Source organism: Columba livia, chromosome 15 (genome assembly GCF_036013475.1).
Source record: "Columba livia isolate bColLiv1 breed racing homer chromosome 15, bColLiv1.pat.W.v2, whole genome shotgun sequence".
In the NCBI taxonomy this organism is placed as follows: domain Eukaryota; kingdom Metazoa; phylum Chordata; class Aves; order Columbiformes; family Columbidae; genus Columba; species Columba livia.
In genome coordinates this window covers 13,916,880-14,046,524 of record NC_088616.1, presented here as the reverse complement: position 1 = coordinate 14,046,524, position 129,645 = coordinate 13,916,880, and the positions used below count along the sequence as shown (strand labels likewise).

Genomic DNA, 129,645 nt, shown 5'->3' with positions numbered 1-129,645 from the left:
TATCCAAAGTGAGGATTCTGTCAGAATGGATGGAAATCCCTGTGGAGTAACGGCAGCCCCGCTCTTTAAACAGCCTTAAGACTTTTGGCTGGAAGGCACAGCTCTCAGTTCTTGCCTCTCTCCAGTCTGGGGCTGAGTGGACTGCTCTAATTGTGAAGGTTCATGTGTTGTTTTTTCTTTTTTCCAGATACTGATGTAAATATAAATGATTTTGAAAGATTAGTTTTCTTCTGGGTTCTCTTCTGCTGAGTAACAGTGCTTTGCTTTTTGCCTTTTTTTATTTTTCCCCTTTCATCAGAACCTCCTGTGATACACTCCAAGGATGGGATGTCTTTGGCAGTTTTGGAATAAATCCTTTGCTGCCCTGACCCTGGCCAGGGCTTTCCAAGGCTGAGCAGTGCTGCAGACTATTTTTAGGGTTGTAACGTGCCTTCTCTTAAGTCTTGGATAACAGTTAGTGAGCAAGTGATTAGTAAAGTACTTGGTGAGTGCTACTTTCCTTTGCCAAAATGAGCCTGCTCTGCCTTTTGTGCAGCGATGTGGGTTGCTTCCTTCCCCTCTACTGACTGCTTGCAAAGAAATACAAATAACTGACAAGGAAAGAGGGGGATGGAAGCTGAGTACTCCAGCTACATGTGAACTCCCTACCACAACTGGAGAGTGATGTGCTTTTAGGGTTTGGTGCTGTTCGCAAGTCTTCTGTCGAGCGATCGCAGGCAGCGGTTGTTCCCAAAGCCCCAGGTGGGCAGGTGGGCTTCACCTTCCTCTGAAAGCGCGGAAGATGGTGGGAGCCCCTGCCAAGTGAACTGTGTCAGTGAGGCCACCGTTAGTCAGTGTATATGGAAGATGTTCTTACACGAGCACATGTAGGAGAGAAGGGATCAGGCTTGTTCATTCACTGAAAACCCTTGACTGTCCTAAGTAGCTGGCTGGAGTGGCTGCTGGTGTCCTTTCCACAACCCAGCCCATCCAAAGCAAACCACTGAGCCGTGCTGAAAAATCACTTCATCTCTTGACTTTGAGCTCTGGCTGACAACTAAATTCCATGTTCTGGAATTATTTTTTTCAGGTTTTTTGTCCTGTTTTGTTTTTTACTGCAAATGCTTTGCTGTGGAGCTCAGAACTGCAGAGTAAAATACGAGTCTCAATGTCAATATAAGCTCAGTGAACTTTGCTGGCAAACAACTGCCTGGGAGCTGTCAGATGCCTCCTGGTTCCAGACTAAAGCTGGTAACATTCCTGATAACACCCTTGGAGGCTTGATGCAGACTCCACGAGTAGAATTAGCAGTTAACAGGCATAAGCAACACAGGTCTGCTGAGCACGCAAGTGTTTCAAGCCGGGAGTGTAACAAAGGCCACGTTACCTAGTAAGACAGACCTCTTAATGTAATTACTAACTCTTACTGCTAAAAATTGAGAACATTTATTGTACTAATTTTACCCTCGTCTTCACTTTTAGGCCTTATCTTCCAAGGTGACTTGGAGATAACATATTCACTGTATTTGTGTCTTCCGAGTGCTGTAGTGTGCTCCTACTCCTGAGCTGCAGGCAGACTGAGTCGCTGTGCCCTGCTTGGTTCACTCTCGAGTAGAAGCTGGAAGCCAGTTAAAGTATCTGTCTCTTTGTTGTAGCTTGGAAAATCTTTTTAGAGAGCAAAAGTATTAATTTTCTGGAGTTATTGCCCAGCATGGAGCGAGTGGGTTGGAGCAGGTGGTTTCTGGTCCCCACTGACAGTGTATTTGTGGGCGGTGACACTAGTTTGTCTTAAGTTCATTGCACGGAGATATAAACTCTTTCTCAGATAAAATATGACTAATATTTCCCTCTGATGGTCTTAGGCCCTCAGTAACCACCCTGCTGTGGTGTGCTACCAAAGATAGAAACCTTTCAGGTTGGGGTTTCATCTCAGTGACACAAAAACTTGGTTTTGGTTTTGTTTTTTCTTAAATGTACCAGAAATGCTGTTCGCAGCTGCATCCTCACCCGAGTGCGGAGCATATGATTGCACTGTTACGCTCTGCGGATCAGGTGGTGTCCAGACACTTCTATTCTGACGGTCCAACAGCCCTGGATCCCTCGCGTAAGCAGAGGAGGCTCTAGCCCTGGGCTGTGGCCGCTGGCGTGTAGTCGTATGATACGGGGACACCTCTAGAGCCCCTCTCGTTTTAGACTGACCTTCCTTGGAAGGACGGGGTTCTGCGACTGTGTCTCTAGGTACAGACTGCACTTCTCAATAGCCTGGGGGGTTTTTTAACTCTGTAGGGGGTTGGGGTAGAGGGAGACAACTGAACCAACCAAAGCTGGGGAACTGGAAACACTTATAAACTTGGAATCCCAAACTCAGGTCTTAGATTGTGGTGGGATCTGTTCTCAGTGAGTACAGTGGGGAAGGAGCTGTTTCTCATGATGTGCATGCACAGGTCACGAGTGCATGCACTCCACTGCTGTCTCAACATCTGTCTGTTTACCCTATTTAGTATTTTGAGTCCTGAGACAGAAAGCTTTTATCTGCTCCGGACTCTTCATATGTCACTGTTTCCAAAATACAAGTGACAGATAGAAATCTAGTGGTTGAAAGGCCAGGCCTAGCAGAGGAGGAGGAAGTAAAAAGCATAGAGTGATTAGTAAAAGCGGTTTCTTCCACAACCCTGTTCAGCAAGACACTGGTGCGAGTGTTCCCTCTGGGATCAGATGTGTGCGCGTACCTTGCTGCTTCAGGTCTGATGTGAGTTTCTTGGGCCTGTTTCTACAGAGGGTTTTGGGCAGAGGTGGTGGCTTTTCAAGTCTGCCCGAATCCAAATAAATATTTGAGAAGCCCCTTAATGTAGGGACAACTGTCTCCACAGGGGAAACGTGCATCTGACCTGCGTGTGAGTGAAAAAGGAGGAATGAACTGAGGAGCCACCAGCTCGGTGAGCAGGTCAGCATGGAGCCCTGAGAAGCCGATCTGCAGAGCACTCGTTACAGCCCATGCTGGGCTTTCTTGGCTCGAATAATGGCGTTAGCACCAAAGCAACATGCAGTAAGACGGTAGAAGTTCTTCCCTTCTGGGTGACTGAGCTATTCAGTGTATCGCTTGTGTTGCAGAGCAACAGGAGTCTTTGTCCAAAGCATTGGTGGGGATTAATCACTGCAGAGGTTTGGGAAGTTTTACTTGTGCTCTGTCTCTCCCGGTTAACAGTTGCCTTGATTTTTAACCAGTTAACATCTAGGAGCAAGGCAGAGTGTCTTCCTCACATGTGCAGGGCAGGCCTTTGTTTTTCTGGAATCTGTGCTGCACCATGAAAGGCTTGCAATGAAGAAAGCACCGCTCCAACTGTAAATAAATCCTCTCCGACTCCAGCTGCACAACCAAAGGAATTCAGCAGATTCCCATTTTTCTAACCATACCACGCCTTCATTTTAACACACTTCAAATTGGCAAATCTCATCTTACACTGCCTTGAGAATAACGGAGAAGTTGTTTCTACTCTGGCTTGCAAATAGCTGCAGTTGTGCTCGTTACACGTCTCGGTGCTGTGGCTTTGACCCTCTGGCTGCAGCGATCTGTAGCCCGGCTCCCGCTGCGCTGCCCTTGCATGTGTCCAACTCATTTCTCAGGAGCTGTGGGTTGTTCCTGAGCCTGTACTTCTGGGTTTCATTGGGGCATCGGCTCAACCCTTTCTCTCCTTGGATCTATTTGCTCTTGCGTTTGCCTCCTCACTGGGACAAAACCTGCATCCCGCCGTGCTCACTGTTTGATATCTTGTCTCGATAAGTGGAAAAATCTGTCTAACATTCCACCTCACCAAGCGTCCGCTCTCACTGCTAGCCTGTTGCTCTTTGTAATTTTATAACTGCCTAAGAAATTAAATCTGTGTTGTGATAAGTATTCTGTGTCTTCTTCCTTCTGTTTGCTGCTTGGAGATGGGGTTGGGTAAGACGAGGGTGACGTGAGGTGTGTTCTGTACTCTGTGCCCCAAACCAGAACACTGGCAGTGATGGTCCTCGCTGTGCTTTGTAACCTCTCTCGAAAGACACTGTCAGCTTGGGTTTTGCGGGGATGGATGGGGAAAGGACAAGCTGAGTTCCTCATGGCGCATTTTGCTTGCAAATGTAATCTTCCCTCTTGTTCCTCCTGAAAGCTCTTCTCAAGGGACTCACGCTTGTGTTTTTCTCCTGCTCCTCAGTTGAGCTCAGATAACTTCCTTTACTATCTCTTTTATGGGTTGCACCTGAAGCAGAGCTTCTAAACACCACACTCACTGTCGCTCCAAGCTTTTTCCTTCTCACCTTCAAGCCCAGGAGGAGGATCTGGAGTGAGCCCATGTGGAGGGGTGTGAGGAGCATCGGCTCTGTGTGTATCCTTCCTTTTGCAAAGCCACAAAAACCACTCTGATCGGGGCGGATGAGAGGAGAAAAAGCCTTTCTGCTCTCACTAGCAGCGATGGAGCACGTGATGAGTCTCCTTGTCCTCCTGCGTGACCGTCCCATTGCAAGGCCTCGGATGTGAAGCTAAAGGTGTCTCCTCTCCTGTCGTAGCTCTGGAGGACAACGTTGTCCTGCTGCTGTTGTTCATGCGCCTCTGTTCGCTTCAGGCGAGATCAGCTGTGTTAGCTCAGCTGAGCGTTTCTAAACTGTTCGTTCAGCTGCTGGTGACGTTTCCCACCTTCTGCCTGGAGTAAAGAGCCGAGAGGAGCTGCTGGTGGATTCGGTAAGTGGCAACAACTTCCAGCTGTGGTGGTGATGCCAACATGGCACGTGGCCCTGATAGTCGTGGCCGTCCAGACCCGCTGATGTTCTGGGAGGTCTGACTGCCCCTCTGCTCCTGCCCTAGGAGAGCAAAGCAGAATATCCTCCAGTAAGTGTGGGGAAAATAGCAAATAACGGGTGAAACCCACGAACTAGGCAGCTGGGGTTGTGTTTGGATGGGCGGTCTCATTTCTGCTGTTTCTGAGTCTGGCCCGTTAAGATGGTGTTTGCGCTCACCAAGCGTTGAGGCAAAGCTCCTCGGGAAGGCGAAGGGGTCTGGACAGCTGCATGTGCCACAAGCCTCGTGTGTGGAAAGTGCTGGGCTGGGGGTGGTTTTAGCTGTGTCTTTGAGCTGGGGGGATTCCCGCCTCTGTACCACTACAAAACCGTGTTCTCCTGAGCAAACTGTATTGCAGCTTTTGAAATCTGGCCTGCAAATGGAATCCTGGTAGGAGAGGGCAAAGGTCTGGGCTTCACCTGACCCCACCGCCTCTGCTGTTGGCTGGATTGTGGATCTGGTCTGGTTTGTAGGTAAATACTTTGGGTCTCTGCTCCAGGAGCCTCAGGGGGTCCCCCAGCCCTTCAGCCCCCCCATACTTGCTCTGTATTGGGCAACAAGCACAGTGAAACCACAGAGAGCTTCTCTTCTCACCTTAAAACAATTTTGGAAAATGAAAGCAGGGAGGCAGAGCCGGGAGCTGTTATCTCGCTCCTTTTTAAGGTGTCGGATAGGAAACAGCCTTTCATCTCTCCCAGGGCGAGAAGCAATTTGCGTTTCAAGAGGTCGGGACTGGAGCTACTTCCTTTTACCATCTGAAACGAGTTAATACAGTCTGTTTGGAAACAAAACAATGCGGGCGTAGAAAGATGGCCTCGCAGGCTCAAATGAACTAACTGCTCCTGTCACCCCTCATTTCCCTGGTTGTTGCTGGAGGATGCTGAATCGAGGCGGTACCAGCACCACCAGAGATGCAACCAGCGCAGAACTGGCTGGGCTAAGGGGGTCAGAGGGAATGGGAAGGGGGCTTTGCACCTGCTGCCATGCCCCAGCTTGGCTCCTGAGCGGTGCTGCGGCCGGAATAACTCAATAACCATCTCCCCGCTTGCTGCCAGCTCCCGCGCCCGCCCAGGAGCATCAGCCCAGCCCCGCGAATCCAATTCTGCTTAATAAAAAGCCTCTGGCAGCCCCGCGCTTGGCCGGGGTTTGCTGGGCGCTGCTCCCTTTGTTTTCTCAGCTGCCGCCTCTGCCCTCCTCGAGCTCACCGCTGCCGCTTATTTATATTGGAGTATGCATTAGCAGATGCACTCTGGGATATTCAATTACCTATAACGAGCTGTAGCCACGCAAACCTTTGCTGGAGCAATCAAGGGGTTGGGTTTTGTTTGGTTTTGGGTCCTGTTTGTGTGTTGGTTTTTTGTCTGTTTTTTAACTTGCTTTTAGGAGATGTAGGAGCGGGTAAAGTGGTGACATTGAGTAAAAAAAAAAAAAAAAAAGTGGAGTAAAAAGGGTAATAAAGAGATAAATAACCCTGTTTATGAAATGGCTGGGTAGAAAAAATGATCTCCGGGAAGAAAGCGGCTCCCAGGGCTATTTTTAGCTCTTCTGTTTCTTCTTCTCATCCCCCCTCTTCCCCGGCGCAGACTGTGGGTTTGCTGCGCGTCAGCCCTGCTGCGCTCCCTCACCTCCCGAGTGCCAGATGACGCTTTTCATTTATTTTATTGTATTTTTGCATCTTATTTAGAGCGTGGAGGCAGGGAAGGGAGCAGGAGACGCTGTGCAGGCAGCACCCTCGGACCCGGCTGGGAAATCTCCCCTTCCCCAGGCATCCCTCCCTACCCCGATCCTCCCATCTCATCCCATCCCATCCCATCCCTCCTGGATGGTGCTGCTGCCCCAGGACCATCTCCACCAGCCCCCTGCTCCGAGCAAACATCCACGTGGGCTCCCATCTTTATGCTCTTATGGAAGAAATACATAATTCTTTTATTATTCAATTAGGAATTTAACACGCAATCAGGTGATCGCTTTAAGAGGATTTCCTATAAGGCAGGATTTGAATAACTGGGCTACGAGTAATATATTCCCTTAACTGGTTTATTCCTTTATCAGATTTTTTTTTTCCCCCCTAAGCACTTTAATGCATTTACTTTCCCATTGTCAACACTTTTCTCTGCGCTCTTCCTCCCTTCCCAAGCTTATGCAAATCCCCCGTAAGGCGTTTAACGCGCCGTGTGTGTCAATAGCGCTGAAATCCTTGCGACAGCATTAGGCTCCGTGCATGCCCCGACTGATTAAGAGGGGCGGTGGGGCCGGCCTGGCCCCCCAAGTCCCCTTTCAGCCCTCGCCATGGGGCCGGGGAAGGGGAGCTGCATTTTTCTAGAGAAAAGGCTGGAGCTGAAAGTGGCTCTTTTCTTTCTGCAGGGTGAAACGTGAACGGGGAGCGCGGGGCCGACCTGTCTGCTGCTGTTTGCTGCCTTGTCAGTCAGCTCTGGGGGTGCTGGGGGGTGCGTGGAGGTGATAAACTGGTGGGGGGAAGTGTCTGTGGGTGGAATGCGAGCAGAGGAGGAAGCAGAGAGTGGCAAAATAACCCAAGAGCCAGTATCAGCATCACTTTGCTTGCACACATCCCTTGCCCACATGCGCAGGGTGCATCACCCCTGGGTGCTCACCTGTCCCCTGGAGCCCTGTGGGAACATCTTTGTGCATCACCCCTGGGTGCTCACCTGTCCCCTGGAGCCCTGTGGGAACATCTTTGTGCATCACCCCTGGGTGCTCACCCGTCCCCTGGAGCCCTGTGGGAACAGCTTTGTGCATCACCCCTGGGTGCTCACCCGTCCCCTGGAGCCCTCTGGGAACAGCTTTGTGCGTCACTGGTAGGAAGAGCAAATTGTGCCACCGAGGGCTCAGGTGGGCTCAGATGGTGGCTCTGCCCATTGTCACAGTGCTGGGTGATCCTGCTTGTGCTTGCCGGCAGCACCTTGCTGTCCTCTGGGGCTTGTTTTGGGGGGGCTTTAAAAGCCTTCGTGGCCACAAGGTCTGTTGTACCTGCTGGGTGGGGGAGAAGCCTGGAGCATTGGCTCTGGGGGATGCAGGTACCCTGCTTGCCTTGGTGAAGTGTTCACTCTGGAACCTACAGACGACCATGTGGACACTGGAAAAATGAGTGTGGGGAGGAGGGCAGGATGTGGTAGCATGATGGGAACTAGTAAAGGGTTGTGTTGCCTGTAACTCATGGTTTTTCCATCACAAGAGGGGCTCAGGCTTCGTGGCTGCTGGTGAAGCCCTTTCTGAGCTCAGTATGGGGTGGGGGGATAAAAAAATAAGGGTGGCTGTCGCCGTTTTCTCATTCCAGACAAAAATCTCTCAACCTGGGTCTTTAAATATCCTGGTGAGTGGGAACAAGCTGACCCAGCCCTTGTTTCCTCTGTGCCCACCGCTGATTGTCTCCTTTTTTATCCTCCCCTGCCTGTGAGTGCAGCAATTATGCAAAGTTGCAATCAAGGAGCTGAATTAGCAGCTCATCTTGGATTAATTAGTGGTGGATGCAAATCTGCTCCAACAAAGAAGGAGGGGGTGAAGAATGCAGAGGCTGTGGGTATCCTCTCTGGGTTTCTCCTGCTCTCCCAGGCTGGTTTAGCTGATTTGAGGGTGGGAGAGATGCACAGAGTCACCCTTGCAGGAAAATTGGGGCATTCATGTGGAAGAAGTTGGTCCTTGGCCTCAGGATGAGAGCTGGGCACCCCAAAGCTGATGTCCTCATCCCTACCTTAGCCCCTGCATCTCCCCAGAGCCCTTAAACCCAGTTAATCCCCGTGGCCTCCAGTGCTGAGCTCCTGCCAGCACCGGGGACTTCTGTTTGCCTGCAATAGGATTGTGACAAACCACTTGCATTGACCAAATTCCCCAGCTACTCCCTGTTTCTTGCAGGCCCCGATAATCCCCCAAGTGTGACTCCAGCCGAGCGACAACCTCCCTGTTTAATCCCCATGGTCTCTATGCAAAGCCAGCGCTTCAGAGGATGCTCCTGGTGCCGGCACGGGATGCTCGGGCAGTATTGTGAGCAGACTCTGGGGAAGGATGTGAAGGCTGCGATGCTGTTTAAAGGAGTTTTCCAAGAGAGAGTTGCAGGCTTGGGAACGGCTTCCCCTTCCCGTGAAGTATAGAGGTGGATGCACAGTGCTCCCAGGCACACTGAGCACCAGGGTTGGGGGGACCCAGATGTTTCATCCCTTTGCTGGGTCCCTAAAGCTCAGTGATCCCAGGTACAGCATCACCCACTGCAGCTGGTGTGGAGGGGACTGGTATTGGGCACAGAAAGCACGGGGAGCTCTGGCAGGGTGAGCACGGTTTGGTTAAGGAGCTGAGTTGTGTCACTCCTTAACCAAGGGACAGCTCGTGGCTGTGTCCACTGGGATGGGGACAGCAGGGACAGGCTCTTCCTGCGGTCCCCAAGGGTTTAAAACTGTGTTTTTTGGCAGTGTGGTGGGATACAAACACCTGCAAAGTCTCTCCTTCCTCTCACCTCTGCAACAGCAATGATTGGAAAAACGTGACTCCACTGGAAGGGTGAGAACAAACCCACGATACGGGAGATTTCTGGACACCATCCTAATCTGACATCTCTGAGCTAAATGAATCAGCAGCGTCTTATTCCAGCCAGCAGGATTAATCAGTGTTCGACCAGGCTCTGGGAAAGCGAGGTAAGGCTCTGAGCAGCGCGGAGCCGTGGCGAGGCAGCCGCGGGGTGTTAGCTGGCTCAGGGAGCCGAGCAAATCCCCCCTTGTAATCCAGCAAACGCTGCCGGGATGCACCCGCTTGTGCCGGGAGCCGTGGGATGGCAGGAAAAGGGGAGAAGGCAAAAATACCTCCAAAAAGCTGTGGTTTGGGCAAGGGATGCTCTGTGGTCCATGGCGTTGGATGTGAGGGTGCAGGGAGAGAGCCGAGGATGGGGCTTGTGCGTGCGGGATGTCCCTTCTGCCGTGGGGACCGGGGTATCTGGACCTGCTTCACCCCATCGCAGTTGGAGCAGCGCGCCTGGCAGGTTTTCCTGGCTGGTAAAGTGGGTCAAGCAGAAACCCAAGGAGCATCCGAGCTCAACAACCGTGAGCCAGCTGCATCAAAGCTGAATTATTCAGGGCTGGCTTAAAAAATTGAAGAGCCCAGCAAGATTCAGGGAGAGCCCAGCTCATGGAACTTCCCCCATGTCCCTGTTGGGCAGAGGCGGCTCAGCCTGCCCATGCTTGGGGGCACCTAAGCCCCATCACCAACACATGGGCCTGGTTCTTTGGGAGAATGGATGGCGTTTCCTCCATTTGGCATGGGGGAAGCCCTGGGAGAAGTTGACCCTGATGGATTAATCTCCCTGTGGTCAGCTATAGCCTTCCCAAACCGTAGCAGTGTCCTCTGGTACCCCAGCATGGGCCCCTTGCACCAATAGCAGAAATAGCTGAAAGGGACCCCCTTTGTCCCCCAAAATTGGGATCAAGAGATCATGTGATTTTTAGACAGGATGGTAAAAGTCAGAAGCTTTGCTACGAGGTGTTTGGTCGCAGCGTCTCCCTGCAGCTCAAGGACCACCAAGTGCGCTTGGGAGCTGAGATGCCCCCCCTGAGCTCGGTCACTTTTACAGGACAACCCCCCGGCTCTGGAGCCAGGACTTCAAGATGGGGAGAACCGGCTCCTGAGGAGAATCCCTGCAGAAGGCGGTGAGTAACGCTGCCTGGCAAGTGCCAAGACAGCGGAGCCTCGCTGGCGAGCTGGGAAAAGGCAAGCGCATGTATGCTTCAGCTCGTCCTGCTGTTCTATAAAACACTCGCAGTGTCTGGGTGCCAACCTGGGGATTCCTGCCACAGACACCCTGTTTTCTTAAATTTCCAAGGTACCTGGAAAGGGGTGATGGGGTCTGGTGTAGGGTGAGGGGATGTACCCCAGGAGGAGTGAGGTGTTCTGTGATTTCATGCAGTGCCTTGTTGTAAACCTGGCCAAAACAAGCAGCCCAAAAAATCCCCCCCTTGCACTAGTGCACTGAGCTTTGTGGGTGCTCAGCTAAGGGCGAGCGGGGAGCTGAGCCCCTGGCTCTGGGCAGAGCTCAGCGCAGCAGTCTGCTTTGCTCCGAGCCAAATTCTGGCTATTTCAGCCAAAGAGAAAAGATGGAAATTTCCACCTGGCCTGTTTTCCTGCCTGCAATGAATTTGTGGGAGCCCCTGTGCTCAACCCGGCAGAAGGGCGGCTGAGGGGGGCACAGCCGTTTTTGTCTCTGATTTCCTCTGGTGTGAGCAGCAGCAGCAGCGCATCCCCCAGCCCCGCACGCTGATTTATCCAAGGCAGCATTTATTGACTGCAAGGAGATTGTAATTCACAGCCTGGAGCGCTGCAGCCAGGGGTGGTACCTCTCCCCTTCCCGCTGCCGCCATCGCCATCCTCCCACCCCCGGGGGGAAAAGCCCAGAAAGGCTGGTCCCCCAGGGCTGTCACCTGGCTGGGGGCGGGGGGGGGGGCACCTGCTGTGTGTCTCCTGTTCATGCTTTGATGCTCCTGTGAGAAAACCTGACAGTGTCAGCTCCCTGTTGTATCTTCTGCAGCCTTGGCCAGCTCACTCAGCTTGGGAGGTGCCTGGAGCACCCTCCTTGGGGACAAACATCCCCTCCCAGGACAGATGTTCCCATTGCCCCATGCTGTTGGTTCTCTTCTGCTTCCAACCCCTGGTTATGTTGGGGAGCAGAGAATCCCTCCACTTGCTTCTCTGGGGGGATTGCTGCATTCTGTTAGCTGGAGCTGTCATCCATCCATCTGTCCTATCCGTCCATCCTTCTGTCCATCCATCTATTCTTCTGTCTGTCCGTCCATGGGACAGCTCATGCTGACCCCATTGGCCTCGTTTGCAGGATGGGCAGGACCCTGTCCTTGCAAAGCTCATGTCCCCAGTGACATTCCCAGGGATTTCATCTTAATTAATATCTCTTTGCAATTAGCTCCAGGCCTTTGAAACCCCTCCTAGGCGGTGCCTATAGGCAGTACCTATAGACAGGGCTCTACATGTGCTCTGTTCATTGGAAAAACCTTTCCTGCGGCCCCCGAGGGAGGCTCGGGGAGCCCCATCTCCCGGTGCGCACCCCCGGGAGGGGGCGGAGGAGGAGTGAAGGGAGGCGGGAGGACGCGGGGGGGCGGGCGGCAGCGCCGGGGCCGCCTCTGCTCCTCGCTCGCAGCCGCCGCACTCGCTCCGGCCTCCCCCCGGCTCCGTGTCCCCCCCGCTCCCCCGGCGGACGCTCCGCCATGGCGGGGCCGGGGCCCGGCGGGCGCTGAGCGGGGCGGGCGCAGCGCGGATGCCGCAGAACGGCCGCGGCGGAGCCAGGTAAGAGCCGCCGCCGACCTGTTGGGCATGGCCGGGACCGCGGGGGGCGAGGTGGCTCCCGCGACCCCCCCACTGCCCTCCCCGGCTCCCCAGCGTCCTCCCCCGGGCGCGGCCGGACTGGGTTTCCTCCTCCCTCCCTCCCTCCTGCAAGATGCTTCTCCTTCACCCCCAGGACGGGGGTTATTAAATTACCCGTTGTTTATTGCAACTTCGCTGCTCCCAAGATGTCGGGGACCCTTTTGCCAGAGCAAAAATCGTTCCTCCGCGCTGACGGGGGGGTCTGCGGTGCGCGGGGGTCACTCAGCACTGGGGTGCAGAGGGGATGGGGTCCCCCGCTCTGTCCAGCCTTGCGGGTGCCCTGTCCCCGGGTTGAGACCTCCCAGCCCTGGCCATGATGGAGGACACCCCCCCCCCCCAGTTTCCACCCTGTGGCCACAGGGACAGCAAGGCCTGAGTCCCCTCCCGCGTAGACAGGTGTAAATCCAAAGGGAGGGGAAAATCTGATTTACCGTGGCTCAGGGATGCGCGGAGCAGGCGAGACAGATGGGTGCTGGAGCACTGGTCCAGCACCGGAGCCGTGCAGAACATCTTGCTCTGCTCCCAGCTCCACAGCATCAAGAAGTTTGGGCCACAGCAGGTACGGGGTGTTTCCAGACAGCATGTTCTCCAGCTGGGATCTCTGCTGGGGAAAAAACCCTGCAACAGGCTTTCCCAGCATCCTGAGAGATGCTTCTCACTGGGTTTTATTGCCTGGGGTAGCATCAGGCATAGGAGGATGCTCGGTGGAGGGGATCACAGCCAGCTCCTCCATGACTGATGGGGTGGAGCAGTGTCCGCAGCCAAAATGTGTTCCGCGGGGTTGTTTTGCCTGATCTGGGATGAGGGGTCGTGGTGCAGGACCCCAGCCTGGTCCTGTCCAGGCCTCTGCACAACCTCGGTGCTGTGGCAGCGCTGCTCAGTGCCCCCGGTCCCTGCAGCGAGCAGATACGTTTTAGGCTCTAGGGTTGTGTTTGTATGGGCCATGGGCACCACATTTGCCCCCAACCCAGGGGTCCCCCAGCATCCCACCCATCCTGGCAGCCAGGGAGATGCTGGGAAACCTCTCTGCTCCTACAAATGCTACATCTGGCAGGGAGACCAGAGAAATCACTGTAATTGATTTTTCTTCCCTTGCCTGCCTCAACCTGCTGCCTTGGAGGTGATTTGCCCCCCCTAGGCCGGTCGGGTGGTGGGCACAGGGGCAGGCTGGCATCTAGCAACTGGTGCCGGTAATACTGAGTGACCCCTCCCCAGGGCCTGTGATGGGATGGCCCTAGGGGGTTAAACCATGTTTTGGGTGGCTCTGGTAGGGTCACTGGAGGATGCCATGTGTTTTGGGAGCTCAGTTTGGGATGCATTTGGTGTGGAACCTCTCGGCTGTGCTGCTGGGGTCTCTCTGGCAGCATTTTGAGCATCTCCCTACTGTGCCATGGCCCCTTGGAGAAGCAGATCCAAAATGTTTGCCTTAAAAGCTGGGTAGCATCTCATCCTCTCCCAAAAAGGCTGCAGGAGTGTGCCTGCCCAGGCTGGTGGTTTTGTCCCAGCTCCAGGCAGCAGAGATGCTGAAAAAAGGGCATAAACCAGAGTAAGCATGTGCTGCCTATGGAGAGCAAGGGCTTCCCGAGGCAGATGGGATCTTCCCCAGCAGCTGTCCTCCATCAGTGGTTTTCACCCATTAATTTCTCTAATTGCCCTTGGAAAGTGCGATGGCATTTGGCATCGGAAGCATCACGGTGAGGTGTTGAGCGGGGCTGGGGTAAGTGCTGTGCCGTGGAGGAGGTTTCCACAGACCCCCTGATCACCACTTACCGCCCCAAACTCCTGCCCAGTGGGTCAGGGGATCCCACTCTGCTCCGGGAAAATATCTTTCCAGGTGGAAACACAGGAGCTGCAGTGGTGTGGTGGGGTGACTAAGGCTCAGGGCCAACCACATGCCATCCATCCCTTGCAGACGCCTGGCATCACCCCCAGGGGACAATCCCCAGGGGTGTCACTATTCTCCTTCCCAGGCCAACCACGATGGGCTCAGTGGGAGCCGAGCGCTTCAAGGAGCTGAGCCCGGCGGGGACGCCGGAGGGGAACGTGGTGATGAGCTTCAGCTTCGACAGCTACCAGCTGGAGGAGGACGAGCTGCAGCGGGGCAGCCAGGCCAAGGGCGTCCTCACCTTCATGGAGCCGGGTGAGAGCAGATGCCACCCCAGCCACAGCCAGGACCTGCGTTCCTGCTGCTTTCCCACCCATTTAGGAGCTTCCTGGGATGGGTTTAATAGCCACAAATGGCCTGAAATGCCATTAAAATGCCTAATGCCTTTTTTTTAGAGCTGTTTGTACCCACGTGAGGTGCACAGCATCCCGTGGCAGCAGGCTCTGCACCTTGGCAAGGAGCTGAGGGTTCATGCCCTGGCTCTCCTGCCCAGCTCACCCCAATCCTGCAGCTTCACCCTGCAGGGCTCAGGGATGCTCCCAGGATTTCCCCCAGCCCTGTTCTGCATCCTGGGGCATTCTTGTCCCTCTCCAGCCCCTCCTGTGCCTTGGCTTTGCTGGTTACCTGCACTGCTTGGCTTTCAGGTTGTTTGGCTGCTGTCAAAACTCATCAGCACCCGAATCCTGTGTGTTTTCCTTCCTCCTGCATCTTGTTGAAATGCTTTTATGTAGGGAAGGAGTTTCTTGGTGCTGGAGCTATTTATCTGTGAGAGCTGGGGGGTGTTGGTGACCCCCCCTCATTTGCCATGAAGGATGTGGGACCACCACTCATCGCCTCACAGCTGGGGTCTGCTGCAGGTCCCTTGGGTGCAGCAGTGCCACTGTCATTACTTTTTCCATTTTCTTTCCCCTTTTGGGGCAGTTTCTGAGGATCCTGAGCCCCAGGATCGCTACCATGGGATTTACTTCGCCATGCTGCTGGCTGGGGTGGGATTTCTTCTGCCGTACAACAGCTTTATCACCGATGTGGACTACCTGCACCACAAATACCCAGGTAGGTCTCCAGCAGCTGCAGCACCTGCCAGCCACCCCAAACCCGGGGAGACCTTGGCCACGCTTCCAGGGGAGCCGATCGCCCATCACCTGCCTCTCCGCAGGGACCTCCATTGTCTTTGACATGAGCCTCACCTACATCCTGGTGGCCTTGGTGGCCGTCATCCTCAACAACGCGCTGGTGGAGCTGCTGAGCTTGCACACCCGGATCTCCGTGGGTGAGTGGGGGTCCCCACGCCCATTGACAGTGCTGGCCCCACGCTAGGCCCCCCTCTCCACCTCCATCTCCCACCCGCAGGTTATCTCTTCGCCCTGGGGCCTCTGCTCTTCGTCAGCATCTGCGATGTCTGGCTGGAGCTCTTCACCCGCAGGCAAGCCTACGCCATCAACCTGGTGGCTGTTGGGGTGGTGGCCTTTGGATGCACAGGTATGTGGGATGGTGGCCACGCTGGGACAAGCACAACCCTCAGATGGGGGTGGGAAAACAGCCCCATCCCCAGGAGCTGCAGTCTCTTGGGTCAACCTCCTGTTCCCATCACTATATAAAATGAATAGATGAGGTTCTCAAGGACGGGGGTTAGCACCAGGGTTGGGTTAATGGTTGAACTCCATGATCTTGAGGGAGTCTTCCAACCAAAATGATTTAATGATTTTATAAACTGACCCTCATGTCCCTGCTCCATGCCTTCCACCTCCATCCAGGCATCGTGGGATTGACCAGGGCCACCAGCACCAAACTGTGCATTGATCCCTAACACCACCGATCTGGGCCACCATGATGGCTTTGCTGTCTGGGCCACCATGGTGGCTTCCCAGACCCCTGCACTTGGTGGCCACTCCTGGTGGGAACAGCCATGGTGGGGCATCCAGGAAGGGCAAAAAGCCCCCCAGCTTTTGGGGCAAGAAGGCTTTGGGCACTGCATTGGCTGTTCGGGAAGGGTGCAGCTCCAGGGTGGGTCCACACTGGGGTTTATTCCCCCCACCCGGCATTTCGGCTGCAGCAATAATCCCTCCCTCTCCCCTTGGCGCGTCTCTCCTGAAGTGCAGCAATCCAGCTTCTACGGCTACACGGGGCTGCTGCCCAAGCGCTACACACAGGGCGTGATGACGGGCGAGAGTAAGTACCTGCATCTGCATCCACGTTCAACTGTGTGGGACCCCCAGGGGACCCTCCTCTAGTGTCACCCATGGCCCTGGTGAGTCACACCCAAGGCCCTGCTGTCTTGGTAGATCATGGATATCCCCGGATGATCCCCAGCAAACCAGGGTGTTTAATGGTTTGTAAATCACTTGTGAGACCTAGTGGGACACGTCAAGCTGGGGGTGGGGGTGTCTGCCAGGAGCTGTCTCTGCTGCCCCCCCCCAAAAAGTCCCTGTTTGTAGCTACTCCACAGCTGGAGGTATCACAATATGGTGGGGGGCTGTTGGGGGTCCCCAGGCCATGGGGCTCGGCAGGACCCGGTGCCAACAGCTTTCCTGTGCCATCAGGCACCGCTGGGGTCATCATCTCACTCAGCCGCATCTTCACCAAGCTGCTGCTGTCAGACGAGAAGGAGAACACGGTCATCTTCTTCTTCATCTCCATCAGCATGGAGCTGACGTGCTTCATCCTCCACCTCCTGGTGAAGCGCACCCGCTTCGTCCGCTATCACACCGCCTGCTCCCGCAAGGGTGACCCCGAGACCCGGGGGGCCGGTGACTGCGGGACGGGTTACCGCGTCCACCACGATGTCACTGCCGAGGATGTCCACTTTGTAAGCCAGGGGTGGGTTTCCTTGCTGCCTCCTGGGGTCTCTCTCCCCACTGGAGCTCAGTGCTGGTGTCCCCTCTGCTCCACCAGGAGAACCGGTCCCGGGGACAGCCCAGCTCCCCGCGGGGCAGCCCAGGCCCCGAAGCCGAGCTGGCTGGCAGTGGCACCTACATGCGCTTTGATGTCCCTCGGCCCAAAATCAAGAGGAGCTGGCCCAGCTTCAGAGGTGCGTGGTGGGCTCAGGGAAGGGGGTGGGGTGAGGCAATTTTGCAGCATTTTGTGGGGCAAAGGGAGCGATTGGTGACCTGGGGCTTTGAGGAAGGGTCGTTCCCTTCTCAACACACCTAAAAACATGGGGCAGTCACATCTTTGGAAGCCACCCTTGGGGTGCAGGCAAGACTTTGGGGCTCTGCAAGGGTGGGCTCTGGTTTTGGCTAAACCATGCTGCCTGTCCCCGCCAGACATGCTGCTCCACCGCTACGTCGTGTCCCGGCTCATCTGGGCCTACATGCTCTCCATCGCCATGACCTACTTCATCACGCTGTGCCTCTTTCCCGGCCTGGAGTCGGAGATCCACAACTGCACGCTGGGGGAATGGCTCCCCATCCTCATCATGGCCATCTTCAACCTCTCTGACTTTGTCGGCAAGGTAGGAGGGAGGCCAAGGGGTAACGTGTCCCCTCCACCACTGCCTCCTAGTTTTGTGTCCTCTTTCAAAGCCACTTGGCTTTGCAAAGGGTCATCTCCACCCCATGGGTATCTAACCAGCGTGAGGTTGCTCACTGGCGTGGCCAAACCTGAGCTCCTGCAGCAGATGGTCTTTCCACCATCTCGTCTTCTGCTTTCTGCCGCATTTTGGGCACCGTGTTCCCCTCCCCAGCCTCCTCACTTCTCCAGCACAGTCTCTGCCCCTCTCTGCAGATCCTGGCTGCCCTGCCCTACGACTGGAGGGGGACCCACCTTCTCATCTACTCCTGCCTCCGCGTGGTCTTCATCCCCCTCTTCATCATGTGCGTCTACCCCAACGGGAAGCCCACGTTTGGCCACCCTGCCTGGCCCTGCATCTTCTCCCTCCTCATGGGCATCACCAACGGCTACTTCGGCAGTGTCCCCATGATCCTGGCCGCTGGGAAAGTGAGCCCCGAGCAGCGGGAGCTGGCAGGTAGGACCAAGCCCTCTCATGGACCCAAACGTGGGGTGGCCAGAGCACCCTAACCCCCCCTTGTCCCTTCCCGCAGGGAACACCATGACTGTGTCCTACATGACGGGCTTAACGCTGGGCTCGGCTGTGGCGTATTTTGCCTACAGCCTTACCAGTACATCCCACAGTACCTGTTTCTACACAGAGATCTCCAACGGCTCCTTCACGTCGGGGTACTGAGTCCCGGGGCGGGGTGAGGGGGACAAGATGGGACCTGCTTCCCACCATGGTCCCCATCACCCCACTTGGCCCATGACCCTCCTTGGGGGTGGGGGCCTGGAGCCAGGAAGCTGCCCCAGGATGGATAAGGACTGGCATCCCAATGGCTGGGACATTCCCAAACAGCCTGTACTGCCTAGCCAGGGCCGCTTCTTGGGGTGACATTCCTCCCCCACCCAGGGACAGTCCCTTTGCCCTTGGGGGCTTGCCCATCAGTGATGTGCAGCTGTCCAGTGGAGGCAAGGGACAGGCCTTCTGTTTGAGTCAAGCCATTGCCAGGAGGAAGAAAATACTGCCAAATCCCAAAGGGAACAGGAGCAGCGCTGGGGAGGAGGGTGAGGAAAGGCTGGTGAGGAAGAGGAGGAGCAAGAGCAGACGGAAATGCTCCTTCAGACCCTGGTGGCTTTTGGAAGGTGGGTCTTGACTTTCAGTGATGGTGCTGCAGGTGTTCACCGAGAACGGATTGAAATCATGCAGCCTCCCCAAACATGCCGATTGCTGTGTAAAATACCCAATTCACTTCTGCTAGTTGGAAAAGGTTGGTTTGTGGGTTTTTTATTTTCGGTTGTGTCTTTGCTTTGCCCCCTCCCCAGCTGTGAGAGGGGCAGGGTCTTACCTCTCCCACCCCACCCTGTGGGTCTGCCCCATAGCAACAGGGCAGAGGCCACTGCTGAGCTGCAGGATTTCGTGCAAGGGACTTAAAAGTACTTTTAAGTGTGGACTTTGAGTACTTAAAAGGGGCATGTAAGAAAGATGAGGACAGACTTTTTTTGCAGGGCCTGTTGCAATAGGACAAGGGGTGATGGTTTTAAACTAAAAGAGGGGAGATTCAGGCTAAACAGCAGGAAGAAATTTTTTATAATGGTGGTGAGAGCCTGGCCCATGTTGGCCAGAGAGGTGGTAGATGAACCATCCCTGGAGACATCCCAGGCCATGCTGGACGGGGCTCTGAGCAACCTGAGCTGGTGAAGATGTCCCTGCTCATGGCAGGGGGGGCACTGGATGCCTGTGAAGGTCCCTCGAACCCAAACTACTCTATGATTCTGTGATTCTAAATGAAGTTGATGCCAGATTGTCTTTGCCTGATCGTGAGCTTTGCCACTGGCGCCACAGGCTGGGCTGGCAAACACAGGGCGCTGCCTGCCCTGGGGGGCTCGCGGTGCCTCTTGTGCTGCTCCCCTTCCCCAGCGTACCCTCTGTCACCTGGGGCAGCCGGACTTGCCCCCGGGTCACACCAAACCCCTGCAACCTGCTGCCAAAACAAGACCTGCGCTGGATGAACGGGCTGAGCAGAGCAGGATCTCCAGAAGGTGCCACCACCAGAGGTTGCTGCTTATTTTTGGGACCAGTGGCACCTCGCTGTGCCAGGAGTCGGCGACCGTCACCTCCCAAGGACGCGAAGCCCAAGGGCTGGAGATGGCAGGAGCAGGAGCTCCAGGCCCAGCACCCCCACCAGCACCGCAGATCTCACCCAGCCAAGCCCCAGCCTGGGTGAGGTGCAGCTCATAGCAAAATGAGCAAATCCAGCATTTCAAGCCCCAAAATGTCATTCTGGGAGGGGTACAAGAGTCGCTGTGACTGTGGCTGCAGGGGAATAATGTGCAGCTCCTGCCCCACAGGCCCCGGTGAGTGGACAGTGCCCTGCTCCAGGGCCCCAGCCTGTCCCTTGGTGCCACCTCGCAGGGGGACAGACAGACAGACGCTTCCCAGAGAGTGATACAGCGCCTGGGTCGGGTCTTTTCCCAAACACGAGGTGGGCGCTGAGCCAAAAACTGATCATTGCCACCGAGGGGAGCAAAACCTCGCAGTCAGGACAAGCGAGACAAAGAAAGATGCAGCGTTGAGTTGAGCTTTTTTTTTTTCAATTAATTTTCTTTTTTTTTTTTTATGAAAAAAGATCACACGGAGTTCTCCAACAAACAGAATGCCAAAAAAATTGTCTTAAACAAAACAGAAACAAAACAAAACAACAAAAAAAAAAGACAAAAACCTGGCTCTCCTTTCCTCTCGATTGTCTGAAATATCCTTGTGTTCCATAGAAGGCAGTGGGTTTTAAGTGCTTTCTATTTAACATTAGCATAAAATCTCTCTCTCGCGCGCTCTCTCTCGCTCTTTAAAATATGCTCACACAATTTGCTTCTAGACGTACAGTACACTTCGAGCGTGGGGGGTGTGCCTGTTCCCAGATCATTTACAATCACAATCCAACAGGAAATAAAAAATAATATTCTAAACGTCAGACTGTGTTAATTTCTGTCTTTTTTTTTCTTTTTTTTTTTTTATAATTTCATAATTTTTTTTTCACAGTTTTAAAAAGTTTATATTTATATATATATATTTATATTTATATTTATAATTAAAAAGTTGAATCCATTTAAAGACTTATAATACAGGAGGGCTAAAGAGTCTTTTGGTACATTAAAACTGTACAGGCTAGAACCGTCACTATCCGAGGCGGCGGTGGCCCGCGGTGGAGATGGTACGAGCTCAGCACCATGTGGTTCATTTAAAGGACGAGTGGGTAACTTCATGAGGGAGGGAAATTCTCCCCCACGCCCCGTCCTCCAGCCCCTTCTAAGCAGCCGGTAGCAGGGCGGATAGTTCCCAATCTGTCCTTGTCACAAGTGTGTCCCCACCGGAGCCCGGGCCGAGCTCTGTCCCAGCGATCTGTAGTGCGAGTCGGTAGCTGTGAAGATCAGTGCGTCTCTTGGAGGTTGTTTTTTTTTGATTTATTTTTTTATTTTAAGTGCAAGGATGGTGCATTGCTGCGTGGTTCTCCTCCGGTGTCCCCTCCAGCCCGCTGTAACCCTGGTGGTGACGCCACGGCTCCGGCGTGGGCCCGGGGAGCGAGACGGTGGGTCAGCGCCGCAGGGGGGTGGGGAGGCGATGGTGACGGCTCTCCGGGAGCCATGGGGACGTTGGACGGCTGGATGGAGCACGCTGGACGCTCCCCTCCCCAAGGTGGCAGCGGGGCTCTGGCTGTGGCAACGCCGCAGGCAGGCATGGCTGGGCTTCACGCTCTGTCCCTGGTTCCTTCAGACGAGGGGCAAGGGCGCCCCAGCAGCTCCGCACCTCTGCTCAGGTATGGAGGGTAAAGCTGGGCGAGGGATGGCAAAATCCAACGGGCTGTGGTCTCCTCTGCTCCAAGCACCCAGCAGCAGCTTTTCCCAGTTACTTCCTTCCCCTCTTCACTGCACGCTCCAAGATGAGCTCTTTGTTTGCCACCTTGCTCCCCCTAAGCACCTTTGCAGGGCAGAGGGATGGGGAAGGTGGGTTTAGACTGTTTGTTCGAGGCAGCAGGAAGGCAGCATTCCAGACTGGATGTTGGCTTGTCTTTCACCCGGCTCCTCCCAGCACAGAAGGCCTCTTCTGCCATCTTGGTGCTGGGGCCATCTCTGCCCCTCCATGCTCCACAGCCCGGCCAGGGGCCTCCAGGGAAAAGGAACCGCAAAAAGGCGCTGAGAGGATCGAGACGAGACGCTGAGAGAGACTCATCTCCTTTCTCTTTCACCCTGTCCTTCCTAAAGGGTCATGCGAAACTAAGCAGGAAAGGGAATATAAGGACGGAAAGGAGCGTATGCAGAAGGCTAGCGGGTGTCCCTCCACGTACAGGCGGCTTCCAAGTTACTGATGGGGACAAATGACACAAAAGGGATCCCTCCTGCCGGGGGGGTCCCGCTGGTGAAATGATCACGAGACCCATGTGCTTTCCTGGACCAAAAGGAGGAAGGGAGAAGTTGATCAAGTGTCACCTTACTTAAAGCCACTTCCAGAGGAGCCTTGGGGTTCAAGCAGCAGCAGCACCACCACTCAACGGCGTCTTCAAGTCCTGTAACTGCTTCCCCAACCCCTTCTTCAGCTCTCTCCCTCCTCCTCATGTCTCTCGCTCTCTCCTGTCTGTAGTGTGACACAGAAGTCATGAGCATTGAAAGAAACAATCATGTCGTCTGAACAGGCACGTCCTCAGGTTTGTCCCGTCCCTTCCCAGGGGGTGGCATGTGTCCCCTGGGCAGTCAACAGATGACAGGGACCCCGTCGGTGTTGAAGATCATGCCCGTAGTGGGCTCGTAGGTCCCTGCAAGGTAGTAGAGGTCCTCACTGTCTTGGTATTTCTTCGTCTTTAGCATCTGCTCATATTGATCCAGACCAACAACAAGACACTTATGTGAGATGGTCTGGACATCGTTTTCATCCACGTGAGAGGACTGGTAGAGGGCTCGCTGCATTACAGAACAGGAGGAGGGAGATGGAAAGAGAAGGAGCAATTAGATCTCACAGCATTTACAGCATCAGCTTCAATATACAGGAAAAACATCTATCGCAACTGGCCAGGGCTTGTGCTCACACTTGAGCAGAACTCCCCACACATCCCCACCACCAGCCCCGGGGAGGGACACTGCGAATCTGCGTGGACAGAGCACTAAACCTGAGACCTTGTGCCTGCTCAGCTCTTGCTGATGGGAACGCCACAGCCGCCGAACACAAGGGCAGGGGAATACAGCAGCTAGGAGTCCGTCATCCTCACATCAAGGATGCAAATGCAAAGATGGGTGCTGGATACCGGCCTCTCTGTTCCTCCCAACACCCAGCACCTGCCGCTACTCCCACCCTCACGAAAAATACCCATCCAAAGTCCTGGGCACTGCAGACTCAGCAGCTGAGACAAAATACAAGAGCCAGAGAAGCTCAGGGGGCATTTCGCCAGCAGCAGTTGTTATGGTGTCCCCAGCATTCCCGCCCAGCCCTCTTCCAACCTCACCAACCTCCATAAAGTCCTTCCTCTGGTTGGATGCCTGCAAAGCTGTGGACAGACTCCTGCCCGATTTCTGATCCCAGCGCTGTGCCCAAGTGGAAAAGAGAAAACAGAAATGAAAAGCAGGTCAAATAGTTGCTTTTCCATGCTATCCCCTCCACACGTGCCTTTACAACTTCAGCTGCTGTCCAGTCATTGGTAATAAACACTAAGGCCCTACTGTAACCCACACTGCACATGTGTGCAAAATTCAGTGTTTCTGAGCACCAGGCCAGTTATTCTTACATTGTAAAAAGACTTGATCTGGCTCTTGACTCTGTTTTTGGACCACCACAGAAGTCTTTATTTCCTAATGCGATAAAACCCACCCTTCCCCTGCTCAAGGGGTTGTCCACCAGGCTTGTCCACACCACAGGCAGCCCCCACAACATTAAATGATGGGGCCACCCCCATTATGGTACCAGGAAGAAAACGGGCCATGGGTGTTATCCTCATCCTTGGAAACAAAAGGGAGCAAGCAGCTTTGCAGCCCTCTCGGCAAAGGAGACCAGCCTACCTTGCCTTCGTTGAGTTTCTTCCCAGGGTTGGTTTCTTCTGGATGATAAAACCATTTGACTCGGACCACCATGTTGTTCCCCCATGACTCCCACATGCTCTGGATCCGGCCAATGTAGGGCAGGTTGGGGCGGCCGGCTGAGAGGAAAACTGCACAGTCTCCGATGCGGATTATCTCCTTGCCCCGGACGATGGCCTTGTAGAAGAGCTTCCTGGCCTTCCCTTTCATCCCTCGTCTCTGCCAAGAGAAGATCACGCAGGTGAGCAGCCAGAGATCACCCAGGTTTTCCCCACCCACCATTCGCCCTGTCCCACATCCCACCCTTTGGGGTCAGCAGAGCCACAGCATCCACAGATGTTCCCAGAGGACTTGGGGCAGAGGGACACGCCATGCGGGATGGCTCCCCCAGATCTCTCTTAGCAAACTGGAGACCTTGGCTGGGGACGCACACCACGCCAGCAGAGCTTCACCACCCCAGGAGAAGGGAAAGGACACGGGTCAGGGGCACCACAAAGCAAACATCAGCGCCAAGCACTACAGAGCAGTGGGAGAGGCCCTGTTTACCTGTGTGGGTTTCCCAAACCACTTCCACAGCTGCCGTGCAGGAAGGAAAGCAGCGATTTTGGGCCTGTTCTCCACCGACGGCAGCCGCTGGCGCTTGGCCAGCTCCTTGGTGGTGGGCAGGTGGATGCCCTCGCGCTTTTTGGGCCTGCTCTTGTTGCCACTCTGCTGTGGTGCCGGCTGTTGCACCGGCTGCTGCGCCGGCTGTTTCTGGCTCTGAGGGTGGGAGGACGCACGGGATTTCCCTGCCTGCTTGGTTTGCTTGGGTGGGAGGGTTTGCTGCACCGAGGAACTTGGCTGGGCCTCAGCTACTTCGTCATCAGAGCTACAGGAGGAGTCTTCATCTGTAGTGGAGGAGGAAGAAGAGCTGGAGCTCGATGAAGAAGAGGTCGATGAGGCCGAGGAAGAGGAAGAAGAGGAGGATGAAGAGGAGCTGCTGCTAGAAGAGGAAGAGGAGGAGGAGTTGGAGGAAGAGAGAGGGGTGGATGCTCTCGAGCTGGCTGAGCTGCTGTCCTGGGCTTCCCCTTGGTTCTTCTCAGCCTCCTCTTCTCCCTCTGACTCTGAGCTGCTGTCACTGCTGTTGCTCTCAGACTCATCAACGGCTGCTGGAGCTGCTGCCTTTTCCTCCTGGTCCTTTGAAGCCGTGAGGGTCTCCGCGGAGCCATCAAACTTTCCTCCAAAGCTGGCAGGGGAAGGGTCTCCCTCAGCTGCTTTGACTCGGGAAGACTTCTGCTTCCCTTCTGCACCCACTGCAGGGGAATAGCCCAGCCCCAAGAGACTCTTACTGTCTCGGCGACTGGCCAGGTTCGAGTCCTCCAGCATCCTCATCGCCTCCTTCATCTTCTTTGTCTTTGGAGACATCACGCCCTCATGGTCCAGCTTGATCAGGATTTCATTGTCATGCTTCCTCTGAGCCTTGACCATGGTGCCAAACTCCTGCGTCTCTTCTGTGGGACGCCCTTTCTTGGCTTTGCCTTTCGACGCCGAAGCATCGCTGGAGCCAAAGGCCGCCAGCGTTCCCGGGAGATCACTGTAGGGTTCTGTGCCGAGGATGCTGCTGAACACAGCAGGCTGGTAAGCGGGTTGCGGGGGGCTATGCAGCTTAGCGGAGATCTTCATTTTGCTGGCTTTTGACCGCTTTTCCTCTGTGGGGGCAGGAGAGCCTCCAGTCGGTAGCGGTTGGGATTTTCGTGACCCCTTCATGCTTGGCTTGCCCAAGCAGGCTGGCTTCTCTGGGACTGAAGAGGTTACAGGTGAAGATTCAACCTGATCCTTCTCTTCGGGCAAAGCAGCCTCTTCTGCAGAGGGAAGAAACACAAAGGCATGACGGTATCCCTCCAGACAGGCTTCATTAGCTCAGATACAACCAGACACCAGTGCTGACTGGTTTCTGGCCAGGGATGGGTTGTTTCTGACTGCTCAGGCAGCTGAGCCAACCTCCTGCTAACTGTAACCACAGCAGTGTGAGCTGATGCATGGATGCTCTGCATCAAGCAGTGCATCCCTTCCCCTCCAAATCTTGCCGCAGGCAACAGCTCTAACTCGGGGAGAGCAGTAGGGAACTGTGCAAGGACCCTCCCAGCTCCAGATCTGGCAGTGGTGACAACCTACCAGCTTTCGCTTTGACACTTGGCTTTCTCCCTCGGCCTTTGCCTTTTGACACGGGCTCCTCTGACCCCAGCGCAGCTCCCTCTTTCCCTTCTCCAGTGTCTTTGCTGGATTTACGGCTACGGCGCTTGGTGCTGGGCACCAAAAGGGCCGGGGAAGGTTCAGCACCTGGAACAGGTCAAAGAGATTGTCAAATGCAGTCAAATAAAACACATAAAACAGAGATGTGATCCAGGGAATGTATCCCTACCATTTCTGCAACAGGGACTGGGCCTTTTTCCATATGGGTTACATCCCACCCCAGCCTTCATGTCCATAATTGATGGTGCAATCTTTTGTGACTGAAAGTCTGTGAACTCATCCCCAAATCTCAGAAGCAGGTGGCGAGAAACTCCCTACATTTCATTTTGGGAAGCGTCATGCAAAAAAAAAGAACAGCAAAACTTACACTGGATCTTGTAGTCAGGTGGAAGAAGCCGAATGTGAGACAGCGGGATACGTCCCGTGTCCCCATCATCAAACTCTACTGTGATGAGATCAGCATCTTCCTCCAGATCCAGGGCTCCTGTGGGTTGGGGGAGCAGGAGATGGGATCAGGAACAGAGATCAGAGTACAAACCCCCTGTCAGGGAAGTGGGGATGTGGGGGAAGACAGCGATCCTGCACCAGCTCCAAATCATGCTGTCCCCACCTTTCCCAGGTTGCACAGGGACAGCACAGAAGGCTCACTCTGCAGCAGAAAGTCCCTGATAACGCCAAACCAGCTCAGCCAGCATAAAATTTCCCAGTCACCAGCCCTGATCCAGAACGTAACAACCACTCCAGTTTGACTTCCCACCTCTTTCTCCTATTTCCCTATATTCTTGTTGTAATTCACTTGCCTGTTTTCACCGCAGGATCCTTAGGGGTTTTTTTTGACATGCATTTTGTAACTACTCTCAGCAATCACAATTTGCTGCTTTTCCATTTCTCTCTAAGAGAAGCAAGATGTGTTCCCACCCTCCCTTCTTGCACCAGCATCACTGGTCTGTAACTCTTTCCTTTAGTGTAATTCTTCCCTTATACACCTGTTGTGCAACCAAGAGCCCAAAAGCAAGGCCGGCGATGGCAGAATTATCCAGAGCTCTTTAATGGGCTTTTTAATGGGGCCAGATGGGGGTGTATCTGAGGCAAAGCTGTGACTGTGGAGGTGACTTAGAAACCTCCACAACCTCAGAAATCTTTGGTGCCTGGAGTTAATTCTGCCTTTTTGAAGCGTGTTGAATTTCCGTGATATTTTAAGCTCCTAAATTGCTCAGAACTCTTCCCACAAGAGTACACCTCCTGGACCAACAGGATGTTACTAAAACAGCATCATGACTGAGTTGGGCATGACCTGGAGAAGAGGAACAGGCTCTGACCTCCAGGACACCCACAGCAGACCTCAGGGCTTCCCCAGACAAGCCTGAAATCCCTCGGGACATGTAGGACTGAGATAATCCCTGGTTCACAGCACGGAGCAGCCAGGATGGACTCACCTCGGACAACTGTCCCTGGGTAGAGGCAGCGGTACTGCTGGCTCCAGTAGGCTGCAATCCGTGTGCCCTCGGGCAGGAACCGCACTGAAGGTGGTTTCACGTCGATGATCTGCTCAAGGCAAGAGGAAGGCAATTATTGATGTTCCTGGTACCAGCACAGACCAGCCATCCACACCTGGTGTGGAGCAAAGCAGCTCTACAAAAGGTGAGGGACAGTTTCCCTGCCGGCACTTAGGACCAGTGCCCACTGTCAGTGGGGGAGCTCAGCTGTGGGGCAGTGACCCACACCAAGGGGAGCTCTGCCCAGACTGGCCACCAAGGCAGGAGCAGGACATCCCTGCAGCCCCAGATCAGGGCTCAGGCACCCAGCACAGGCACCTGTTGGCCTCACATACCGCTTCCTGCAAGAGCTGCTCCAGGCAGTAAATGTGGGGACGGTTTCCCCTCTCGCCTTCCACCACCACACGGTATCTGAAACACAAAGGCTTGGTCAGACACAGCACATGGAAGGTATCATCCCGATCAGCTAGCACCTCCCTCTGAGCCCTACTACCAGTTTATTTGAGGGCATTTCATGAGAGGTAATTGGATTTTCTTCAGTGTTGATAAACCAGAGTGAACATCCTCCCCTCCCTGCCAGACTCTGTCAGACTCTATCCAGCCAGCCCTACACAACCCCAAACCAATCCTGCACCAGCTACATCCCCGTTTCACCTGCAGAGCCCCTCAACTCACATGTCTGGTGAATGCACTGTCTTGACATGCCCGGCATAGAGCAGCTTGTCATCCATGGGGATGAGGACACGCAAACCGTCTTTCAGCTCATCCTTGTCAATGATGCAGGAGCGCGGAGCTGTGAGGTGTCAGAGCAGGACGGGGATTAGAGAGCACCATACATGAAAAAGCAACAGCAAGGGGGGAATGAAACCTCACATTCCCAGCATCGCCCTCACCCAGGAAAAGGCCAGTAAGCCTCCTGCAGAAAGGGCACTCTCTCTGGCTAGCTCCTGCCAGAGGGAAATTTTGCCCTCTTGGTAATAATAAAAAGTCCCCCCTCTCTTGGTAATAATAATATACCAGTAAAATAGGGAAGCTCAGAGACTGGGCTTCAGCTAGAAGGCACAATGGGCCACGCTGATAAGGCTTGTTTTTGGCAAGCCAAATTAACTAGAAAAGTGGTATCTCCACCCCAGAGACTCATGGCTTATGATGAGTAACATGTGAAAGCAGCACAGTCCTCTCTCTGAGCAGCCCTGGGAAACCTGCCCAGCTTCGCCACCTGTAAAATTAGCCCCCAGCCTCTCCTGCCCTCACCTGGGGTGGCCGGTCGCTCGACCAGCATGCTCAGTGGGATGTTCTCATCCTCTGAGAAGCTGCTGTCTTGGTTGGGTTCGAAATCCTCCTCTGCTGCCATGCTCTCCATGAGCTTGCTGACAGCTCCTCCCTTCCCGCGGTTCTGCAGGGGAACAAGCAGCACATCAGCCGGATGACAACAGGTGACAGTCTGAGCCCATCTCACCTTCCCCCAGCAACAAATAACCTGATATTGGGGAAAACTTGTCTCCATCCTCAGCAACATTAATCACACAGAGAGTTAAGTGGGTGGACTCAAGTTGAAAAAAACCCTTTGTGTTTCTGGGTTTATCCCCAGCCATTGCTGAGAGCTGACCAAAAGCTACTTCACACATCCTAGACACATCTCACCCGCGGAGGTCAGGAGAGATACTGTGGAGCAGAGAGCTGTGGCTTTGCTCCGCAGTCACCATCTCTCTGCACAGTGTCCCTGAGACTCTGCCTGCACTGAACAGACAGTAAGCACTGCTCCTATTTCTTCTCAAAACCCCACAATCCATTTTTTTGCTGTTACACTCGCAGTACAAGCATTACACTCAGAAATCATGTGAGATAACACAGAAATGTGTGTTATGAGAGAAGACAGGCTACATCAATGGAGCAGAAACCAGCAGGGACCTGCTCACCCTGTGCTGAGCAGGGCAACTCCATCACCATTTCCTTGCTCCTTGCTATTCCTCCACCCCGTGGCAGCCTCAGAGAAAATCCTGCTCATCAATTTGAGGCATGAAATCAAATGAACACCAGATGGTAGCAGCAGGTACTAGCTGACACTTTTCCTCAGATTTTAGGCTACTTAAACCAGAATTTTGCCTGTAACAAGCCCAGCAAAACTTGAATGTCTGTTTTCTCTCCCTCACACTGCAACAGCCCAAGAAAAGAGCAGAGATCTGCCAGCAACCCTCCAGTTCACCCAGACTAGAAGCAGCCTCTCACCTCTTTTTTCACATCCTTGGCTTTCACTTTAGCTTTGCTCTTCTTGGTGGAGCCCAGGGCATTTGCCAGGCTGACACGAACATCAGATGGGGAGCTAGGGATGCCAGGAGGAGACATGGACGAGGAGGAGGAGCAGCAGGGTGTTTCTTTACCCTTCTTCCGCTGCTAGAAAGAAAAATAAAACACTCTCATCAGTGAACAGAGAATTGGTAAAGAGCTGGGAAAGGTGGAGAAGAGCAGGCTGTGAACAGGTAGGATGACATTCAGCCAGTATTGAGTTCACTGACCGTACCACATCCTACATCTCCCAGCTCTGCCTTCAGACTTCACACATTTTGGGAAGAGGTTTTCATTACACTGGAGAGCCATTCCTGCCCATCAAATCTTCCCGCACAGAGCTCCAAGAAGATCCCAGCTGGCCTCCTGTCACGACTAACTTGTCCAACTCTCCCCACAATCAGTGTTCCTCCAGAACACTGCCATGAACTCAACCAGAGCCGGAGGGAGCTGAGCTTTCGGCCAAGATGAATGAAGAGATTGCTGCCACCAGCAGCCAGGGGCAGCCCTCAGAGGACACCACGTAAAAGGTGAACAGCCTTAAAGGCCAGTGTGGGGGCCACAGCTCAGCAAGTACATAAGGTTGTGCAGAGAGCGGGAGAGAGATTTCACAGATGTTTTAATGCGGGATGTCCACTCTGGCCAATCCGAGCAGGACGGATGCGGGACATGGAAGGTGACACAAGTAAGCTGCCCTGTTCAAAAACAACAGACTTTTACTCCCTGTGATTCAGATTCAAGCCTGACAGCTCCTCCAGGTGTACACAGGGCTGGTGGGGGTGACAAGTGACAGCCAAACAGCCCTAGGGCAACCGCTGAGACAGGACTTAACTCCCCTCTGCCCTAGCAGAGTTAATCGCCCTTCCCTCGCCCTCACCTCCCAAGGGTCCCGCACCAATTCCTCACCTTGCTTAGCTCCTTCCTCTCCTTCCCCTTGCTGCCCTCCTTTTTGGGGCTCATGGGAGCCCCCTTGCCACAGCGCCCAGGCTTGGAGACAGGAGTGGAGCTGGCAGGCGCTGCGGGGCTCAGCATGGCCGAGGACATGGTGGCATCATGGAGGAAGATCCGCTCGCTCCGGCGCCGGTTCCACAGGTCATCATCGCTGGCCTCCAGCCCAAACTCAAAGCTCAAGTCCTTGGGGGATTTGAATTTCTTCAGCTTGCGGCCTTTCTCAGACCCAAGCTTGGCCTTGTCAGCGCTCCCAGATCCGGAGTCGAGGCTGCTGGGGGTCTGGCTTGGTGGGATGCTGCTTGCCTCCAGTGGCCCCTTCTTCCCCCGCAGCAGCCCTGACGGAGACTTCTTCCTGATCTTGATCTCGCTCTCCGAGTCGGTGTATTCAAACTCCGTCCCTAGGTGCAAAGGATTTAAATATCCGTCAAAGTCACATCCCACTGGAAGCCTTTGGGCTCTGCCAAAGATGCCGTGTCAGCTCAACAGAGCCCTTGGTGCTCCCCTTTCCAATCCTCACCAAATCAGAGTCCACCCATTCAGGCAGTATTGGTCCATGTGTTCCCTGCCTCCCTTTTCTCCCTTCTCCCACAACCAAAACCCTGCAGGGAAGCTCCTAAGACAAAAAAATCATCTAACATCTCTACAAAAAGGAGTTCCTCAGCTGAAGTAAAGCACGAACCCCACACACTGAGGCTTCCTCCCCTCCTGGTGGGACTCCTCTCCAGTGTCACCTTAATTTCAGAAGAACAATCTCTTTAATGAGTTGAATAAACCCAGTTTGCAAGCTTATTTTTCCCATTGGCCATTGGACACCACAGATCTTCTTATTGGCTCAGGTAATCGCCTTGAAGTCAAGAGGTAAATGATCTTTTGTCTGCGGCAAATGGAAATCCCCTCACATTGGCCTCTGCTCAGCATCATGGGCACAGCAGTACCCAGAGACCTGAAATACTGTAGTACTGCCAAGATGTTCCCCACCTTCAGTGTGTTCCCCAGAACCTGATAAAGGAGATCAAGATCATACATTTCCAGGGGCAGAAGGGAAATTGAGGTGCCACCTAAACACCAAACAACATAAGCAGGAGGGCAGGCAAAGCACTGTGGCTGCACCGTCAGAGGGACACAAATAGCAGGAAGAAACTTGCCCAAGGTCATGTAGTAAAGTCTGTCTTGCAACAAGAGACTCAGCTCAGATTTTCTAAATCCATTTATTTCCCAGGGCATCGGACCTCACAGGATGGCCCAGCACATCTGAAGATGTGTAGAAACGTCAGAAGAACCTGGTTCTCCCTCTCCAAAAAAGAGCATCAGCCAAAGGTCTCTCTTGTATCCCACTCCAACCTGCTGTAGATCTGTCCCCTCTGCATTCTCATTTGCGTGACTCTGCCTTCAGACAAACAAGGTCTGAAATTAGGCCTCGCTTGGCAGAATCTCTTCTCAAGCCCAACAGTGATGGCCCCTGCTTGCAGAAGACCCTTGAGAAAGGACATACAGGACCAGACGTTCACGTGGGTAAATGAAAACGTACTAGGCACAAGCATGGAGAGCATCTTCTCTTAGTCCTCCTCTCCCAAATATACTCACTTTCCTGGGTAAATTCAGCTTGACCCAAACCTCTTTCCCTGAGACAGCCCCAGCAAAGAGCAAGCCTGTCAAAACCAAAGCTGGCAAGGCTCAAAATGAAAAACCCACTGGAAATTACAACACCCCTTCTCCTCTCTTACTGCCGCATGAGGCAATTTCTACATGCTTCCAGTTTCAAGGAGGGCAGGTTACAGGATGATATAAATCCTTAACAGAGGCTGTCGGAACAAGTCGGCAAAGCCAAATATAGCATGGAAACGGTGCTAAAACAAGCTGGGCTCCCAATGAAGACATCATTTTCCATTCTGAAGCATGCTATAAATTCCATTATCGCTTAATAAATATTAATAGAGAATTTATAAATGGAGCCCATATAGAGCTGTCTGACCAGGAACGATGTCACCAACGGGCACTTGTGCATCAGGGCATGGGGAGGGGAAGAAATGAAACTGCCCATTATGTGTAACACACTGAAACTGTGTCAGAGACAGGGACAGAAACACAGGGTTTGGCACTGCAAACACACAAGCAGAGGAAGGAATGCTTGTTTCAAGTCTTGCTGGTTGGTTTCTGTGAGGAAGTTATGGGATGGATTGATTGAAGGGGTTTTTCTTCTGCTCAGGTGTCTCTGCTTCTCTTGGGTATCCAAGATCAGCTGCATTTAGCACATTCCTTCCCTAAAATGTAACAGCACTTCGCCTCCAGCGCTCTAAGGGGGACAGTGTCCCATCGCTTGCCTCTGCAGCACGGCTGTTCAGGATTCACCAGGTAGGAAAAGAGGAAACTCTTGAGGAAGCCACAGGCCAGCTGCCCATAGGGAAGCCACGTCTGTAGCTGCTAAACCAGCCATACCCATAACTGGTTCTTCTTGCCAGGTGATTCTTCCCACTTTCAGCATCAGGACTGAGCAGACAAAAGCACAGAAAGGCCGAGACAGCGTCTGGGGAACAACCTGCTCTCTGGCAGCACAGCGGGGACCCCCTGAACCTTCCACCTTGCTCCCATGGCATCAGCCCTCACCACGCAACTCACCCATCAGGCTCTGCCGCTCCTCCTTCTTCTTCGCCTTCTGCTTGGCCTCCAGCTGGATGATGGAGAGCGGAGGGGGAACGATGGGGCTGGGCATCGCACTGGCGGCAAACCTCGCTAGAAGGCCCAGGCCGCTCTCATCAAGGGCAGGCGATGAAAGCCTGTCGGTGTTGTCCATCCTGTAGTCCTCTGCTTCTTCCTCTTCCTCTTCATCTTCCTCCTCTTCCTCCTCTGAGCTAGAATCTAGCACGCATAAAAAAGAGAGCCCGTTACAAATCTCACGGAGTTGTGCATCAGCCACATTTCCACCCCGAACTGTAAATTCTGCTGCTGCTCCGTGCTCACCTAAGTAGCACTGAGCCACCCCAGGGCTGAGCCAGGAGATGTTGGCCAGGGACACACTTGTGTCTTTGCAGCCACAAGAACGGTATCACCATCTACCACCACCCTCGAAGGACACAGCAAAACAGAGGATGGCAAAAAGGACCCACATTCAAGGCGAGGGAGGGAGGGAAGAGCAGGGTGTTGGCAGAGATTTGAAAAAGATGCCACGCACCCCTTCCCTGCAGCTTTCAGGAGGAATTAGAAGCTTAATTCCTTCGAAAATCCCAACCTCGGAGCTGTGGGATTCCCCCTCCCGCCCACCACCTCTTCCTCCGTAACAAAATCCATCAGCATCATCAGAATCAAGAGATCAGCATGGAAGGGGAATACCAGAGATCAGCCTGTGCTGTGGTGGGAGGCGAGGAGGACACAGAGAGGAGACGGGGCAGGAGGCAAAAATGCAAAGCGGGGAGAGAAAGAGTAATTCGAAAGCAATGGATTTAGAATGCATCGGGGGGGAAAGGTAGGCAGTGTTGGAGACGAGGAGGAGTGTTTAAACGCTCTGCCTCAAAACTCTCTGTGCCTCTCATATCCCTCTCTACAGCTCAGCCTAGGCAAGCCCAGCTCAGCACAGCCCAAAATTTAATTCTGGCCAAGAAATCAGCCTCACTGACACCCGCAGAGAGCAGCAGGCTGGGGTTTTCCTTTACAATGTGTATATACAGCAGGTATTCTGGGGGTAGATGCTCTGAGAGTGGCACATCTCCCTCTCTACGGCACTTCGCAAGGGTCTGTCATGGCTCAAAGGCAATTAATTCTAACAGCATCTCATCCGGTTAGTGCTGGTGAGCGACAGTCACTGCACAAACGCACGTATACCACACACATACATATACACACACATATATGAGCACAGAGAAATATATATATGTATCTAACTGCAAAAAGTGGGTCTGGGAAAGTGATTTCATTTCTCTTGAAATTGAAGGCTTAAGGAGGATCATCAGGTTCTCCTGGTCGCTGGAAAATCTCGGCGGTGAGCGGGAGCCCGGTTGTCCCCGCCAGCCGCTGTCCCCGCGTCGGAAAGCCAGCCAGATGAGAAACCAGATCCCTTCAAAATGAGCTGGAACGAACAGGAAAATCCCTTCCTTTTCATGTATGCCCTCTGGGAGAGACAAAAACGTCCTCAACACTTGGTTATTCAAAAAAGCCCAAAAAACAATCACACAAGTGCTCTTTTCCCACTTTGGATTCTTTTTCCGTGACATTAGAAATAACAGGAGTATCAGAAAATATTGTTCTCACCCTCGTGTTTTAGCAACAAAAGTAATAGCCAGCATTTGCGTTTTAGTTTTTAACAAGATCTTTTCTCCGTAGTTTACAGCAGAGAATAGCAGAACACTGATTTTTAACTGCATAAAAATCCCCTCCCCATTTCAGCGGCTCAGGCTGGTTCCTCGTGATATAAAAATGCTACTAAACCTACAGTCCCACAGCAACTACCAAGAAACCAACAGCCCTGCTTATTCCTCGCATAAAAATCACACGCATAAAAAGAAATCCACAATGAATTGTGATCGGATTCCTTCCCGTACCAGAAAAGGGGGCACAACTGCTCTTTTTCTACCAAAAAGAAAACAAATCCAGATGAACCCGGCTATTGTGAGAGGCGGAAACCACCTGCCTGAAAAGCAGCAAAACTGTGAGTTGAGTGACACGCAATGAAGTATCGAGACCGCTCCACGCATCCCATTTGACTCTGAAATTCAGTAATTCTCAGCAAAATGATTTAAAAATCAACTTGTACAACCCCTTGTACAGCCCTAGAGGAACCGCTGAGCAGCCAGCGAGGAGAACAGGCAAAAAGGGGGAAAGATTGCAGGGCAATTCCCCCGCGATCTGTCCCATGTGAGTCCCCCGCAGCTCCTCTCCATCAGCACTTCGGAGACTCGGCACGCGCGAGGGCACACGGGTGCTGCGGTATTTCAAACACACCAAGGTACAACAGCTTTAAGAGCCACGATGAAAGCGGCTGTTGCTCAAGCTACACAAAACATACTATATAATAACATACCTGGCAGTTATTCTAACCTCTTTCAAATATATGGTGTCACGCTACAGAAAGACAACGGAAGACAGGCTCTTGTCAGCATTTTTACCCCAACACCTATATTTTTATCTGCATGAGACACGATTTTCAGCCTGAAAATAAACCCATTCTAACACATTCACAGCACAGATCTCTCCGCTGCCGCCTCTTGCTAACTCTGCGTGCACAGCACAATCCCCGCTCCTCTTCCTCCTGATCGTCCAAGGGACAAAAACTAACAAATGAAACAAAAAGAACGCATTAGAGGTGCTGCTCCAGACCCACGTTTCTAAACTAAGTCTCCAAATATATGGTCCCGGTGCGCTGTGCCCACCTGCACAGCTTCTTGGAGATACTCCCATTGTATTTAATGTGAAGCAGGGGTTTTACTCCTACTCTACCCAAACTACGTTTGGGTTTAAAACGAAGCATGCACAGATGCTTTTACACAATTGAAGCCTCAATTTTTCTATTTTTCACCTGAAAAGGTGGTTTCTGGTTAACAATGGGGAAAAAGACATTTCAAAAAATCATTTTTTATCATTCAAGGGTAATTCTTTTAACACTGAGCAAGGCTAGGGGGAAAAATACTCAAAAATATCCTTTCTAACTGACATTTTTAAGCGCATGTATATGTGTGTATATCCCCACACACGCAGCCACACGTGTACATACAACTCTACACCCAAAACAAACAATCAATTCATATTTAAATGCTACTGATGCCAGATAAGCTGGAGCCAAAGAAGACATCTTTTTTTCTACAATTTTTACCTGCATTAAATTAACAACCAAACCGAATTAAAAATACTAAATTTTCTCATTGCTTTTAACAGCTAAGCTGCCGTGGTATTTTACTGTAGGAGAGCAGTAAATGAAGATCTGTTAATGATGAACAGAAGTTGGTTAAGCAGTTTGGTTTCTTAAAGACTGATGTAGCAAGATGGGTTGAGGGGGGTGAGGAGAGGAAAGGTTTGGGAAGGAGGGAGTGAAAACACACACTTAAAAGAGTCATTTCACATTGTAAACAAAGTAGCATGATTTTCTCATAACACCAAGCAGGCCTACATAGCGTACAAAGCAGGCTAAGTACAGGCAGACTTTAGACAGCTCCTGGGTCATTGACATCTCATTTCTGTGATCTGTCCAAATTCTGGAGGTTACTGAGTTTCGAATGTCCAATTTAAGATTGTACCTTTATTTTTTCAGACAAACAAGCCAATTCTTATCACTGGAAGATTTTTTTCTCCCCCCATATGTGCTGTGCTGCTGACTCCAGAAGTACTTACAAAAAATTAAAGGTATTACAACTATCACATGGGAATGACTGTGGAGGGAAGTGGTTACCCCTTATGCTGTGTTTTTTCTCGTTGTTTTTGTTTGCTTGTTTAATTGGGATAAAATCATCCTCCAAGTCAAGGAAAGGATTGCGGAGAAGAAGGTAACTGATTTCTTAAGGAAAACAGAGCACGGAGGAGGAGGAGGAAGCGTGGGTCTTCAGTCCTGGAAAGCTCAAGGTATTACCTATCCAGATGTTTTTCCAAAGTCCCATGTGGCTTTAGCCCACGTTAGCAGTTTCCTCTGGATGAAAAACCACAAGCTTTGCCCGTCATCAGAATGGCAACGTGGTTTGGTCTGCAAGTGTGTCCCTACCTTTTTGGTCTCAAACCTGGTGAAAACAGGTCTTCCTGCAGCTACTCCCACCTCCAACACTGTTGGGGAGGGCCATGGTGACACCTGACACTAGGACAGTCTGCATCGTGGCACAGGAACCTTTAAGGACAGTGGCTTCTCCTCCTGGACCCATCTGCAATCCTTTTTCTTGCCAAAAGCAGCTCTGAAGCATTTCTGGAGTCCTCAAACACACACACACACGAGCAAACCTTCCATGCGAGACTCTTCATGGACAGAGCAAAGCCAAAAGCGGACAGCGATCATCTTCAAAATTAAAATAACCAAGAGAATGCAAAGAGCTACGTGTCATTAATCACGGAGGCAACACCAAAACATCTGAGGCTGACAGATGACATAAAGAAAAGTGATTTTTGCCTACCTACATAACAATGGTCAAGGTTCAGGTTCATGGCTAGTGACCCTCGCTGAGAAGTGTCTGCCCTACAACCAGCCAACCACTTTGCTTCTTTAGTGCAGCGTGAGAGCAAATGCAAGAGACCGACACAGACATTCAAAGCGTCATGGATAGGGGCAGGGGTGAAAGGGTTGGTCAAGCAGCTGCAAGGAGAAAGCGAGCACTTCTAGAAAAGCTGAGGTTATTAATCGGTTTAGTATCAGGGAAAGCCATTAGAAACCCTATTACCCAAATATCCCTTCGAGTAATGCTTCGGAGAGAGAACAACCAAAAAAAAAACCAAACCAACGAAAAAAAATCATTTGCAGAAAAAAGCAAAACTGTAGCCAATCATCCCTCCCCGCCGCCCCCTCCGTGCCCACCTCCCACCCAGGAGGTTTTGCATCTTTGGTTTCCCCACCATTAAATAACACCCCAGAGGGATTTACAATGCATTTCCCCATTTGTTTCAGATTCCCCAACCTCCTCCCATACCCATTTCCCCTCCCTAGACTTTATCCCATAAAATTGGGATTTATAATTTTTTTAAAGCAGACAGGTCACTTGAAAAATAGACAAAGCCAATTAGGGACAAGTTACCTATCTGCTTACCTGGAGCAAAACCAAAAAGCAAACCCAAAAAGCCCTCAAGAACTTGGCACCTAAAAGGGATTGATATCCTCAAAATTTCCAACAGCAGCAAAATAAACAAGGAAAAGATGCGGGAAGGAACAGGGAAGGGAAGAACGGAAGTTAACGCAGATCTTCATGGAAATGTGGCAATCCCACCCTTTCAGAAAATCCACAATTCTCAGAAGCTTTTTGGTTCTCTAAAGAAAGAATATGTCTTCTTTTTAAAATATATTTCTCTCTTTCAGGTTTTCTTTGAAATGCAATGGTGGGTCCAGCCCAGAGCCACATCAAACCAAATCAGGGTTCTGTGTCTTTCTGCTGTGTTTGGTAATTTTGAGTTGAAATTCTCAATCTTTGGAGGTTGGGTTGGGAGGGAAGAAAAAACAAACAAACAGGTGCATGGAGGAAATTAACATCAAAACACTAAGAAAAATAACAAAACAAAAGCAAAACTATCCAGCCCCGTTTTCAATTAACAGCCGTATGAGCAGTGTGAAACACTAAGAGGCTTTTGCTGCGCCACATTCAGATCTGCCGTCTAACTTAGATGATAACAACTGGGGATGCTCTTGCTTAGCATTCAGTCCAGATGAGCTACTTTCTTTTGGGAGCTGAGGGCTCATTAAAATGACCTTTCCCCATGATTATTATTTAATGAGTGTGCTCTAAAACAGAAACCCCTTGTGTCTCTGGAGGAAAAGTCTCAAGTAATCTCTTTTCCCACTGAAGTACTAATGATGGGCCGACAAAAAACAAGAGCTGCAAGAGAAAAATTGGGGCGAGGGAGGGAAACGGCGGAGAATTAAATGCAGTAATTGCCACATCCTTGAACACCGTGGGTTACGTCTGGGCACGTGAAAAAAATTACCACCCAAAAAGAGATGTAAAAACTCGCCGTATACGTTTTAAAAAGCGAAAAAGAAAACTTTGCGGCTGTTAAATAACGGGGACTTTGCACCCAGCAGCTTCTTATAGCAGCAACGAGGAGCAAGCTCCTCCACCTTTTATCTACCAACAGAGGAAACACACTGAAAACGGAAAACACAAAACTGTGCGAACAAAATCAAAATGAAATTAAAAGGGGTGGGGAGGGAAAAGCCTAGGCTTTATGTGGACAAAGGCAGCAGGGATATTTGAATAATAGAGAGTACCCCAGACTAGGTTAATTCCAGTTCTACTCATGGGGAGTGGGAGCAGGAGGGGGATGCAGAGCAGGATGAAGTGAAGCGGCAACCTAATCGCCTGATAAGAGACACAGCAAGAGAGACAAGGTACACAGGTTTAGTTAAAAATGAACTCAATATGTTTAATAAAGCTTGGTATACCAAATCGCAGTACAAACATCAAGTCACACGGCCACACAACAGTATCCCGGTATTAAAAAAAAAAGAATGGAAAAAGAAAAATAAAAAAAAGGGAAAGTAATTTAAAAAGAAAGAAGAAAAAAAAGCTCCTTCCAAACCTCAATAAGGCACATGCCAAAATAAAGTAGTAAGAAATAAAATAATAATGATAATAATAATATAATGGTGGTGGTGGCAGCAAGGAAGAAAGTGAGGGAAAAACTGAAGGAAGGAAGGGAACAGGAAAGCAGGGAGAGGTGGACACTAAAACCCAGTTGATATAAAAGCTCTAAAAGAGCCAGACAGTAATAATATCACAATGATACAGGTACAAAAAAGGATAAAAAATAAACGTCAGACTGATAAAAGCAGGCTACGCTGCCAAGAACAAAGATGGCCGCCCTGGCTCCGACCATCAAAATGGCTGACCCCCTCACTTGCCCTCGCTCCCCGGCCCGCCCGCCCCCACACAGCCATGGCGGAGGGGTGCGTTTGGGGTTGCGTTTGCTATAAACTAGTAACCTTGATCGAACGAGTCCTCCGAGGAGTCGCTGAAGGAAGATCCTGCCTCAGCCTCCCGCAGCAGCAGGCAGAAGGGCTGCTTTCGGCCCGCCGCCGCCTTCGGCTTCAGCGGCCGCCCGGCCGCCGCGCTGCGGGGAGCCGCCTTGGGGCCACCGGCCGCCCGGCCGCCCTTCCTGGCCGCACTGTAGAAACCGGGTGGCCGCGGCTTGGGGGCTGACGGGGGCTGCGCTGGCCACTCGTCCCTCAGGGATCCCTCCTCCTCCTCCTCCGAGTCCGTATCTACGGTCAAAGCAGGAGGGAAGAGCGTTACATCGGAGAACGGGGGGTTGGGTTTTTTTTTGGGTGGGTGTTCTTGGAGCGTGCTTCCGTGCATTTCTTTGTAAAGAGGTTGTAAAATACGAGGGTGAAGTGGCTGCAGGAGGGGCTGCGTGCTGCCACGTCCCCCACCGCCAGCTCCTTCCATCACCACAAGTCTCGGGCTCAGCAAGTAGGAGCCAAATAAACACAGAAACATGTATTTCCTTCTTTCGGTTGGAAATAGATACTCTCCACATAGGCCAAATGACTCCTGTCCTCCCTTAAGGTAAGATCCGAGGAGTATTTTTAGCTCAGGAACAGAAAACTGAGGTAGACATTTCCATTATGAAGATCTCCACCAAAGGTGCAGCGATGCCAGGAACCAGGCCATCGACACGAATTACAGTTGTCCTCAACACTCTGACCTAAATCTCCTTTTCTACACGAACCAGCTTTCCCAGAGGATTTTCAACATGGGCAGCAGGAGCAAGACCAGCTGCTGAGCACGCAACACATCTCATTCCAAACGTCTAACTCCAAATGTGCCACCCCAGACACTCTGCAGCGCGCAATATAAAGTACGCTGAAATGGAGTAGGGACCAAGCCGCTGTCGGTCTGCAAACTCCGGCTTTACAAAGCTGCCAAGCCCCGCAGGAGGTGAGAAGTTATCCAGTGGTCCCCTGATGAGTGGAACAAGAAGTATACGGTACCCCTGAATGCAATAAAAAGGGGTACGAATTGTCACCTCCTGGCTCGTGAACACACCATCAGTGTTCTGAACACACATCCACAGTGTTATGGACATTGCAGTGGGGACCATTCCAGCCTGTGAGCAGCAACAGATGCTCTGCAGCCCCAGACCAGCTCGGGCATTTCCCCCCATCCTCCACTGCACTGGTTGTGGAGAGGAAGGAACAAGGGGTGGACGTTTACGAGGTCCAAAACACAGACACGCAAACGATGTTGGGCATCTGACTTCTGTTAAAATTGGTGGGAATAGGATGCTCATCTTGCCTTTTGGATCTAAGCCTAAGGTTTTCAGGACTCCAGCTAGAAAATCATGAGGTTACGAGGCAGAAGGACTTGGCAGCAGTCCCGCTTCCACAAGAGCAGCCCACCAGTCATGGGAGGTGCTGCCATATGCTCAACCTGCCTCCCCAAATCCATCACGCTTGAGTGACCAAACAACAGGCTAAAGCCCCTTCCTTGAATGTGCACACAGCTGCAAAACAACAGACCAAAGCTGAGCCATTTCAGCATCAGTTCCTCAGGGACAACAATCCTGCAGAGATTCGTGTTGCGAAGGGGCACATTTCTACACCCAGGAGACTCGCTGGAGAGGAGAGGGGTCAGACAGAAGCTTTCTTACGTCTAGTAGGGAGGTTTTCTCCATGAAACCACAGTACCAAGTGCCAGGGCACTGCAAAAGCTCCCTCTGCCACAAGCCAAGGCTTTTAGCTCCAGCAACAGCCTCTCCCCATTAGCTCCAGCGCTCCCAGTTCAGGAGCCACGTGTCTGTCCCGAGGAACGAAGCACATTCAAGAGCAGAACCGCTGGGTGCTGTGTACAGCACGACCAGCCACAGGCTGTGTTCAAGTCCAGCGGACACAATGGCTCCTATTCCACCATGTAAATGGCTAATTTCATGCCAAACATTTGTTCAGGTGGAAAAACCACTACCTCATCATCTTTCCCATTAGTGAAATTTCTAAACCGGTGCTGCACCGAGAGATACATTTGTTATGCATACAAACAGCCCATAAGGGTTTTAACACGGGACTGAAATAGCTGCAAGCAAAGGAAAAGATGCGTAGGCAAGTGAGCTAAGACAATTACACAACCAGTCCTCAGACCATAAACTCTAACTCCCTCACGCGCTCTCTGCCCCATTGTCTGCCCAAAACACTGAAGACTCTTCTACCTCTTACACTATCTGCAATCCAGATTTTTCCTTCTGCAATGGGGTCCCTACCTCTGCTCGGTTGCAGGATCCTTTGCCTCGGGTGCACTTTGGGTTCAGAAACGGCAATCAGTACATGAGATGCCAGAGTGTAGATGAACACTGATGAGACAGATGGGAAGGCTGAGCACAGTCAGCCAGGAACTAAGCCATAACACTGAAGGGAAGGAAGATGCTTACAACACCAGTGCCCGCTGGCACGTTTTGCCTTCTCCAACTGACTCCCATTGCAAAATACTAAAGGCAACCCCATCCAACTCAACAAGGACTTCAGAAGTCAACTGTTAAGCTCCTCCTGGAGCAGAGGCTATGGCTACTCGTCTGACAGGTAGAAGGAGAGTGTCTGCTCCCAGCAAAAGCAAGAACGCGGGTCAACTTCTTTTTTAAAGCATTTTTCCCCACTGATGATCAGTGTCACACAGGCCACAAAGAAACACACGGCTATTGGCTACCTCTTGGATGGCACATCGGGTGGACAACTCACACTCGCCCCAAAGACACTGCAGCACTGACTAGCCAGGGAGGAGGTCGCCTTCCACTCATGAGCAAACCCAGACCCATCTCCAAGGCCCCTTCCAAGAGGCCAGAAATCCCCACCACAAACCCCACAACAGATTACACTCTAAGAAAAAAATAAATGAGGGGTTACTTACTATAGGAGTAGCTGCTAATTTCAGATACTGGTGGTGAATGGGAAACCTTGAGCTGATTTTTGACTTTTAACCCCACCTCCATCTTCTTCATTTTGGCAGTCACTTTGTTTTTACCTTCCTTGGTGGTTTTCAGTGACAGGCCCAGGTTCTTGGCCAGGCTCTTCTTCTCCTCCTTGCTCGGCAGAGCCTCGTGGGGTGGGAGGTACCTGCTCCCACCTCCACCAGTTTTCGGTTTTCCCCCTGAGCTGTCGGCAAACTTGAAGGGGGATTTGAGTTTGTCTTGTCTGGTGAGCGACAGGGCCTTGTCAAGCTTGCTGGCCAGCTGCTCCTGATCCGATGGTACCTTCTTCTTCTTGAGCTTTAACTGCTGAGGTGAAAGGAAGAGACACAGGTGAATACAGGACAGGTACCATGGCAGACCTGAGGGATTTTACTAGCGCTTGTAACTGTCTCTTATGCACACTAGTTAATAAAGCCTGAAAAAACTGGTCTGAAGGCCCTGCTGTCATAACCCACCATGATGCTAGAAAGGAAGAAGACATCAGCAAACAGCACAGCTTTACCTTTACCGAGCACTACAGAAATCCCAAGTTTAACTTAGAAAAATTGTATTTTCTTCCAAAAAAAATACATTCTTATAGCAACATGTTTTGGAGTTCCTTTTTCTCAGCACCTTCTGGTTTTTCAGATACGTTAGGGTTAGTTTTACAAGCTTTTCGCTAAATGACAAGGATTAAAAATCTTCCTTTACCCAAAAGCCCAGCCAAATAAATTTGGATTTCCACATAATCAGCGAGCTCCAGATGCTGGGATGCCAAAAAGACCCAAATACCTCTCAGCAAGAGCATCAGCACCACTGCATTACAGCCAGGGCTGTTACACCCTTTTCAGTATTTCCTTGCTTCTTGAAAAAGTAAATCTACTTTACATGTGCTACAGCTAGATAACAGCAACTGTAACTCAGCACTTTGCCTGTATGCATTTTGGATTTCATCTGCAGCTTAAAGCTCCAGTAAATATCTCATTGCCTGAGCAAGAGCAGAAGAAAATCCTGCATTTAAATTAGCAACGTTGCGTTCCCTTTCCTCCCTCGCTTCGGGAAGTCCGTTCCCCTCTGTTATCTCAACAGGCAAAGGGGTAAGACAAGCACTGCTCTGGGTTCAGGGCTGGTGAAACACCACAATGCTCTGGCTGGCTTGAAAGCACTTGCCTCTCTGCTGCCTACCAAAGAGGTCCAACCTCCCAAAGCCAACGTTAGCCTTTGCAAACACCGCTCTACTGCACACAGTCCTCTCATGAAGAGTTTCTAAACCCACCTCTAAGATCAGGAGGAGTTACCCAGTGCAAGCCAACACCAGCAAAGCAAGAAAAAGATCTGCTTTTGGCCCGTGGCTCCTTGGTCCCCATGAGGGCACTGACCTCGTTTGAGAAGCTGGGAGCCGCATCATGCTCTTCCCAGCTCTGGTTCCTTCCTTTCATCTTGCTGCTGCCGCTCTCCACATCCTCGTCCTCCTCCGGGAGGGCCCCTTTGTGCCTCTTCTTCGTGCCCTCGCCAGTCTCAGAGTCTTCGGAGAGTAGCAAGGACTTGCTCAGTCTGCAAGCCAAGCACAGGATGGGTCAAGGTGATGGGGTTTTCCTCTCTGTGATCCCCACCAAGCTCAAAAGTGAGGTTAAATGCCTCCTAGGACAGCAGGGATCCTCACTGGGAGCCAAGTCCACTATGAAGTGACAGCAGTTTGGACAAGGTTTTCCACCAAGCAGGAGAGCCAAGGAGCCCTTCTTGCACACTTTTGGCCACCAGTACAGATGAAGTTGCCTAAAATCAGAGACCTGCCAGGTGGTCTCTGAAAGGAAGAAACTGGTGTCTTCAGTAACAGCCACCAAAAAGTGCCTGATGTGGTACAGAGCAGCAGAGTGAAGGAGAAACAGCTGAGCTGGCCTTGGAGGTCTTCTCCCACCTCTACTTTGATGGACTCTGTAGGTGCTGAGAGATTCTCCAGGCCCAGGGAGGTGCTCATGAGATATGAGCATTCATCAGGAACTGCCACGCAGGGTGACACAGAGGGACAAGGGCACTGCAGGGGCTGGCTCGCTCAAAGGATGGACAATCTGCTTTACAAGCCCGGCCCCTCTGCGAGAGGCATTTGTGATTTGCATCTTCAGTCTCGCTTTGGGATTTAGGGGGCAAAGGAGAAGGTAAATAAATAATTTCAAGGAAAAAAAAAAAAGTAGGTGAGACTATGAGCACATCTTTCACTGCTCCCCAACTGCCTCTGGTAACTGCCTGACGATGATGAGTCAACACCTCAAGACCTCTACCAAGCCTCCACTAGTATCTCTCATACGCCGCCTCCTTCACGCTACGCCTGCTGGCCCAGGTGATGCCACCATCACAAAGCCACGGACACGGGCAATCTTCCTCAGTTTCCAGGCATCTTCCCTCCCTTCTGTCCTCTCTGCTGACCTCCGCAGACACTAAACCAACACCTCAGGCCCTGGACGTTGCCTCAGGGCATCGCCTCCATCTCCCCCGCCACACTGAGCGTTCCTGCGATGCGGGGACACGCACACGCAACACGCTCATGCACGCACACATGCACGACTCCAGCCACCTCTGGATGCCTCCGGGCTGTCCAGCCATCCAAACACAAAGAGCGAAAACACAGAGCCACCGAGAGGACAGGTTTTCAGAAGCACGTGGTCAGTGGGAGCTGGACACCTGAAGCTAATTTGGAGTGTTCAAAGGATATTTGTAAAAATTCACAGTATGCAGGGAGGCAGCTCAGAGGTGCCTTCCCATTGGAGGGACTTGGCCATCTCTGGAGGGTTAGATGCACAATGGTGGTGAGATCCAGGCGTCCAAAAAAGAGCAGCTGGATTTGCAAAAGAGAAGAAAGCAGGAGGCAGAATGATCCAGACCCTTGAAAGACAAAGGTCAGGCGAAACCAACTCCCACTGATTAAGGGATCAGCAGATGAAGACAGCAGAAAAACAGCAGAAAGGCCCTAGAAAGCAGACAACCTGGAATAAGCCTGTCCTTCCAGCTTTTGACATCAGCATCCCTCCAATTAGCTCTACATCACCCGCTTCCACCGTCCGCTCTCCTGAAAGCACACGAGGACACACTCCCCGACACCAAGAGCTCACCTACGGCTCCCTGCTGCTCCGTGTCACCTCAGTGCCGCTCAGCTCAGCCTGTCCTACCCCTGCCCAACGCCACCGACACGTGTTCTACCAGCGGGGAGGGAGGAGGCTGGCACGGTATTCCCACCGCAAGGACACGCTCATGTTAAACGCATACGCTTCCACAACACCACTGCTGCCAGAGCCCGGCCTGCCAACACAACACCACGGCGAGCCCCCGCTGCATCCGAGATTGTCTCCCCAAGAAAGACCCTGGTGCGGTGACCCTGCCATTTTCCCGTCTTCCCCAAATTCCAGCCTTACTTTCCACTCTTGCTGTCACTCTTCCCTCTCTCCTTAACGGGTGACAGAGCGCTTGATCCAAGTTTCCTCTTCCTGGGCCTTCCAGGGCCTCTTCTCGCCAAGCTTCTACTTTTCTCGTCATGCTTTTCCCTTTAAAAAAACCACACGCTTCACTGTTAACCAAGGCAACAAAAAGCAAAGGAAAAAAAAAAGGCAAAAGCAAATGTTGCAACCAAAAAGCAAAACAAACAGGAAAAAAAAAATAAAGAAATAAATCCAAAAAAAAAGAAGAAAAAGTGAAAAAAAAAATTAAAAGAAAGCAAGCAAGAATGGGAGCCAACCCAGAACCTTCGCCTGTCACCAAACTGCTAAACTGAGCTGCTGAAGCCAAGGTTGTCTCTAACACGGTCTCCCAGCTGCATTCACCAGTGACCAGGTTGCCGTGTCACATAGCCTAGGAGTGTGTTGTGCAAAGCTCTGGCGGGCCACACCAGGAGGAGAGGAGGAGAGACAGGGAGGGATGGAGGGCTGGTTCCTCTCCCGGACCGAGAGGCAGTGAAAGTGCCCAGCTGGAAGAAGTAAAAAGACCGAGTGAGCAGCTTGTGACTTACTCGGAGTCCCTGCGGCGCTGCAGCTTCACCAGCTCCCGCTGCTTCTCCTTGTAGCGCCGCTGCAGCTCCGCCAGCCTCATCCTGTAGTCCAGCTCCATCGCATCCATGTTCTCGATGGCTGATTTGATGGAGTACATCTAGAGTGGGACGAGAAGGTAAAGACATGTCCAAGCCCCCACTAGACTGGGGTGCTGCACACTGGGGTGCTCTTGCAATGGTCAAAATCTGCAGCCTGGCAGGGAAGTCCTCCAGAGCACCCTCACCCGCAGCAAACACAGCCCTGGAGCAGCACCTGAGCAAAACCAGCCACGTCAAGATGTTCTGTGGCTTATGCACAGGATGGTATCAGCTCTGAGGGAGAGCAACCCCGGGAAAGAACCTGGAGGATTAAATACATCAGTGGAGTCTCTTTTCCCCTATTTAAAAAGACAGATAAAAATATTCCCTGTCTCAGAACGCATACTTGCAGGGTACAAAATAATTTCTCTGTCTCTCCCATGGGGAAGAGTCAGCAAAGAAAAAATCGGGAAAAACCCTCCTGCCACTATCTTTATTTATCCCCCCCGCCAAAGCAGCAATGTTCAAGTTCCTGCTGGCTTTGTATTACAAATGGCACTTCTGGCGCTGCCGAGGGTCCTGCTGAGATCAATGGTGTTGATTCACAAACAAGAGAGGAACCTAAATCGCACCACAAACTATGAAGGGAAGCACCGGCTTGTTTTGTGGAACACAGAAGTGCAGCACAAGCTGGGCAGCAAACTGCAGCTGGAATATCAAGCTGCGGCAAGTGGCTGCACTGTGGCTTTTCAGGCTCAGCCACACTTGGAGCTACTTACGGGTTCATCTTTCTTCTGCATCCAGCTGTACTTTTTGTTGGGATTCAGCTCTCGAGGCAGCCGGATGGTTTTCAGACTTTCCATAAAGGGGGTGGAAAGTACTTCCATGAGCATGTGGGTGCTGGCAGCCAGCAAACTCTCCAGTGTTGGCCGGACAGGGAAACTCTCTGGACCTGGGGAAGGACAGAAAAAAAAGCTATAGAGGTTCACCTTCCAAGGCTGCTCCTCCAGCAGGCACAAGGAGAAGCTGATGTCCCTCCCTGGACCATGGCAGCTCAAGGAGCCTCCGAGCCACCCTGGCCCCCACTTGAGGTGTCCTGTTTGTACCCGGCCATGGTGCAACTGGCAGTTCCAATCACGTCTCACCTCAGGAAGTTACTAGAAGGTGAGATCTTTTCAGGACCTGCCAAGCTCTTGGAAAGCATCATCTGAAGCTACTGGGGCCTCTTGTGCCAAACCCCGACAGACTGCAGACTCGGTGCCTGCCAGACGGGTGTTACCCTGGCAGCTCTCGGCAAGTGGGGCTCCCTTTCCGTTGTACATACCGCAAACTGTCTAGACATGGCGAGGGCCTTTGGAAGGGGAGAGCAGTACAAAAGCCACACGTAGCTCCAGCCTACTGCGACAAAAACCCTGCTCCAACCCCATCTGAAGTACCAACCGCTCCCGCAACTCAGGGCAACACTCTCCTTTCTGCCTGGTTGAGGCTGTAAGAGATCCTACCTCTGCTTCTCTGCCCGCACAGAGAGCACGCACAGACACCCAACCTGGCCCAAGGTGGCCAGACTGCACACACACAACTTACTTTGCATTTCTTGCTTCCTTTTCTCCAGCTCCATCTCTGCGATTTCACTCAGCAAAGTGATCCCCTGCAGGAAGGAGTGCTCCAAGGCCTGGTCAGGTAACACCTCCACCTTCATCTGAGATGGGGTGACACTAGCCGTGGCCAACAAGGAACAAGCCTGAGGCATTTCTGTGGCAGCCACCAAAGCGTTCATCCCAGCCAGCGGGTCGCCCGGTTTGATGTCCAGAGCTGGGATTTGGCAAGAGATTGCCTCTTCAGTGTACGAAGGGATCTCTGGCCCCTGCTCCCCCTCCTCGGGGGGCAGGCTGGGAAACTCCCTCCCCCGGGGCACATCAGCGCTCTGCAGATCCACGGCTACAGAGGCCTCCTCCCGCTGGGGCGTCAAGTCCATCTCAGGCGGCTCGTTTTCCGCATGCACGAGTGAACCATCGTAGTCCATGTGCACGGGGCAGGTTTCTGCTCCACTCCCGGTCTCTGCCTGAGCCTCTGCTTCTGCAGGGCAGGGCACAACCTGGTATGGAGGTGGGCAGCTCTGGAGGTCTTCCTGGTCCTGCTCCATATCACCCAGGGCTTCACCTTGATGCAACAGGAGATTGCAATTGTCCACGTTCTGCACTGGGACGGCTGCGGAGGTGGCAATGTTCAGAGTCCCCATGTCCTGCTCACAGATGCCTTCTTGGCTTTCCTCCATTTGCACCTCTGATTTCACCCTCTCTTCCAAGGACTCCTCTTCTGCTGCTGCTTGGATGGGCTCAAGCATTTTGGATGGAGACAGGTGGATGGGCTTAACCTCTGGGGAAAGCTCCATGTGCTCAGAGCCTTCAGCAGGCAGCGGGACGTCAGGAGCCAGGCCATCCGCGTCGGATGCTGCGGTGGGCTGGAGGAGGTAGGGATAGTGTCTTCCAAAGGAGGGAGGCAGGGACTGGAATGGATATCCTGGGGGAATCTCTGCAAGATATCAGAAGAGACAGGCTGTGTAATGGCTGGGTCTCCAAAGCACCTTCTCTTCTGCTTCCATCATCTCTCATCTCTTCCTATTCTCAAGCAGTGGCTGCTTTGGGCATCTCTCTCCTACCCAAGTTGCCACCAGGCACGAGGACCCCAGAGGCCCCTTCTGTACCTTTTCATCACTCCTGGGTGACTGGAGAAAGATCTACCTCCTCCAACCTTCTCTCACTGAGACTTCAGCCCTGGAGGAACCAACCCAGGCTTGACCCAAGGGAAGAAGACAGCCCCACAGCCCCAGGTGATCCTACAACCCAGACGTGGATCCAAGTCACCTACACTGCCCCTGGTCCTCACCTCCCCCCTGCCTTTTAGAGGAGCTATGTGGTTTTCTCTAGGGGAATGGGGTGGAAGCAGGAAAGAGCCGAGGAGAAAAAGGGAGGCAGGTACAAACACAACGGGACTCTGCCAAAGCAGGGCTCTCTTACCTGGGAACAAGGCCTGATAGGGACCGGCAGCCTCTTTTTCCAGCTCCAGGTCTTTCTTCTCCACAGTCTCGGGTGCCTCTTCCTTTGGAGGGATGGCAGGGGCAGGGGGTGGAGAGGCGGGGGGCGGGCTGGAAGGATGGGAGCTGGGGGTGGCGGGGTAGGAGTAGGCTGGTTGCGAAGGTGGCTCCTCCATCTTTTGGATCACCTCAGCTTTGAGCACAGACACGGGTGAGGCCCTGGGAGAGAGGGGAGGTGGACTCACAGCCTTGCTGTAGGATGTGGAGGCGCTGGGAGACAACACAGGCGGTTTGCGATGCACCAGTCCCGGGGCAGAGGAGGAAAGGCCTGATTTGGCACTGTCCAGGCTCCGTTTTGTCACCTTCTCTTCCATATCCGCACGCTGTTCGTTCGCCTTCAACCTCTCCTGCGACAAGAACAGAGAAAAACTCAGTACAACGTCTCTACCAAACAAGAGCAAACATGATCTTATCAAACACCAACTGGAAGAAAACACACGATCTGCACTGCAACACCATTTTAAGGCCAATCTGATGGAGGGTGACACTGATCTGCAACAGCTTTCTTTACAAATTCCCAGCTCCAGGAGTCATGTGAAGCGTGTCCCAGCTTTCATTTGCAACTAAAGCAAATGATTTCTATTTCTAAGCCTCCATCCTAGCAAACACACATGTAAAATGAAGGTCGAAAACCAGATGATCACTAGAAAAATTAAATGGGTGTAAAACAACCAAATGAAAGCTTCCGATTTCCAAAATTATTTGGTGAAATGGAGCTGGCTGCAGGACTCGGTGCGATTGCTGCCAGTACTGCAGTCGCTTCTCTAAGCTGCTCAGGAGGTTTGTTTGGAAGTGAGCAGGGTTGAAACCGCTCAACTAAACAGAGACATCCCTAGGGAAGGAATCGAAGTCCCGCTGCTGCTGGGCAGCTCTCCTGACAGCACTGCTCAGCAGCTCTTCACCAAACCCCTGCAGAACCCACCCCAACTGTGCAGAACGCACTGAATGCCTTGTATCCCAGGGACCAGCGCAGGATGACAGAATCACAGAATCAAGTTTGGTTGGAAAAGACCCTCAAGATCATCAAGTCCAACCATTAACCCACCCTGGCACTGCCCCATGTCCCTGAGAACCTCATCTCCATCTGTTCAACCCTCCAGGGATGGTGACTCCAGCACTGCCCTGGGCAGCCTGTTCCAATGCCCCACAGCCCTTTGGGGAAGAAATTGTTCCCCACATCCAACCTCAACCTCCCCTGGCACAACTTGAGGCCGTTTCCTCTGCTCCTGGCGCTTGTTCCTGGGGAGCAGAGCCCGACCCCCCCTGGCTCCAAGCTCCTTTCAGGCAGTTCAGAGATCAGAAGGTCTCCCCTCAGCTCCTGTTCTCCAGCTGAACCCCCCAGGTCCCTCAGCCGCTCCATCACACTTGTGCTCCAGCCCCTCACCAGCTCCGTTCCCTTCTCTCAACTCTCTCCTGATCGCTCAATGCATCTATAGCCTTGACACATGCTTGCAACACCAGCACAGCTGCTTTTCCCTTCCGGACACCCCAACTTCAGGCTCATCTCACGGCCAAACAAAAAGCTCTTGCAAACGTACCACGAGCTGGGCGCTCCTCTGCAGCTCCATGGCGTGGGCCGCTTGCTGCTGCAGGATGTAGAGCTCGTGCTGCCGCAGCAGCTGCTGATGGGAGAGGAGCTGGAGCTGGTGAGCGTGCTGGAGGGAGCTCCTGGTTGGGGGGTACATGGCGGGCCACAGCGGGGGTGCCCGGTCCATCAGCTCCGCTGGGGAACGAGCAGAGATGCAGTCAGGGAGGCAGGAGGATGGGGATGGCTAAAGGATTTAGGATGGCTCAAGGTAAGTGTCTCTACCCCAGTCCCAGGGTGTGGGGGACACGTAACATCAAGTTATGCAGAAATGCAGCAGAGAAAGCGTGCTGTCTTCTCCTCAACAGCTCCACTGCCATCACCCCGTGGGTTCTGGGACCACGTGCCTCACTTTGCTCTCTGGATACCCTTGGTTTGACCGTCCCTGGCTGAGCACACATGTACATTCTTGAACCAAGGACCCAAACTCTACATGGTCCTGCAGGGCATGAGGAGCCAGTGCTGATTACACATTTCCATCTCCAAAACAAACCTAACATAGGTCAGCTCACACCTAGCCTAGAGTCCTACCCAGCCCCCTCCAACGCCTGTGTCCTCCCCAGCTGGTACCATGGTCCTCAGGGCTCACATCCTTACCGAAGTGTGGCAAGTGCTCGCTGGGGATCACAACAAGCTGCCCTGACTGTGGGTCTCTGGCAAACTGGTAGGCGGAAGGGAGAGCTCCCCCCATGGCAGGGGGAAAGCCTGGGGTCATGCCCTGGTGCAGGGAAGGGTGACCAAGTCCTGGAAGAAGAAACACCACAGTCACAATTCAGGGGATGCAGGCAGCTCCCACCCACGCGAGAAGTCCTCTTTGCTCCAAAATACCTCCTTTCCTTTCCCCTTTGATCAGACAGCAGCCTCACCGGGCACTTAGCAACACTCTCCCCGGATTGCATCGCTGTCAACACCCCGCGGACACATCGCTCCCTTGCAGGGCACTCACCGTAGGGATGGCCGGCCAGCCACATGGAGGGGCTGCCCGTCCTGGGCAGCCAGGGGTGGGCTGCCAAGTGCGAAGCCGGGTCTGCAGACCAGCGCCCGGAGCCCGCCAAGGCTGGGCCTCCCGTCACCATGAGGTTGGAGTTCAAACCGTTTGTGGCGCAGCCGGATGGGTGTATCCGGGCAAAATCTGCCAGCTCCTTGCTCTCTCTGGTTGTGGGGGAGGCAAGAGAGAGAGAGAGAAGGTCCAAGTGTTACTTGCGTGGCTGGAGGAGCCCAGGGGTATGGACCAGTCTGCAGAACAAGTGTATTTGCCATGATGGAGGTGGTTAACATCACATCCAGAATAAAACATCCCATCTCTCCATCCTTTTGGAGCAGCCACAGATTTGCAGCCATCCATCAGAATTGCCCTGCTGCGAACTCAGGATCTGCCCGTCAACCCATGCTACCCAACTCAGCGCTCCTCACTGCACCAGCAAGGCTGGTGCCAGCAGCTACACTGGGTTGGATGTGACCCTGTCCCTCCTCCAGACGGGTTGTCCCCAAGCATGGCCTGAGGCACCGCAGCAAGAGATCCCATCCCCCTCTGACCCTCACCTGAGCAGCTTCTCCTGATCCCGCTCCAAGCGCCCGGCCAGGAGGTGGCTGTCCCGGTGGCGGCTCCTCTCGTCCCCACAGTCATCCTCTGAGCGTCCATGCCCTAAAGACAATCCAGTACCATCAAACATGAGAAACAGTCTGGGGAAAGCTGTTCTGTCTCCTCTGGGCATGGAGAGGCAATACCCTGGGAGCCAGCACATCCAAATGCCACTGTCCCCAAGACTGTATCAGGTTCAAGCCCTAAATGACAGGACAAGGTAAATATATTCCCACTAAGGCAGCTCCTGGTAGCACCCAGGTACATGTGGCTTGAGGTCTCCAAGCCATCAAAGGACCCCCTCGCCAGGTCAGGCTGGTCGCCCAGGACAGGGCAGTCACCAGCCTGGCAGCAGAAGGACCAACAGGACCATTTTTGCTGAAGGACAGTGGCAGATTTCCCATCTCAGAAGGAGAAAAGGCTCAACTAAATCCCTGCATCAAACCACACAGTCCTGCTTAGCACATCTTGCAGGAGGGGGATTTTATCTCTGCACCTTCTACAGCACCTTCTGCTCTCATAAACCAGTCTGAGAGCACTGGGTATGCTCTGCAGCCCTGTCCTTCTGCAACAGGCAGAACCAGCACTACAGATCCCCAAAAAACCAGCGTGCTCCGCTTTGTAACTCAACCTGTGAGCGGGAATCCACATCCCCTCCCCAAGCCATGCGGCAAGAAAGGGTCTGGTGAGGCAGGGGCACATATGGCAGATGAGGGCAAGAGTCCAAAAAGGGGGACTGCATGTTTAGCTCAAGAAATGGTTCTTCCAGAATCAGAACAGCTCTTACAAATGCAGCTTGGCATGGTAGCAGACACGTCTGCGAGAGGTTGGGAAGCACCTGCAATATCTGGTCCTGGCAGGGCCAGCAAGGTGCTGCTGTTTGCTCCCGTGAAGGTGCTTATATATCTCGCATATGCCTTTTTCCCACAATTCCCTGTTGCCCCTCTGCACGTTATGCTTTGGCGGCATGATCCGCTCCTGAATCCCAGCCCTGCTTGCAGCGAGCGGCTGGCCAGTCTAAGGGGGTCAGGAGGAAGGTGTTTGCTGCCCCCCCAGCTCTCGGTGCACCCTGTCAGCACGTCCCCTGCCCGGGCGATGCTCTGCACCCCGCAGGGCTCAGCACGGCCCCGCACGGCTGCACCCCAGCTCCCAACAGCCCTTTCCAGGGTCCTCGCTCTCCCGTCTGGATAAGGTTCGGCACAGGGGAAAGCATCTCAGAACATCAAGTCTATTCTGCTGACAGGCAGTCTTTTCAAGGAGGGTTCCATTGTGTATTTCCACAAACCTGGACAGCCCATGGGTTTTTTTCGCTGTCAAGTCTCCAATTCCCTCAGCCTTTACTGTCAGAAGGAATCCAGGAATGAGACAACATCTCTCCTGACTCCTCTCCCCAGGGTTCCTTCCACGGGCTTCAGGCAGAAAGCAAAGATGCTTTAAAACCTGGCACACACCTCTCCCTCCCGAGGGACTTTGTCACCACATTTCCCTCGCAGGCTGCCAGGACACTTCGTGGGGTGGCTGTCCCCATCCAGCCCCTCCTCAACTCAATAAACGATGCTCTGTGCAGCCTCCAAGGTGCATGAATCCACCCGGAGCCCCAGTATCCCTCCCTGCCTCTCCACCAGCATCTCCACTTGCACACAAATACCCTTCTACCTCCTAGCCCAGGTTTTCCCCTCTTGGAGCCCCTGTTCCTATTTATTTTCCCCAATCCATGCCAAATTGCCTCTTCAGTGGCAGCAATACGAAGCAAGACCTTGGTTAACTCGCAGCCTCCTTCCCCTCCTTGGTACAAACCGAGTTGACCCCCCCTCCCCACCAGCCTTTTATTAGAAACATATTATTTTGTTATTTTACCTCCACTCCTCCCTCTCCCATCTACATTACTTGCACTCCATTATTTATAGACACATTTATCGTCTTTTTCTCATCCCCCATCCAAACACACGCACTTTCTGGGTCTTCTAATTCCCGCCTCGTCCCCACCCCACCGGCAGGACGGTCCCTTTTCTGTACAGACCGATGATTGTCCGGACACTGAATGATCATTTTGTCTATATATACGAACATGACGCACGGACCACATAGAAAAATTCAATCAGTTATGCACAGAGGAAAAGGCTTAGGCCCGTTTCCTTGACAACCAATGCCAGGCACTAAATACTTGCATTTTACTTGCCAAATACTACAGATTAGCCAACTAAAGCCTGCTTTCTCCTTCTTAAAAGGTCTAAACATTCAAGCACTGTCCACTCAGCGCAAGCAAGCTAATGTTATTAGACGAATATCTCCTGGCACACAAAGGGAGGGGGGCAGCATTTGGGGGGGGACAGGAGGAGAAAAGCCGTCTTGTTTTCTGTCTGAAAGCCAACTGCATCACTTAGCAACGACCCCGGAGGCCTGCTAGAATTCAACCCTTGTTTGCAGCCTTTTAGTTCAGCTCAGTATATTACATTTAACGCAAGCTGGGAGGGTCTGCGACGATTGAACGGCTGAACAAACAGCTCCCTGTGCTGCCCACGAGGTTCCTCAGTCGGCTCCTGCCTGGCTGTGGGGAGGGCAACGGGAGGCGATGGGAACGGGGAGACAGGCTGCTGGCCGGGAGAAAGCGCCTCTCGCCACCGAGGTGCAGGAGAAGGCAGGAAAATGTGGAAAGTGAAGGTTAAAAATGGAAATCAAACCTCACCAGGCACTCGCTGTGGCATCGCTCCTTGGCACGCCAGAGCAGAGCACTTGCCACACCAGGCAGCCCTCGAGTGTCATGGTGCTAACCAAGCCAGGCCAGAGCACCAAAACACCCGCCTGAGCCAACCCCCTCCTGCCAGCACCACGGCTTAAAGCAAAACCATGAGACTAAACCACCAGCACAAAGATGGATTAAGGGGTTTCTCTGTCACTCCCTTTGCTAACAGGGATTGAACAGGTGGAGAAGGGTTGTGCTCAGAGGTGGACAGAGGGGATGGGATGGGATGGGATGGGATGGGATGGGATGGGATGGGATGGGATGGGATGGGATGGGATGGGATGGGATGGGATGGGATGGGATGGGGGAAAGGGGAGTCCTGCTCCCCACTGTGCTCTACAACGTGCCCTTGGCTGGGCCCAGGAGGCACAGAGAGTTGAGGATGCCCAACGCAGCTCCTGCCACACCTCCTGCACCGGACAGCTGCTCTCCCCAGGGAACAGATCCAACTGGGAAGCCCCAGGACAGCTCTGAGGAACCCACCTTTGATGCTGCTGAGGGACAGTGAGCGATCCCGGTCGGCCAAGCTGGGCCCCAGTTTGCTGCTGCTGCTGCTGCTGTTGTCTTTCTGCCGGGCCACAGCCACGGCAATGCCGACGGGCAAGTGCCTCACCTCCACCTCGCCCTGGGAGCCAATGCTCTCACGGCCAAAGGATTTGGCACTCTCAGGTCTCTCGGGGTCCCTCTTCAGCTGCTTCGCCGGCTGCTGCGACAGCAGCTGCTGCACTTTGGAGGCACCCAGCTGCGAAGAGTCCAACTTCATGTTGCCCAAGCCACCAAAGGGGCTCTTCTTGCCGCAGCTCTGCCGGGACGAGGTCTCCTTGGCAAAGCTGCCACTGTACTTGATGAGGCTCTGCATGGCCGAGCCTTCACCGTGGGATGCGGGGTGGAGGACGTCGGCAGCGCCACGTGAACCCACCACCGAGGAGCGTGGCAAGCCGCTGGGGTCCAGGTAGACCTTCTTGGCTTCCTCCTCCACCCGGGTGACGTGGTTGTGCTGCGCGGCCAGGACTGCCATCTGTGTGGTGGCGAAGTTGCCCATCTCAAAGGGCTTCCACTTCTGCTCAGGCGGTTTTATCTGACCGTGGTCCAGGTGTTGCCGAGAGGAGTCCAAAGTGCCATAGACCTTCACTGCTTCTTTGGAGCTGGATCGCTGGAAGCGGTCCCGCTCGCAGGAGCGATGCTCTGCCTCCGGACTCGGCTTCAGCAAGTCCTTGGAGGCCAGGAACTCCCTGCTCTCCGGGGAGCCCAGCCCCGGCCTGTTGAGGAAGGGTTCTGATGTGACCTGTCTCTTCAGCGCCATGGAGTTCGCCCTGATCACCGAGCCCTTCTCCCTCAGAGCCTCCATCCTTTTGGCATCGCTGTGGCAAGAAAAGTCCTGGGACAAGAGCGTGCGGGAGGCGTCCGCGAGGCATCGCTCCGTGGGCGACTGCAGCACCCCCACCTTGCCAAGGTCCTTGTCCTTCGCCTTGTTGTCACGGGCCTGCGAGGCGATTTGGATAGGCCCGCTCCTCTCGTCGTAGGCTTCAACTGAAGGCACAAAGGTGGGGGCGATGACTTTGTGCTCCCTCCCCAGCTCCTTGGCCGGCGGGAAGATGGTGTACATGCTGGAATGGACGGGCTGCGGAGGGAATGTTGTGGCCGGCGTCATCTTCCCCGGCTGCGAGGGGTGCGGGGACGGGCAGCTGCAGGAGACGTGCAAAGTGCCCACGGAGGGCAGGAGGGGCTCCCCACGCTTCAGCCGCTCGGCGTGGGCGTGCGCAGAAGGCCTCATGTTCTCGTCGTGCCGAGCGGGATCCTTGGCACAGCGGTCCTGCTCAGCACCCAGGACCTTCAGCATGGGGTCCCCACCACCGTTACAGTTGCTGAGTGAAGAGCTCTGCAGCGGGTTCTTAGACTTGGGTTCCCCGTTGCCCGCACCCCGATTTGGCAAGTGCTCAGCCAGGAACGGGGAGAGACGCTCGCCAACCTTCACCGCCTTCTCCACCACGCTCACTTTCCGTTCGCTGTCGGGTTTGGTGTCCTGCGTGAGGTCCACGACGCTGCGGGGCCGCGGCTCCTCCTTCGGCTTGCCCTCCTTCTTGGAAAAGGGCAGGGAGAGATCACTCCGACATGCCCTTTCCTTCCCACCAGGGTCTTTCAGGCTTTCTTTCGAGCTCTTGTGCAGCTGCCCAAGGTCCTTCTCCCGCAGCAAAGTGCTCGACGTGTGGTTGCCCGCAGTCCTTGAGAGGGGAGGCTGCGGGTGCAAAGCGGACTGGCCCGCGTGGCCGGCCAGGTAGAATCCATCTGCAGAGCAAAAGCAAACAAAATTACCACAGGCCTCCCAACCTTTAAGTCCTACACGAAGACAGAAGAGACGTGGCCAACCGGGAGGGAACAGGTTTCAAGGATGTCGAGACATGGCCAGGAAGGACCAGGGTGGAGGAGACCAGGCAGGTACCTCCCCGTGGCCCAGGTGGGATGGGGACACCGATGCACAGAGCCTTGCAATGTGGCAGCATGTGAGGGCTTCAAGGAGGGACCTGGCTCGGTTCCCTACAGCGCAACCCTATCCAAAACCCTCCTGCTAAGGCCAGGAAACATCTTGGGATGATAACCCCAGGGCGTTCCTGCTCTTCACCTCAACATCCCAGCATCCAGCAGCCGAGCAAGTCCAAAGGACAGGGAAAGCACCCAGGGGTGACAGAGGGGACCCAGACTCACCTTTCTGCGACTCGAAGAGGCTGTGCTGACCCAGCTGGGCCAGGAGAGGACTGCCGGCGCTGGGGGGCTCGAGGTGGCTCAGGGGAATGTACGACGGGTAGAGCCCGTTAGGCAGATGGGAGAAGCCTGCAGCAAACGAGAAACAGAAGAGAGAAACACGTTTCAGCCCAAGCGGCACATCGCCTTGGAACGAGCCCCGCAGGAGCGCAGACTGTTGTGGCTGTCGGTCCCTCGCGCGCCAGCATCAGCGGCTGCGAGGACATGTGCGACAACGCACAGTGGGCAGGGACAGCGGGCAGCACGGCCTGGGGACCCCGTTTCGGGCACTGACCCCCGGGTCACCCCCTTGCGCCGCTGAGGGGCTCTAATTCTGCAGCCAGTGGGTTGCAAACGCAGCGTGCTTTCTGAGCAAAGCCTTAAATCTGCAGGCAAAACGGCTCAGCCTCCCGCCCGATAAGGTGCTTTATCACAAGTACAGTGACCTGTGGGTGAGGGCACTTATCAAGCAGCGATAAGACTCTGTTCCCAGTGCAGTTTTGCCAGCACAACCCATCCCCGCTGCAGCTGCCCAGCACCGGGTTTGGGCTTTGGGGAAAGCACAAGAGCATCCTCACACAAAGCAGCTCATACAAAGCACAGTTTCATGTACCCCAAACCAGCATTTTATCCCTGAGGAAGGCAAAGCTGCAGAAAACCTGCCGCCCATCCACAAGCTGATACGAAAGCAGCGTGTTCCCGGGGCACTGCTACTAGCGGACTGAATTACGTTCAGGACAATGGGGCCTCCTCCAAGAGTGGGCCCCCCAGCAATGTCCTCATGCAAATAATCACCAGCAGCATTTCATCAGAGAATACAATCACCATAACAGCGGTAATAACACAAGCTCTTAGCTACAGGCAGCAATTCCGCTGCAACACTGCCACCAAACGGCACCTGAGCAATGCTGCAAACCCCAACGCTCTGCAAGAACCAGCTTCCCAGTTGGTGCCATCATTTAAAAAACTATTAAAAGCCCTCAGGAGAGTCTGAAGGAGCCAGTCAAGCCCTCTGCAACCCCCCTCCCTTCCCCTTAAGAATCAGCTTCCCCAGAATTCAACAATCCCACTGAAAGCAACCAGGCAACAAGTTTGTCAAGAGTCCAGCATCCGACTGGATCAAAACAACATCGCACCAAAACCCAAGAGGAGGGAGAGAAGTTCAGTCCCCGAAGCTGCACGTGGAGCACCATCTGTGAGAGCTAGTCAATATTTCACATTATTTAGACAGCCGGGATCTCTTTCGCATACATGTTTGCATCCCGGCACATGTTCCTCACCAACACGGTGCTCCACACAGTTCCTGGCCCAGATCCATCGCCCGGCAGCTCCCAGCAGCATCACCCGCACCCACCAACCCCCCAGCGGCGGGACCCGGGGGGGCTTCCTCTGCCCTTGAACTTCAACACCAAGCCCAGTCCCAGCAGCTAAAACTTGCCACTTAATCTTGTGCATGGAGCTGTGAAAGCACGGAGTCTGCACACACATTCACATCTCTCCTTGGTAACCCCAAGACCTTGATGTTGAGGCATTTCCAAACACATTTTCTTATTCCAGGGCTGGAGAGCACCGGGTGGCACCCAGGGGCGCGGACACCGGGTCAGCTGTGAACAGCTCCACTCCACAGCGTGTTTTCCTTGGCGGTGCCACCTCCACCGCTCCAGCACACGGCTGGGCTGGCGAGGAGCCAGCGCCTGGAGCAGCAGTGACACACTTCCGAGGAAACACCGGTCCCATCTGGCAGAGCACATGGCTGCAGCACGGCAAACCCCGGGGAGCGCCCTGTGCCACATCAACCCCGGCGGTCCCGGCCCCTTTTCCCAGCCAGACCTCGATCCCGGCTGCGAGAGAACCGACACAGAGACCGCGGCGAGACTCATCCCGCACCGCAGACACTGCCATGCGCAGGTGCCCATGGCACGTCCACACCTGCAGAGCTCCAGGAAGGGGACATGATCCAGCCCTGTCGACCAGCACAGGGGCCTGCTGCTGGTACCCAAAGAGGCATTTTGGTACCAGTTACATCCCTGGTCCTACTGGGGCACGTCCCAGCCTGTGGCATCTTATCCCACCCGGGGATAAGACAGAGTCAGCCCCGGCCCCAAGTGCACTGAGGCTTCCTCCACAATCAGCATTATCCTGCCCCACTGCCAAGACCCGGCCTCAGCTGCAGGAGGAATGGGAAGCTTGGCTGAAAGAACGAGGGGACAAGGAACTGTTGCGTGACAGTGACCAAAGGGCAAATGAAGTCCCCTTCAGCTGTCACAGAGGTTTTCTAGCCACTGTGCTGAAGCAGGGAGCAAGGCGGTAACAAGCAGCTTCATGTGCAGTCCGAGCTGCAGACGGGTTCAGGTGGACACGTTCAGGGACCCTGCAGGGCAGTGTCACCACCCCAGCTGGGAAGCAGCAGCAGAACTGAGCTGATGCCACCAGCCAAGCCCCAAAGCCACCTTGCACCAGGTGGCTCTTCCCAGTGTCTCCCATGAGCCCCAGCAGCACCGCTGCTCCTGGGAGAGGTGTAATCCCAGCCCGGGGGCTCAAAGCACATCCCAAAGCTCTGCAGGTGAGGAAAATGAGGCATGGGCAGGTGCAAAGATTTGCTTGCATCACCCAGCTGACCAGCAGCAAAATCAGAGAGCCACCCAAAGCCCAGCCTCTGGTTTACCAGCGACATTGTTTTCCTTTCCTAAATGCCCAGAGGGAGAAGCTGCCCAGGCTGTATTTACCCAGCCCGTTCCCTGCCAAGAGCCAGAGCCGAAGCAGGGACCAGGATCCGAGCCACAGCCTTCCTGGGGACGAACCCAATGCAAATCCAATCTCGAGGCGCTGCCAGAGCATCCCTTCCTCTGTACAGCCCTCCAGCAGCAATGCTGACCGGCTGGTGTAAGACTCGCACTCAGCCTGAAGCCTGCTGCCCCGCTTCCCCGGGCAGGACCTGGAGGTGAAGCTGCTCCTCCGTGCGCTAAAGTAGCTGCATTTGCAGGAGGCAGCCGTGAGCAAGTCGCTCCCTCCTTGGATCTCTGTGCCAGAAAGCGATGCCAAGGGGAGAAACTCTACCGCAGTGAGTAACGCACCGCTCACCCCAACCATGGGCTTCTGCCAGGGAAAAGGGAGGGGAAAGGGGGAAACCACAACCATCTCCATCTGCCCGGGGCCAGAGTGTTTGCTGAACCAGTGCAAGATCCTTTACGCCCAGGGACACGCCAACAGGTCTGGGCAGGCTCAGCCACGCTCCTCCTGCTCACCCTGGGGCAGAATGGCAGCCGGCACAGGCAGGGAGGTGCCAGGCAGCACTGCCAGCCCAAAACCGGCTGTGGCCCCTTCCCTGCCATGCCAAATGTGTGTGCCCATCAGCACAGCCCCTGGAAAGGCATCACTAACATGAATCTCTTGTGGGTGCCCAGAGTGGGCTCACACGATCCAAAGCAGCCCGGCTCAGGGGGTAAAAGGGTTTAAGAGGCACACAGATTGTCCCTTGAGCCACCTTAACCCTGCAAGAAGGTGACAGCCAGCAACCAAAACGCAGTCCCTGTTTGTCTCCCCCTGTGATGCTCCAGTGGATGGGCATGGAGCTGGGACACACACCATCCCCTCCTTCCCAGCTCCACGCTGAGCTGGTAAAACATCCCTGCTTCGCACGATTGAGACATAAATCACTAAGAGCAGTTATGAGAGGAACTTGGCGGGTGCAGATGTGTCAGCCCAGTTCAAAACGTTTTCTTCATCTTCGTTTAGCTCTCCAAAACGGCACAGGGGGAAGAGGTACGGCCTGGTGACTCACCACCGAAAGGGGATGTGACTGATGGGGAGATGAGATACCGGCGACCACACAAACCGCACACTAAACGTCTAGAGGACAGAGGTCACACTGGGGGAAGCGGGAGGGAAACGGGCCCCACGCGCTCAGCCCACTTGGGGTTTGCCCAAAGCTCCGTGGCAAGAGGGAGCCACCAAAAAAACAACATCCCCAGGCTGAGGTGACCAAGGCAGGCAGGCGGACATGCCCAGAGCACAGCGGCTGCTGGTCACTCCAGGTTTTGAACCTGCAAGTTCTCTCCATCCCTGACCCGCTGGTCCGAAATTCAGCTCCAGAAGGAATTTTTTACAGCAAGGGTGGTAAAACACTAGAACAAGTTGCCCAGAGAGGTGGTGGATGAACCATCCCTGGAGACATCCCAGGCCAGGCTGGACGGGGTGCTGAGCAACCTGAGCTGGTGAAGATGTCCCTGCTCATGGCAGGGGGGGCACTGGGGGAGCTGGGAAGGTCCTTCAACCCAAATGGTTCTGTGATTCTATGGTAAGTTGGCCAAGCCTGGGTAGTAAAAAAGCTGGGCAGGACCGGGACACGCTGGAGCTGAACGCATCTCCCCCATGGACACGGCTTCAGCTGACAATCCAGGCTACATGCCTGACGCCACAGGTGTGTGCCAGCACCAGGAAAGCGGCTCCATCCCAAAGCTGAACCCCAGGCAGGGCCGTCCTTGCCCAAGACACCACAGCCCCGTCAGCAGAAGGCCAGCGGACTCCAGCGTCCTGGGTGAGGTTAAGTAACTCTCCCCCATCGGCCCCGTCTGCCCGTTATGGGTTTCTGCCACTTGTGAAATATTTCCAACCGCCAGCATCTCCTCCCATCCTCCCCGAGCCGTGATGGACGGACACAGTGCCAGGAAGCAGGCTGGCACCACGCGGGGCTGTGCGAGAGGCTGTGGCCACAGACGGCTCTGAGCCAAAAATCCCTGTACTCCCTCCAGTCCAGTCCCTGAAGGGCTGGGAAACACAGCAGCGAGGCTTTGGGTTTATTTCCACGGGATGTTTTCAACTCCAGGCACCCAAGGCAGATTCGCAGCCCCACTGCAGCCAGGGTCTGGCGCGGAGCGGGAGCTGCAGCCGCCCTTGGCTGGGAGCACAGTCACCTCTCCCCCAGTCCGGCTCACAAGCACCTCGCAGGCAGCCAACTGGGACACCAGTCCATGCCGCAAACGGCTGGATAAACACTTACAACCTCATGAGTCCCCTTTCCCCGGCAGAGAGGGAGGAGAACGGGGAGAAGTCCAAGCACAGCGAGTACCCGCCGGCTGCCAGGCCTCCCACCGCCGTCCCAGCACCGCCTGCCCCGCTCACCATCATCGCTGCATCCCTCGGCCCTCCCTGCAGAAGCAGCAGCTTCCCAGGGGACACTCTTCTAGGGCCCTCCACTTCCAGCAGACACGCCTCCATCTCTGCCCCACGACCTGGGGACACGCAGCACAACGAGGCACAGCCGCAGCTACTCCTCATCCACACATTTATGGCTGCAAACAGCTGAGGGCCAGGAGTGCTGACAGCATAAATCTCTGCCACCTCCTCCCCTGTCTGCCAGGGCGGCTCTAGTGACACCCGAGGCACCGGAGCTGCCTTGACTCTGTGCCACGCACGAGACGGCAGCGATTCGAGCCCCCGAACACGCCAGGATGAAACCAAAGCCCCTGGATCAGACGTGCTGGAGCTGCGGTCGTGGCCGGTCCCTGTCCCCGCAGCCCCAAGCCACTGCTGTCATCGCAACCCACCACCATGCACCCCAAAACCCAACCCTGACATATTTACACCCCATGCCACAGGGCTGGCAGATGCTTCAAAGCCTTAATTTACAGTCTCGATTCTCCGCATCCCCTGAAAGCGTTCAATCTCATCCCCCGGATCCGCAGCAGCCGGATCAATCAAACTCCCTGTTTAATCTTCTAAGGGCCCGGGCAAGCTCAGAAGCAGCATCCTCCGGCGGGGGGTCTGCGCTCCCGGCCTCTGCCGGCTCGAACGCCACTGCACCGCTTCCCTTCAGCTGCAAAAATCACCACCTTAAAAGCCAATGCGAGTTCCACCCCCAGCTCAGCACAGCTCTCTATTGTTTCTTTTAATTTTATTTTATTCCACGTGGGACTCTGTGTCCAGGCCGCTTTATTTTTAAGTGCCTCTTGCTCAATATTTACTATTGCTTGCAGCTGCGTCAGCACAGGAACACCGCGCTCTCCCGCCGGCTTTCCGAGGAGCCCTCCCGCAGCCATTATCTCGTGCCGTGATTTTATTGCCGCGATGAATCACCGTGCTGCCGGGCGCACCGAAGGGCAGGGTGTGTGCACAGGGCAAGGCAGGAGGGGGGGTTCCCTGTCTTTGTGGAAATAAATATCATCAGGCTGAGCCCTACCACTCACCTCCTCCTCACCCGGGAGCTGGAACAGCCCCAACGTCCTGGAGATGGTGGAGGTGGAGAAAACGGGAAGAAGCGGCTGCAAGTGCTCAAGGGATTGGTGCTCGTGCCCTGGTGTCCTGCAGATTCAGTTTGCACCGTGCAACAAAGTGAACGCAATCCAAGGTACATCAGCCCTTCAGGGCTTGGGGCTGCAGGAGGAGGACACCGATGAGGTGCCCTGAAGATCCCCTGCAAGGTCACCCACCTTCCTGGCAGTGCCTTCATGGGGGGCAGCGAGAAGCCACCCAGGTGGGGACACGAATCCCTCTGGCAAGGTGGCTTTTCCCCCCGCTGGAGCGGCCAGGATGGCAACCATCCCACCTGGACCCATGACACGATGCAGCCTGAAACACACGGTCGGGGAAGCACCGACCTGGTCCCACGTTAATCCTGACGCACAAACACCCAAACCAGTGTCACTGCTCCTGGGTCACTGTCGGCTGCTACAGCTGAAGCTTTTCCTCTGTGTCCCCAGCCTGAAATCCCCACCAGGGCAGACGTCTCTCCTTTCCACTGGCGTAATTAAACCTGACACCCCAATGGGGGGGTCCACCAAAACCTCCAGGCTCTCACTATGCGGCTGCACAACTTTCCTCAAATAGCAAGGAGCAACTCGGTGGGCTCTTAAGCTCCACATTTACTATGATGTTGTAGGGAAATTAGAAAATAATTTTAACTCTTCAACTGATTAACAGAATCCCCAGGAACGCAGAATGTGGCTGCTGGATCATAGTCTTGCCGTCGTCTCCTGATCTTCTAAGACAGCATTAACAAAATGTCTTCGCTCTGGACCGTCTTCCGTGATGGTGAAGACCCCCCTGCCACTGGTGGCTGGCACATGGGCCTGAGAGCTGATTCTGTTCCCGGCACTGGGCGCACACTTGCCTTGCAGGTGATTCCCCTCCTTCCTGAGCACAGAAATTTAACCCACCCCATTAAAAAACAAAATTAAATCACCCAAACTCAGTGCAGAAGACACAATGCAAACACACAAGCCCCCACTCCCCAAGTCCTACCCCTGCAATTAACCCAGCAACACCCACACATGCCCCATACCTTCGTTAGGAAGGAGCTCGTTACCCTTCACTGCCCGAGCCAAGAGAGCTACAGGTGCTCGGCGAGGGAAGGTTATTGCGGGATGGTGCGGGTCCCCACACCGCCTGCACCGAGTGCCTGCCAGCAGCAATTAAATCAGCCTTCAAAGAGAGAGCCCAGCTTTCCCAGCGCCATCAGCCGTGCCCTGGAGGGAACACGCTCTATTTTCAGCCACAATGACTTAAGACCAGGTCACCAGCAGGTTAAATGGGACTGTGCAGCATTATCTCCCTGCCGGCCCATTGAGAAATTAAACACCGCTGTGTGATGGGCAGCAGCCAGCCCTGCGGACGCATCTGGGGCACCCACCGAAAGGTAAATGTCACCATGTCACCTGCATCGCCTCGGCTTCCCATGGCCGGCCGTGGCTGCATGGGCCACCATGGCATCACCCCTGGGTTTGTCCCATCCTGTCCCCCTCTGTCCAGCACAGTGAGGAGTCACAGCCAGGACGGTCCCCACCATGTCACCTCTGCAGTGGGGACCGTGCCACGGCTCTGCAGCCACAGGGATGCTCTGCAGAGCACTGGGATGGAACCTGCTGCCATGGGACACCGAAGGGCACCCAAAGGGACCAAGCCCAGGGGTGCTGGAAGGAGCCTCAACACCCCACATTCTGCCAGACCGCGGCTGCTCATCTCGCCCCTTCCTCCAGAAGTCAGGTGGCCCGACTGCCAAGACCCCAAGTTGGGGACTGCCCCAAGCCACAGGTTTCATAAGGGCCACCGGAGAGGTGGCATCACCCCACAGCAGCTCAAGCCGCTTTGCTGGGAGGGCCACCACCAAAATCCATCCCACCACCCCACCACTAACATCTGGTGGGGAGGCAGCAGCTGGACACGGGTTTGTTTTGCTTCCCAGGCCCCTACCAGGCGCAGTTGGCACGAGCCAGGATGACTCAAAGCCCTGGGACGCGCAGGCTCCGTCGCTGCTTATTTTAAACCTCCTTGTTTGCAAAGCAGCTGTTGTCGTTCAGCGCCTCTTGGGACACCTTGCAGAGGTGGCACCGCAAGGGGAAACTGAGACACAAAGAGGTACGGCACCCTGATCGGAGCTGAACGCCACAATGCCAACACAGGGATGCTCAGCAAGCAGCAACCAACACACAACACAGGGATCTGGGCAGCACGAGGGCTCCAAGAAATACAGAGGGCTGGAGCGAGAGCATCACTGATGACCCAGCTACCCAGCTGAGTCCCATCGGCTCTGGCTTCACATCCCCCACTCGGCCAGGACAGGACGAGCGTGCAGTGACACCAGAGGTGCCCACCGGACCTGCTCTGTGCGCCAACACATCCCCCTCCCGGTCCCCAGCACCGACCTCAACAGCATCTGCAGGGACCAAAACCACCACGGGAAAAACTCAGCAACGGGCTGCAGACATCTGGGGGTGGAAGAACAAGATGCACAGACAGACCACAATCCTATAAGCCTCTTTTGCTTAGGAAACCAGGCTCAAAAGCTCAGCTTCTCTCCTTTGACCCCACATTCAGCCCTTTTTCCTTCCTCCTCCTGCCCTCCCTCCTGAACATCAGCCCACGCCACCTTTTCTGCACCGAAAAAGCACCAAACCGTGAAGCGAAGGGGTCTCTGCGGCTGGCGAACACCCACCGCCACACACCTCCCCACCACCGATAACAGAGATAAACACAGAGGCAAACATTACGGCAGTGCGGTTTAATTCCCGACGAATTATGCAAATCCGTATTCAAATTGAAGCACAGCCCTTGAGCTCCTGACAAATTGCCAACCTGGCCCCGATGTCACAAGGCAGGGACAGCCAGCGCTCCACGGGGTGAAGCACTAGATGGATGCCCTCTATATGTATGTGTACACGCACATATGAATCTGTACATCTCAGCTGGGGAGACCAAGAAGCACCTGTAAGAATGATCTGAGAGTGACTTTCGCATTTCTCCTTCCTCCCACTGTGTTTGGCCTGGCCAGGGACGGCCATCGAGCTCTCGGGTCCTCCACAAGATGGAAGCGGTTTGGGTTGACGGTGAGATTTGAAGCAGGAACGAAAACAGATTTCACCACAGCTGGGGCTGGGAAGGAGGGAAGGCAGAGGTGGGCAGGGGGGAAAAAGCTTAAAATGCTTGTGCCAATATGAATAGCCAGCCCTGAAGCTGAGGAAAAGAAAATGTGTCCACAAAATAGTCACAGAGAGGGCTCATCTGATGAAAGTAGGAATTTCCGATCCCACACAAACCCCCAACATCCATTAAAAGCAGCAGAAGAATCGCTGCTTTGTGTCCCTAATCTCATTAGGGAGAAAGTCCCGCTGCAGCGCGGGGAATGCACAGGGAAACCCCGGCACGCTGCCCACGCCGGGGGGGAACATGTCCCGGGATTGCGCCGGCACCCCGGGAACATGCCTGCACCCCCTTTCCTCGCCTGCCCAGATCTTTATTATCCGCTGGGCTTGCGTGTGACACGGTTTAGTGTTAGATTTAGGTTATGGTTGGACTCGATGATCTTAAGGCTCTCATCCAACCAAAACGATTCTATGACACGGCATACGGGATGCCCCCCCACCCAGCAGATCGGGACACAAGCCACCAGAATTACGCACCCCGCACGGCGGTGTCGCGGGGGCTATTTCACTCGCACACCGCAACACTGCCTGCGAGCAGCCGAGAGCCGAATCCCTTCAAACCCCTTCCTCCCCAGCACGCTGGCCACTTCAATTATTATTTGTATCTTTTTTAAACTAAAAGCAATTAAACCAAATGTATTAAAAGCGTATTCAAGCCACAGGGAATTCTGCTGAGAAGGGATGGGGGGCAGAAAGGGAAGCAGGGGCGATATATCTAACCACCAAGCATAAAAAGGGATCATTGCTCGCGGTAACGCCGCACGGTAAGATGGATGGCGGCAGAAACAAGAGCAACCTTTGCAGAAGTTGCCGGGGATACAGACGCACAGAGACTGTGCCGAGTGCCTTAAAATCTCCATTATTCCCCTAAAAAAGCATGTTTTCTCCCAAATATACCATGTTGCTCCTTCCCTTGCTCTGAACCCACCATGTTCAGCTTGCTTGCCTGCATCCAGCTCCCTCAAAATGGCTCTTTGGCCACTGCTACGCTGGCAATAAAATTTATACCCAAGGTCACTTTCAATCCTTGTGCCACGACTTCAAGTCTTGCTGGATTGAAACAAAAAACAGCCTCGGATATACCGAGCCCTCCCTTTCCCCCTCCTTTCTGCCCATCGCCTTTCTGATTTAGAGACACCTAAACTCTCAACTCCCTTTCGCTTCCCATAACCATCGGTGGCAACAGCTGGAGAGGAAAACCAGAGCGTATTGTGCACCAGCAGTTGATCCTGGTGGCGTAGGGACAGAGCCCAACCGACACCGCCGTGGTGCCACCAAACGGTTCCGGCCGCCCCGTCCTCTCCAGAGCCAACTGGGATGGGTATAAAGGGTTTGTTAAAGAGCTGCAGAGGAGCGACCGATAAGCAAAGCAAATAAATAGCAGGGAGAGGCGGTGTTTTTCCCCGGGCGCTGGGTGCGTCACGCAGCCCACGGACATCCAGCTGTGCCACCCCGGAGCGCAGCCAGACAGAAATGTGGGGCTGGGAGGAAACACGGGGAGGAGGAAACCCCCAAATCCTCATGGCCAGGGAGAGGCAGCACCCCCCGGGGGCACTCCCCTCCCAGATTTTGCTTTTTAAAGAGCATCCCCAGCTGGAAAAGCCAGCGAGGGGCTTCAGGAGCTGGATGCAGCGATGCTCCCTCTCCGGCCCCGCAGGCAGGGAGCTCGGGGCTGCCCTCTGCTCCCCTTTTTCCCCAACCCTGCCTGCATTTTCGGGTCAGTTCAGTGCCCACCATGCTCTCCGTTCCGGCAGCAAGGCAGAACAAAGCACGTCCTTGTCCTCGGCACCTCGAGCAGGCGACGCCGGATCGCGTTACCTAACCCAGACCAACATCTCCCGGTCCCGGCGCGGCAGCTTTCGTGTCAGCACATGCCAGGCTGGCCCCGATTCCCCGCACCACCTCCCGCCCCAAGCTTTAACTGAACCAGTTCAGTACACGCTGAAAACACACGGAGCCTTGTTTCGACTCGTCGGGCGCTCGCCCCAGCCAAAGGAGATGATCCGACACCCTCCCGCCGGTCGCAGCCTCGGCCGAGCCGCAAGGCGCTCACCTGGAAGGCTGCCGGAACGACGTTAATTCCCCTTAACAATGTTCATTTCCATATTCATCACAAGATGGTGAAATGACAAGACTGGGAGGGGGGGGAGGGAAGGGGTATTTACTATATAATTATAAACTAATTTCAGCTTTACCCTGGGTTATCCTAGGAAGGAGATCTAAAATTTCCCTTACGAAAGCCGTGCTCTACCAACCACGTCGGCAGCGGGATTAATTCCCAGTGATTTCCATTTCTCCAACAGCTGCTGCGCTGGGAAAGAGCAGGAGCCTGTCCCCAACACCAGGGACCTGCCCGGTGTCCCATGCCACCCCCAGCTAGGATTTCTAGCACCGGCACATTCTCCAGATCAAATTTTCACTGGCACACCATCAGTTGGGGTTGGGACAGGTTGTTGTGCAACCCCACCGAGGAGGCTCGGTGCTGGGTGGGGGGCACGGTTTGCATGGGGTGGGAGAAAGGTTGCTAAAAACAGGTTAAAAAAGCACATTTTTACCAGCACTGTGTATCGGAGGCAGAGCCAGGCTCGTGCCTGTTCAGCTGGGGAAGGTATTTGAAACCCTAACACCTCCTCCAAGCAAGTCTGTATCACCACGTTGGCCCCTGGGCTCTCACCCATGGTCCAAGCCCAGTGTCCCAACCACCAGCCACTTGGAATGGGAACTTCAACAGGGGCAAAGGACAGGTTGGACAGTCCTTCCCACCTCTCCTGAAGGATGGCGATGCCCCCCACACCCCATTCAACCACCGGGTTCTTGGGGGAAGCACCGCGACACCAGGGAAACGCATCCCCAGCACCTCAGGAGCGCACGGTGGGAGACTCCCAGAAACACAGAAGCCCCTTTTTTGCCTCGATTCATCCCCAGTGCAGAAGAGAAGAGAAGAGACCGTTCCTGTCTTGCTCGCAGCCTACAAGTTGGCCGCAGGCCCCAGGGAGCTGCAGGGGCATCACTTAATGGCCGAACGCTTCCCCACCCCCCAGGATGCCGGGTATAAACGGGAGAGCACGACGGGTCGGAGCACAACATCCCTGCGAGCATCACCTCCCCAGCCCTGCCGGGACGAGGGGCGAGCACGCTCACTGCTTTGCCTCAAAACACGTATTTAAAAGCATCTAATTTCACCAGGGCCCCAAAGGGAGGAGAAACATCTCCCCAGGCGGGTCTCCGGCCGGTCCACATTCCTCCCGGTGTTCCCCGCCAAGCCCCTGCCCCACGCAGCCCCCCGCGCTCAGCCCCTCGCACCACCCCCTGGGCGGGCAGGGAGGGGGAAACCGCGATTTCAAGGGCCATTAAACACCGATGGTATTTTCCTTGCAGCATCAAAACGTGACCAAAAAGAGCCACATCGAACCGCAGCCAAAATCCCATTGCTGGTCCGGGAACCCGCCCCCTCTCCTCCCCAGCTATGGGGAAGAGATGGGCACAGCTCGGGCCGGCACCACATCGGTGCTGTCTCGGCGTCTCCTATCCGCAATCTCAGCGTGGATGCAGTTTAGATGAGCAAATTGTGCTGCTGCTGGCACCGCGGACGGCAAGGCCTCCTCCGCAAAATCTGCCCGCTCAGCAGAAGCACAATTTTGCCATTATAAGGATGGCTGCAGTGGGATTTTGCTGGCACAGCAAAGCTATCCTGGAGGGAAGGATTTTTTTTCTCCTTTTTGTTTTTTTCCTACGCTCCTACCTGGCCCAGCTGCCTGGAAAAACTTCTCCCTGGGCACAGCAGGGCTGGAAGCAGGGATGGTTTCCAATCCACCTTAAATCCCTGCATTTGAATGCACATGCTAATGCAGAAGTATGAAAGCAAGCGAACCAAAATCTCTCCCCTCCGCCCCTGGAACCAAAATCTCTCCCCTCCGCCCCTGGAACCAAAATCTCTCCCCTCCGCCCCTGACTGCTTTCCTTTCAGTCACCACTCCTGAGCTGGATTTAAGACAAAGTCAGCTCTGCTCATGCAGATATGCCCCTTTTCCCACACACTGGAAAGTGTTTCTGAAGTGTATTTTCATGGAAGAGAACGAGCATCCTTTTGTACATACACAGATCTGTTTCCAGCAGCTCCCCCATACACGTCCCACCCAATAAATGATATCTCAGTACATGGCAAAAAGCAGATTTTTTTTATTATTATTATTAAACTTATTTTTTGCTCACAGACAGCCCCGCTGCCTGCCAGGGACACGGTCCCCCAGCAGCCCTCAGCAATTGAATCTGACGGAGCCTTTTCCACCTCCCCCAAAACACAGAAGCCGCCAAGAACAACGCGCCCGCCGTGGAACGGAGCCGAGACCGGGACGCTCGCTTGGACCCGAAAACGGTGGGGTAGGCAAGGAGCAAAAGCAATAAACTCCCCACATTTTGAGGCACGGGCTGCAGAGCAGAGCGAGCTACCACTTCAACTGGCTCGGCCTCCCAACTCCATCGACTGAGCCTCATTTTATGCAAGATCTTCCCGGCAAGCTCAGCCGCAGCCAGGGATGAAATTCCATTGCGAACAGTCACCGTCCTCCCCCGGCGGGACCCATGGGGAGCACCCCCTGCTTCCCCTGGCCTCCTGGGGGACGGGGACAAGGCGATGCCCAAGGGGGGAACAGCAGCTCCAGCTCACTCCTCCCTCCCTGCGCTTCCAACAAAGGGGCTTCTGTCCCCGTCCCCCTCCCTGCACGGCAGCGGCCGAAACGCCACCACGGAACAGAAACCCCCCAGGGAAGAGCCGAGGGTCCGGGGGTCACTGGACGCAGCCCAAGCGCCCGTATTTTGGCGCCGGGGCAGAGCCCAGATGGCCGTAACGAGCAGAGGGTACGGGGAAAAATAAGAAGTCGGTGCCGGCGATAACTGGATTCTCAAATATGGCCAACCGCGCTATTTTTACAGGGGTGTATTTATTTTAGGAAGACGCTGGGACAGATTCAACAGTCTCTTTCTTCAGCTTGGCGGTATTTAAAGATCGGTTTGAACTGGCTCTATTTAAAGGCTTCGCCTCCTGCCCACTTTTCTTAACCCCTTGCATAAGCCTTTGCTTCCCACCCCTCCTAAAAACAAAACAAGCTAAAAAACAAAACACAACAACAAAAATCCACCCCACACACCTATATCAACACTGCAAACGCAAAGCTACAAAGGGCTCCCCCGTAGCAGGAAGCAATCATCATTTCAAACGATATTGTTAAAGCCATAAAAAGAAAAATATCCCTGCCTATCCCACCGCTGTGGTGTAATGGAAGTTTCGATTGTTAATTGTATGTATCCTTTTAATGTAGTTTAGCCTGGTCGTGAATTGCCAAGCCAACGGCAATCTCAGCGAGCGAGCTTTGCGAGAGATCATCGCGCCGAGGGCGCCGGGAGGCGCGGGCTTCACGAAAAAAAAGAGAATAAAAATTAAAAATACACTAAAAATATATTAAAAAATACTGGAAAAATCACAAAACACATTCCCTCTGCGCGGGGCCCCAAACCCAACGCTCAGTCCCAGCCCCAAAGGTCGCGGCGCAGTGGGACGGAGCGAAGCTTTGTCCGTTTGTCCGGAGCTCGGCGCCTCCCTCCAGGGCCGCCTGGATTTCAGAAGCACCAGAAAAGGAAACTTTGGGAGGGGAAAAAAGCACACACATACACACACTAAAAAAAAAAATCACCCGATTAAAAAAAAAAATAACAACAAAAAAGAAACAACAACCCACACTCGGTTTGGCTTGAGATTGTCCAGGCAAATTTTTGCAGAGATTCTATTCTGCTTCAGCAGGAGGGAGAAAAAATACCCAGGACAAAAAAGGAAGACAAAAGGGAAGGAAAAAAGGTGTTTGCCCATGTGCTTTGGCTTCACAGCCGTTCGGTTTACACCTCTGCTCTTAGCACCTGGGAAATTGGCACTGCCACCTAGTCTAAAACTAATAAATCTTGCTTTTTTTTCCCCCTCGATTCGGGCTGCTTCCTTCTCTGCAGATGTTGGCAATCAGGTTTGCAAATTTCAAAGCCATTCATCCCGGGCGGCTGGGAGAAAAGCAGGTTTATTATTGCAAAACCTGTCACCCTCCCAACGCCTAAAGTAAACTCCGAGTCACCTCTCCACGCCCAGGGGAAAGAAAGGGGAAAAAAAAGAAGGAAAAATAATAATAATAATAATAATAGTGCCAGAGAGAGGGAAATCAAACGGTCAGAAATCCTTCGTGTCCTCCCAGGGCAAGATCCACAGAACAGCGGGCAGGAGGGTCCGGACCCCGCGTTATCCCACCCTGCCGGGCGCCGAGAAAAGGAGCTCGGAAAGGGGGGGAAAATACAAATCTCTGCCCCCAAAATGAAGTAATTTAAGCAAGTAAATAAAAAACTGAGTGTGGGAAAAAAAATAAATAAGCCACATATGTTTCTGTCTGTCTTTTTTGTTTTTAAATGGAGAAGCAGCCGTAGCGTTGCCCGGGAATGGAGCACGATGAGAAGGGGGAAAAAAATACAAGGAGGGAGCAGCCCCTGCGTGGAAGTTTTGTTTGCAGGTTTAAAAAATAATAATAACCAAGAAAAACAACAAAACCACCGAGACCCGCCGTGCCGCCCGGGACTGGGCTGGGGCTGCACCGCCCGCTGCCGAGGGAAATAACCAAAATTGGCCCATTTTGCCTCTTTTCCCAGGCAGAGGATGGTTTTTTTGCCTGGCTCAAAGCGGGGCAGCCCCTTCCCCTCCGCACCCCGACCCGCCTCGCCCGCAGCTCCCCGAAAACCGCATCGGTTCCCCAGATTCATTCCACAAACACCCGCAGCCGCCTCGGCGGGGATTTTCCTCGGTGCCAACAAAACCACGCACTGGGGAGAATTTTTATAACCTAGAACCGATTTTTCCCCCAATTCCCCTATTTGTTTTTTCTACCTTTTTTTTTTTTTAAAAAAAATCTCTCCATTCCTCTTTTTTTTTTTCCTTCATTCGTCTATTTTTTTTCTTTCCAATCCCCTATTTTTTTCCACATTCCCCTATTTTTTCGCCACTTTTTTTTTCCCCCCACCCGAATCAAAGCCACGATAGGCAGAAAACCCTTGGGGAAAACACGCGAAAAAGCTCCAAGCGTACATATATATATATATTTTTGCACATAAAGCCCCGCCGGCTGCCGGCCCCGCGGTCCGCGGAAGGGAAGGAAGGGAGGGTCGCCGTTTTGGGGTGGGGGGGGGGTCCGCGGAGCCTTACCCGGGTGGGTGTGGAGGCTGATGCCCGATGCGAGGAACTTGCCGGGCTGGAGGGCGGCGGGAAGCCCGGCGGCCATGGGCCCGGCGGCGGGGGCCAGGCGGCCGGTGGCTCCCAAGCGGTGACTCTCCATGGCCAGCCCGGAGAGCAGCGGAGGGGGCCCGTGTACCGAGCGGGGGGGCCCAAAATCTCGGCCATCCATCATCCACTCGCCGGCTTCAAGGAATCTCCCCGGATCGCTGTCGGTGCCCGCCACCGCCTTCCCCCCCCCCCACCCGCCCACCCCCCACCCCCCCTTCCTCCTCCTCCTCCCCCAAAAAAATCAGATGGTTTTCAAAAATAAGGCGTCCAAGCGTCCCATGGCGCGGTGCAGGGAACCAGCCCCGGCGCGGCGGGCTCGGCGCTGCCTGTAAGAAAGAAAAAGAGAGGAGGGGTACGGTGAGACAATCTGCGCCGACCCCCCCAATAATAAACACATAAATACCCCCCCAAAAACCCACCCGATCGGGGCGGGGGAGAGAAGGGGAGGGGTAGGAAAAGAAAAAATCCAAGGAAAATCTGTCACAAAGGGCGGGAAAAAAAAATGGAGTATTTTTAAATATATATATTTTTTAAATAGTGTTAAATTTGTCACCCTCAAAGCCAAAGCGGGGCCGCCGCAGTAGCCGCAAGCCCGGCTCCGGTGGGACTGACGCGGCGGGGAAGCGGCACCGCAGTTCTCCCCGGAACGCAGGAAAACACACACCAAAAGAAGCAAAATTATTTAAAAAAAAAAAGAAAGAAAAATAAAGGAAAAAAGGGTTTTATTTTCCTTTTTTTTTTCTCTTTTTTTTCTAGTTTTTTAATTTTTTTCTTTCTTTCTCTGTGGAGCTGCTTCTCCCCGCCGAAAGCCGCCCCGGAGCGGGCGGCAGCGCCCGCCGGGACCGGGGCTCCGGCGGCGGCATCGCTCCCCCAGCCCCGTTTCTCGCCTTTTTTCCCCCCATTCCTAGGGCTCCAAACCACCGCCTGGCTTTGGTGGGGTTTTTTTCCTCCCGTTTTCCCCAGCGCCGCTCCCGCTCGGGAAAACAAAACGCGTCTTATTATTTCCCGACAGAGTTAAAAAATAATACATATATATATATTCGTACTTGCAGGCTGATGAAACGATCGCCCCCGCCCGCCGGGGTTTGCACCGGGATAGCGAGAAATAATAAACACTGCGGGGAATAAGGGGGGGTTTTTTCTCTCCCCCCACCGATCCCCCCCCCCCCCCGCTTCCATCGCTCCCGGAGCCCCGGGAGCCGCCGCTCCGCTCCGCCCCGGCCCCGCCGCCCTTCCCGGCTCCGCGGCGGCCGCTGCCAGCGCGGGGGAGGGGGCTGCTACCGGGCCAAGAGATGATTAGCAAGAAACAAAAAGGAGGGGGAAAAGCGTAAAATAATAGGAAAAATTTAAAGAAGCAAAGGCGGTGGGATTTTTGTTTAAATTTATTTAGGTGAAGTTTAAGATTTAAATTAAACGCCTGCGTGGCTGAGCGGGGAGAATCTCACCCCACGGCTGCAGGAGCGCCAGGATCGCGGCTCGTAACTAGTAAAATAAAGGGGGGGGGAAATAGCTAAAAAGGGCAAAAAGCGCCCCGGGATGGGGGGGTGAGGTGGGGGGGGGACACACAGAGCGGGACGAGTTGGGGACGCGACGCCCCCTGCGCTCCGGGGGAAGGGGCCGGGTCCTACCTCGGCGCGGTCAGGCCGCCGGGTCGCGGGGCATGGCGGTGCGGGGCTGGGGCGGGGGGTGCCGGCTCGCCGCCCTGCCCGCCGCCCGGCTCCGCGGTTCCGCTCCGCTCCTCACGGGTAAGGCGGGAGAGACGAGGCGGCCGCGCCATGGAGCGGCGGGGCCCCGCCGAGCTGCAGCATCGCCGCCTCCACCCCCCTGGCCGGCCCCGCGCGCGGCTCCGCGGCGCTTAAAAAAAAAAAGGGGAAAAAAAAAAAAGAGGAAAAAAATTAAAAAATAAAAAAGGGGAACGCGAGCGGGAGGGGAATAAAAAAATAAAAAAAAAAAAGAACTGGGGGAGGGGAAAAAAAAACGGCGGCGCCGGGGCCATGAAACACGCATTGTTCTCGGCGCGACCGGGGCGGGCCCGCCGCCCGCCCGCGCCGCTCCATTGGTCAGCCGGCCTGCCACTCACCGGCGGGGTAAACAGGCGGCGGTTTCCAGGCTCCCCGCTCCCCTCCCTCCCTCACGGTGGGCGCTCCCGCCGCCGTTTCCAGGCCCCCCCGCCCGCTCTCCCGCTCGGGGCAGGCGGCGGTTGAGCGGCCGCGGCGCCGGGATGCGCTCGGGGGAAGCGGCCGGGGGTGCCCCCTGCGCGCTCTGAGAGGGGGGAATCCGCCCCGCGACCCCCTACCCTTTATTATCTGTGGGAGTGAAATCCTCCCCCCCGCCCCGGCCAGGCTGAGGGACGGGACGGCCCCCCCGGGGAACGCTGAGGGGGAAGCGCCGCCGGGCCCTCTCCCACGGCCCCGCCGCGGACAAAGCGGCCTTTGAGGAGCGGGGGGAGGGTCCCTGTCCCTGCCCGCGAGTCCCGCCCCTCTAAAAAATTTAAAAATAGGGTGAAAAGGAAGGCCGGGGGAGGAGACACCCCCTTGTGATTTCACCAGAACTCCGGTGTTTTCTTTCTCTTTCCAGCTGGGCGCGAGAATCGGGCGGGCGCACCCGCGCTGCCCGCGGGGGGGGAACGCGGTTCCCCCTCCAGCGCTGCCCGCCCGCCCGCCCTTGGGTTCTTCCCCGCCGTCCGGCACAACTTTTACTTTTTTAAAATGTCTTTTTCATTTTTATACTCAACCCTGCGCAGCGCCGAGTGCCCTCTTGGGGTGGGGGGAGCACGGGCTGCCAGAGACCCGCCCCCCCACCTCCCAATTCACCGCCCCGCTTCTTTATTTAATTAAAAAAAAGGCTTTTATAACGAAAAAAAGGGGGAGGGGAACATCTAATTTAATCCCAGTATAAATTAAAAAGTAATAATAAAGCAGTCCCCCCCACCACCACCACCCCTCCCCGGGCAGGAGAGTTTCGAGGCGCCCGCGGCCGCCGGGGCAGCGGCCAAAAAATGGGGGAAACTGCCCCAAAAGGGGAGGCTGGAGCTCGGAGTGGGGGGAGGAAACGTCCCCGCCCCCCCCCCCCCGTACACACCCCCCCCAACCCCCCCCCGCCACTTTCCTGCTTTTTAACCATTTTGAGAAAAGTGGCGCCGCGTTCCTCGGAAAGCTCCCACGGTCCGAAAGGCGCTGTGTTCAACGCGAATATATATATATGTATATATATATATATATATATATTTGTATGTGTTTTTATTTATATCTAAGAGCAAAACCCGGCTGCGTCAGCGGCGAGGGCTCAAACCCCGATGCTTCCAAGGGGAGGTTGTTTTTTTATGTTTTTTCTGTCTCCTTTAGTAAACCAAAAAAAGGGGTGGCGGGGGGGGGAGAGAGAGATATTAATGGCTTAATCGCTTTTATGTGGCTTTAAAAGCATATTTTATAAATGTTTAATGCCTTCACGCCCGGACCTCCCCGCCGCCGTTCCCGGGCCGGGGGGTTGGCATGTCATAAATCAGGGAAATGCTAATAAAAAACCTCGGGCGTGGCGGGGGGGGGTCGCTCCCCTTCCCCCACCCCCCCTGCAGCTCCAGCCCTTCTTCCTCCTCCTTCTCCTCCTCCTCCTCCTCCTCCTCCCCCGGCCGGGAGCCATCTTGTACAGCAGCTCCGGGCTGGGGCAGCGCTGCTGCAAAACACCAAGCCTCCCCCCTCCTAAAGAAAAAAGCCCCCCAATATATCTATATAAATATAAATTTTTATTATTATTATAATTTTTCCCTCCGAGGCGCGGTGCTGCGGCTGCCCTGGGGACGGGCACCATTTTCCCACCATTTTCCATATTAATACACCCCCCCCTTTTTCTTTTCCCCGAGCGGGGGGACCCCTCTCGCCGCACCGCAGTGGGGGGGTGGGGACCGGGCTGGAGCCGCGAAGCTCCCGGGGAATTTAGGGGGTGGAGGCCGCTCTTATATTTTCTCCGCGAAGCTTTACCGAAAATACTAAAAATACCGATTTCTATTTGAAAAAATATTGCGGGGGGTGGGGGGTGTCCCAGGAACAGCCGCCGTGTGCGTCCCCCCCCTCTCCCGGTGCCGCTGCCCCGGGCTCCCCGCAGGTTCCCACGGTGCCGCCCGCCCCTGGGCCGCCCCCCGCCCGCCCTGCGCGCCCGCTCCGTCTGCCTCTCTCTTCCTTTCCCTTTATTTTTCTTTATTTTTCTTTATTTTCTCTCTTTTTCTCCCGTTTTCCTCTTTTTTTCCCTCATTTTCCTTTTTAAAACGTTTTTTATATTTTCTTTACCCCCTTTTTTTCCCCTCCCGGTGGAGCCGTGCGGAGCTCGCAGCCCCCAGCCCCACACCGGGCATTTCCCCCCGCGGGGATACAGGTAGGAGAGAGGGGGGTACCGGGATGTGGGGGGGGACCTAATGGGAGACACAGGATGCAAAGCAAATAGATTCCCCCCCCACCCCCCAATTCATTTTCCCCTTCTGGGGGGCTGCCAAGGTTTTGGGGTGGGGGGTGACTGTGGGGACCCCCCCATGTCGCCCCCCCGCAGGGATCTCCATCCCCAGCAGTGGGGGGGGGCTGCTCATCCCTTTCGCCCGGCATTTTTAATGTGCTTACTCCACGTTTTCAGGGTGTTTTTGGAGCTATATTTAAAGCGTGCAGTCAGTGGCTGGATTTAGAAAATCAGGCATAAATCACATTAAAACGCGGACGGCGACGATCCCAACGCGGCAGTGAAGCTTTGCCCTGATTTCATATCCCACCCCCCATATCTTAAAAGCAGAACCGAGCCTGACAGCGGGGTCTCGTCCCCCCAAATAAAACCTTTTGGGGGCAGAGGTGGGATTTGAAGGCAAGGGGGGTCCCTGCTGTGATTTATTCCCATGAAACCAGGGGGATTTATTTATCGATGGGGGAGTTGGTTAATTCAAAAGCCCGGGGTCCACCCCCCGACCCCAGCCCCCTTTGCCTGCAAGGAAAGAGCTGCTGGGGTGGGGGGTCCCGATGAGGAGATCCCCAGGAAACAGCTTGGGAACCGAGTGAAGAATTCCTGATTAATGACCAGAGCAGCTCGGGATTTTGTTTTTCTCCATAAATCCTGGCTGATTAGAAACGCTGCGCTCAGCCTGGCTGTGTGCTTTGCATGGGGCGGGGGGCAGCCCCCAAAATCCCACCCTCCGGGGCTGTACCCAACACCTGCAGCATGCTTGGACCATCCCGGCTCCACCGACCCATTGCCCCACCGATGTGGGAGAAGGGCTGGGAGGAACACAGAGACACGGGTGCTCTGTGTGTGTGTCCCCCCGCAATAACAGCAGCTCCCGTCCCGCGGCTCTGGCGTTTGTAAAGCCAAACGTCTCCCCAACCACAGTCTGTTTTTCAAGTCCAAATAAAGCCTGCTGTTATTTTTTCCCTTGTGCGTATGCACAAAACCTCTCTGCTTCCCCGCTCTGCCACCCCCACACTCGCTTGCTCCCCCCCGAAACCCCAAGCTGGGACCCCCCCGGTGTCAGGACCTGCCCTGTGTTGTGTGCCCCGTCCTTCTCACGGGGCTTTTGTCACAGCCAGACCGGATCTTTGATACATCAGGGCAGGGTTTTTTTCCCATTTTACCCAATAATAAGCTTTTTTAATCCAAGATCAGGAAAAAAAAATTAGGCAGAGGAGGAAGGCTGACATGCACAACCCATTGAGAGGTATGAGAGGAGCGCGAATCCCAAAGCTGTAATTACTGACCAAGTTTTTCGGCTGCCGACCAGCTGCTAAATTGGTCGTAAGGTGCGGAAACGTCAGTTGCACCTTTCAGCGGAAAGAAAGGTGGTTTGGTGGAGAAATGTGCATGGGAAACCTCCCCAAATCTACAGTCCCCCTGTTGCACCCCGGTATTACATGTCCTGCATTTGTGAGTTTAAAACATTCCCATGTCCAGACAAACAGGGATGCTGAGCTCCACATGACAAGATTTTCCGCATCAACAGAGCGAATTGGGGATTTTTCCCTTGATCTGTCAGTTAAATCAAAAATACCCTCCTGGATGCAGGACACGAGTGAACAAGAGGCAGTAGCATGTGCTATTTTGAGGTTTGATATAAAATAGATACCCTTGGCTGAATTCGGCGTTTCTCTGTAGCCTGGCCCACAGGAGCTGCAGGTACTTTCGTATGCATACAAAACATTTTAAAATGGAAAATATTCACAGCTGCTCTCGCCGTTTTGACAGGGGGGAAGGAATCGCGGGGCATGTTAAGGAGATATTAAAAGCTGCGGTTTGAAGCTCCTAAAGCATTTACTCAGCGGGAGACCCAGAGAAAGAAGTTTAGAAGTTAACTGCATACTTGCGTGCCTTTGCTCTGTCCTTTTTAAAATTCACCTCTCCTATCTGCTTCTAATTTAAACAAGCAGAGCCCTCCAGGAACTGGAAAATCCAGATTTGCAGCATCTCCCAGGGAAAGACGATGTCTTATGTGCTCCCCCCCCAGCACGAGGGTCCCGCTCAAGGTTAAATCCACGAGTGCAGCTGCGTTTGCACCAAGTTAATCTCCCTTCAAATAAAAGACGTGGAAAATGCCGGTGAAAACGGCCTTGATGTTGCCGCTGGTCCCCGGCTCAGTCCCATCCCTCTTCCAGAGCCAGGCAGGGATCTCACCATTAAGTGCTCGTCCCCCGCCCCACTCTGGCTTCCCCACCCGAAAACCAAGTAAACCCATCCACCTCCCCAGGGGACATTATTGTGGCTTCAAATTAACCCACAAATGTATTTTCAAATCTCTTTGTGAAAGGCACCAGAAGCTCTAGGTATGACTAGAATAGATCTTTTGCCTTTTAACAGCTGTTAATTGCCATTAAAACCCAACATCCACAGCGTTATTGGAACAGCGTCTGAATTTCCATGTTGCAAAGCCGGGCTTTGCGCTCAGTCTCGGTTTCCTGCAGGTGCCAGCCTGTCACGACGAGGTGCGATCGCTAAATCCTACCTCGGTGGTAGTTATCTTGCATGCTGGGACCCATTTTTGGGTCCCCTGATGCCAGGCTTTTTCCTTCGCCCTCCCCACTGTGCTGCAGGTTGTTGCACTGCATGTGCTGTCATTGCAAGTAACTCAACCCCCCCCTGAACCTGCTAGCAGAAAAGAAGACAGGATGCAAAACCTGTTCCCAAAAATACCCTGAAGAAGCAAGCAGCAACCTGCCCGCGAGGAAACGGGTCCTGAGGGCTGAATCCAGCCTGCAGCTGCCAGCGAAAGCACATGCTGGGTGTCACAGGGATGGGAATAGCCCAGTGTGACGAACACGGAGTAAATCAAAGTCATTAACGGTCAGGGCCGGAGGGGCTGCCAGCCATGGCCTCCCCGCAGCCACCAGGCTGGAGGCTCCTATCCTGCTCCCTTTGGGGTCCCCATCCCCAGCATCCCCCTCCATCACCTCGCAGCCCGGGATCCGGGACCACCCTACGGAGAAGGTGAACGCTCGGCAGGGGTGAGACCCTCGGGAAAAGGTTGCGGTGGGAGTTTTCCCCGTGCCCAGGAAGCTGCTGGCTCCTCACATCCCCTGTTGGTGTTTGATGCACCCACCAAACCATCCCACCTGCCTGGGGTCCCTGCCGCAGCCTACGCCAGGTACCAAACCGCTGATGCAAAAGCACACAGGATGGATTCAGTGGGGTAAAATGGGATGAAACATCCGCGGTTCCAAGCCCTCGAGCATCTTGTTAGACCCAGTGTTTCCTCTCACCCTGAACACCAGCCCAAGGAGGGGGTGTCCGTGGTGGCCCCCAGCACTGTCCTCTCGCTTTTCCCATCACCTCAACCCAGCCCCGAGTGGAGCTGGGGGGGAAGGCGCAGCTGGACAAGACAAGCCCTTTCTGCTCCACAAAGCTCATCAGCCAGCAGCACTGGGCTTATAATTATTATTTCTTTAAAGACAAGCTGAGCGGCTATAGAAAAAAAAAAGCCCCCTCTTGTCGGAGTTGGAATTTGATGTCCTAACGACTGTTTTTGTACCATGCCTGTTAGAGGAAAGAGCTCGGCAGGAGGGGGAAAGAGACATTTAATTATAGAGCTGCATTGTGATTTTGCACACATAGCTGGCTGTTGTAATCAGGTTACAAGTGTATCTGATTTTCTTCCCTCCCCTCCCTCTTCCTCCTCTTTCTTTTCTTTCCTTGTCTTTCCCCCCACACACTCCTTTTTCCTTTCGGTGGCCCAAATTAGTTGCTTATGTTTGGGTGTTGCAGAGACAAGCTGTTATTTGGCTTTGCCCAAGATCTTGATGAAGGGAAGAATGTTTCTGAAGGGCCTCGGCAGCTCTTTGCCAGAGAAAGCTGCTGGTTCCCAGCTCCGGAGAAACCCCCTGGTCGTGTCGAGCATCCGCATCCCACCATCCCGGGGGTCCCCTCCACCTCCCCAATAAGAGGGGACGCACTTATACATCTGCCCCTTCCATGGTCCCCACCACATTCCTGCAGATGCAGGATTCCCTCAATAAATGGAAGCTTTTGAAGAAGAGGAGAAGCCCTATTTACCTCCATTGGGGTGGGAGGAGGAAAATGAAAAGAGGAGAAAAGAGTGTTTTTAAAAGCAACTTTATATCTTTCTATCTGAGGCAACTGATGCTCTTGGATTTGGGACTGTTGTTGGGTTCATTTAGGAATCTATTGTTGTCTATGTGAATTCTTTTTTACATTTCAAATAACAGGATTATTTCCACAGGGGGTAATATCCTGTAATTTGAACACAATAATGGGAATAAATTACTTACTTAGAACTAATAACGACAGCCTGATTCCAATATATATAGGAACTGTAACAGCTTTGGTTAGTTAAAGTGTAATTGTGTCGACGGATGACATTTTCTTTCAAAGGAATCTGAATGACTTTTAATTAAATTTGCTGGGGGTGGGGAAGAGAAGGAGAGATACGCTGGGAGATCTTGGCTGCTGGGGCTGCTGGTGGGTCCCGGCCATGGCACCCAAACCAGGAATCACCCCAAACCAGGTATCACCCCAAACCGGGGATCACCCCAAACCAAGGATCACCCCGTGGTTGCAGAATTTCTGGACCAAGCACATACAGGGGACAAAGAAACCATAACTGAGCCCCACAGTAACATAGAATCATTTTGGTTGTAAAAGACCCTCAAGATCATCGAGTCTACCCGTTCCCCCACCCCTGGCACTGCCCCATGTCCCTGAGAACCTCATCTCTGTCTGTTCAACCCTCCAGGGATGGTGACTCCAGCACTGCCCTGGGCAGCCTGTTCCAATGCCCCACAGCCCTTTGGGGAAGAAATTGTTCCCCAGATCCAACCTCAACCTCCCCTGGCGCAACTTGAGGCCGTTTCCTCTGCTCCTGGCGCTTGTTCCTGGGGAGCAGAGCCCGACCCCCCTGGCTCCAAGCTCCTTTCAGGCAGTTCAGAGATCAGAAGGTCTCCCCTCAGCTCCTGTTCTCCAGCTGAACCCCCAGGTCCCTCAGCCGCTCCATCACACTTGTGCTCCAGCTCCTCACCAGCTCCGTTCCCTTCTCTCAACTCTCTCCAGCACTTTGGTTGTAGAGCGAGGAGCAGGGACAGCTTCTCTCACCCCAGTTTGCCCAGTTTAGCATCCCTAGGGTGCCACATGGCCACTGTTCAGATCACGCTGCTCCAGCCACCACTGGGCCACCCTTGGCCACGAGCATGGATGCTGCGTTTTGGCCATCGCCATGGGGATGCTGCGCTGAGAACACCCCAGGGCATCCACCCTGTCCCCTGTCTCAGCTCTCCAGTGTCACCTCTGCTGCTGCTGCTCCAGGTAGGCAAGAAGGGATGTGGGATGGAGAGAGGAAGGGGACAGAGGGATGGAAGGATGAAGAACCCCAGCCCATTTCCCCAGCTTTGCACCTCTCCCCACCGCTGGCTCCACTGTCAACCACTTCTCAGGTTTATTTTTGAACCAGAAGCACGCGAGGTTCCCTTTGGAAGCCAAAAAAACAGCAGCATCTTTCAGCGGCGGCACACACAGAAAGCCAAGTTCCTGCCCCAAAATATCTGCACGAGGAGCGTTGTGCCGCTGCCAGCCGCTCCAGCCTCCTCCAGGACTCATTTTCCTCTGTTTATCTTGAAAATATTTCTGCGCTGAGATCCCACCCCGCGCGGCGGAGCCCTGCGAGGCCGCCTCCAGCCTGACACACGGCCTCTTGTTTATCCACAGCGAGTTTTACAAATAGCTTATTAATCCCAGAGGTCTGTTTGCCACGGGAAAACCTCGCGGAGCAGCTCCTGCAGCCCCCCCAGCCCCTCGGACACGCAGCGAGCGGCTGCAGACGTCAGCGTTTGCCAGGTTTTGGAGTCGCTCACGGGCACAGCGTGGGGACACCTGGCACTGCTGGCTCTGGTTCAGGTGATCCTACAGTGGCAGCTGCGGGGGAGCTTGTTTTTTCTTGCAAGACCCCCACCAAGCAAAGGCTGCTGGTTTTGGGGGGTCTGCAGGGGTTTGGGTTGTGGGGAGGACACCTTTCAGGGCTCGCTGGATTAGTTGTGGTTTGGGAGTTGCTGGAAACATGCCTGAACGTGCGAGAGATGAGGACAGTGGGACACGGTGTACAGCGGTCCTGGTGGGACAGTGCCTCAGTTTCCCCACCTGGCCCCAGGGCCCCCAGGATGGAGCTGGAGGGTTTCAGCCCAGAGAACACAGCATCAGGGGGCTCGAGCCCAACCATGGACACTCCCCTGGCCACAGGGTCTGGCAAACCTGTCCCTGCTGCCACCTCTGTCCTCAGCAAGAGGGACAGGAGCCCGGCTGTGACCCCTCCCTGTCCCCACTGCCCAGCGCTGCACTCAGCACCGACCTTGTGGTCCCCCCGAGCATCCCCTCCCTGAGACCCCCAGAAAGCACCTCTCTGGGAGCACCCACCCCCGCAAACCCCGTAACACAGAAACATTCATAACCTGGCCGATGGGATTAAATTACCTGCCCCTGGAAAAATAAAGGAAGCATTCAGCCATTTCTTTTAAAATGTTTTTTCTCCTGCCAAGTCCAGACGCGGCGGTGACGGTCGCGCACAGAGGCACAGAAACACGAGCCCTCGCCTCTCCCTGCGAGGGTGACCCCGATCCGCCCCGTGTCCCCCCTTCTCCCACCCTCTTGCACCCCCGAGAGCACACGCTTTGCTCACCCGTCACGAGCTCCCTTATCTTTTAATAAAACCTTTAAGAGCAGAAGTCAGGCAATGCCGGCACAAAGGCAGCCAAAACCTCCTCCCGGGACATTAATCATTTTCTTTGACATGTTTTGCTAATTAGCCAAAGCGTTTGCCTCAATGGGGGAGAAATTGAGGCCTGGGAAAAAGAAAGAAAGAAAAAGAAATAAAAAAAGAAATAAAAATTGAAAGGGGAGAGGTGGAAAGGGAGGAAGAAGTGAGGGAAGAAGGAGCTGACGTTGCTCCTGTGCCATCCGGCATCCCTGAGCATCACCTCGCTGGGAGAAAATGCGTCCCCATCCCCGTTCCCACGTTATCAGGACACGACAACCTGTGATACACAATTTACCTGCCCCATCCCACCCCATATTACCCCGGTTATTACATATTGCATCAGTATTGGGTTATTTGAAACACACTGTTTGGAGGTTCGACTCGCTGCTTTATCTTTTACACGGCTGTTAATCCTCGGGACACATGTTTCCTATCAACTGGGGATATTTGACTTACAATAAGTGTCTTATTAAATAGCAGCGAGTGGCTCCGTGCAGACTGCTCCCCGCAAAACCCCGAAGGTGAATGGGGCATCCCAGCTTGGGCACCATTTTTGGGTGCACGACGTGTTATACCCAACAAGGAGAGAAATATAAGTGGGTGAAGGTTTCTCTGCAGTGGGAATTTAGCCTGTAAATCGGATCTTTGAGCCCCTGAGCAGCCGATGCTCCCACACACGGGGAAAATCCCTTGCAATTTAAAAACTAGGATATTATTTTTAAGGGTTTTCTAGCAATGCCGGGGTGCCTGGTGACTGCAGGGAGAAGCTCATCCCAGGCAGGACCAGCTGATGCCCTGGGAGCCCAACGCAGTTTTCATAGGATGTGATGGTTTTGGGTGAATAGGGAACATAGAGTAACCCACAGTGATATCACTCCAATGCACCACATTAATATAAAAAATCCCAAGGAGAAACCATTGGCTGCTCACAGCTCCCTCCAGCCCGGCAAGGCAAAATATTGGCTCCCATCCCATCGCTGAACATCAGCTCTGCGTCCAAACTGCCTCGGGAAGAAAACCGCACAGCACAATCCCCTTTTCTCCACAAAAACAAGCATAACAACAACAAAATCGGGTGATACGGTCCCTGCACCTGTGGGTGTCCCCTGCCCATGGTGGCTCGGCTGTCCCCATCAGTGGGTATGGAGGGAGCGAGAGCAGCATCCCGGAGCCAAGTCAGTTCTTTGGGTAGCATTAAAACAATAAATCACTGCTCTTCGCTCCTCTTCAGCACGAGCTTCTCATTGCTGCGGGATGACACACACCACCCCCTCCAAAACAACGCTCTTTATTATTATTCTGTTTCTAATTTGGGGTTGGAAATAACGTTCCATCCCAGCTTTCAAACTAAACCATATATTTCCCCAAAAAAAAGTCTGCTTTCCAAGGAGCAGCAGCAGGGTCAGTGATTTGTGAGAGGGGTGAAGGCGTGAAATGTCAGGCGGCAAAGCTCGCGGTGCTGAACGCCGAGGAGCATCCTGCTCCATGCTCATTTCCAATAATAAAAACAGGTCGGTTAAACACAGAGCTGCCCTGAGCTCCCTCTGCAACCATCCAGGGCTGGAATGGGCTGGTCCCCCAGGGAGGGCACCGTGATCCATCCCTGAAGGGTGGTGGGAGAAAGAGGGAAAACTTTGGGAAGCAGCGCAGTATTGGGAACTCAAAGCATAAATCAGCATAATTCACCATTCTGAGTGGTTTAGCCCAAACCTACCAGTGCACCCTGCTTGCTCCTTACAAGGCAGCAAGGAGCTGAACTGAGGTCCCGCTTCGCCATGTCCTGCCCAACTTTGGGGACACCCAGAAGCATCCGGGGTGACTTATACCCTGTCCCTGACACCCCAGGTTTTGCTGCAAACTTTGCCAGGTGGCTTCGAGGGGCCCCCAAGCAGTCGGTGGCACGGCAGACGTGCCGAAACCAGCATGTGAGGAGCTGGCACGGGGCGGTGGAAACCCTCCAAGCTTCCTCCGCTGTTGTATAAGAGCCACTCAAAAATAATAATCCCCAAAAAATTCAACCCTGGAATTGCAGCCTGGGAAGCGGCCGCCGGATTGAGGTTTGCACAGAGCACGGGGGGAAAATGCCTGCAGGTGAGGCAAGACTCCGCGGGAAGGTCAGGATCCCAGATGTTTTCATACCAAAGATCTTTAAAAAAATCATAAAACAAAATAAAAAGCAGCAGAGCGAGGCACGGAGGCAGAAACACCCGTCATGCCCAGCGGCCGCTGCAAAACACGTGTTTTTTCCGTGAGTCACCAGTGGAAAGAGCAGCTCAAGCGTCCCCCGGGTGGGCTTGTCCGGGGATGCTGCATCTGCAGCCCCTTGTACCTTCATTGCTTTATTTTTACCAGGCTGCCAGTAAAATTGCTTTGGGGGTCACGCTGGGATGGATTCAATGGAAAGCCCCAAGTGTTGAGGGCCCCTGGGCGCAGGGCTGCATCCTGGTGGTGTTTAGAGATGGGGAGCGGTGTTCGGAGATGGGGAGCAGGGTTCAGAGATGGGGAGCAGGGTTCAGAGATGGGGAGCAGGGTTCAGAGATGGGGAGCAGGGTTCAGTCTGTCCCAGTGGTGCGGGATTTTCCTGACCCCCCCTTTTCCCAGCCACCATCATTCCACATGGAGACGCATCACGTGCCCTCACCGTGGCCCCAGGGCTGCTCTGCCGCTGTCCCCAAAACCCTCCAGGACCACGGGAGGCAACGACAGGGGGAGAAATAAAACTAAATAAAGAAACAGCGAAGGAACAACCCAAACCCAACCGGTTTGATTTATCCATGGCGGGAAGGAGGCGAGCGCGTTGAAAGGCAGCGCGGGAATTCCCGGGGATCGTAAATCCCATGGGGAGCGGATCAAGCTGATGCGCTTCCATGTGCCGGGAAAGCGGGAGGTTACGGGAAGGGTAAAGCTTAGGGAATCTGGGGTGGGGCTATTTTTTGGTTTATAAAATGCAGGGATGAAGGGGAGGTAACATCACAGCCCCCAGCAGCAGCACCCAGAGCCAGAGGAGGGATGGGATCGCGTCCCCAGGGGGGCTGGAGCCCCGTCCTTTCACTGTCACCGCGAATCACAGCAATACTGGCTGCGTTGTGGGTACAGAAACGGCACGTACTTGTTGCTGGCTGGGTTTCCTGGCAGCCCCAGCCAGGATTTGGCCACGCAGGAATTTGGAAGCTGCCTTAAATGCAGAACGAAATGAGAAAAGGCTGAGAAGTGACTTTTCTGAGCTGAGTTCAGCTGCAAAGCTCAGCTCAGCAGCAGCTCGGAGCGGGGCAGGGGCTGCAGCCGCCTTGTCCTGACAAATCGAGTAAGGGATGAGGTTGGAGATGCAGCTGATGGGCATCACGTCCTCCTCCATGGGGACAGCAGGGAGGGCTCCCCAGCCCCCCTGGATACCCCACCACTTCCCTCCTTCCCCTCCCCCCAAAAAGCTCTGTTGCACCTCAGCATCCAACTCTCCATCCCACCCTGAGGCAGCCCCAACAATCAATAACGCTGATATGAAACCCCATAAATCCACCTCACCTTTGCCCTGGGGCTGCCGGCGGCTGCTCCGGCCCCACAGATGTGCTGGCTCAGCTGCAGACCCACAACAGGCTTCACCTTGACCTTGAGCTTGACAGGCTGGCGATGGCATCGCTGGGAAGACCCGCGGTCAGAGGCCGCGCTTGCTGCTTGTTTTGGGGGTATTGAGGAGGAAGGGAGTGGAAAAGAAAGAAGCAGAAGGTGCTTAACACTGTAAAAATCAGCAGAAAAAAACACAAATAAAACAAAAACCACACCAGAGCCCCCTCTGGGTGCTCGGGAACATGTTTCCCTAGTTGCAGAGCTTTGCACGGGCAGCGTCCTCACCCAGGGTCGGTGCTGGGGCCGTCTCAGCCATTGAGATCCCGGCTCTGGCTCTTCATGCCCCCAAATCCCCTTCCAGGGACCCACCTGATGCCTCCTGGTTCATCATATTAATGAGGAATTCAGAGTTTTGTGGGAAAAACAGGCCCAGTGAAGATGGGTGACCCCACGCTGAGCAAGGATGCTCCCGCCTGCAATATCCAAGCTGCAGTTTTGGCTGCAAATCAAAACAGCCACACCAGCTTCAAGCTGGAAATTGGTGTAAACCACCACCATTCCCAACCTACCCAGGTTTCCCAGACACATCTCAGCTTCCCCAGTGACATCCCCGCGTGGAAAGCGTTCTGGTGATGGATGGTACCCATCCCCGCAGCCCCGACGGAGGCTCCGGGGTCCGAGTTACCCCTCGTCCTGGAGAGCCGAGGAGGAGCAGCAAAGCGCTTTCCACCACTGTAATTTTGTATCTCGCTTAGGAGAATATTTTTAATTAATATTACCATTAGCCCATGCACTTGCTGCATAAACAAGACCTCTCCGTGATTGTTTAAATGGCCTGAAATCACGCACCTTAATTAAGGCATCCGTTGGGGTAAATAACCGGCCTTGTTCTGCCAGAGGGAAGGAGAAGCCCAGGGCGAGGAGGCGGGTTTGCTGCAGGAATGAATATCCTCTGAATACACCCCCAAAACCCATCATCTTTGTGTTTCCCATCACTCTCCTCATGCAGGGATGGGGACTGACACAGGGGACTCTGCATCGTGTCCCCTGCGAGTCCCTAAATTCACCTTAAAGGGACTTTTCTGCCTTTTCATTTCAGGTACAGGCTCAAGCACCATCCTCTCCAATAACACCTGGGACACCACAGGCGTTATTCACCATCCAGCCAGGTTTTAAGCATTAATCTTTTAACTCCAGAACTGGAGTTTGCAGGAGAAAAAACGAGTCTGAAGGGAACGGGGATCCCAGCGACAGCACTCACTGATTTTCAGGCATCTCAGCTGAGCATCCTTTTGGGGAGCAAACGGCTTGTCCGAATTGGGCCATGGCTCACGCTGCCCCCTCCTGCTGAAGAAGCCCTTGAGCATCATGAAAAGGGCTCAGCTTTTCGGTGGAAAGCTGCTTTCTCAGAAAAACCTCAAAAAACAAGCTTTCTGGAAAAAAAAAAACAGATGTTTTGGGATGACAAGGGGATGGTCATCAGGGATTCAGAGCTGGCTTTGCCCCCCTACCAGCAGCTTATCCCCCCAAAAGAGACGTTTTTGCTAATTGTTAATAATCCATTACAAAGGGGGAAGGAAAAAGAAATCCCTTCATTCTCTAACTTAAGCATAGACAAAAAAATGTCGTTAAACTAAACCAAACAAACGAATCGAGAGGCAAAGAGAGAAGGGAAAAAAATCACATTAGCCCGAATCATAAATCCCGGAGAGGGGTATTTACAGGCTGAATTGCCAAGTGCATTGAAACTGCAGAGAATCCAAAAAGCAGATAGCCATAAAGGCAGACAACAGCCCTGAAAAAATGCTTTGATTAGGATCTGGGCAGCATTCAGCCCAGATGTTCATTTGTCAATGAAAGAGGGATGGGGGGGAGGTGAGAAAGGCTTTAAATTAATCTTTACAACTAGAAAGGAGCTTGTAATACGCACCATATGGGGAGAAACGTCCTTCGAAGCCCCTCGCCTTCCCCCAGCCCCGCGTGTTTGGAGTCTGGGACCCCCCGGCCGCTGCGTTTGTCCCCCCCCGGCCCCACCACCGTTTCATCCCCCTATTTTCTCCAAGCACCAAACACCCTGTGAACCCAAACTGCTCAGCTCACCCCCCCGGCTTCCACATGTGCTTTTTTTTACCACGAACAAAACAAACTGCAATTCCTCTTACAACACCAGCTCTCTTTTATTATTCCCCCCCCCCGACTCAGATACCTGCTCCCCCCTCCCTCCCATATCCACATGTGGTTTCTTTTTAACCCTTTTGAGATTGCGGCAAAAGCCGGAGGGGGGGGAGGAGGAACGAGGCTGTTTATTAAATGCCAACCATTCAAATTAATTCCCCTAATGGACTCGCCGACATCATGGTGTGCATTTAAATGAATGCTTTGTCATATTTCAGAGCCAACCTGCAGCTCTCTGCGGAGCAAACCTGCTGGAAAGCCGGGCTGGGAACAGCAGCAATGACAGGGACAAACCTATGAAGAAATAAATAAGAATTACATATAAATCCCAAAAGGAACATGAGGGCGATAAGGGAGCTCAGGAAGCCCTTGGAAATTTGCAGGTGGGGTGCAAGCGAGAGCCTGGCCAGGGGAAAAGGGGTTTGCAATGGTCACGGGAGCTTCTTGTCTGTATAGAAGGAGGGAAAACCCTCTTGCTGCTGGGGCAGGAGGGACGAGAGAGAGACCCCCCACCCAGGCCAGAGACCCTCTGCCCAGGTCATAGAATCATGGAATCATTTTGGTTGGGAAAGACCATCAAGATCACTGAGTCCAAACATTCCCCCACCCCTGGCACTGCCCCATGTCCCTGAGAACCTCATCTCCGTCTGTTCACCCCTCCAGGGATGGTGACTCCAGCACTGCCCTGGGCAGCCTGTTCCAATGCCCCACAGCCCTTTGGGGAAGAAATTGTTCCCAAGATCCAACCTCAACCTCCCCTGGTGCAACTTGAGGCCATTTCCTCTGCTCCTGGCGCTTGTTCCTTGGGGAAGAGACCAAGCCCCTCAGCACTCCAGCCTCCTTTCAGGCAGTTCAGGGAGCAAGGAGGTCTCCCCTCAGTCTGCATCCCCTGCTCCTGGGGGTCCCGGTTCCCCCCCAGCCTGTCCAGGGCTGGGGAAGGGAGGGGAAACCACAGTGATGAGATGGAGCAAGAGCAAACCAGCCCCATGATGCACTCAGGGACCAGAGGGTGGAGCTGGGACATGGCTTCCCCAGGTGTCCGTTCGTCTGTCCGTCCGCTATGGCATCGGCACAGCAACCCCCGCTACAAACACAGGCTTCAAACACGTTGATAATCGTCCTCATAGCAGCCCTTTCATTTTCTTTTGATATGAAAATAAACCTGCGCTGTTTGCAGAAGGTTCTCATTTAGGGAAACATATGGAGTCAGCACTTCTCCCCCAAAGGGCAGTGAAGGGTTCAGAGGATCCTTGTTCTTGTACCAAGGAGGAAGAGGAGGAGGAAGGAGCCAATTTGCCCGGTCCATTGGGGAAGGGACACAGCAAGTTCCCGAGCTTTGCTACCTGACTGTGAGCCAGGGATTGTCCCTCCTGGGGCAAAGACTGCAACCCCCCCAGCACCTCAACCAGGAGAACAGCCCCTCCAGGTCCCAAGAGCCATGGGGGTCAAGAAGGTCTTGGTGATGCCCAAGGTCCCCCCAGCACCAAGGGGACCCCCAGGTTTGGCTGCTGGGAAGGACCGTGAGGACCCGAGGGGACAGGAGGAGCAGGGATGCTGCCAGTGCCCTGGGCTGTGGGAGAGCGGGGACAAGGGCTTACAGAGGGGCAGCACACGTGGGGACACAGGCTGGTGTCACAGCCCAGTCAAAGGACATCATCTCTTTTTCAAAGTCCTTCTGGACCTTCTTCCAGGTACTCCAAGGGCCCCAGGGCAGGAGCATCCCCCTGGCCAGCAGCACCTGGGGTGCAAGCGGAGCCCCTTCTGTCACCCTGGGGGCTCATGGGTGGTGACAGGTCCTGTCTCATCCTGTCCCTCCCTGGCAGGTCCCCAGAAGCTGGCAGGACACTCAGGGCCAACACTGTGTACCGGAGTGGGACTGTGCCGCAAGGCCACCCTGATCAGACACCTCCACACCACGGCCCCCACCGCCTGCTCCAGGTAAAGCCCCAAACCAGCCACAGGAGAGAGGCAGCACCCCCAGCACCCATCTCCCTAGGGAAGGGGTCCCAGGGGAGCCTCAGTGCTCCCAGAAAAACCAAAGAGCTGAAAAATGTGCATTTGAGGGAGAAAACGCTCAAACTAGGAGTGGGAGTAGGGATGGGGTGCGGGGGGGAGAGTTGTTTATCTAGAGCTGATTTTGATTTTCGTCTTTCAAATATCAGCAGGATGCTGAGCCTCGCCTCATTATGCAAATAGAAGCAATTAGAGCTCACCCAGGCTCTGCCCACGTGATGGGTTTATGGCACTCGCAGAAATCCTTCCTGATACATGAGAGGAATAACAACAGCTCCAGCCCCGCCACGGCCAGGAACCCGGGATGGTTTGGTAAGGGGACCCCCAGAGCCAGGACAACCCCCGCATCGCTGCCCCTGGGGCCTTCCAAAGCCCTTGGTGAAGAGCTTTCCCATGGAGACACCAACTCGACCAGCAGCAAGTCCTCACCAGCTCCTGGGATGGGAGAGAAGGAAGGACGGACAGGGAGAGCATCACTGGGAGTCACAGGGCAGCACTGCGCTGCGGGACAGGTGTCTGAGTGGATGCGCTTTGCTGAACACCAGCGGAAAGGGGCAAATAAAAAAACCAACCAACCAACACCACGCTAAATTCTCTGAACTGGGCTTAAAAAGCAAAGCAACCCCCCCCAGGCCCAGCACCAGCACCGGTCCCACCTCGGGTGCAGCAGGGGCGCGGGGCTGGTGACAGGAGGTTCGGCGGTGGCTCTGGTCCCATCCAGCACTTCGCCTCCCCAGGGACACGCACCGACCTGCAGGGACCAGACACGGGAGTGTAAATCAGCTGCAACTCCCATAAATCCATCATCTTCCTCCTGATTTACATCAGGGTAGCCAGGAGGATTTATTCCAGTACCTGCCTCGGTTTTCCCACCCCCAGAGGAGCATGTGAAAAAAAAAAAAAGAGACAAGCTCTTTAAATATTGATCTTTCTCCTAAATCTTTTTTTTTTTCCTTCTTCTTCTTTTGGATGCAAATGGAGATTGATGAGCCCGGGCTGAGGCTCCTCACCTCTGAGGGCGATTTCTATCTGAGCTCCCAAGCACCTGGTTCGAGCCCGGGGGTCATTGCTGCAGAGGGGGCTGAGAGACGCCATCACAGACCATCTCACACTGTTACCACATTTAATCTCACGAGCATCCCACAGGAACCCCCCAGCCTGCATCCCTGTCCTGACTCCATCCTTGACCCCATCCCCACATGGGCTTCTCCATGTAAAATGTAAACACTTTACCCTGAGGGTGGTGAGAGCCTGGTCCAGGTACCCAGAGAGGTGGTGGATGAACCATCCCTGGAGACATCCCAGGCCAGGCTGGACGGGGCTCTGAGCAACCTGAGCTGGTGAAGATGTCCCTGCTCATGGCAGGAAGGTCCCTTCAACACAAACTATTCTACAATTCTCCACACACTGGAAAGATTCAGCAGCATCGTACGTGATACCAGACACAGAGATGAGGTTTTTAGGGATGTGGTTTAGTGCCAGTGCTAATGGTTGGACTCAATCTCGAGGGTCTTTTCCAACCAAAAAGATTCTATGATTCGATGATTCACTCCGACGGATTTCACATCAGATCTTGGCCACACCATGGGGCAGTAGGACGGCTCCAGCACAGCCAAAAAAGACGGGTCAAGTCTTAATAACACCAGGGCTCCGCACACGGACTCCTCAGCCCCACACCGGTGGGTCCACGGAGAAGCCGAGGAAGGGCACAGCGCAGGAGGCAGCTCCCCAGAGATGCTGCCCTGATGAGCAGTGCGGGCAGGGAAAGGGCTGAGTCAGCAACAGGAGAGTCACCCCCCACCAGCCCACTTGGCAGGCAAAGGTTGGGAAGGAGCTTTTCTTCCGTAACAGGGCCCGAGCAAATAATTCATAGCGGATAAATAATTCACCGGGAGTTTAGACTTCCTCTGGCAGCGGATTGTCTGCGAGCTGTTAGCAATTATCCTGTAGTTATTTGCGATCCTGAATTTTCGGTTGAATTATTCAGACAAGTCGTTGTTGGGTTGAGGAAAAGCCCGGGGAAAGGAGGCGATACCTGAAACGACAGGAAAAATCATCGTCAGGATGAGTCCGCAGCTTGGGAAGACACGGTGTTGTGATTATTTAGCATTTGCAGTGCAAGAAATACCCAGAGCAACAGGCCCCAGAGGCGATGCAGAAGAGAGCGGATGGATGCAGAGCAGGCACTGCATCATTGGATTTCCACCATCCAGCTCCTCTTCCAGCCAAGAGCCTCTAGATATCCACGGGTTTTCTGGTTCTTACCAGCAAATTCATCTGCTGGGCGACTCACAGATAGTGGATGCCGAAGGAAAGTCAGGGCGAGCAGAATAAATTCACATTTCTGTTTGGATGAACATCTCCAAAACTCTTCTAATGAGGTGTCTCCTTGGCTCCTCCAGCTGCAGGACTGGTGATGGCTCTTCCACAGTCACACAAGCCCCAATGGTGGGGATACCCACACGTGTCTTAACTCACCCGGAGCCACCAGCCCCAGGGCTTGGTCCTGCTGTCCTGCAGACACACACACAGAGGGGTTTGGGGAAAAAAAGTCTATATATACTAATTTCAAGGGGGAAAAAAAAGACATTTTCTTGAGCAATGAAACAAGCAGAAGCTTCCTGAGGAAGCACCGGATTCTGGCCCTTGCCCAGGCAGCTCCGTCTACTCTGCGTTCCCAGAAGAAGATCCTGATGAAGGAGAAGACTCAAACCACGCCAGGCAGCCTGGCATCTGTCCCGAGACACAGCCATGGACACACAGCTGGGACCGGGGCTGGCATCGCCTCTCCTCAGCAAGAAACTGCAATACTCAGGCCGGTGCGAGCTGCAGGACCCAAAATCTCCCAACTGCAGAGAAGAGCTCAGCAGGTGACCCCTGCAAACACCCAGGCGTACTGAAGAGTATAATAATAATAATGAAAACAAACTCACAGTTGAGTTTTTTTAAGCCCATCTCGTGATTTTAAGGGTTTCACTCACATTTACTGGCTCCAAGCGGCCCAGCACCGTGGGGCAGGTGGTGACGGTCCCAGCAGCGTGACTGAAGGTCCTTGTCCCTTCCTGCAGTGCGGAGCAGCTTTGGCAGAGCTGGTGGCCGCTCTCCTGCCTTCCCAGGGCCACTCCAGGCACCGCAGCAGCTCACAGGGACCAGAGCACACACCTCTCGCAGTGCGCTCCGTGTCCCAGTCCCTGCTGCCATTGTCCCCACTCATGGCACAAAGTGTCCCCCCCGAGCCAGGAGCTTCAGCAAACTCCCGTCCTCCATCCACCAAGGCTTTGCAAGACTCCTGAATTAACAAACTTCTCTGTAAGCCAACTGCTACAGGCTCCGGATCAATGAAAGAGGTGAAGAAAAGAGAAAGAAATTTGCATGACTGTTCCCTGATGGACATTTCATTACACAAAAGGAACACATCTCCGGTTGGGCTGGGATCCTCAGCAATATCAAGTATTTATTCTGTTTTCTCTTGAATTGCATTTTAAATTAATTTTAAAAAAGAAAAGAAAGAAAGAAGCGATCACCCAGGGAGGTGTTAACTCGGAGGGATGGTCCCCTGGAAAGGTGTATGGGGAAGGAGGAGGTTCCAGAGCAATGGAAACCTATTTCTGGGATGCCAGAGCCCACCCAAAGGAGGACGAAGGCCACGGGAGGGTTTTCCCCCTGCCCAGAAGGGACTTGCTCGTGGACATCCCTGCACGGCCCCGAGGAGGAGGATGGGGCACAGTAAGGCACTCCGAGACCCCCCGGATTGGGGGAGAAGTACAAACAAACCAAAAGAGCCTTTGTACAAAACCCAGATCCTTCCATCCCAGCTGATGTGCAAGGATAGGAAAGGGAAGTGGGGGAGAAACGCAGCAGCTGGGATTGCGGAGAACAACGTGGGGAGAAAGAAGAAAGAGCGAGGAAGATGATCGCGGTTGAGTTGCCTGCGGTTGTCAGCCCTTTTTGGGGGGAGGGTGGCGGGAAGGTTAGTGATCAGCCAGATCTAAAACCAGACCAAACTATTTCCACATGCCAATAAAACCCTGAGCGCAAAGGGTTTTGCAGGGCTCTGGGGCCCCCGCGCTATCTCTAAAACAAACCAGAAGAGCTGGGAAGCTCAGCCGGGCAGGAGCTGGCACGTGGAAGGCAGCGCAGTCATGGAACCTGATCTCTCCTTCCTCATCATCCTCCTCCTCGTCGCCTGTCGCAGCTCATCCTTCCTGGCATTGCTCAGTCTGCACCAAAGGGACACGTGGAAAAGCAACTGGGCACCGCAGGATTTGCTTAGTGGGGCCAGTGATGCTCATGCAGGGGTCTCACCTCACACATGGGTCTGAGAGCTCAGAACCTCAAACTCATCTCACTTGTGTCTTCAGCGGACTCCAGCACATGGGGTCAGGGGATCAGAGGGCTGAAATCATCCCCACCACCATGAAAGCAGCCCTTCACAGCATCCCTAGCCCTCCCCATGCCGAGATGGGACATTCTCAAGCCACAACAGAAGGGGACCCGCTCTCACCTGTGTCCCACCACACGGTGACCTTGGCTGAGCCTTTAACTTGCCCACGGCTGTGTCACAGCAGCTGTAAAGCCCGGTGCGATCGCCGAGACCTTGCCAGCGAGGGAAGCAGCTGCCGCCCTGAGCCGCTGTAAATCACCGCACCGAAAAGCGCGGCACCCACCGCCCCGCTCCCCGGCTGTAAATCTGCAGCAGCAGGAACCGGAGCCGCTTATCTGGAGAGGCCACATCACCGCCCCAGCCCCGCTCAGCCTTGGTGCTGGCCATGTGCATCGTGCATCCCCACCACCCTCCCACTCCTCCCCGGGGACAGGACGAGGATGCCTGGTTAATACTAACCACAGCACTCGCAGCCTTATCATAGAATCGTAGAATGATTTTGGTTGGAAGAGACTCTCAGGATCATCGAGTCCGACCACCAACCCACCCCTGGCACTGCCCCATGTCCCTGAGAACCTCATCTGCATCTGTTCAACCCTCCAGGGATGGTGACTCCTTGGTAAAGGACATGTGCAGAAGATCTGACCACCTCCATCCCAGAACATCAAAGGAGGTGGCCCAAGTAACTGCAGGATTCTGATAGATGGCATTAGCAAGATGTCACAGCACAGGAGAAGGGGAAACACTGTCTCCATCATCAGGAAAGGGGAGAGCAACTCAAAGGAGAAATGAAAGACCACCAGGCCAATGCCAGTAGTAAACTGAGGCTCTAAAACCCATCTAGAGAGATGCTGTGTAAAGCAAAAATATACACGAGGCCAATATTTTGTCACTGATACCTAAAGAGAGTAGGATGATATTGGATTTCCCCAGCATCACTGGACTTTCTTGAGAAAGGAAGATCAGTCCCGGCACAAAAAGAAACGTCTGTGGCAGCGGTTCTGGGAGGAACCGCGTGGCCCTGAGGAGCAGCGCGATGGAACGGAGGTGGCCACCAGCAGGTGACACACTCAGCAAGGACAAATTCTGAGTATAAGGTGGCAGCCTGTATAGGAAGTAGTGAGGCAGGGATGGACCCAGGTGTGTTGTGACATCAGGAGCTGAACGAGAGCCAATGATGGGTGAAAAAGCAAACGCGATTTTAAATTTGAAAAGCGCTTTCAGTAAAGGCAGAGGAATACAAGCGCCATTAGGGCACACACTGGGGGAACTTCATCTGAAAGGCAAATATTTCAAGGAGAGTTAAGTTTGGAGTGGGGCAAGAGAACTAATCCAGCTGAAGGTCAGCACTGACCTGAGGGGAATGGCACAAACCAGCGTCACTTAGAGAGGGTGGGAATTCGAGAGCTGCTCCGACCATCAGAGTAAGGAGATGCTGGCATAACTCTGCATAAGAACAGCAGGCGTGAAACACCCAGCTGCTCAAACCGGAGCAGGATCCGCTCCCCTGACACGGTCACCAACAATAACAGGAGACGACAGTCAAACTGGAGCCTTAACCCTGCTATAAATGAAGAGAGACACATTCTGATTAAAACAACTGGGCGGCTGGTTAAGCCTGACTGCAATAGGCTGCTCACACATTTGTGGAGCAGCTGAGCCGTGTTCCTGCAGAGCTTGTAGGGCAGGGGGAGGATTAGGCTGGAAATGGGAACATTCCTCAAAATCATACACTCTGATCCCGACAGAGTCAGTCACCCTCCCCATGGCGAATGAGCCTGCAAAAGTCAACGGGACAAGGAAGAAAATATAGAGATTCAGAGTTTGAAGGTACCACCAAAAAGCAGGTCCTAGGCATGGAGAAACATTACCCTGAGTTTTAAAATAATAAAACCTGGTGCAACATCAGAGCTTCTGCAGGAGGCTGGATGAGCCCCGGCCTCTCCCGCTGCTCTCGGTGGTCCTCACGTCTCACCCTGATGAGCTTAGTGATGTGCTGCACCCAACACCTGCAAACCATGGAAGAGCTGGCAGGCTGGAGACACAAAATCGTCACATCGGGACTATCAAACCATCACGAACGTCGTTTGTGGAGCTCAATTGGGCTCACGTCCCTTCAGCTGCACCAAGGGTTCCTGAGAAGAAAGCTCCGATCCCAGAAGGGACATCAGGAAGCCCCCCAGCTCCATCCACACCACAGCAGGATCTGATGCACCCCAGGTTTTGCTGGCTGGGAAGCGCCGGTACGAAAGCCGTGCTGAGCACAGCCGTCCTGCACGGTCACTGCCCCCCTCGGGGGAACGGAAACCACAGCAGGGCTTTACAACAGCATTAAACTCAGCGTTCCCAGCACCTCTGGTTGCACAGGACCTGCTCAGAAGGGTTATCCCAGCCTGAAGGGCAGATCTACCAGAAACGAATCCAAACGGAGAAGCAGCCGCGGGGCTGTTTGCACACCTTCTGCCAAGAAATGTTGTGGCCTCCAGCACGAGAGGGGCGAGGACTTGTTTCTTCCTCTCTCCTTTCTTTTTCCTAGTAAATTAAAAATAGTAATAACGGCAATAAAACCCCCTTGGCTTTATCCTCCCCCACCAGAGCAGATTCAATTAGCAGCTTCGCTGAGTGGCAGAGGTGTGATTTACTCCCAGAATGGGATGCGTTAAGATGTAGGGCAGTTTCCATTTGCCACTCAACCAAACTCCTCAGCCATTCCCACTGCTGCAGATCAGATAAACTTTCCAGGTTTGCTTCCTCATTAACAGGTTTGGGAGTCACACCCTGTGATTTGATAAAAGAAGTCATGAAGATACGTTGACCTGGGGGAACTTACACCAGGTCTCTTTCTTCACGCAAAGTGGATGCCATCGCCCCCCATGGGATGCTCTCCAAGTCCAAGCATCCCCCAAAACTGTGTTGGTACCCACTAGCTGGGCACAAACTGCTGCGTAACCCGAGCTGGCAGCTGCTGCTGTTGATGACAAAAGCACCCCAAAATACCCCAGTGAAGGAAATTCTCATGATACTGGTGGGCAGCTGAAACCCTAAAAGATGCCAAAACAAGTCCCAGGTATCAAAAAGGCGATTCCTCAACATGGGACGTGGCTGCAACCCCACGGCATCCAAAGCACTCAGCTGGTTGGAATTATAGCCACCCCATCCCAGCACCGTGCCCCACACCAGGGACAGCCATCAGCTCCCAAGGAGGACCCAAAACCACCAGGTATTCCCTTTCCACCCCTGTATCATCTACCCAATGCTCTCGGACGGGTTTTCGCACCATTTCCCAGAGCCGGGCTCCCATCGAGGGCTGCTGTGTCCGCACAGAGGCTGGGGAGCAGAGGCAAGATGCTCCACGTCCTCTGCATCCGCGATTTCTGTTTGATTCCCTTTCAAAGGGGCTGTAACGCAGCGCGTATTTATACTTCAAAACAGCTTGTTTGTGTAATTGCCAAAAAAAATTAAAAAAAAAAAAAAAAGACACAAAACAACCCTGCTACAATGACTAATTAGCTCACTCCTGCCTCGTACCCTGTAAACAAATGTATTTGTAACCAATTTGCAAGCACTTTGCATAAGGGGCCCAGAACACTCGTGCCTGTTTGATGCATTTTGACATTAATTTGATAATAGCAGCTTAACAAGGAATCCAGGCTCCCAAGCTATAAATATGCTGCTTTTCCACTTCCTTTTATCTGCACAGTGAAATAATGTTGTTTTTCCCCCTGCTGCAATAACCACCATCCAACCCTTTCATGAATGCCCTTTATGTCCTTTAGCATTTTCAAGGCTTTATTTTTTTTTCCTTCTTCTCCTGGAGAAAGTAAAAGGCTGTTATTAGTTGTATTTTTAATTCCTGTTCATTGGGAAGGAGAAGAGAGGACAGCGATGGTAGTCTGATAATGCAGCTTCCACTTGTTTGTTCAGAAATACTTCTCCATCCATCCGTGCTTCGTAGGAGATATAAAGCTTATCCTTCTGCTCTTCTCCACTCGCTGTGGCTCTCCCGCTCCACACACCAGAAAGAAAATTCAAGCAAGGTGAACTGGGAATGAGACACCGGAGTCCACACTGATGCCAGCCAGAAAGCCACCACAGCCCCAGCCCCAAAGGGTGGCCCCACTCCAAATCTCTGCTTGATGGGACAGTCCCCACCGGTGTGAGAACCAACGCGTGTCCCACAGGGACAACACAAAAAGGGCTGGATTATGGGGACTGAGTGGGGCTACAGCTTGTCCGTGCCCTGAAAAGACCGTTTGTCCTCTTCTCTGGTCCCTCCCAAGTGCTCCAGCCCTGTGGTGACCCAGCAGACGGCAGGAAAGGAGAGACAAAACTCCCAAGGCAAGCCAGAAGCCTTCCCAATTCTGTTTTTTCTCCCCTTTAAACACATCTCGGATTGCCGTGATCTGGTTTGAGGCTCTTGCCCAGCCTCCTCCTTCCCCACAGCAAGCAGAACCACCTCTGGCCCCCGCTCCCCAACTCCCACTCCCACAGATCAACGCTCTATTTGCCCAAGTCACGTCCCTCCTTGCCCACAGATAAGCTGGCACAGGGTTCAAGACCAGGATCAAATGGGAACTGGGCTGCTCCACTGGGGCCTTCCCCGGGTTTCCTCCCACCAATACATCCTGTTGACCACGGCCCTTCCAGCCGCTTGCCCCCTACGTCCTCCTCTGGGATCGTTGATGCCGAAACCCCGCAGCAAGTCCCAGAGATAAGCTGGAGGCTTAGCAGAGTCCAAAAGCACATTCTTTCCTCAGCCTCCTCCCTCCTTATCGCTCTCCTCCCTCCCCCAAAAACATGTTGAGATAGAAGTTATTGGAACAATAAAATCCATAACTTAAACACAAGTGTAAGAGGGATGGAGGGAGCGTCTCCACTCCATGCCCTGCTGAGCAGACCAGCCAGAACAGAAAAACAGAGAGTCCACGATCTCCTGTGGAATGAAACCCAGTGCGGGACCTTGGATTGCCGAGGGGAGACAATGCAGCCCACACGCTTTGCTGCAGCCCCACTGCAAGTCCTGCACGGGCTCACCTTTTAAAAATGGATCACACGTCAATTTTGAGCGATTTCCTAGCGCTTCTCTTACCTGGGCTGGGCTGATTTAAGCCTGTGGGTACACAAGCTGCACCACTTTCCACCCAGCTGTTCCTGAAGCGCGGCCTCCTCCTGCATCTCCACCCTGCACCCTAGAAACAGCAACAAAAGAGGCAGCTCAGTGGCACATATATTTTCTTTAGCATTGACCAGCCTTTCCACGCACACAAGCCCAGGGGCGTGCGGAGGGTCCCCCATCGCTCCCCTCCACCCCTTTGATATTTGGTTGTAGCTTGGGGTTTCTCAGCATGCTGGACCTTCTGCAGGTCACGTTGGTTCACTTACCCGGGATAATGGTTGTTTCATCGTGCAGCAACGTGGTTCAGCAGCGGAGCGCTCAGAGATCCATGGAGGAAAAGCGTTTCCTAAACACAAAGTAGCTCCTTTAACGCACACGGCCACAAGCACCAAGGTGCACAGGGCAGCACCCACAGACCTCAGACCTGGGGAGACAGGGCTGTAAATCCCATTAGCACACACACCTTACGTGGCTTAAAATACAACACCAAGGGGTGTCTGCTAGGAGGATGGCTTTGGTTTTAAAGGGAAATAAGAGGCAGGAGGTGACAAAAGAGACCTGGTTCAACATCAGTTTCACTCTTTATTTGAAATGTTACATGCCACCAGCGTACATGAAAGTTGCACATTCAGAATTCGTCTCACTACTAGAACAAAGGGCCAGACGCAAACACACAAGTGTCAACCGAGTGCAGAGATGGAGGAGCCCAAACCGAGGAGCCTGTCGGTATTTGTGACCAGGCTGCGCCGCGTCCTGATGGCACTTCGGGTGGCAGAGGTGAACCCACAATTTTGGGGGACACCTCCCTTTGCCATCCCCAGGGCCTTGGTTGTGACCTGGGTCTTCTCCCGCAGGGCAGCACCGTTCTCTTTCAACAAGTGAAACAAGCAGTTTTGGTAACGTCTCTACCAGAACCAAGGGGTTTTGGAGACCGACTGCCTATTCAACGCTTTTCTGAATTCCCCTTTCTATCAATGCCAGCAGATCTTACAACGAGAAACAATTTCCACCCGCTGTTTATAGGGAGAGACGACAGAAATAGGGACTCTTACACTGACATTTTATTTTCAAAGAAAGTTTTGATAGAAAAACATTTTCCCCAGCAGCCTTGGGCAGGGAGCTGCAGCTTCCACTTCAAAGGACAAACTTCAAAAACAAATCCAGTGTCCTAATGGTTTTGTGCTACATTACTTAATTGTCATACAGCTAATTAGCAATGCCTGATTTCACATTCTCTGTACATAGATGAAGTTCACAAAAGAAGGGGCTACTTAAAACAATAAATAAAACAAGGCACCAGGCAGCCAGACTCCGACAGCATTAACATAAAACGTTACACTTTACCATGTAAAAAACTGAAATAAAAACCCCATCGTGATTAAACCTATATTGATCTGTCTCCCTTCAGATCTCAGAGCTTTGAATCTCCGCAAGGACGGGGGGAGAACGCAACGCGGGAAGCGGGGGCTTAGCGTGCGCATCTGTGTGTTTCAGCAGCGTACAGCAGAGATCTTTAAAATTCTAATTATTTCCCTATCACCAAGTAAGATCGGGATCAATAGATGGTACAAACCGACCCCTTTCCTCGAGTGTCAGGGGGAAATTAAAAAAAAAGAAAGGGGAGGGCAAAGCGAGAGCGTCAGAGGTCAATGCCACAAAACAATAGATATTGATGTCTCCATTCATTTCAAACAGCGGAAAGGTCAATGCCTCCCTTGCTTCGTGTTTTATGGCTGAAATCCTGCTGCTAACAGCAACAATGTTAGTAGTCAGACCTCATCCATCCTTTTTTATTATTATGATTATTTCTAACCAGGTTAGCCATTTTGAAAATTTGACGAAAGCTGGGAAGCAGCAGTGGGGGAGCAGGGCAGGAGGAGAAGAGGGGAAGCTGCCCTGGAAATTAATGGAAGGGACGGTTTCCATTAGTTTTCGAGCCCGCCTGTCCCCCAGCCTGTGCTCTGGTTTGTCCCTCGCTGCCCCCTAAAAAATGAAAAGGGCCTGAGGCAACATCCCTGCACTATTAATCATTATTCCTCGTACAACATCCCCACTGGTTTCTATGGAAATGACTCTCCTGTTGGAGCACCCCGGCTGCCTGCGCATCTCAGCAGAGGCAGGAGAGCCGCAACGGAAGATTCGCCTCTGCAACACCCAGCACGGCTCCTGCAGCCAGGGGACGGGAGCCGGACACTCTCTGGGGGGACCCAATTGCCCTTAAGCAGATGAATTAACTCCAAAATGGAAAAGCCCCCCATTTCTGCGGCCATAGGGGGATACCCCATCCTAAAAAAAAACAAAAGGGGCTGCTGAGAGAAAGCACCCAGCACCTTAGAACATGAAGGCTCATTCCTGTACGTCGCCTCTGGAGATCAGCAGGGTGAAGGGACAGAAGGGACGGATCCTGCGCTGCTCCCCAAGAGCCTCCTGTGCTTCGGCAGAGGAGGAGGAGGCCACGCGAGTTCCAGCGAGCAAGCTCTCAGCCCTGCTGTCTCCTCCCAAGGGAGCAGCACCTCGTGTTGGGGGGAGAAGATTCCGCACCCCTGTACAGTCCCTCGCGCAAGGCGGGTGCGTCCTTGTCCCCTTTCACACGTGGGGAAACTGAGGCCAAGTCTCACAGTGCGTGTCTGGCTTCCAGTTCGAGGCCCACATCACACTCCTGCCCTGCCTCCTTTCACTCCCATCTCTTCTCCTCCTGACGAGCTGTCTCTCTGACAGACAAGCAACCACAATCCATCTCCTGAAGGGAAAGGCTGCTGCCACACAACCCCCTTTCCAAACTGAGCACTGGATACGCTGCCATTCTCTAAAGAGACCATGAAATCGGCTTTGCAAAACAGCTGAGGATGCAATCCTTAAACCTACAGTCCTCCTAAGAAACCTATGGAAGCGCTGATGACTTAGCACCACCAAATTCCGCACGTCAAAACCACTGTGACTCTTCGGGTCTAGACCCTCTGAACCAAATGCCATGTTGCTAAACAAGACTTTGGACATCAGCAGAGCTGCAGGCTTCAAATTTTATGCACTAATAGCACTCGTGCCAGGATATCCTTCTCCCAAAGAAGCATGGTGCTCAAAGCAAAGATTCCTGGTGGTGGCCCAAGCAAAGATTGCTTCTCTAGTCCCCAAAGAAGGTCTGATTTGGAGCACGGAAAAACTTGCTGGCAGGGACTGGGAATCCTGCAGGGGCGGCCCCCGTGAGAAGGGCACCTTCTGTAATTGAATTCATTTATTTTAGACTGCGGACAGTGGCATCAGCAGGCTCTGAGATCACCTCCTGCTCACAGACAGCAGGAGGGAGATTTCTGGAGAGATGGGGACAGAGACCAGAGAAAAGGAGGGGGAATTCCATATTAAATAAAAGCTTGGAACAAAATGCCCATCTCTCTGTTCTCCTCTCCTCCTCTAACGCTGCACGCCGGAGTCTCAGAGCCGAGTGGGCTCCGAGTCCCATATATTGCTCTGCGCAGAACATATGGTGCTATGTTTAATAGCCCAGCTCTGCCAATTGGGGACTATTAGGGTGGGTTCTTTTCCCAGTGTAAATGTTGCAGAATATAAATTGTAATTAACACCGATGCCAAAATAGCACTTAGAGAAAATAAGCACATTATTAACATCTGGTGAATCCTGCCTGGAGTGCAGAAGCAGCGGAAATTCTTGCTCACCATAAGAGGATTTGTAGTAGAGATACCGAGCATTGGCTCAGAGTTGGGGAGTGGAAGGAATTTTTAGCTTTTTATCACTATTTGTGGCTCTGTCTTTATTACCTGTGGGTGACCTTTCCTAGCCCCGATTATAACTGGTAGCCTTCACATCAGGACTCCTGACCCGCTTGTGTGAATACAGATGTCTAAACATTATACTCCAGGCAAGGGAATAACGACATTATAAAACATGCCTGATTATCTGCCCCGCTCTAGCAAGACATGAGGCAGATGGGTATCACTTTGCCAAGCTAAAGGTCTAAGGACAGCGTGTTTCATCAGGTTACTCTAACCCCCAGGAGCAAAGGGTTAATATCACCATTAAGCTACAGGTGTTTTCTGGATGCCACTGTCCCCCAAGCCAGTTTTTCCAGCAGGACACGAACAGCTGAGCTGGTGGTTTGGCCAAACTCTCCCCGGTGCCACAGTGCGGTGCCACAGTGCGTATGCAGAGGGGACATCCCTGCTGAGGGCAGGAATGGCCTCGCTCTGGCAGCGCTACCAAATTTGGGGATTCCTCCACAGGGCAAAACAGGTCTCCTGAAGTATCCGAAGGCTGGCTCCATACCCTCAGCCCTCCCTCTATCCTGCCCTGAGGCTACAGGCACAAGGAGGAGAAAGCAGCCTTGCAAACACTCACTATTCTAGGAAAGAAACACAGACAAGAACCAGGCAGAGCTGCAGTGGCCTGAGCTGGACAAAGCAGTGGCTCGTGTTCCTGCCAAAATGTACATCTGATTTGCTGAAGTGAGGAAGAAGGAGAGAAGAAAGCTGTTGGAGAGGGAGAGAGGGATTCAAACAGACAAGAGGTGTGACAAGAGGTAGAAAGAACGGCCTCGCTGGGAGAGCGGGAGAGAAAACGGTGGCAGGATGCCAAGGAGAGGGCACCAGCTCCCGGCACTCACCCGCACTGTGTCGAACCTGAGGCAGAGTCTCAAATACTTCAGGAGCGCTGGTGGCTCAGGTAGAGCCGTTCCCAGAGGAGCACGAGCCGGGGTCACCACCCTGTTACCAGCCACAATCCAGAGACTGCTGCTGGCACCCTGTGCTGAGCTGGGAAGGGAGAGAAACTCAGGGCAGGCAGCAAACGCATGCAGGGGTTAGTTTTAGCAATGCGTAGACTCGAGCTGGTAGAAGGTTAACGTTAACCTGTTCGTTAACACCGTAACCTACCTGAGCATAGAGGTTACCACAGTTTGGCTCAAGATTTACACCAGCAAGACAGATTTCCAGGCAGGTTCACACCTGACTGATGGGGAAGCAATGAGGGAAGCGTTCTCCAAAGCTGTGAGGTGTGTTTTGCTCCAAAATCTGTCCCATCAGACCAGGTCTCCTATGAACCCCTGGCCACAGAACAGCATTTGGGAGACGGCATCAAGCATAGAAAACGCTGACAAGGAGATGGGGACATCATCTTTGGATGGCACTGGGTCTCCCTGGCAAAGTGCTGCTCAAAACATTAGGGAGTGTTTAAGAGGTTACAGGTGGAGAAGTTCGACAGCAGCCATTCGTAGATGTTTTGCAGAAGACAGACCCCGTGCACTACCACAAAATACTCCAGCAGAAGGGAAATCTGACTGCCACCCAGAAATGTCACTCCAGGAATTCGTAACTCGGCTTTTGGTACAGCTATCTGATGCTTTCAAAAGTGCTCAGTAAATAAGGCAATATGAAAGTGATCTGGACCACTACTGATGCCTGAGGAAGTTCTGTGGAGCAGAGAAGCTGACTGAAATCACACTGTGAAAATACTTTATAACATCTCTAAAATTAGCACGAGCTCAAGGCATGGGATCTAAGGACAGAACTGGAACACTACATCCCCATCTACACTGCAAGACAGACTGTGTTTAAATCAGATCTGAGCCTCAACTTATTCACTGTAGGTACCATCTACCCTAAGACAAGGATTTAGAAAAGAGCTGAGAACCTCTTCCACCAGACCAACCGCTGGAAACAGCATCAGCAAGAACATACCATGGTTGAGGCGTTAATGACCTTAATTTGTTATTTAAAAATATGTTAAAAGAGTCCTTGTAGTACTTTTCAATCAAAAAAACCCTTTAAATACCTGTGACTGCACGTGTGTGACTACAAATGCGTATTTGTAACATAAAAAAATATGTGATGCACACATTTTTTCGCCTCATAGCTGGCGTTCTACTTTGCCAAAAATAGACTGAAGCAAAGAATGATTTCCACCAATATCACAAAGCACACTGCCAAAGTACACAAGGGCCCTTAGGAAACACACCAGGCGACACAGGGGAAAGAGCATCATTAATTCAGTTTCTCTTACCTTTAAGGTCAGTAAAATAACAAAGCAATTCATACTAACCGCAAGGAAATACTCATCAAATTCCAGAAGCCTTTGAGACAGGATTTTCAGATGCAAGCAATATCCAATAGATGTTTCCCCACTGCAAAGGACCAGCGCTTTTTTTTTATTATTTTGCAATTGCACCTATTTAAAGTGATTGTACAGCATCCAGTGAGGCGGCCAGGAGCTGAAGATGGGGAATCCAGGCCAACAAGAAGCTATTTCGTGTGTTCGTGCTGACTGTCCTTTCCACGCTGTGACAGTCACCACCACAAGTTGGGAGGTTCCTCAGCCACTCTGCTTTTAAACAAGGTAATTTCATCCAAGTGCCGCATGGGGACATCTCTGATGACCTCTGTCAAGTCCTCGTGAAGCAGAGGGAAGATGACGACGTTTAATGCAGGGCGGTCCGCCTGGAAACTAAATCAGACACAGGTTATTAGTCGAGGAGAAACAGGAATTCTCCAGCGAGGGAGAAGGGGGTTGTATGGATACAGATCATGGAATGTTGGGGCAAGGAAAGGTTGTTCGGGGGAGGCGGGAGGGGCAGCTGGATCTCAAGGTCTCCCACTGTGTGTCAGCGAGGAGAGCAGCCAGGTTTGCACCCTTTTGCAGCAAATCTGCTAAGCTGACACAAGCCCAAATTGAAGCTAAAATGGGGAGAGAGGAAGACTTTCTTTTTAAAAAAATAAATAAATCGCAACACACAGGTATTCTCAGAGGACCAGAGATCCTACGAGCTTTGCCCAAGCTGGGCAAGGTGCTCGGAAATAACAATTTAAAAACCACCTACAAACCAGCAGCAAGTTGCAGAGCCATTAAGGAAATCAGGCCAGAGCAGCACCAGGCGTTCCCTTGGGGCTGAGCCTGGGATTAGCACTCCAGGCTGGGCTGTTCTGCATGCAGAGTCTACACTCCGCAATTAGAGCACAAGCAAGTTTATAAAGCTCAGATCCGCAGATAAGCATCTAAGTGTGCACGAGCGCACGCACGCACACACGCACTGCTGCCTCCTTTTCAATTCAGGTTGCAGAAAACCTGTCTTGGCACCGCAGGAATTTGCCCCAACAGAAACACACACAAGTATCCCCGTTTGCCACTTGAATTTTGGATTCTGGTTTCTGAATCTACAGCCTCAGTCTTGTGGTCCCCTTAGAGAAATCTGTGTTCTCGTCCTGTTCTCCCAGTTCTTACCAACATCACATCACCACGCGTCCCAGATCTTGCAAGCAAGAGGCCTGATACAACATGAGAGAGGAGCAGTGGGGTTGTAACTACAGAGCAGAGAACATCGGAAGTTAAAACCATTTACACAATGGAAAAAGAGCCGTATAAAGAGTCCAAGCCCTCATCAGCAAGTACTCTACATGATAGCAACCTGGTGAGTAAGAGAACATGGGGGAAGAGAAATAGCATTACTCAGTGTAGCGTAACAAGAGTTCAGGCTTTTATAGCTGGGAGGTAAAGGGAAGTTATGCTATAGCTTAAGAGTTACACCCTGAAGATTAAAAGACTTGTGACTACTAGCCCCATGCCACCAAGACGCTTCCTCCGAAGCGTGTGACAAGGGCCAGTTCATTATCGCTCGAAAGGAGGGAGACCTGAACTGGCAGCATCAGTCCCTTGAGGCCGAACCAAGTTGTGTTGGGTCAAAAGAGGAGTTCGCTGTTCAAACTTCTCTTACACAGATGCGCGTCTGGAAAATTCCCGGCTCTTCTCTAGCTCTGAAACAGCCAGTTTTCTGTCAAACAGAGAGGGAACAGCTGGGGATTCAGCTGCTGGAAACACACATGAAAATCTCAGGTAGCAATAGAACCAGCTCAAGAAAAGGCCAGCGTACTGGCATTTCCCGGGAGGCAGAAAGGATGTGCCCATCCACGAAAGATTTGGAGTAGAGCTGCCAAAAACGCAGCAGAAAAACTCCCATTCCAAGGCTAGTTGCTCAGTCCTGGTGGGTTAAATTAATTCGCCTGAACCTCGGTAGCCGCAGGAATAAGGATTTCCAGCAACAAAACTACCCGGGGCAATTTTCTGTCTGCCTGCATCACAGACCTGCCCTTCACGCCTCGTGCCTCAGGGCTGGCAGAACACGACACGGCTCCTCACCCACAGTGGGTCTGGGGGCTTGTGTTGGAGCAAAGCAGCTTCTTACTTCCACAGCGCTGCCGACGAGACACGGACCCGCAAATAACTGCTGATCTGGGAGGCAGCTGGTAAAGTCTGCAGTGAAATCACATAAAATACAGCAAATGCCTCTTTGATAGTCCCTCCTCTGCCTCAGCACTTCATGTTTCTTATCCAACACCACAGTCCTGCAGAGAAAATCATGTTAATAGACCAAGTTTACTGAAGTTCAGCTAGAAAGAAACAGCTATCTCCCCAAGGCACAGAAACCTCTGCTTCTTTCTCTGTGCATAGACTCTCCCAAATTAGATCTGCGTGCTGCCTTCTCACCATACACAAAATCGGAGTTTATAAGTAGCCTTTACGTGTAGCTATAAAAATGAGAACCTAGGCAAGTTGACATGACAATCTGCCACCAAGACAACTGAAGAAAACCCAACACAGTAAGTGCGCCTTCCAAAGAGGTTGGATTGATATGAGAGGTTTGAACTTGTTCTTAAAAAGAAAAAAAAGCAAGCTTTGTAATTTTTCTCCCCCCCTCAACAGGAAACTGTATGTTACTGCAAACCTTGTAAATTCCAGACCCCAGCAAGTTGACGCCGGAGAATTCTTTCCATGTACAATTTGTGTGATTTAAGAAAAAAAAAAAATCAAATGCACATGGTTCACTATTATTCTCAGCTAAATATGCGTGCAAAGCCTCTCCTTTAACTGCCTGTTAAAAAACACCCTGATTTTAACGAGCAGCTGTCATAACGTTAAACCAGGATTAGCAGTTCCCAAAAGCAGCCTCCTTTTGCAATCGACGCTCCTTTAGTCCTTCCCCGGAAGGCAATTCCTTTCTTCGTACACCTGCCCAGGTGGGCTAGAAGCACTTAGAGCACCAGTTCAAAAGGCCCCAGGCATGGGGAGGAGATAACAAGAAGGGGAAGAGACTGAGTTAATGAGTTGCAGAATAGCTCCTGTAATCTTCTTGACGGTTCTTTCCTCATTCCACACCTGGATGGCCTTCAAACTCGATCCACCTCTGCAAGCACATGGCTTGTAAAATTAAAACCCGAAGGACAGAGAAGGATGTCGACCTGGGGAGACAAAAGAGCTGCAGTTCCAGACATGAAACCCTGGGTTTTTTTTCCAAGGGAAAGAAGCCAAGGATATGCTTGCTTGCTCGCTTCTCTCCTACAAAACCTCCAGACTAAACTCATCACAATTAATTAAATGAAAGCAAGTTTTCTAGGCAACTGAGTAGAAGCCCCTTCAAAACAGATCCTTTAATCAGAAACAACCAGTGGGATAATAAAGAAAATAACCCCCCACACACATATTTTCCAGCGTAGCCTCTGGTCCAGCAGACTCAACACCAAACCAACAACCCCCCAGCGGGAACTTTTACAAGATCTCTGGGTGTCCTCGTTTGGATGGGGACACGTAATGGGCCCGGCTTCAGCAGCAAGTTGGAATCATCCACGGAGCTGGGAAACGGATGGAGAAGCACAACACCCGTCACAAATTCCTCCTGGCATCGGCAGAGGTATAACCTCACCCTACAGTTAGATCTTCAATGGGTTGCATGTGGCTGAAAGGGTTAATAGCGCTTTGTTATTTGCCTCCAAAATTATCCCAGAACAGGTGTGAACTGGCCACAGTAAGGTTATTTTCAAGTGAACAGCTTGGTAAATAGCCTAACACTACAGTCTCAATTACTTCCAACCAGCGTGGCAGGATCCAATATGTAGGTCAGGGACAAAGTCAAAAAGAAAGAGAAAAAATCCAAAGCAAGGCTGCACTTTGATCAGATTTCCTCGATTTTAGCAAGACAAAAGAGTCACTCCCTGGAATGCAGTTATCTCCTGGCAAACACTCTCAGTGTGTGTTTTCAGACATGCCTCTCTAGGGAGGCCAGTGAGTCCCCAGGACTGCACCTGCTGATGGAGCTAAAGGGCCCCCAAAGCTGAAGGAAAATCTCACCAGACAGCCTGAACAGTGGATGATGCCCCAACATAGCTCTCCATACCACAGATCCCAAAAAACAACAGCTCTGCTGCATTAGTGCTGCTCAAACTTACCTCCTCGTACTTGTAAGGGAAAGGATAAGACAGTATTTGGGACTAAGGAATGTCTGTCTTTCCCCTTGAGATCTCCAGAGAAACCCAAGAAAAGCCCCACACCAAATTCAGACCTTGCAGCACATCCCACTTCACTAATGCTGGTAAGCAAGAACAAGGGCACACAAGGTGGTATAATTAAGCCTTGGCAACAAAAGCAGCACATACCAGATAAAATGAGGAAATACAGCGTATCAGGGGTGGACCACGGCCAGGTTTTTTAAGTCCACAAACTGAGATGAGCTTATGGGAAAAGCGTCTAAAGAAAGGAAACCAGAAGCTTGACTTGGGGGAGCAGAGCACAGGGGCACAGAGCAGATGTGGACTCCAGTTTGCACAACTCTCACAAATCCAAACCAGTCTCTGCTACAGTCAAACACCTTCTCCCTCCTCCATTTAGACTGGCCCAACAGGCTGTAGAGATGCTTCTGGAGAGGAGCAAGTTTCCCAAACCCAGATAATTCAGACTGACTCACTTTTTGCCATGTATGCAGCTCTTTTACCCACATGCACAAAAATTCTGTTAATCCTCCACCAGGCACAGCATAAGTTTTGTTTTTACTGGCAAACTTGTTCACATCTGAAAGTTTAACTGTGGCACCTCTCTTGAAAGCTTCAGCCAGTGTACCTGAGCCAGGCTGGAAACTCCCATCCCTGGAGCATGAGGAACGGAGGAAATGCCAGGGCAAGCTGGAGCAGCTGACAAGTGGCATGACCCAACAAACACACACACACACACTTTTCTCATCTTTTCAGGAAGGCCAGACATGCGCTTAGAATGTGTTCCACTGGCCATGCCCTGAACTCAGTAGCAGGGAATTGCAAAAGCTCCCCCTGCTTACAGTGATGGCCAAGAGCATCAAATGAAGCTTCTCCAGAGCATCCTCCAGTAATGTCAAGTAAACTGCGGGTGGGACTCCCCCAGCCCCTTCCCATGTGAGCAGGGGGGACTCTTGCCCCACACTCATCCCCCAAAAGCCTCTCAAGGAGTTTCAGAGCCTCCACGCAGTGACTCTAGAGCAGACCTGTTCCCGGGTGCCATTCTCACCTCCAATCCTGCCAGAGCACCAGCGCTGAGCAGACTTCACCTTCTGATCCCAGAGACAGACTTCAGAAGTTCCTGAGGAAAGCTGCTGTGACTTTTCAGGTCGCTCTTAACTCCACAAAATGAGATATTTCCTCCATAAAGTGTTTTATTTACGGGTGTCTTCTATCCCCTCATGTCTACAGGGACAACCTGGTGTTCTCTCAAGGCCTGAGATTCCCCTCACCTTAAGTCCTATCACTACAGCCTGCAGCCCAAGAGGAAGGAACGTGGATAGGACTCAAAGCCATTCACACACAACGCTGCCAACTCTCCCATTACCTTCAATGCAGCATCCTCTGCCACTGCATCATGTCACGGGGAAGGAACAGTACACATCAGACTCACCCTGGCAGAGGAAAATTATGTCTCTGTACTGTGGTTTCTCTCTGTAAGGCACGAATGACACTCCACTGCTGCTCCTCTCAGCTGAGGTTTGTATCAGACATGCCTGCAGACTGAGGTTCTTGCATTATTTTGCCAGTTGAACTCTGCATCAGTCAAATGTGACCGGACAATTAGAGGGGGAGGGAATAAGAACCCAAAGAGCGATGCCAGAGCGCCCAGGACACGTCCTAGGGGAGTGCTCTGCCAGAGCAGGCTGCAAGTTATTTCCTAATCTCTTCCACAAATTAAAAAGCTTCTGCAATAACTGCTCAATTAGATTTATTTTACTATGGAAATGCTTTAAAGCTGCAGTTAATGCTTCCGTTCAGCCTTTTACACCCTCATGAAGAGAAAGCACGACAGTACTATTCCAATATTGTTTCTCAGCCAAGAGGGAGAGCAGGACACTCCTTGAAACCCATTTCATGCATAAACCAATCTACCTGCTACGGAAGATTTCAGAACTGAATTCCCTGCAAAACACATGAACCAGCAGTTAGAACAAACCATTTGGGTCAACCACAGGAATGCATTTCAGAAGGGAGTATGTTAGTACCCCCACAAGAAGATACATTAATATGCCAAATTGGGGATGGTCCCGCAAGCTTGTAAAGTATTTGCACCCACCCATAAACAACATCCCTGGTAGAAGCAAAGGTGTCCGGGCCACACCTCAAGCAGACGCAGCCTTTGCTGAGCCCGCCAAGGAATTCTTGGGTAACGCAAGCTGACAAGGATGCAGTTTGTTATTCAGTCTGTGACAGAATGATTCAGGGGTTTCTAAGAGCAGGAAATGAAGCAGACAATGAAAGCTGGAGCAGGATGCTAATGATTCACTACACCAGCCTAGCGATACATTAAGTCTTCTGCAATCAGACCCAGGGCCTGAGCCCACAACAGCTCAGACTGTTGGCGGGGGATCGGCAGCTACCGTGCTGGCTCTGGGCTCCAGGAAAGCCAGGAGAGTCCTGAGAGGGGCTTTCTCAAGGTCAGAAGGAAGAGAAGATGGTGAAAGGATGCAAAACCAGCTTGAAAATCTCCAATAAGCCCTAGGTGGTAATAGCAGCTTTTTGCAGTGTCAATACAACGGCAGCAGGTGGGCAGCGCAGGAGGGAGGCTGGAGGACTCTGCTGAGTTCAAAGATGATCTGGCAGTCGCTTACTGCCCTAAAAACCCCCTCCCAGCCAACCTAACAGTAAAAAGCATCACCCCAAAGGGGTTTTCTGAGGCTAAGCACACAATGAGAAACCAGGCAAGAGGAATCCTGCAGGGATATCCAGGGCAATAGCAACAAGAGAGGGGGGAATGCTTCACTCTGAGGAGAGCAAAAATTCATTTGTGATAGTTCAGTCCTGTGCTAAATGCCAGGAGAGGGGCTGGCTCACTCAGCACTTTCCAAATACTCAGTTTCACCCCCCTGCTGCCACCTGGAAGCCCTGTTTCTGCAACTGAGTCCCAGGAGGGAGCTTCGTCCCTTTAGCAAGTATCATGGCTCAACCACAGAGCACCACTGGAACCAGCAGTTTAAGAAAAGGTAAGATCCAGCCAAAAGCTTCATGTTAAAAAAGGACAATGACAAGCAGGGGAAAATTTAGATAAAGCTCCAGAAACTTGAATAGTGAGATCTAATTCAGACTGAAATAGCTATTCCTGGAAAGTGGCAAGAGTCCTACCGTGAAAGTCACTTCAAACCAAGTGGTGCTCACACCTGACACAGGCAGAAGGCAGCGTTCCTCTTTCTCTGGGTCTTGGATGCCCAGAACTGCCCTAAAACGATAAAATCCTTTGCACTTTCCAGCACTGGTTAAACCTCAGAATCCTACGCTCACTTTGCAAAGTCATTTGCTGGGGACAGGTAACCAGTGTGGCTACAGGAATGGGGCAAAGAGCTTGAGTGAGGACTGACGACCTCCCAGCTCTGGGGGATGCTGCAGCAGGACCCAGCCAGCCCCAGCCCTCTGCACCTCCTCCCGAGAGCTGTCAGACCCCCGAGATGACAGCCCAGCTCCCCAAAACACACTTCAGCTGCACCACGATCTTTCCCTTCCCAACCACACTCTCTACCACAGCTTAACTTGGATTTCATTTCTATAAATCACAACTCACCGCCTCTATGCCTTGACACTTTCCCCCTGTATATGAAGAATCTCCAATGACACTGCACTCTCAGAATTTTTTTTTGTTTTGCTTTGAGGTTTGGGGTTTTTTTGTTGGTGTTTTGTTGTTGTTGGTTTGGTTTGTTTTTTACCATTGCCTTCTTGATCTTTACCAAGGTGTTTTTTCAAGGACTTTTCACAGGCTTGTATTGTCTGATGGTGCAGAGTCCTTGGAATCATTACAATAATAGCTTAAGTGTTTAGCTAGCTCCTAAAACCGACAAAATTCTAAAGGAACACACTGGAAAATAAAATCTGTCCTTGAGGCCAAGGGGATATTTGCCAAAGCATTTCCTATCCCTTCTTCCAGCTTGTTTTCTCCCGGGAAGCTTCACCAGGAAAGCAACTCCTTCTGCACATTTGCGAAGTGCCCGCTAACCACGCCACGGAGCTGTGCAATCCTGAAGTCATCCAAATTCCTTGCCCGCAAGACTTCTGGGGCAGAGAAATACAGGCATATAAATACGATTATTTAGCATTCAACACGGCACTAAGAAGAGGGACACCTTCCATAGGTCACAGCTCCATCTACTGACTACTTCACAAAATAACAGTGTGGAAATCCTTGGAGAAAGCCGCTGGAAGTAAAAAAACCCTGTGCCCCTTCCCGGCCTTTGGACACAGGGCTCTTTGCAGGCGTTTAGAAAGAATCACAGCAACCCAACCCAAAAGGGAGAAGAAAATTCCCATTCTGTACAAAGCAGCCTCTTTGCCCAGCAACAGGTCTGGGGTCAGACTTGAACCTACAACCGTCAGTCCACTAACTGTGGTATTTTAGTGTTTCTGGAATAACCACCGCAGTGGTTTTAAGAGAGGAGTTATTTAAACGAAAACAACAGATGCTTGGAACTAAGCACTTTGGCAAAGTCAGGGTGCAAGCGTAAAAGGAAAACATCGTGTTTGTTAGATCCGCTGCTATCTGGAGTTTGGCAGCAGCTGAGCACCATGTGACAGGAAAAAAATACGTCGTTTTACGGAGAAACTGAGGCCAGACCACTGTCACATGAAATCTGAGGAAGATCAGGGAAGCCACTCAAGCCACATCTCCCGCTCGAACCACTGTGTCCTCCTTATGTGCACAGAGTATCTCCCCGAACCATAAAGGAGATTACCCCTGCCATACACACAGAAGGAAAAACAAAGAATAAAGAAAAACACTGCAATGATTTATCTGCCCAGAGGGAAACAGTCTTTTCTAAAGCTCAGAGGAGATCTTGCCCTTGCAAGCCTCTTGTTTGCTGATGAGGGCTCCAGACGAGTGCTGTTCTGCTCACCGTGTTTCCTTGCCAAGGAGGCAGAACTGAATCAAAGGCTTTTAACGACTTAAATACGTAAACTAAATTGTCCCAAATAGCAGCAAACTTCAACCAGAAAACTGCCCACAAGAAAGCTGGACACCACAGGGGCTGGTTTATAGCTGTCACAAGACTGACATAAATAAGAACAACTCACTTTTTGAGCCAGTAAAACAGAAATACATAATACTATCCTTATTTTACAGGCAAAGGGAAGAGTTTGACAATCAGTTCAGGCTTTAAGCACCGGTTTGATGCAGGAGATTTAATACCCAGTTCCCATCACCACACCCTGTATAAACACCATCTGTTCAGCAGCTCAAACCAGTGTGTTCTCCCCAGATCAGTCCCAGTCTCTCCTGTGATCCGAACCCTCCCGTACACTCACAACTGAACTGCACTTGGTCCCAATTTCAAGCCCTCCCAACTCAACCACCTGCAGCAAACTACTGGTGCATGCCCAGCCCTCAGCCTTTCCAGTTCCCACTTGCATTTCTACGCTTTTTAGAGGCATTGGAAGAATGGGAGTCGCCTTGGCTCCATCTCGCTGCTCAAAACCAGCCATCACTCAGCTGCTCTCAGCCTAAACAAAATCATCACTATAGCCCTAAACCAGAAACTCTAACCCTGAACGGGACCGAGGAATACGGATCAATTCCCCCAGCTCAAGAGAGGGAACAAAGAATAGCTCACAGCTCTGCCTCCCCTGCTCTCGCATCCTCGTCCTCCTCGCCACCCACGCACACGCATCTGCACCCGTTCCAAACAGATAACAACAACAAAAAGGATAAATCACCGTATTTCATTCTGGCACAAGGATCTGTATCTTCAAACTTGCTGCCCAACGGGCTCTTCCAATTTAAACCTTGGATTAAAGAGACTAGCAGCACATTTTTAGAGGAAGCCATGCTGTGTGAATTAGAGCCCTATCCACAGGTTTGGGCAATGAAGCAGCTCACACACGGATTTTACTGCACGTCTCTTTGCCCTTGGAGTAGCAGACAAAACGCAGTCAAGAGAAAGTCAATTCCAGACCCCATCTGAAGGCACAATTGTTCAAGGATGAGAATGGGATCGCTGGAAAAATCACGTGGTTAAAGACTCACTGACGCCTTGTGGAAGACTCCAGGCTTTGCTTACACATCATTTTCTGTATTTTGTTCCTTCCGTTTTATTACTAGAGACAGTTGCACAAGAACGGGATCTTTGTTGCTTAGGAGAGCATCTGCTCCCAGTGGTTATCCTCCTCCTGAAGTCATAATCCTACGTGACATCAAAATAGTTTCCAGAGCCACCAATTACAATGTCATAGAGGATTATCACTTCAGGTATAGAACGTGCAGTTGGAGCAGATGCTCTCTTCAAAAAAAAAAAAACAAACAAAAAACAAAACCTTCAGAAATCCTGTTCCATACAAACATCTCTATTAATAAAATACAAAAGAAGAAAAATAGTATGACAGCCAGAACCTGTTGCTAAATATAAAAATAGATTTTAACGTTTCCACAAGGCATCAGCTGCTCTTCAGAAAGATCCCAGGGTTTAAATTATTAAGAGGTACAGAATGTGATAAGAATCCAACCATGACAGAGAAAAAGAAGGAGAAAAGACTGCAGAACAGTGTATTTCTGCTCAGTAAGCGGACGGTAAAATCTTGGCCAGTGCTGCAGCGGCTTCTCAGAGACAAAATGAAAAATGGGAACAGTGGATCCTCGGTTCTTCCTAAGGATCCCCAAAGCACAAGTGAAATCCATCAATAAGTGTTTTTACAGATATGAAGCCCTGTGAAAAACAAACTGAAAGAATCCTTGTCACATCACAAGGAATTTACTCAGATGTTTCCAACAATCGCTGTCCCAGAGGACACAGAGCCTGTTAGAGGCTGTAACAAACCGTCTCGTGTGCAGTTTGGTAGTAGCTAATTTAGTCGTAGGCTCTTCTGGATCTGATCCGCGGAAACAAGCCAAGTGTAATAAGTCAGCTCAAAGCCGGAGAAAGGCTGGGGGGAGGAGCACCCTTTAGGATGCAGTAATAATGCCGTGTGGTTTGAAATTTTTATTAGAGCTTAACAGGGTAAAGCAACAGTAGGTGACAAAGCAAACAGACTGAAGGCGGAGAAAAAGCCTTATAGGAAGAAAAAAAAAATAATAATGGTAAGTCTGTTGCACGGGAAATATTTGGTAAGATGACTGCCACTATTAGGAGATTTCAAAATGCCAAGCGTAATTAAAAGCTCGCTTTTCAAATGCAGTTCACGGCTCACACACAAACGTTTCCCACCACGTGAGCCTCAGAACACTGCAAGGGGCCACGCAAAATGCATTTAAGACCTGCCAAACATGCAAAGGCAGTTGGTACCAATTCTCCCCCATACACCCCCCTGAAGAAAACCCCTTCACAACAACCCTTTAAAGGCTTTGAATTGCACTGCCAGGGGATTATCAGTAAGTGACATTTACAAGTGATTAGAGGACGGAGAATTATCTTAGTCACTTGTGGGAAAGGAGGAAAGCTTCAAGGTCAAATCTCTCGGTACTTAAAATGTCGGCAGATGTTTTGTTTACGCAAAAAGTGTCATTTGATTTATGACAGAGCTTTACATCCAGGACTCCAACACAGCCAATGGAACTGCAGAGAACATGGGTGGGAACGGAATCAAAAATTCATATAATACCTTCAAATATTTCACTGATTCACTCATTAAAATAAGAGACTAGTTCACGTGCCAAGCGGTTACACAGTACTTATTAGCTTCGTGGAACAAGTGCTCCAAGCCATATAAACCTTGGCAAGCAAGGAAATCGAGATAAATCTTCACCAGCTCCAAAAATTCCACATCAACCCCTTTCCGCACTCACCTCCGGACAATAGATTGTTGGAGATTTTTGCAAACGGTAAGAGATTCGCCCATAAACATGTGGCACATGATGACCTCAAGGCAGTTGGCCATGAATGACATCACTGCGTCAGACTGCAGAGTCCCGCTCCGGGAGACGATGCAAAGCCGCTGGAGAGAGGAGCAGTGACTCAGTGCCTGGAAGAACTGGGCGCCCGCACAGAAGTACGGCTGTTCCAGCCTGCAAGAATAAACAAAAAACAAGTCAACGGGCAATTCGTGCTTGGGCCGCGTTCAGACAAGAGGGAAGACGGCACATGGAGCTGCACTTCTACACAGCACAACCTTCTACCTGCTCATCCCAGCAGGACGGCACAACAAATGCGACACGGCACGCTCAGACTTCTGGCTCGCTTGTTACTCCTGAACGATGTGTGCTGAAGGATGAGGACACAAATAGGAAGAAAGGCCCTAAACTGCAGAATTCCAGCGCCCACAGGGAGTAACTTTGGTTTTCAAGTTTTCCACAAAGCACATTGGTCAAGATGGGTCTTAGACGTGACCAGCACATCCATCCTGGTCTTACAACAACCACAGTTCAGATTTTGCTACCTGACGTTCACTAGGCCGTTGCTGTAGAGTTAGGAAATTACTGCTCCAGTGCACCACACACAGATCAAACTGGTCATCTTCAGTCTACTGCCTAGAGAGAAGCAGGCGTGAAATATTCACAATGCACACGTGATGATGCAGAAGTTGGGTCTCTGAGCCAACAGAGTGACCACAACCAGCCTTCCCCGGTCAGAGGATGGCAAAGGATCAAAGCTACTGCTCTCCCATGGGAAGAAAAACCATCATCAATCCAACTTTCATCTTAAACACCCGGCCCAGAGAAAAGAGACAGATCCTCTATCATGGCTGTCCGCAATCTCATGTCACAGCCCAGGGCAGGACAACTAAATGACGTGGTGAAGCCACACCTGACCAACAAGGGTCCACATTTTAACTAACGGCACAACTGGATGACTCCCTCACAGAAACCAGTCTGCAGAACCTGCTCGGAGCCAGTGTCACCAGGAGAGCACGTCTGCACAGTGCAGATTTACTACAGGGCCCCAGAGCACGTGGGAACCTCAGTCATTGGGTCAGCAAGGCCAAGAGCTCCACAAAGGTTAATCCTGTGAGGTGATAACAAGCTGTTGGTCCAAACCTGATCTGGATAATCTCTGTGGAAGCTTTTGTAGTACACGGGGCTATCTCAGCAACTTAATCCTGTTAATTGATAAATTCTGTTTGAGAGTCTCAGCCTGAAATTTCTGGTCAGGTAACATTGCCTGAAGAGATCTTAACAGCCCACGAGTGCTTTGGGTAACAGCTTAAAATTAATATTAAGGAAACAGGAAGCCTCTCCAATTTTTCAACAGCATTATTGGTCCACTGTAAATTTAGGACAAGAAGCATAGAGTCTCCTGCAACCTCTCAGCAGGTTTCTAGGTTAATCTCTGTGATTCAACAGCCATACTTGCAATACTGGCTTTCACTCGCTAGATGACAATGTTGCTTTGGAATATCCCCTGAAACTGAAGTTTCTCAGTATGGAAAATGTGGAGGGGAAAAAAAAAAGGGTAAAAGCAGCAGGGAATTAGTCAAACGAAAAGGAAACCACATTATCAGGAGGAAGTGCTAAACATTAAAATCCTTTTAAACCTACATAAAACCTTAGACTTTACTTAAGAAAGAACAATGACAGCTTACATGGAAATGCCTGGCTGTTACAAAGAGACACCCTTGTTCGTCCTTTATTCAAGGCTCTGTGCTGCCTCCCATCTTTATCACTCTTGGCCTCCATTTCAAAGTCTCTGGAAACTACAGGGCTTAGACTGATGGAATCAACACTTTACATCCAAACCTCCTTCCCCAGATCTTAGTTCTTCCATGGTATTTAGTCTCCTAAAGGTTAAAGATACATTCACACGACCCAAGCCATTAAGCAACTGAATTTCCAAAAGCTGCCATTTGCTTGGATGAGAGACCCACAGGCTCCTTGCCTGTTAGAAATGGGAAGTGGTGGAAAATGAAAACCCTCCTGAAGTATTTTAGCCACCCTGGCTCCCTTCACTATTGCAATGGATCAGGAACATGCGTACAGACACCAGTCTCAGCTGATGAGCCATAATTTGAGTCACACTATAACTGTCTTGGTGATCACAGGAATGACTTTGCTGTTACTACTGTCAGGCATTTTAGAACCATTTTGTGAACACAGGATGACAACGGGACTGACATATTTAGCAGTTTCACCAACAGAAGCTGATTTAGGGAAAATAAAAAAGCATCTTTCTAATGTAATAACATTTGTGTTCATACAGACTAGTGCAAAGAAATTATCATGGTTCGTGCCCTTTGCTTTCATAAGGATAACTGGGCTACTGTGAAGCTCCACTGTGCACCCTTCAGCATCAGATCCTTGGTAGGATCCTTTAAATCCTATGAGAAGAGGAACACCAACAGGACAAACTTTAAATTTGGAATGTTTTCAATGTATTACCAAGAAAAGAAAAATAAATTTAAAAAAAATAAAGAAGCAAGATTTTAATACAAATCAAAGGTAGAAAAAAAAAATCTTCATTGGGAAACCTAAGAACTCTACATTATCTAGACACTGTAAGAGTCTTTTCTGTCCTGGAAATTTAAGAGACAGAGGTGTACACAAAGCCAAGAAGTCAGCAAAGGCATGTAGTATTTAACCTAGCCCCAACAGGCTACTAGCTCCCAAATATGCAGCATCCACGCTCCCTTATCTAAAAGGAAGGTAGTTGCAGCATTGACACTTTTTGCTCTTAGAACACTGGTTCAAGGGCACATCCTGAGCCCTCAAGAACAGCACGCGATGCCTTCCCGTTCTCCACAAGTCAGGAAGGAAAATACCCAGTTTTCAAGCCATTGCAGCTGCTTTTGACCAGAACAGAAACACAGTTTTCGCACAAATCACAACAAACCATGAACTACATTTCTGGAGATGCCCAAACAAATTGGAGAAGTTCAACAGCAGCCCCTCACCTGAGATCTCTCAAACACTTGCAGTGCTTCAGCATGTCCATGAGAGCTGACATATAGACCACTTTCCCCATCATGCCCAGGTTGGCCAATGAAAGAGTCCGCAAGTGCTGGCACTGCAATCCAATGTTAACAAGCCCAGAGCCAGTAAGAATACTGGGCAGTTGTGCTAAGGTGAGGCTCTGTAAGTAAGTCAACTGGCTAATGGCAGCCACCTCTGAGTCCCCCACACTTTGTGCCCGGACACAAGGAGGCAATGAGTTCCGAATCGCTGGCTCGTTGCGGGGCATGGCAGAGGAAAAACTGGACCCGATTATTTCCAAGGTTTCCAAAAATCGGAGGCTTCCCATCAGAGCCCAGAAAACTGAAGACTCGATCTTCTGATTTGCCTGGTCCGCTAAGTTCCTTGGATATGTCTGTATCCCAATCCGAACTTTTCTTCCAAATGTTTGGGGTACGAAATTAGATGCTGTGGGTGGCTTTTCCACGTTTGCAGCAACATCGGTGATGGAGCAAACTGGTAGTGCTAACGAGAGCAGGTGCTTTAACCTGGACAGAAGCTGGCACAAGTGATTCCCTATGCTTTCTGAGCTGTGATGGTGAGCTGCAGAGAGGTTGAGGTGTCTCAGATTGCAGCAGGACACTACCAGGCTTTCCAGAATGCTGCTGTCAATGTCATCTTCTGCTTTCCGAAACAAGGACTCCGGAGCCAGGCAGTGAACGCAGCCACTGAGATTCAAACTAGTCAAGCTTTTAAGATCCTTCCCACCGTTAATAACCCTCTGGATCAGGTGACCACCAGATAAGGTGCATCTGCTAAAGCTGAAGTAGAAGGGGTTGTTGAACTTCAAGTGTTGCAGGAGCCCAGAGCCATTAATCCAGGCTTTGGGTAATTGTAAAGCATCCAGACGTACATTTCGAGCCATAGAGTCCAGGAGGTTTTTAGTGGCTCCTGTCTCCGCAAAGCTACCGGGGGCAGAAATAAGGAAGGCGTGAAGGTTCTCGGGTGTCCGATCACTCAGCACCGCCAAGTACAGCCTCACCACCTCCTGGTTAACGTAGCCAGGAGCCAGCCTGGCATAGAAGACGCGGAGGTTCTGGTAATGGGGCACATTGCTCTCACCTACCATTAGCTGCCCAGAGAGCATAAAACCTTCTCGTGAGCGATCAAGGATCTCAAAATAAAGCAGCAGTTTCTCAAGGCTAGTGCAGCAGGGAACGACACCATATGACGGCGTGTAAAGGGTTTGTTTCAATTCCGAGACGCGGCTAAGAGTGGCTTTACACTCACTGCTTAGCTGACTGGCGTCGAAACCCGGATTGACGTCGATCGCCAGGGAGCGCAGGTGCTGGAGCGTGGACAGCATCTTTGAGAGACGGAGAGAGGTGACGTGGCACCCACACAAGTTCAGTTTGACCAGGTTCTTGCATCGTGTTACGTGATCGATAGTGGAGCTGGGCAGCCAGTAACACCCAGCCATGTTCAGCTGGTAAATCTCTTTTCCGATATCCCTCATCAGTTGCTTCACCTTGTCTTTGTTTACCTGTACTCAAATAAAACCACATTCAATGAGATATATGGCAATAGTGTGCACTGACTCAGTTTCCCACCAGACGATGGGGATAACAGTGGTTTGCGCTTAGATTACGTGGCTCATCCAAAGGCTGCAGCATGCTAGCACAGTCTAAGAATGATTATACTGCTGGTAGCTGGCTCTGTCTGCCATGCTTCAGGCTCTTAAGATTAAACTTCCTTTAGCTTCTCAGCCTGCGCAGCTCTGCGTTACGGACCATGAGGCTAAATCTGTTCAGCGACTGATAGCGGAAAGGAGAAGCATCTCCATTTCCTAACAGCAAAGCGATTTCAGCAGAACCAGCTATCTGGGGAAACTCAAATTGAAAGAAGAACATTTCCATTCTCCTTCCTCCAGTTTCCTCTTTCGGAAATGAGTAAGAGAGGCTTCCCCTTGCCTGCACTTGGTGATACAGTTCTCATAAAACGTATCCTCCTTCATTCCCAAGCTTTATTTTTGTTATTACACAATTTCTGGCTTAGCTGACTGCATGCCTGACAGCAATATGTGCAAGATTGTGGGGTTTTTTTGCAAAACAACATGAAAAATGTATTTTGAGGAAATGACAACTACATACAACCACAACTACGAATGGAAAGTCACATTTACTTTCATTTTAGCTTCCAGAAACACAGAGAAGATAGTTATGTAATATACTGTCAATGAAAACTAAGGGAGCACAGAGCTGTTCTAACAAAGCATTCTGGAAAACAAATGCTTTTATAAAACAGTTTATTGTTTATTTGATTTCAGAGTTCAAGAGCAGTTCATTTACGCAGACACATGGCAAAGCTCTACCTCCCGGCATTTTTTTCAGAAGTCAGATTTGTCTTCACAGCTAACAGAAGAAGCAAGCAACTCTCCCCACCTTATAGTCTTTCTGAAGTAAAACTGTATGGGTTAGACTCTTGTCAAGGCAAAGCATGGCGAGTTTCCTGCAGGTTCTCCTGACGTTCAGGACAAGGTCTGTGCAAGGGACGTAGCTGAGGATGTGCAAAAGGATCTCATCTGAGAACTCCATCAAGTTGACACCATTACTTTCCTCCTCACTCTCCCCACTTACAACGTCCTGGGGGGGAGAAGAAAGAAAGAAAAAGAAAAAAGAAAAAAATAAAAGCTACCAGCTCAGAAACTTCAGCAAAGTTTGTGAGTAAATAGATACCCTGATACTCATAAGGATTCATAAAGTGAGACAGAACAGAAACTCTTGAATCTTTAAGTCCTTCTATCTGCACGAAGACTCCAAAAGCTTTCCTTTAGGTGACAATATGGAGGCAAAGCCACAGAACCTTCACTCACTTTTTTGCTGTTGGCTGCTCTAGAATGAGGAAAAAAAACAGGTTTACATTCATTTTCACTTTGGCCACTTACTTTGCAATTGGAAAGTCACTGTCCCTGATTATTTCTAAATATAATGCAGCATCTACATCATTCCTCTAAGTAAGTGCCAACTATTTCAACAACCTTAAGTTATATAACTATATATATATATATATATATACACACACAAACAGAACTGCAGCCCAGCAGCACATCACCCATCGCTCTTCTGCAACATGTTTACACCGTAACCATACAGAACCACAGAATGTCCTGAATTGGAACGGACCCACAGGATCATTGAGTCCAACTCCTGTCCCTGCAAGGGACACGACTGATGGTTGGGCTCCAAAGGGGACACGAGAGCCCATTGCTCCTCTGCCCCAAGCCACCTTCCTTCCACACTGAGGGGACAAGGGACACCCTGAACTCATGGGGACCGCCTGACAAGGCACCGGGGCGCACGACGCCTTGTGTGGCGCAAGGACTGGACGCAGCCCCCAACCCACCGTGGTGACGGCGGTTTCAGGGGTCGGCTGGGAATTTAGCACCATCTTTAATAAAGCTCAAATCGGCATCAATGCCACGGCGCCCACTGAAGCGACGGGGGAAGCTGGTCCCACCTTGCAGGCTCTGCAAACCCCCCAGAGGCACCTCAGGAGGGCGATTTCAGCGCCCACACGCAGCTCCGTTAGACGGCAGCAGAACCGCCTGCGGAACGGGCCCCGGGGCCTCTCGACGCCACCGGGCGGCCCAGGCCGAGCCCCGCGGGAAAAGTGGCCACCGGCACCTCCCGGCCCCGCCGCCGCCATTCCACCCCCTCACTGCCCCCGGAGCCGGCTCCGGCCCCTCCCGCCTCGCCTCCATCCCGGAGAGGAGCCCGGCTGCCCCCAGCCCAGGGAGAGAGCGGCGGATGACGAGCCCCGCCAGAGCCCCGGTTAACGGCCCTCCGAGGGGCCGGAGCGGGGAGCGGAGGGGAGAAAGAGCCCCCCCCGCCCCGGCTCACCTCTCCACAACGGAACATGGCGGCGGCCGCGCGGTCCCGCGGCCACCGCCGCCACCTCCCCCGGGTGCCGCTCAAACCGGCCGCGTCCCGGCCTGGCTCCTCGCCGGCCCGGCCGCCGCACGGTCCTTCCGGCGCTGCCATGACCCGGCTTCCGCGGCTCGCCACACCCCCGCCGCCTCTTCGGCCGCCCCGCGCCGCCATCTTGAGCGTGGCCCTGCGTGCGGCGGGAGGGGAGGTGCCAGCTGCGGATCGGCGCCATCTTGAGAGCGGCGCCGCCATGACGGGAGTGGCGGAGCCATGTTGAGCCGCCCGCCTCGGTTGTGCTGTCCCCTCACAGTTTAACCGTGTCTCAGGGTGAAACGGAGAAATAAACTTAACAGCAGAGTCAATTATACTGTTAAGCGGCATTCCTTATTTTATCAGCGCTGGGGGACACTGGGGATCATCCTCCATAAGTGCTCCACAGACTGGATGCTCTTGCGTTGCTTATGTTCACATAATGATTATATATGCATTACGATTTTTGAAAATTTTGACGTACATCTATACTAAGAAATAATTGTTTAGTTTTGATTACCTG

General features: G+C 52.6%; 3 protein-coding genes and 1 long non-coding RNA gene across 14 annotated transcripts; 2 read left to right on the top strand and 2 right to left on the bottom strand.

Annotated features, from left to right (window-relative positions):
- The first annotated feature begins 8,748 nt into the window (after positions 1 to 8,748).
- SLC29A4 (solute carrier family 29 member 4) lies at positions 8,749 to 20,509 on the top strand. 2 transcript variants are annotated; one of them, XM_005504504.4, is made up of 13 exons: positions 8,749 to 8,997; positions 9,269 to 9,435; positions 10,365 to 10,440; positions 14,134 to 14,303; positions 14,970 to 15,101; positions 15,205 to 15,318; positions 15,399 to 15,527; positions 16,143 to 16,217; positions 16,589 to 16,854; positions 16,941 to 17,076; positions 17,312 to 17,499; positions 17,772 to 18,012; positions 18,089 to 20,509. In XM_005504504.4, the coding sequence occupies exons 4-13, from the start codon at positions 14,144 to 14,146 to the stop codon at positions 18,229 to 18,231; spliced, it is 1,584 nt and encodes a 527-aa protein (XP_005504561.1). In that variant the 5' UTR covers positions 8,749 to 8,997; positions 9,269 to 9,435; positions 10,365 to 10,440; positions 14,134 to 14,143; the 3' UTR covers positions 18,232 to 20,509. The 2 variants fall into 2 exon arrangements, with proteins under 2 accessions (XP_005504561.1, XP_064887498.1); XM_065031426.1 differs by lacking the exons at positions 8,749 to 8,997; positions 9,269 to 9,435; positions 10,365 to 10,440 and adding an exon at positions 11,894 to 12,085.
- Positions 20,510 to 21,783: 1,274 nt separating this feature from the next.
- Positions 21,784 to 77,647, bottom strand: TNRC18 (trinucleotide repeat containing 18). 6 transcript variants are annotated; one of them, XM_065031418.1, is made up of 29 exons: positions 77,253 to 77,647; positions 75,547 to 75,950; positions 58,867 to 58,992; positions 56,647 to 58,449; positions 53,381 to 53,483; positions 52,785 to 52,990; positions 52,436 to 52,582; positions 51,792 to 51,976; positions 50,177 to 50,600; positions 48,744 to 49,691; positions 47,939 to 48,111; positions 47,103 to 47,239; positions 46,513 to 46,641; positions 44,485 to 44,659; positions 43,066 to 43,429; positions 40,155 to 40,433; positions 33,179 to 33,418; positions 30,518 to 30,960; positions 29,555 to 29,716; positions 28,580 to 28,721; positions 28,001 to 28,118; positions 27,661 to 27,736; positions 27,266 to 27,374; positions 26,197 to 26,313; positions 25,752 to 25,916; positions 24,144 to 25,438; positions 23,580 to 23,816; positions 23,034 to 23,108; positions 21,784 to 22,490 (listed from the first exon to the last, which is right to left on the bottom strand). In XM_065031418.1, exons 2-29 carry the CDS (start codon positions 75,746 to 75,748, stop codon positions 22,284 to 22,286), a joined length of 8,787 nt encoding a protein of 2,928 aa, XP_064887490.1. In that variant the 5' UTR covers positions 75,749 to 75,950; positions 77,253 to 77,647; the 3' UTR covers positions 21,784 to 22,283. The 6 variants fall into 6 exon arrangements, with proteins under 6 accessions (XP_064887490.1, XP_064887489.1, XP_064887491.1 ...); XM_065031417.1 differs by having other exon boundaries at positions 43,066 to 43,432; positions 77,253 to 77,643; XM_065031419.1 differs by having other exon boundaries at positions 29,555 to 29,719; positions 43,180 to 43,432; positions 77,253 to 77,642.
- Positions 77,648 to 78,738: 1,091 nt separating this feature from the next.
- Positions 78,739 to 86,592, top strand: LOC135575517 (uncharacterized). The gene is made up of 2 exons (XR_010466395.1): positions 78,739 to 79,992; positions 82,677 to 86,592. It is a non-coding gene; the product is annotated as an uncharacterized LOC135575517 (long non-coding RNA).
- A 15,879-nt stretch (positions 86,593 to 102,471) lies between these two features.
- On the bottom strand, positions 102,472 to 129,359 carry FBXL18 (F-box and leucine rich repeat protein 18). Of its 5 annotated transcripts, XR_010466394.1 has the most exons (8): positions 129,066 to 129,359; positions 127,608 to 127,808; positions 125,169 to 126,709; positions 122,131 to 122,349; positions 110,140 to 110,541; positions 104,358 to 104,437; positions 104,065 to 104,164; positions 102,500 to 103,017 (listed from the first exon to the last, which is right to left on the bottom strand). XR_010466394.1 is itself a non-coding variant. In XM_065031411.1 (6 exons), exons 2-6 carry the CDS (start codon positions 127,911 to 127,913, stop codon positions 110,385 to 110,387), a joined length of 2,130 nt encoding a protein of 709 aa, XP_064887483.1. In that variant the 5' UTR covers positions 127,914 to 128,057; positions 129,066 to 129,204; the 3' UTR covers positions 104,654 to 110,384. The 5 variants fall into 5 exon arrangements, 3 of the variants coding, with proteins under 3 accessions (XP_064887483.1, XP_064887484.1, XP_064887482.1); XR_010466393.1 differs by having other exon boundaries at positions 102,472 to 104,164; XM_065031411.1 differs by lacking the exons at positions 102,500 to 103,017; positions 104,065 to 104,164; positions 104,358 to 104,437 and adding an exon at positions 127,902 to 128,057 and having other exon boundaries at positions 104,654 to 110,541; positions 129,066 to 129,204.
- Between the last annotated feature and the right edge of the window lie 286 nt (positions 129,360 to 129,645).

Coding starts and splice junctions, on each gene's coding strand:
- SLC29A4 (XM_065031426.1), top strand. CDS start 12,057: ATGCCGCAGAACGGCCGCGGCGGAGCCAG. Junction 15,528..16,142: donor GGTGGCCTTTGGATGCACAG/GTATGTGGGATG, acceptor TCTCTCCTGAAG/TGCAGCAATCCAGCTTCTAC. Junction 17,500..17,771: donor TCTCTGACTTTGTCGGCAAG/GTAGGAGGGAGG, acceptor CCCTCTCTGCAG/ATCCTGGCTGCCCTGCCCTA.
- TNRC18 (XM_065031415.1), bottom strand. CDS start 75,748: ATGATGGATGGCCGAGATTTTGGGCCCCCCCGCTCGGTACACGGGCCC. Junction 51,977..52,435: donor CGAGCACTTGCCACACTTCG/GTAAGGATGTGA, acceptor CTCGTTCCCCAG/CGGAGCTGATGGACCGGGCA. Junction 33,419..40,154: donor GGAGGACTCGTTCGATCAAG/GTTACTAGTTTA, acceptor TATGCGTGCTAG/ATTCTAGCTCAGAGGAGGAA.
- FBXL18 (XM_065031410.1), bottom strand. CDS start 129,344: ATGGCGGCGCCGCTCTCAAGATGGCGCCGATCCGCAGCTGGCACCTCC. Junction 122,350..125,168: donor AAGTGTTTGAGAGATCTCAG/GTGAGGGGCTGC, acceptor TTATTCTTGCAG/GCTGGAACAGCCGTACTTCT. Junction 110,542..122,130: donor CAACAATCTATTGTCCGGAG/GTGAGTGCGGAA, acceptor TGTCTGATTTAG/TTTCCAGGCGGACCGCCCTG.